Source organism: Scyliorhinus canicula, chromosome 27, assembly GCF_902713615.1.
Source record: "Scyliorhinus canicula chromosome 27, sScyCan1.1, whole genome shotgun sequence".
NCBI lineage: Eukaryota > Metazoa > Chordata > Chondrichthyes > Carcharhiniformes > Scyliorhinidae > Scyliorhinus > Scyliorhinus canicula.
The window spans coordinates 16,114,824-16,229,751 of NC_052172.1; the positions used below are offsets into that span (position 1 = coordinate 16,114,824).

The 114,928-nt window shown below is 51.4% G+C and overlaps 1 protein-coding gene across 3 annotated transcripts; it reads left to right on the plus strand.

The window, feature by feature from the left end:
- The first annotated feature begins 877 nt into the window (after positions 1-877).
- On the plus strand, positions 878-83,979 carry prkd2 (protein kinase D2). Of its 3 annotated transcripts, none has more exons than XM_038786068.1 (18): positions 878-967; positions 43,265-43,403; positions 46,966-47,097; positions 54,592-54,752; positions 56,750-56,957; positions 57,841-57,918; positions 59,677-59,848; positions 64,093-64,216; positions 64,896-64,973; positions 68,038-68,317; positions 70,516-70,568; positions 71,304-71,376; positions 73,337-73,443; positions 76,767-76,928; positions 78,273-78,371; positions 79,560-79,827; positions 80,529-80,614; positions 83,410-83,979. In XM_038786068.1, the coding sequence occupies exons 1-18, from the start codon at positions 926-928 to the stop codon at positions 83,617-83,619; spliced, it is 2,472 nt and encodes an 823-aa protein (XP_038641996.1). In that variant the 5' UTR covers positions 878-925; the 3' UTR covers positions 83,620-83,979. The 3 variants fall into 3 exon arrangements, with proteins under 3 accessions (XP_038641996.1, XP_038641995.1, XP_038641997.1); XM_038786067.1 differs by lacking the exon at positions 878-967 and adding an exon at positions 12,791-13,215; XM_038786069.1 differs by lacking the exons at positions 878-967; positions 43,265-43,403 and adding an exon at positions 49,405-49,430 and having other exon boundaries at positions 46,975-47,097.
- Positions 83,980-114,928: the final 30,949 nt, after the last annotated feature.

The window sequence follows — 114,928 nt, forward strand, 5'->3', positions numbered from 1 at the left end:
GTGCTGTCCTCCTTCTCTACCTTATAAGATATAGACTATAGGAGCAGAAGTAGGCCATTTGGCCTATAAGTCTGCTCCACTATTCGATCATGGCTGATCCCATCCTGGCCTTAACTCCACCCTCCTGCCCGTTCTCCATAACCCTTCAACCCATTACCAATTAAACATCTGCCTACCTCCTCCTTAAATTTACTCACTGTCCCAGCATCCTCCACGCAAGCGTCAAGGCCCGGCAGCCGAGTTTCTCGAAACGCCGCTCCTAGCCCCTTGGGGGGGGGGGGTAGAATAGGGTGCGAGGAGCGGCCTCCAACACCGTCGTGAAACTCGGCCGAGTTCACGATGGCTTTCCCGATGCCACGCGGCATCGGAGAATCGCGCCCCTCATCTCTGGAATCTACCTAGTGAACCTCCTCTGAACTGCCTCCAATGTTACTACATCTTTCCTCAAATAAGGGACCAAAACTGTGCGCAATACTCCAGGTGTGATCTCACCAATGCCTTGTACAATTGCAACAACACTTCCTCAGCTGTATACTCTTTAACCTTGTTCCTCGCTTGAGGTGTGGTGACCCTCAAGTTGGCTCACCACCAATCAGCACTCCCCCCCCCCCCCCCCCAAGCAGTAAATGGTCATCTGGGACTGTGGCGACTTAACTCTTATTCAGTATCTATTGACAGCACCATGTCAGCCAACAAATTGGGATAACATACAGTGTGTCACAGAGTTTCAAATACTTAACTGGCACTGATGGGAAGGTGGAGACGTGCAATCCAGATTAACCTGTATTATCCCTCCATGGGCCGCTGAAGGATTTGTTTATTAATGAAAGGATTTACATTTCTAACGTGTCCCATACAAAGCCCTCTATAGCATACGACAGCCAATGGAATTGTTTGAAATGCCGTCACGGTTATAGTCTGGGAAATGCAACCTCCAAATGAGCAAAGTCCCCAAAACAGCCTTGAGGTACGTGACCAGATAGTTAATTTTCAGTGATAAGTTTAAATGACTAAGGGGTGTTCTAACCAAAGTATTTGAGAACTAAAGGAGTTTGTTGGGCAGAAATAAATAAACTATTCTCTCTGGAGGAGGGGCATAAGGGGCAGCAGGGTAGCATGGTGGTTAGCGTAAATGTTTCACAGCTCCAGGGTCCCAGGTTCGATTCCGGCTGGGTCACTGTCTGTGCGGAGTCTGCACGTCCTCCCCCTGTGTGCGTGGGTTTCCTCCGGGTGCTCCGGTTTCCTCCCACAGTCCAAAGATGTGCGGGTTAGGTGGATTGGCCATGCTAAATTGCCCGTAGTGTCCTAATAAAAGTAAGGTTAAGGGGGGGGTTGTTGGGTTACGGGTATAGGGTGGATACGTGGGTTTGAGTAGGGTGATCATTGCTCGGCACAACATCGAGGGCTGAAGGGCCTGTTCTGTGCTGTACTGTTCTATGTTCTATAACCTTAAAATTAGCAGCACTACTTCATAAAAAGAGAAAGAGAAATCTGGAACTCTATTGACCAAGGTTGAAATTTTCAAAAATTGAAATTGATTATTTTTTGGGTCAGGTGTGGATATTAAGGGTCATGTGACCAACTCAGGCCGATGGACTTCATATTGAATTGCAGGAAAAGATTGATTGGTTGAGGAGCTTAGTCCCATACTAGGATCAACCTGTCCATAAACATTCACTCCCTCCACCACTGACGCACAGCGACAGCCGTGTGTACCGTCTACAAGATCCACTGCAGCAACTCACCAAGGCTCCTTCGCCAGCACCTTCCAAACCCACGACCTCTACCATCTTGAATGACAAGGGCACGGGATACATGGGGAACCCCACCACCTGGAGGTTCCCGTCCAAGTCACTCACCATCCTGACTTGGAAATATATCAGCCGTTCCTTCACTGTCGCTGGGTCAAAATTTAGGGGCAGCACGGTAGCACAAGTGGCTAGCACTGTGGCTTCACAGCACCAGGGTCCCAGGTTCGATTCCCCGCTGGGTCACTGCCTGCGGAGTCTGCACGTTTTCCCCGTGTCTGCGTGGGTTTCCTCCGGGTGCTCCGGTTTCCTCCCACAGTCCAAAGACGTGCAGGTTAGGTGGATTGGCCATGGATAAATTGCCTTTAGTGACGAAAAAAGTTAGGAGGGGTTACTGGGTTACGGGGATAGGGTGGAGGCGTAGGCTTAAGTGGGGTGCTCTTTCCAAGGGCCGGTGCAGACTCGATGGGCCGAATGGCCTCCTTCTGCACTGTAAATTGTATGGTTTGTACAATTCTATGGGCCACCATTTGTTGCCCATCCCTAATTGCCCTTGAACTGAGTGTCTTGCTCGGCCATTTCAGAGGGGGGCAGTAAAGAGTCAAACACATCGTTGTGGGCCTGGAGTCACATGTAGGCCAGACCGGGTAAGGACGGCAGATTTCCTTCCCTAAAGGGGGACATTAGTGAACCAGATGTTTTTTTAAATATAAATTTCGAGTGCCCAATTCATTTTTTCCAATTAAGGGGCAATTTAGCGTGCTCAATCCACCTAGCCTGCACATCTTTTGGGTTGTGGGGGCGAAACCCACGCAGACACGGGGGAGAATGTGCAAACTCCACACGGACAGTGACCCCGAGCCGGGATCGATCCTGGGGCCTCGGCGCCGTGAGGCAGCAGTGCTAACCCACGTCGCCACCGTGCTGCTCCACAACAATCGATGATGGTTGTCACGGTCGCCGCGACTGAGGTCAGCTGTCAATCCCAGATTTTATTCATTGAATTTGAAATTCCGCCAGCCACCCTGATGGGATTTGAACTTGTGTCCCCGCATCATCAGTCTAGACCTCTGGATCGCTAGGTTAGCACTGTGCCACCCAAGGTCATTTCTGTATAACAGGAAAAGCAGGAGGCTAATACCAGCCCATGGGTAACCCCAGTGCCCAGAAAAACATCAGTAAACCTCCCGTGGGAGTACAATCAGACACAATCTGGCACTGAGACGCATGTTAGGCTGGGTGACCAAATACCCGGCCAGGTCAGGTAGGTTTTAAGGAGTGTGTTAGAGGGGGGCAGGCTGAGGGAGGGAATTCTAGAGTTTGCAGCCCAGACAGCTAAAGCCACGACCCCCAATGCTGGAGCGTTTAAAATCGGGGTTACCCAAGAGGCCAGGATTAGAGGAGCGCAGAAATCTCGGGGGGGGGGGGGGGGAGGGGGTTAAGGGATTAGAGGTTACGGAGTGCAGGGACACGAAGGGATTCGAAAACAAGGATGAGAATTTTCAAATTGAGGCGCTGCTGATCCGGGAACCCAGGCATTATTATTACCAGATCTTTTTCCATTGCATCACATTCCATTTGCCCGACTTCATTTCCCAGAACTAGCTCCAGCTTTATTTCCTTGCTCGCTGGGCTAGAATCATACTGATTAAGGAAGTTTTCCAGTCTTAGGAATTCACCCGCACTTGCCCATCAATCTCTCTTCCCAGCCTATATTAGGGTCATCGAAGCCTCATACTGTTACTGCTCTGGTGTTTCAACATTCTTTTGAAATTTTCTGACTGATTTGCTCCTTTGTCATCTCCTCGCCGGCAATTTAGCAGCTCCTTCCCCATTGCTTAACTCTAGATTCAGTCTTTGAGCCCTCTAGTTATATCATACAAATAAGGACCAGGAATAGGCCATCGATCCCATCGGCTGTGGAGGAAAGGGTTAAGATTGACAGCCTACGGGCAGCACGGTGGCCTAGTGGTCAGCACAACCGCCTCACGGCGCTGAGGTCCCAGGTTCGATCCCGGCTCTGGGTCACTGTCCGTGTGGAGTTTGCACATTCTCCCCGTGTCTGCGTGGGTTTCGCCCCCCCAACCCAAAAATGTGCAGAGTAGGTGGATTGGCCAGGCTAAATTGCCCCTTAATTGGAAAAAATAATTGGGAATCTAAATTTATAAAAAAAAAAGATTGACAGCCTACATGAGGCTGGTGTAATAATGGTGTCAGGTTAATGATCTAGATGTGAATGTGGGGGGAGGGGGAGGGGGGGGGGGGGGGGGCTGGTCAGCCAGGCAGAACAGTGGCAAATGGAATTTAAAGTAACTTCATTGCCATGTTAACGTAAGCCTACTTGTGACAATAAAGATTATTATTTTTTTTTTTATATATAATTTTTATTGGAATTTTTTACAGAAAATATAAAACATAACGACAAACAATGAACTGCAACAAAATAACCCATAATAACTGTGACACCCCCAGACCGTATCGGCGCATGTATCACATCCCCCCACCCCCCCAACCCTAATGAACAACAAAAGAACTTTAAAAATATTAAAATTAAATAAACAAACATAGTCATTGTCGGCCCCCCCCTTTTCCCTCCCCTTTTCCCTCCCCGGGTTGCTGCTGCTGCTGTCCCCGTACCCTATCGTTGAGCCAGAAAGTCGAGAAAAGGCTGCCACCGCCTAAAGAACCCTTGTACCGACCCTATCAGGGCGAATTTGACCTTCTCTAGCTTAATGAAACCCGCCATGTCATTGATCCAGGTCTCCTAAAGATTATTATTAACCCTGAAAAGCGTGAGGTGATGCATTTCGGGAGGACTAACAAGGGAAGGGAATTCACAATGAATGTTAGGACACAAGGAAGTACAGAGGGACCCGTGGGGCCAATGTCCACAGATCCCTGACGGAGCAGGACAGATAAGAAGGTGAAAGGGATACTTGCCTTTATTCGCTGAGGCATAGAGTGTAAGAGTAGGGAGGTTATGATGGAGCTGTATAAACACTGGTTAGTACTGGAGCACTGTGTGCAGTTCTGGTCAGCACACTATAGGAAGGATGTGATTGCAGTAGAGGGGGTGCAGAGGAGATTCACCGGGATGTTGCCCGGGGCTGGAGAGTTTCAGCTATGAAGAGAGGCTGGTTAGGCCGGGGTTGTTTTCCTTGGAGCTGAGAAGGTTGAGGGGGGGCCTGATTGAGGTGCACAAAATCATGAGGGACACAAATAGGGTGGAAAATAAGAAACCTTCCCCCTTAGTCGAGGAGTCTGATGTGACCATCAATTCACTCGTAGGTGGATTGGCTGTGCTAAATTGCCCCTTAATTGGAAAAAATGAATTGGGTACTCTAAATTTTAAGAAAAAAAGAGAATAGATAGGTGCTTGGTGGTCGGAATGTGACCTCTAGGTTGCGGTATTCCCATCAACAGTGGGAACAATTACAACGGTGACTTCATTTCAAAAGAACTTACTCGGCTGTGAAGCTTTTGGGATGTTTAAAACTTAGAGTATCCAATTAATTTTTTCCAATTAAGGGGCAATTTAGCGTGGCCAATCCACCTACCCTGCACATCTTTGGGTTGTGGGGGGCGATACCAGCGCAGACACGGGGAGAATGTGCAAACTCCACACGGACAGTGACCCAGTGCACAGAACATCCAACCTATGGGAACAACTGTTGATTCTGCTTGCGACTGGCACTAGCAAAAGCAGCAAGTGGCTGGCTCACAAAAAGATCGATCGACAGGCCCTGCATTAAGGTGGTAGCCAGGGCCGCCGACAACAGCTGTGGACAATCAGCCATGAAGCAAGGCGACTCTTTGCTCCGCAACATCCAGTTTAAAATCAACTATCTTTTTAAAAAATAAATTTAGAGTACCCAATTAATTTTTTTCCAATCAAGGGGCAATTTAGCGTGGCCAATCCACCTAACCTGCACATCTTTGGGTTGTGGGGGCGAAACCCACGCAGACACGGGGAGAATGTGCAAACTCCCCACGGACAGTGACCCAAAGCCGGGATCGAACCTGGGCCCTCAGCGCCGTAAAATCAACTATCTTAACAAGCAGCATTGGAAAAATGCGTTAGCAGAAACGTGATGGATTATATGCCTTTGGAAGAGGGCAAGAAGGAGGGGGAGGAAGAGCAAAGGTGAAGATCCAGGATGGGGTAAAGAGCTGGACAGATTAAATGACAAAGGTGTCATCAGAAGAAAAGGAATAGGGACTGGTAACGGTTGTGGTAAGGAAACAAAGTATTTGTTCAGCATGAGTGTTAATGGCAGAATCATAGAATCCCAACAGTGCAGAAGGAGGCCATTCGGCCCATCTGCACCTCCTACTCTGCCGACCCATTCCCCCTAACCCCACCCAACCTTTGAACACTAAGGGGCAATTTAGCACGGCTAATCCACCACACCGGAACTCGGAAAGCAAACATTTTACAAACATGATTCAGATCAGCCTATGGCAAAAAGAAACATTGTGTATATCGACACCATTACCCCGGCTGGAATAGACACATTTCGACTATTTCCCCACCCCACCCCCTCATCAATCACTTCTGGAGGCCACATTGCTATAAAAGACAGATTGGCTTCATTCACATAATTTGCGTTGTGCCACTAATATCACTCACTGTACTTCTCTGGGATATCATTTCTATTTAATTGTGAGATGTTTGCTGCTGAGTTCTGTTCGCCACAGTCCCCAGCTATTCTCATTAAATAGACTCTGTAGACTGTTTGACGTTATATGCTATATATAAAACTGAAAAATACTTAGGACAGGATTTTCTGGACCTTCCCGTCAGTGGGATCTTCCAGTCCCACTGGAGGTGACCCCCCTGATGCGGGTTCGCTGGCGGCGGGACGGGCGAGGCCACGCAAAACGCTGCAGACACGGGCGGGACTGGAATATTCTGCTGGCGACCAATGGCGATCCGCCTCCAGTACCGGAGTCAATACTCAGGGCGCGATTCTCTGCAAATGCGGAGAGTCGTGAAGGCTGCCGTGAAACGGGCCGTGTTTCCCGGCAGCCTCCGCGCCCCCTTCCGGGACCCGATTCTGCTCCCCGGTCGGGGCTAGCAGCGGGGCCCCGTGAACCTCGGCATCGCAGGCTTAGCAAAATTCGCTAAGCCCGCGCGCCAAAGTTAACGACGGCTGACGCGCACGATGTCGTCAGCCGCGCATGCGCGGATTGGACGTCTCCAACCCGCGCATGCGCGGATGACGTCATCACGCATATGCGTTAAACCCGCGCATGCGCGGGCCGGTATGCCCCTCAGCCGCCCCGCAGAATGATCCAGCGGGGCGGTGGAGGAACAAAGAGTGCGCGGGGTTCGGACCCGCTGCCCGCGATCGGTGCCCACCATGGGGGGCGGAGAATCGCGCCCTCATCAGTTTGCCAAATTTGCGACAGGCTATTTTCTTAATTGGAGCTATTTTTACCTGTTCTTGGAGAGAACTGAGTATGGAAGATGAATGTAAGAGGTTTCAAGGTGGGGCAATAATAAACATTGGAAGTTGAAAGGTGCAGTGCCAACCAATGTGCATGTGTAGTTAATGCAGATGGGTAAACACCTGCCCTCCATGCCTGCTGGCAACTTGCCCAGTCTATGTGCTTTGCAGGAGCACACACTGTTCCTATCTAGACCACCTGGCCAAATATTCCTTTGAAGTGTTTCTAACAACCCCGGATGCCCTTAATTGGTAATACCCTTTCTGGTTTCTTTTTCACATCCGCTAAGATTTCTTATTTCACTTACCAAAGGTGCTGCTTAGTGGAATGGAAGACTCCTCCAGCATTTCATACAATCTTGGTATGATATGGCACAGAGGGAGGCCATTCAGCCCATCATGCTTGTGGCAGCTCTTCAATAGGGCGATCCAATTAGTCCCCTACACTTTGCCTGTAAGCCCTGTCATATATTTTTTCCATTCAATCACCTATCCAATTCTCGCTTCAATATCGCGATTCGATCTTCTTCCCCCACTTTATTTACTTTTCCTCGATTTGTAAACGCAGTGTGCCCTGCGGTGCTTACATTGTCTGGGGGGTAGTAAGAGGCTTGAGGGGCTGAATGGCCTCCTCCTGCTCCTAATTTCCGCTCTCAGATTAACGAGGGAGTCAAAGGTCATTGGGGGGGAAGGCGGAATATGGAGTTGAGGCCATAATCATATCGTGCATGATCTTGTTGGATGGTGGAGCAGACTCGAGGGGCCAAATGGCCCACTCTTGCTCCTAATTTGTGTGTTCCTAGAAAGATTATGTGGGTTCAATTTGTCCAACATTTCATGATTTGAAACATCTCTATCTTCGTCATAGTCATAGTCATCCCCACTTAGTCATAGAATCGTAGAATCCCTACAGTGTAGAAGGAGGCCATTCGGCCTATCAAGCCTGGACCGATCCTCTGAAAGAGCACCCTAAACTAGGCCCACTCCCCCGCTCTGTCTCTGGAGCCCCAATTAGCCTTTGGATCTTTAGACACTAAGGGGCAATTTAGCATGGCCAATCCATTTAACCTGCATGTCTTTGGACTGTGGGAGGAAACCGGAGCACCCGGAGGAAACCCACGCAGACACGGGGAGAACGTGAGAGCTCCACACAGACAGTGACCCGAGGCCGGAATTGAACCCGGGTCCCTGGCGCTGTGAGGCAGCGGTGCCAACCACTGTGCTAACCACGCTGCCCCTAAGTTACCAGTAGAATTCCCCTGTACTTTTTCAAAATAATGCCATTGGATCTTTAACTTCTACCTTAGAAGGCAAAGGGGGATCTCAGTTTAACATCTTCTCTGAGAGATGCACCAGCGCTCCCTCGATAGTGCACTCTAATGTCAGCCTGGATTTTGTTCCCAAGGCCCCGGAGTGGGACTTGAACCAGCGACTATGATAACTTGGCCAATTCTACTTCCTTTAACACATTATCTGAGCATTAATCAGAGGTGGCACAGTGGTTGGTACCGCTGCCTCACCGCAGCAGTGACCCGAGTTCGATTCCAGCCTCGGGTCACTGTCTGTCTGTGCGGAGTCTGCACGTTCTCCCCCGTGTCTGCGTGGGTTTCCTCCGGGTGCTCCGGTTTCCTCCCACAGTCCAAAGATGTGCAGGTTAGGTGGGGTCACGGGGAGAAGATGGAGTGGGGGGGGGGGGTCAGTGGGCCGAGGGCCGGTGCAGACCCGATGGGCCAAATGGTCACCTCATGTATTGTAGGAATTCTATGTTTCTGTCATATTACTACTTGTGGGATCGTGCTGTGCACACATTGGCTGCCCTGTTCCCTGCATTAAAACAGAAACCAGACTTCAAGAGTATCTGATTGGCTCTGAGGCCCCATAGGGCAGCCTGAGGCCAAGAAAGGTGCTATTTAAATGCAGGTCTTTTATGTTTAATATAGGCAGTCCCAAGGGATCGAGGATGGTTTGCTTCAGTTTCAGTTTGATGGGTTCTGAGATGGCTGATATGTTCAATGAGGCAGATTCTGCGGACTCTGCCACAGGCAGGCAACAGGAGGGAGATGGGTTTTTTTTGGAGGTTTGTTCTCTCCCTCGTCCCCGACACCCCCCCGCCTCGGCGGGAATGTTTGACCTCTTCCGGACTGCATTGAGGACCTCCCTAAAGTTTTCCCCACTGTGCCCCCTGTGAGTCTCCTGCAGCAGGTGAGGTCCGAGTCGAGTGGTTGCTTCAGGAGTCAGGTGTCAGCCCAACAAACAACATTTCGTACACTCCCTACAGTGCAGAAGGAGGCCATTCGGCCCATTGATGCTGCAGCCACCCTCTGAAAGAGCACCCCACTTATGCCTATGCCCCCCCCCCCACCCTAACCCCGTAACCCCACCTAACCTTTTGGACACTAAAGGACAATTCATCACGGCCAATCCACCTAACCTGCACATATTTGGAATGTGGGAGGAAGCCGGAGCACCCGGAGGAAACCCACGCAGACACGGGGAGGAGTGCAAACTCCACACAGACAGTCACCCGAGGCCGGAATCGAACCCCGGTCCCTGACGCTGTGAGGCAGCAGTGCTAACCATAAGGACATAAGAACTAGGAGCAGGAGTCGGCCATCTGGCCCCTCGAGCCTGCGCCACCATCCAATCAGATCACAGCTGACCTTTTTGTGGACTCAGCTCCACTTACCCGCCCGCTCACCCTAACCCTGAATTCCTTTACCGCTCAAAACTCTATCTATCTTTGCCTTAAAAACATTTAACGAGGGACCCTCAACTGCTTCACTGGGCAGGGAATTCCTCAAATTCCCCACCCTTTGGGTGAAGAAGTTCCTCCTCAACTCAGTCCTAAATCTGATCCCCGGTATTTGGAGGCTATGCCCCCTAGTTCTAGTGTCAAAACCATTATGTCGCCCACAGATGATTATCATGTGAAAGATTCCTAACTCCGTTTCCAAACACACGCTTTCAGATCGTCTCTCATAATTCTGCTTTTCCTGAGCGGTTTCCTGCCCAGTGGAGCTGGTTTTCAGTGATTAGCATCACAGTGCTGAACTTGTTGACTTAGAAGAGGACTCACAGCTCATCTGAACTTTCATAAGGCATGAAAACATGCATAGCATCCATGACACATAGAAAATAGGGCAGGAGGAGGCCATTCGGCCCTTCAAGCCCGCTCCGCCATACATTATGATCATGGCTGATCATCCAGCTCAATAGCCTAATCCTGCTTCCACCCCCCCCACCAAATACCCTTTGATCCCCTTCGCTCTAAGTGCTGTATCTTGAAAACATGCAATGTTTTGGCTTCAACTACTTCCCGTGGCAACAAATTTAGGGCAGCATGGGAGCACAGTGGTTAGCACAATTGCTTCACAGCTCTAGGGTCCCAGGTTCGATTCCCCGCTGGGTCAATGTCTGTGCGGAGTCTGCACGTTCTCCCCGTGTCTGCGTGGGTTTCCTCCGGGTGCTCCGGTTTCCTCCCACAGTCCCAAGATGTGCAGGTTAGGTGGATTGGCCGTGATAAATTGCCCTGAGTGATCAAAAAATGTTAAGTGGGGGTTACTGGGTTACGAGGATAGGGTAGATACGTGGACTTCAGTGGGGTGCTCTTTGTAAGGGCCGGTGCAGGTTTGATGGGCCGAATGGCCTCCTTCTGCACTGTAAATTCTATGATTCAATGAATTCCACAGGCCGACCACTCTCTGGGTGAAGAAATTGCTCATCATCCCTGTCCTAAATAGTCTACTCCGTATCCTCAGACTGTGACCCCTGGTTCTGGACTCCCCCACCGGGAACATCCTTCCTGCATTTACCCTGTCCAGTCCTGTTAGATGTTTATAGGTTTCTATGAGAACCCCCATCATTCTTCTGAACTCCAGTGAATACAATCCTTTTTGAAATAAACTTAGAGTACCCAATTATTTATTTTTCCCATTAAGGGACAATTTAGCGTGGTCAATCCCCCTTGTGGGCACAGTGAACAGTGCTTTACTGCGCCAGGGTCCTAGGTTTGATTCCCGGCTTGGGTGACTGTGCGGAGTCTGCATGTTCTCCTCGTGTCTGCGTGGGTTTCCTGTGGGCGCTCCGGTTTCTTCCCACAAGTCCCGTAAGACGTGCTTGTTAGGTGAATTGGACATTCTGAATTCTCCCTCTGTGTACCCGAACAGGCGCCGGAATGTGGCGACGAGGGGATTTTCACAGTAACCGCATTGCAGTGTTAATGTAAGCCTACTTGTGACAATAAAGATTATTTTTTTATTGCCCTGTATATCTTTGGGTTGTGGGGGTGAGACCCACGCAGACACGGGGAGAATGGGCAAACTCCACACGGACAGTGACCCAGAGCCGGGATTGAACCTGGGACCTCAGTGCCGTGAGGTGGTTGTGCTAACCACTGCGCCACTGTGCCGCCCAATTGAAAACAATCCTAGCTGATTCAATCCCCCCTCATACGTCAGTCCCGCCACCCCAGGAATCGGTCTGGTAAACCTTCGCTGCACTCCCTCCGTAGCAAGAACACCCTTCTTGTCAGAGAGATCTGGGTGTACAGGTCCACAGGTCACTGAAAGGGGCAACATAGGTGGAGAAGGTAGTCAAGCAGGCAGACGGCATGCTTGCCTTCATTGGCCGGGGCATTGAGTAGAAAAATTGGCAAGTCATGTTGCAGCTGTATAGAACCTTAGTTAGGCCACACTTGGAGTATAGTGTTCAATTCTGGTCGCCACACTACCAGAAGGATGTGGAGGCTTTAGAGAGGGGGCAGAAGAGATTTACCAGGATGTTGCCTGGTATGGAGGGCATTAGCTATGAAGAGAGGTTGAATAAACTTGGTTTGTTCTCACTGGAACGACGGAGGTTGATAGAGGTCTACAAAATTATGAGGGGAATAGACAGAGTGGATACTGAGAGGCTTTTTCCCAGGGCAGAGGGGTCAATTACTAGGGGGCTTAGGTTTAAGGTGCGAGGGGCAAGGTTTAGAGGAGATGTACGAGGCAAGTTTTTTACACAGAGGGTAGTGGGTGCCTGGAACTCGCTGCCGGAGGAGGCGATGGAAGAAGGGACGATAGTGACGTTTAAGGGGCATCTTGACAAATACATGGATAGGATGGGAATAGAGGGATATGGACCCCGGAAGTGCAGAAAATTTTAGTTTAGACGGGCAGCATGGTTGGCACGGGCTTGGCGGGCCGAAGGGCCTGTCCCTGTGCTGTAGTTTTCTTTGTTTTAAAACTGATGACGGAAAGCGGTCTGTTTAGCTGATTTGCTCACCAGATCAACACTCTGAAAAGGGTTTGCCCTGATATGAAAAAAAAGGATGCAATAATCTCAGGGTGGAGGAGGAAGGTGGGGTTTGCTCCAAGATTGGGAAAGAAGTCAGCTCAATAAATGGACAAGAGCAGAAATCCCCACTGAGAGTGTGAGAACCAAGGATTGGTCCTCTGTACCAGCCCTCATGTGCTGCTGGAGACAGTGGACCCGCCTCTATGAGGACAGGGCTCCAGTTTCCTATGGGCTGGAGTCGTGTCTGTCAAACCTGGGTCCCTCCTCTCCCCGCACAATAAGCTAATAAGTTATTGTAGGAGTCAGACAGAGTTGGGTGACTGACAGGGTGTTTCCTGTTTTTGTATTTGACGCCATTTTGTTACTTTAAACTTATCAAAACAGTGTTATTTCACCCAGAGTGTGCCCCAGAGAGGCTGTTTGCAAAGGAAAGTTTGTTTGGATGTAGTTTGGGTGAAGTTTTTTTTTTGAAAAAGGGAGATCCTATCTCCCCTGTCCCACTCCCCTGACTGTCTCTGGAGGGGCTGAGGGTGATGAATTCTGTACCTTCAGCCTGTCCCCCCAGCCCTGCTCCTTGCCTGGCACAAGGGGGGAGCAGCCCCTATCCACCAGCCTGCCTGGGCACCTCCTTCATCATCCAGATCGGACTGAGCAGGGAATCGGTGCTGCTCCCAAATTATGGGGACAGCACCTTAGCGAGAGTCAAGGAGCTCGCTTGCTCCATCGTGGACCAGAAGGTAAGAGACCTACCTATCTACCTGCTTTTTGGATCAATTATTCATCCCCCCTCCCATTTGAACAATTTAGGGTAACCCACAAGGACCCAGAAAGAGGGAGAAGAAACTTGTGCAAAGTTTCGGCGTGTCGATTTCACTTTGAAATTTACAACAAAAACAGAAGGAAAAAGTTTCCTGGAACTTCTCGACAACTTTGGTTGGAGTTGTGTTGTGGAGTCTTGCTGTGCCTCTTTCAGGGAGTGGGGTGGGTGGGCTTTGGCTCTCCCCCCTGCTTTGCCCTCCTTGTGTTTGAGCGAGAGTCTGATTTGATCTGTTGGCAATTTTCAATCATTTCCTGCCACTCGGAGCGAACTATTTAATGCAATCTCTCTCTCTCTCTCTCTGTCTGTTTATGTGTTGCAAACATATTTTTAAAGCAGGTTATTCCCTGCACCCCATCTGGTGTGGTGGCATTTGACTGAATTTTACTGCCCCAGGAGAATGTGGCAGGGTTGGAGATGAACAACTTTTTATTGTAAATATAAATTTAGAGTGCCCAATCCCCCCCCCCCCCCAATTAAGGGGCAATTTAGCGTGGCCAATCCACCTACCCCTCCACATCTTTGGGTCGTGGGGGTGAGACCCACGCAGACACGGGGAGAATGTCTCCAATGAGAAATCTTTGTGACTTTAAAAAAAAAAGTTAATTTTCACTCATTCTCTCTCAACACGAGAATCGCCTGCTGGTGGGGTTTTGGGAAGGGTTTCGAGTTGAGTGGCATGTCCTTGCTCTGCCAGTTTTGAGGTGGCGAGAATCTGAGTGATAAAGAGGACGTGGGAAAGGGGTGGGGGGTGTAGATCTGAGGGCGAAGATGAATCCTTGAAACGTGGGCTGCGATGAGGTGATTATTTATCATTCACACAGACCAAGCAGGCCAGCAGCACGGTTCGATTCCCGTACCAGCCTCCCCGGACAGGCGCCGGAATGTGGCGACTAGGGGCTTTTCACAGTAACTTCACTGAAGCCTACTCGTGACAATAAGCGATTTTCATTCATTTCATTCTCACAGGCCCTGTGTACAGCTGCAGAGTCCTTCTGGAAGATGCCTCTTTTTAAAAAAAAAGATAATTAGGGCAAAATAAAAGTGGAAAGCAAATTAGATTATCTTTTAAACAATGGGACGGCACAGTGGCGCAGTGGTTAGCACTGCTGCATCACGGCGCTGAGGTCCCAGGTTCGACCCCGGCCCCGGGTCACTGTCCGTGTGGAGTTTGCACATTCTCCCCTTGTCTGCGTGGGTCTCACCCCCACAACCCAAAAAACTTGAGCAGGGTAGGTGGATTGACCATGCTAAATTGCCCCTTAATTGGAAAAAAAAATAATTGGGCACTCTAAATTTATTTTTAAAATAAGGTATAACGCTCTGCCTGTGAAAAGGCTGTGGGAGCAGATTGTATAGGGAATTCGGTAAGGAAAAAATTGGGTTGGGGGGGAAAATAGGACTAATTGGATAGCTCTTTCAAAGGTGTGGCAGACACGCGATGGGCTGAATGGCCTCTTTGTGTGATGCTGGATTCGGATAGAAATGGTTACCTCCCTCCCCCCCTCAAAACTTGTTTTTCGCTTTAAGCTATTTAAATGTAAAATTCCCCCCTCCCCCCCCCCCCCCTTATTTTTTTCTAAATTAATCGTCCTGTAAGATGCGGACCCCCTGCAGTGTTCCGACTCCCACCCGCCCCCTCTCCTCCCAACCAAACCTTTTCCTGTTACTTAAGGCTAGACAGTGAGCATTGCCAAGTTACTCAGTTATTGCCTTTTAGATGTCACCTGTCTATAACAATCCTCGGGGCTTCCCAGGCAAAGTGTTATTTTTTAGCTGGGCGGGGAAAGGGGACTGACCGTTGGTGCACAGAAAGATCCCGCAAGCAGCAAGCGACCAGCTAACGCGCCCCGCGTTGATGTCGGTTGAGGGAGGAACGTTGACCAGGACACCGAGGGAACTTTGCTCTTCTTCACTTCGTGGATTTAAAAAAAAAGGGCAGCACGGTGGCCTAGTGGTTAGCACAACCGCCTCACGGCGCTGAGGTCCCAGGTTCGATCCCGGCTCTGGGTCGCTGTCCATGTGGAGTTTGCACGTTCTCCCCGTGTCTGCGTGGGTTTCGCCCCCACAACCCAAAAATGTGCAGAGTAGGTGGATTGGCCATGCTAAATTGCCCCTTAATTGGAAAAAATAATTGGCTAATGTAAATTTATAAAAAAAAAAAAAATTTTTTTTTAAGAGTACCCAATAATTTTTTTTTTACAATCAAGGGTCAATTCAGCATGACCAATCCACCTACCCTGCACATCTTTGGATTGTGGGGGGGCGGGTGAGACCCACGTAGCCAAGGGGAGAATGTGCAAACTCCACACGGACAGTGACCCAGGGCCGGGATCGAACACGTGACCTCGGCGCCGTGAGACAGACGTGTCGGAGATCTGACTGCTGTTTAATATCTCACCTGAGATAATAATACTAATAATAAAAATAATAATCGCTTATTGTCACAAGTAGGCTTCAATGAAGTTACTGTGAAAAGCCCCTAGTCGCCACATTCCGACTCTTGTTCAGGGAGGCTGCTACGGGAATTGAACCCGCGCTGCTGGCCCTGTTCTGCATTACAAGCCAGCGATTTAGCCCACTGTGCTAAACCAGCCCCTGCAGCTGATACCCCTCCTCCCCCAATAAGAAGGAAGCTCCACGAAGCACTTCATAGCCAAATCAAACACTTTTGACGGGCAAATCATCTGTCTTGATGGTGTTGGTTCAGGGATAAGTGTTTAGCCAGGGCGTTTGGGGAGAATGGTAATCCAGGGTGTATTGTGTCCACCTGAGAGAGCTTCCGTTTAACATCCATCTCTCTTGAAAGACAGCCTCTCCTACTGAGCAACATCTTTGGGCGCTGCACGGGAGCCTTTGCCTAGATTACGTGCTGAAGGCCTCTTCGAGGGAGTTGAAACCCTAACTTTCTGTGTTTGAGGGAAGAGTGCGACTCACTGAGCCACGGCCAGCGCACGAGACCCGTCACGGGCGAACGTGCATCTGGTCTCATCCTACCTCCTCGTATATGATTTCCATTAGCGTTGGCATTAGATAATGAACGGGAGCAAAGCTTGGGGGCACCGAGACGCTTTGTGTTTCAGCGGCTCCCTGTCCTGAAGTGAATGAACTGAGATCTAATCTGGGACTCTTGGTCGGTGTTTTTGAGTCCTGAGCCTTGGTCGCTGGGGACGGCAGCGGGGCCTTTATTGATTTAAGTGTGAGGTGCGGTTATTATCCGCGGGTAACTGTGGCAACCCTGCCTTCACACTCTCTGTCTCCTGCCCTTTTCCACTTTTCGCACATAGAACATAGAACATTACAGCGCAGTACAGGCCCTTCGGCCCTCGATGTTGCGCTGTCCTGTGAAACCACTCTAAAGCCCATCTACACTATTCCCTTATCGTCCATATGCCTATCCAATGACCATTTGAATGCGTTTAGTGTTGGCGAGTCCACTACTGTTGCAGGTAGGGCATTCCACGCCCTTACTACTCTCTGAGTAAAGAACCTACCTCTGACATCTGTCCCATATCTATCTCCCCTCAATTTAAAGCTATGTCCCCTCGTGCTGGACATCACTATCCGAGGAAAAAGGCTCTCTCTGTCCACCCTATCTATCCCTCTGATCATCTTGTATGCCTCAATTAAGTCACCTCTTAACCTTCTTCTCTCTAACGAAAACAGCCTCAAGTCCCTCAGCCTTTCCTCATATGATCTTCCCTCCGTACCAGGCAACATTCTGGTAAATCTCCTCTGCACCATTTCCCATGCTTCCACGTCCTTCCTATAATGTGGGGACCAGAACTGCACGCAATACCGGGTTTCTCCGTTTCCCGATGCCGATTGGGCGGAGAATCCCCTTTTACAACTGAATCGGTGGCCTGTTTCCGGGTTGCTCCCCCCCCCCCCCCCCCCCATATCCAAATCGGCGTAATCGAGGATTACCCCGCACACCGTTGGGACAGCCTCTGGACGTTACCTGAAAGCCCTCTCCCGGATGCTCCGCCCCGGATGGGCCGCGTTCTTGACCGGGCGGTTGGCGCGTGGCCTCAGCGGCCGGGAATCCGACCTGTCGGCTGCGGAATGTGTTCCAGCACCACCACAGCCGTGCGGGTACGGTGCTGCTGGCTGGGGAGGCTTTGGCGAGGGCTGGAGGGGGTGGGGGTGGCGAGGGGGGGGGGGTGTCCGTCGGGGAGGGGGCACCATCGGTCGGGGCCGGGCGCGGCCGGCGCCATGTTGTACGGCGCAACTGCTGCAGGTCGCCACTGTGCGCATGCACGGCCACGGACCCAACAATTCTCCAGGCGTTTATATCGGGAAGGCCAAAAATATGTAATTGGCTGTAAAGCAGTGGTGGCCAAGACCTATTGCTGGCCGTTGTCCACGCGCGCGCGGAGTCGCCATATTCCACCGATTCCCGTCCGTGTAGATTTTTTTCCTGCCGGTATGGCTGAAGTGATGGCAAGAGCGAGCGAAGTGAGGGGCCTGCTGATTGCTCACAACATTGACTGTGAGACCCGTCATCTCCCTCTGTGTCCAATCATAGTGCAATATTGATTTTGTTTGTGCCATTTACAGTTGATGATCGTTCCATTAATATGCGGATGATTAAGCATTTCCTTGCCAAAGACGTGCAGTTTAGGTGGGTTGGTCACGCTAAATTGCCCCTTAGTGTCAAGGAATGTGCATGTTACGTGGTTTGGCCACGCTAAATTGCCCCTTTAACGTCCAGGAATGTGCATGTTACGTGGTTTGGCCACGCTAAATTGCCCCTTAACGTCCAGGAATGTGCAGGTTAGAACATAGAATATACAGTGCCGAAGAGGCCATTTGGCCCATCGAGTCTGCACTGACCCATTTATCCCTCACTTCCACCCTATCCCCGTACCCAATAACCCCTCCTAACCTTTTTTTGGATAGATTATCATAGAATTTACAGTGCAGAAGGAGGCCATTCGGCCCATCAAGTCTGCACCGGCTCTTGGAAAGAGCACCTTACCCAAGGTCAACACCTCCACCCTATCCCCATAACCCAGTAACCCCACCCAACACTAAGGGCAATTTTGGACACTAAGGGCAATTTAGCATGGCCAATCCACCTAACCTGCACATCTTTGTGACTGTGGGAGGAAACCGGAGCACCCGGAGGAAACCCACGCACACACGGGGAGGATGTGCAGACTCCGCACAGACAGTGACCCAAGCCGGAATCGAACCTGGGACCCTGGAGCTGTGAAGCGATTGTGCTATCCACAATGCTACCCTGCTGCCCACGGACAGTAAGGGCAATTTATCATGGCTAATCCACCTAACCTCCACGTCTTGGGACTGTGGGAGGAAACCGGAGCACCCGGAGGAAACCCACGCAGACACGGGGAGAACGTGCAGACTCCGCACAGACAGTGACCTATCGGGGAATTGAACCTGGGACCCTGGTGCTGTGAAGCTACAGTGCTGCCCTGTTAGGTTACAGGGTTATGGATATTGGGCAGAGTGGAATGCCAAATGATCTCCTTCGGCACTCTAGGTATTCAGTAGCTCGTTATGAAATATTTTGGCTGGCGCAGTGGTTATCCCTGCTGCCTCACAGCACCAAGGAGCCGGGTTCAATCCTGGCCCCGGGTCGCTGTCCGTGTGGAGCTTGTACATTCTCCCCGTGTCTGCGTGGGTCTCATCCCCCACAAACCGAAAGGATGTGCGGGGTAGGTGGATTGGCCTCGCTAAATAAACTTGCTCATTAGGGACATGTTCGATGCGAGATATTGATTCTGTAAGTGAGTCTTAACTGGATCGTACGCCCACCTCCATGTCTGGCCTACCTGTCGGGGTCAACATTGGACTTGTTTGCTCATGATTTTCCCTTTCCAATTTGGGTTGTACCAGACTTTGGGGGTAAAACAATTCAATTGTTCCCCTTCAGTGGGAAAAAAAAATTATTGGGTACGCTAAATTTATTAAAAAAATTTTTTTTTGCCGTGTGTTAAAATGTATTTAATCTTATTCGCGGGGTCAGGGTGAGTGGACAAGGCCAATTTCAATCCTGTAGCCCTCCGAGATGAAGGAGGCCCACTCACAGGCCCTATCACTGTTACAGTGTAGGGATAATCTGCCAGGTTGGCTTCGCTGCAGACTGAAACTAACTGAGCGTAGGCCAGGCATTAAAAATCCACAACCTCCCTGGTCACAGCTGTGGCTCCACACTCACCTCTGAGTCAGCACGCTGCAGGATTGAGTTCCGTCTGAAGACTTCAGCATGCGATCTGTGGCGGAGACTTTAGTGAGGTGTTGAGAGAGAGAGTTGTCCTGCCAGAAGAGCCACCTTCCAGATGCGATATTCAAACCAAGCCTGTCCTCTTGGGTGGAGATTAAAGGTCCCAAAGGTGACACAGTTGGATGGTTTTAATCCCAGGCAGAAATAAACTTGCTCATTAGGGACATGTTCGATGCGAGATATTGATTCTGTAAGTGAGTCTTAACTGGATCGTACGCCCACCTCCATGTCTGGCCTACCTGTCGGGGTCAACATTGGACTTGTTTGCTCATGATTTTCCCTTTCCAACTTGGGTTGTACCAGACTTTGGGGGTAAAACAGGAAGAAAAAGCCTTGCTCTGTTACTGATCGTGTTGTAACTGCAGCCCTGTGGTCGTTTGGGCTTATTTGACACATTTATCGCAATATTCTGCAGTCATAACAGTCACTTTCTAACCTCTGGCCCTCAGCTTCTGCTTGGTGTCAGCCAGGTCTCCGTGGGCCGCACTGTCTCCTCTGAGTCAGAACATTTGTGGTTTCGAGTCCGACCGAGCTCTCAGCCCAAAATCTAGGCAGACGCGGCCGGCGCAGTGTTGGAGGAGTGCATCGCTGTCGGAGGCACCATCTCTCCGACGAGACGTCGAACCTGGGGAAATAGGCGCTGGTCTAGCTTACAGCTGGCTTGTAATGCAGAAGAAGGCCAGCAGCGCGGGTTCAATTCCCGTATCGGCCTCCCCGAACAGGCACCGGAATGTGGCGACTAGGGGCTTTTCGCAGTAACTTCATTTGAAGCCTACTCGTGGACAATAAATTATTATTATTATTACCTCATCTTCTCTCCCCCCCTCCCCATCAGATGGGTTTTAAAAAAAAACTTCCACGTCTCTATTTTGCCGAAGATCAGGGAAGTCCTGCTTTATGTTGTGACTGATAGTCATGCCCCAGGCAACATCGCAAAAACAGAATGGCTGCGTTTAGCCGCAAGACTCGGGAGCACTTCCTGCAGATGCAGCTTAAGAATCTGTCCTGCTACAGCTGCCTGCATTCAAATGAATAAAGACAGATCAGAAAACCCAACCATCTTCCACTTGCTCCCAGCTTGCGATTTCTGTCTCCCCCCCCACCCTGTTTTCCAGTGGAGAATGGCGAGGGGAGCGGGAGGGAGGTTGTGGGGTGGGGGACAGGGGTTCTGTTGTGGTAGCGGCAAAGCGCCCTAAGCATTAGGGGAGCTGGGGTGGGGGCGCACGATGGGGGTGTTATAAGTGGTTGGAGAGGCTGCTGGCAGCTGGGGTGATTTGCATTTCCGTTCTCCACTGGGTCGCAGATGGTCTGATCATTGCTGTTCGTGGGAGCTTGCTCTGCGCTAATTGGCTGCCGCCTTTACTGTACTGCAGTAAATTGGCTGTACAGTGTTTCCAGGGTGATCTGCGGGCATGCGTGAGAGACTTGCATTTACATAGTGCCTTTCGTGACCTCGGGATGTGTCACACCACTTCAATAGACTTGGAACCCTACAGTGCAGAAGGAGGCCATTCAGCCCATCGAGTGGCCTTCTCCTGCCCCTGACTCGTATGATTTAAGCTGGTGTTAGTTGAGGTGCACATAGATACCGACCATGCGAAGTTCCGTCAGTGACACCCCCAGTGACCAACATCACCGAAGATCAGTCCATTGCCAATCTGGGATCTTGCTGTGCAGAAACGGACGACTGTATTTTCCTTCGAAACAATAGTGGCAGCATTTCATGAGTGATTGCGATGCTCAAGAGGTGTTCTTCCCCAGGGCCGTACACCTCAGGAAAATATGCCAGCAATTTCCGACTGAAATGATAAATATCTTTATTCAAAGAAACCTTTAGAAATGCCCTACCCCTGAGTACCGGGGACTGTACCCTGCCTCTGAACTGGTTCAAACCCCATTCCAAAAAAAAAAATTCCAATTAAAGGGCAATTTAGCGCGGCCAATCCACCTACCCTGCACATCTTTGGGTTGTGGGGGTGAAACCCACCCAGACACGGGGAGAATGTGCAAACTCCTCACGGACAGTGACCCAGGGGCCAGGATGGAACCCGGATCCTCGACGCTGTGAGGCAGCAGTGCTAACCACTGCGCCACCGTGCCGCCCCTCCCACTCCAGGCCGTGATGGCCAAGGAAGGTGCATTCCCAACGCAGCCCAACAGGTTGAGCATCAATCTGCAGAATCTGTCTAACCCGCGCAGGCGGTAAGCGTGGTAGAGGTTCCCGGTCAGCCACGTGGGCGGCACGGTAACACAGTGGTTAGCACTGTTGCTTCACTCTGCTAGGGACCCAGGTTCGATTCCCGCTTGGGTCACTGTCTGTGCGGGGTCTGCACGTTCTCCCCGGGTCTGTGTGGGTTTCCTCCGGGTGCTCCGGTTTCCTCCCACAGGTCCCGAAAGACGTGCTTGTTAGGTGAATTGGACATTCTGAATTCTCCCTCCGTGTAACCGAACAGGCACCGGAATGTGGCGACTAGGGGCTTTTCACAGTAACTTCATTGCAGTGTTAATGTAAGCCTACTTGTGACACTAATAAAGGTTATTATTATGGAAATAACGTTCTCCCATCACCTTCTGCATCTCCAGCCTATCACATCCATGTGGGCAGCACGGTAGCATTGTGGATAGCACAATCGCTTAACAGCTCCAGGATCCCAGGTTCGATTCCGGCTTGGGTCACTGTCTGTGCGGAGTCTGCACATCCTCCCCGTGTGTGCGTGGGTTTCCTCCGGGTGCTCCGGTTTCCACCCATAGTCCAAAGATGTGAAAGTTAGGTGGATTGGCCATGATAAATTGCCCTTAGTGTCCAAAATTGCCCTTAGTGTTGGGTGGGGTTACTGGGTTATGGGGATAGGGTGGAGGTGTTAACCTTGGGTAGGGTGCTCTTTCCAGGAGCCGGTGCCGACTCGATGGGCCAAATGGCCTCCTTCTGCACTGTAAATTCTATGTAAAAAGTACAAATTGCCACGCGTGCACAGCACCATTGCCTCTGCAAATTCTGGATCTAGAGGCCCCCATTGCTTCACCCAGTTGGCCAAAATGTTGGCCACTAACCATAGGGCCCTTTGGGTGCCCAGATATGGCTAATTGCGTTCCTGGTTAGCAAATTTAAAAAAAAGTTAATAATAAACACGCCCTGTGACCTGTGAAAATTCTCAGTGTTCCCTTCCCAAGAGTTGGCACAGACATGAAGTATCTAATGACCTCCTTCTGTGAGATTCTATTATTCTATGATTCATATTTGCACAGTGTATGCGTGCAAACTTTAACCTGTTGGGTGTTGTTTGGTGAAATGGAAAACTGGGCGTGTGATTGATCATTGGTGGGTACCTCTTACGGCTTTGATAGTGACTGGCGACAGATGTTTGCAAAAGTAAATATGCACCTGAAGTAGTTTTACCTGTAGCACAGGATTGTACATAAGCTGTTCTTGGTTTAAGATCAGAAGCATGAGACTAAATGGGTGTCCTGCGCAGCTGGGCAATGATTTTTGTTGGGGCTCTGCTACCTTGGGGCCAAACCCTGGATTTACAGGGACTGGACTGAAGGGAAGGAAGATTTGCACTTGTACCCTTACCTGGTTCTCTGGATTATTCAACCAGTGGAGCCCTTTCCAACAGTAATCACTGTCGGAATTCTGGGAATACGATATTATCTGACTCTCTCTCTTGTGGCGATGGTTGAGGGATAACTCCGCTTCGAAATAGAGAAGTGGGTTCTTCCACCCAAGGGGCCACCGTTTAATGCCTCGCCGGACGGTATCTCTGACCAAAGCCGCACTCCCTCAGAACTGCGCTGGTGCGTTGGCCTGGATTTGACGTTCGTGGCCCCGGGGTTGGGCGTGAACCCGCGACCTTTTGAGGTGCTAACGACTGGGACAGCCGATGGGCGGCACGGTGGGAGAGTGGTTAGCACTGCTGCCCTACAGCACCAGGGACCCGGGTTCGATTCCCGGCTTGGGTCACGATCTGTGCAAGTTTGCACGTTCTCCAGTCGCCTGCGTGGGTTTCCTCCGGGCGCACTGGCTTCCTCCCACAAGTCCAAAAGATGTGCAGGTTCAGTGGATTGGACACGGTAAATCGCCCCTTCGGGCTGAGTGGGCCCGGGCAGGGTGCTCTTTCAGAGGGTCGGTGCAGACTCGATGGGCTGAATGGCCTCCTTCTGTGCTGTATGGTTTTGACGCATGTAACGAGATTGCAGTTTTATCAGGCGAGATTCATAGGTTGATTTGTTTTTCACTAATATTTGTGAGATTGAACCGCAATTCTGTCTGTTTTTTTTAATAAAGGTTTTTTATTGGGTTTTTGAACAATGCATATTTACCATTATGTACACAGGATAAGAAACATATATACACATATATAGACGAGAAGGGCACACCCAAACATACCAAAGAAAAGAAAATAGTAAATAGTTAAAAAAAACCAATAAAAAATAAAATAGAATAACTGGTAGGGTATTGTGCACCAGCTCAACAGCAGCAACTCTGTACACCTGGCAAAATTAGTTACAACACATAAGTAGGCGACTGTTTGCAGGCGGGGGGCGGGGGAGGGGCGGGGGGGGGGGGGGGGGGGGGGGGACTGGGGAGGTGAATATACACTTGGGTGCCGGAGAAATAATTACAGTCGGCAATACTCGAATGGGTTTGGTGTTGGTGTTGTCACTTGCTTCTCCCGGACGGATCCCGCTGCCATCTCGCGCTCACCTCCGTTCCTCCCGTCTTTTGTCTTTATTCTCCTCGTTCCCTGCTCCTGGAGATGCCACGTTCGTTATTGCATCCCGTGCCTTCCTTCCGGCTCTCATTTCCTCCCCCCCCCCCCCCCCCCCATCTCCCTGGTTCTCTCCCCCCCCCCCCCCCCACCCCCGGGTCTATCTCTCCCTTTCATGCCTTGACTACTTTCCCCTGTATCTTGGCTACCTGGCTATTCTTCCTCTTGTACGTTGGCCACAAACAGGTCCCGGAGCAGTCGCGTGAATGGCTCCCACGTTCTGTGGAAGCCGTCGTCCGACCCTCGGATGGCGAATTTGATTTTCTCCATTTGGAGAGATTCCGAGAGGTCGGACAGCCAGTCTGCAGCTCTGGGCGGTGCTGCTGACCGCCAGCCAAACAGGATTCTACGGCGGGCGATCAGGGAGGCAAAGGCAAGGGCGTCCGCCCTCCTCCCCAGGAATAGATCTGGCTGGTCCGAGACCCCGAAGACCGCCACTATCGGGCATGGCTCCACCCTCACCCCCACCACTTTGGACATTGCCTCAAAGAAGGCTGTCCAGCACCCTGCAAGTCTGGGGCAAGACCAGAACATGTGGGCGTGGTTGGCCAGGCCTCTTTGGCACCGTTCACATCTATCCTCCACCTCCGGGAAGAACCTACTCATACGGTTTCTTGTTAAGTGGGCTCTATGTACCACTTTTAGTTGCGTCAGGCTGAGCCTTGCGCACGTGGAGGTGGAGTTGACCCTATGCAGTGCTTCGCTCCAGAGTCCCCACCCTATCTCCATCCCCAGGTCATCCTCCCATTTCTTTCAAGTTGCGTCGGCCCTTTCCATCAGTCGGTCATACATGTCACTACAGTTTCCTTTGTCTAGTATGCTTGCGTCCAGTAGTTCTTCCAGTAGTGTCTGTCGTGGCAGTTGTGGGTATTTCCTTGTCTCCTTTTGTAGGAAATTTTTGAGCTGTAGATACCTTAGCTCGTTCCCCCTGGCTAGCTGGAATTTCTGTCAGTTTGTCCAGCGTTGCCGTCCATGTATAGGTCCCTGACTGTCAGTGTCCCTCCGTCCTGCCCCCACCTTTTGAAGGTGGCGTCAGTCAGTGCTGGTGTGAACCTATGGTTGTTGCAGATGGGAGCATTATCCGACTGGAATGTCCAGTCCATCAAGGAACCGTTTCATCCCAGACTCCCCCCTTGGGGGCTCTGAGGTGTACAGCTCTTGGTAGAAGGCCTTGAAGGTTTTGTTAATCCTCTCTGGTTCTGTTTCTGACGTGCCTCTGGTACCCCTGATTTGTGCAATTTCTCTGGTGGCTACCTGCTTTCTCAGCTGGTGTGCCAACAGGCGGCTGGCTTTGTCTCCGTGTTCGTACAGGGTCCCACGCGCCTGGCGGAGTTGGTGCACTGCTTTCCTGGTGGAGAGGAGGTCAAAGTTCCTTTGTAGCTCTTTCCTCCCTGCCGGGAGCTCTAGGGCCGGGGCCTCGGAGTATTTACGGCCTACCTCCAATATGGAGTCGACCAGCTGAATGAAATGAAAAAAATGAAATGAAAATCGCTTATTGTCACAAGTAGGCTTCAAATGAAGTTGCTGTGAAAAGCCCCTAGTTGCCACATTCCGGCACCTGTTCGGGGAGGCTGTTACGGGAATCGAACTGTGCTGCTGGCCTGCTTGGTCTGCTTTCAAAGCCAGCGATTTAGCCCTGTGCTAAACAGCCCCTAAAGTAATAACCTTTACTGTCACAAATAGGTTTACATTAACACTGCAATGAAGTTACTGTGAAAATCCCCTCGTCGCCACATTCCGGCGCCTGTTCGGGTACACGGAGGGAGAATTCAGAATGTCCAATTCACCTAACAAGCACATCTTTCGGGACTTGTGGGAGGAATCCGGAGCACCCGGAGGAAACCCACGCAGATACGGGGAGAAAGTGCAGACTCTGCATAGACAGTGACCCAAGCCGGGAATCGAACCCGGGACTCTGGCGCTGTGAAGCAGCAGTGCTAACCACCGTGCCTTTTCTTTTCAGAGTTTTGTTTTTGCAAAAGTTCTTTTTTCCTTCCTTTTCCCTCACTCACCCAGGGTCGAGGGGGACAGAGAGAGAGAGAGAGAGGCTTCTGGTCGGGAGTCCCTCGCCGCCGGTGGGGAGGGGGGGGAGGGGAAGGGGGGAGGGTAGGTGGGTCTGTCCCCGCTGCTTGGTCCGGGTCGCTGCTCGTCTCCATTCTGTCTGTTTTTGATGGAAACTGTTCTTTGTTTAATAACCGCTCTGAACATCCTCTCCAGATGCATGCCTGGCCTGTAAACCCAAGAAATAATAGTTCCAATGTTGGCTACGGTGGGCTTTTCACAATGAAAATTTTAAACCCACCATCAATGTTTTGCTGACACAGAACGGGGAATAATTTTAATCGATAGTCTCCTGTTGCTAGGCGAGCACTTCAGGCTCATGTCTGGGTGAGAGATGAACAGCTGCTTTAAGTTTAGACACCCATTCCGTCCAAATAAGGAGGCAAATTGTTCGTTCCGGCTGAGTGGTCCAGCCTCTATGCGCAATTTCTGTTGATTTGCGAGCTTCGGTATTCACGGTGGGAGACGCAATCATTAAGGCCAGGAAAATCCCTGGCAGGGCTCTCTCTGTCGGTGTCAAGCTGGCCATTTCCAATCGAGACGACGCTGGGCAGCAAGGAAAGATTTCCGTTTGCCTCTCAAATTGAGTTGAGATAACCAATTCTACTGCTTTTGCCTTTAAATATAGGTCAGGGCACCCGATTATTTTATTTTTCCAATTAAGGGGCAATTTAGTGTGGCCAATCCACCTACCCGGCACATCTTTGGGTTGTGGGGGCGAAACCCACGCAGACACGGGGAGAATGTGCAAACTCCTCACGGACAGTGACCCAGGGCCGGGATCGAACCCGGGTCCTAAGCGCCGTAGGCAGCAATGCTAACCACTGTGCCACCATGCCGCCCCAGTTTGTCAATTCTTGACATGCCAATCAAACGGCCTTCCCTGTCTCCTTCTCGGTATTTCTGAGAAAATGAGGGAGAATTTTCAGTTCTATTCTGACATTCCTTCCATGGCTGTCGCCCAGAGCACTGTCCTTGAGAATGAGCTTCAATTACTATAGTTGGCAGGCCAAATTTAAGAGTGCTCGCAATCTTTGGCTGTCAACCTATGGGTGAGGTGAGTTGGGGGTGGGTGGTTGTAAAGCGAAAAGGCTATTGCCATGGTCACCGCGCATGTGCGTATTTCTCGCACATGCCCTTCTGTGTTTGCCCCGTGGTGTGTACTAAAGGAACAACATGACCCAGAACTTGCCCTTGCAATCCATTTCGCAGTAAATGTTCTGAATTTATTGTGTTCCCTTAATCCCCCTTCCTGTTTTTGCTCCTTTCCTTTTATATTTGAGCACCTCTGTGTCAGGAACAACATGAGGAAAGGGAGCAGAGTTTTATTGATAGAGTAGATAAGGTGAAACAGTACTAGGCCTGTGACCAACTACTAACATGGACTGAATCTTATTGGCAAAAAGGACCAGAGGTGGGGCGATGCGTTGGTTTATTTTTAATTTTGTTCAGAGAGAGCTGTTGTGAGCTGGAAGTCGCTTTTTATTCAATTTAGAGTACCCAATACTTTTTCCAATTAAGGGGCAATTCACCTACCCTGCCCATCTTTGGGTTGTGGGGGTGAAACCCACGCAGACACGGGGAGAATGTGCAAACTCCACACGGACAGTGACCCAGAGCCGGGATCGAACCTGGGACCTCAGCGCCGTAGGCAGCAATGCTAACCACTGTGCCACCATGCTGCCCCTAAGTCGCTCTTTTTAAGGACGGTGGAATCAGATGCGGGAGGAACTTTTAAAAAGGGATTGGATAATACTTAAGAAGTGCAAATAGAAAAACATGCAGTAAGTCCTCTCCAACCCAAATCTGAAAGTGCAGGAAATGTGGCAACCATTTTATGCACAGCAAGCTCCCATAAGCATAATGACCAGGGGGCAGCACAGTGGTTAGCACACTTCCAGGCAAGTGGAGAGTATTCCATCACACTCCTGACTTGTGCTTTGTAGATGGTGGACAGGCTTTGTGGGGGGGGAGGTCAGGAGGGGAGTTACCCGCTGTAGGATTCCTAACCTGTAACCTGCCCTTTTGGCCTCTGTATTAATGTGGCGAGTCCAGCTCAGTTTCTGATCAATGGCAACTCCCGGGATGATTGTGTAAATGGATTGTAGGTTGCTGTGGGTGATGGAATACTCTCCACTTGCCTGGATGAGTGCAGCTCCAACAACACTCAAGAAGCTCGACACCATCCAGGACAAAGCAGCCCCGCTGGATTGACAACCCATCCACAAACATTCACTCGCTCCCCCCCCCTCCCCCCCCCCGACGAACAATGGCAGCCGTGTGCACCATCTACAAGGTGCACCACAGCAACTCACCGAGGTTCCTCAGACAGCAGCTTCCAAATCCACGGCCATCTAGAAGGACAAGGGGCAGCAGATACCTGGGAACCCCACCACCTGGAGGTTCCCCTCCAAGTCACTCACCCCCCTGACTTGCAAAACTATCGGCCGCTCCTTCGCTGTCGCTGTATCAAAATCCTGGAACTCCCTCCCTAACCGCACAGTGGGTGTACCTACACCTCCGGGACTGCAGCGGTTCAAGAAGGTGGCTCACTCCCACCTTCTGAAGGGCAACTAGGGGTGGACAATAAATGCTGGCCTAACCAGCAACGCCCACAACTCCTAAATTAATTTTTTTTTAAAATTCTGTTGAAAAAAGTGTTTCTGAAATCCATCACTTTCTGTCCATTCATAGAAATGTAGAAAATAGGAGCAGGAGGAGGCCATTCAGCCCTTCCAGCCTGCTCCACCATTCATTATGATCATAGCTGATCATCCAGGTCAACAGCCTAATCCTGCCTCCCTTCCTCCCCCCGCCCCCCTCAATATCCTTTGATCCCCTTTGCTCCAAGTGCTATATCGAACTAATTCACCTCATTCGTTCCCCCAGGGCCAGGATAGCTACCATGTACGCTGCTGCGCATTTCCACATCTATAAATGTGTAGCCGTTAGGCTTGAACCTACCTGACCGTTTCAGTGGTCTTAAAAACACCTTTGGTTGTAAGTCATCGTAAATGTTCTCCCAACTGAGCCCTGGGTCAGTGATTCCCTGGGAGGTCCAAGTTGAGTGTCAAGGTCTCCCTTTGTGGAAAATGTAACTTTGAATCTTGCCTTGAAAGTGGTTAAACTTTTTATTTCTTAAAGGGCACTCTTTGATGATGATTTTCTGCATAGTCTTTAGGTTCATGGTTAGTAAATTTTATGTGTGCACATTATCTTCATGTACATTCCTTCATCACTGAGGCTGAGGCATTTTGCTTAATATTTAACCCATGGGACAAAACCGAATGCATTAAAGCCTCCTTTGCACAGACTAACCTCTCCAAACACTGGCCGCTAAATTCGCTGTTCCACTTTAGATTTTTAAAAAATAGATTTAGAGTCCCCAATTAATTTTTTCCAATTAAGGGGCAATTTAGCGTGGCCAATCCACCTACCCTGCACATCTTTGGGTTGTGGGGGTGAAACCCACGTAGACACGGGGAGAATGTGCAAACTCCACACGGACAGTGACCCAGAGCCGGGATCGAACCCGGGACCTCGGCGCCGCGAGGCAGCAGTGCTAACCCACTGCGCCACCGTGCTGCCCCACCATTCCACTTTAGATGGTCTATTTTCCTAGTTTTGTTTGTTCGCTCCTCAACGCATTGGTTTCTTGATGAATGGCAGGGACCGGATGCCCAGCTGGTATCTAACCCGGATGGTTGTTGCTGTGTGTGTGAGCTTGGGCGGCACGGGTGACGCAGTGGTTAGCACTGCTGCCTCACGGCGCCGAGGACCCGGGTTCGATCCTGGCCCCGGGTCGCTGTCCGTGTGGAGTTTGCACATTCTCCCCGTATCTGCGTGGGTCTCACCCCCACAACCCAAAATGTGCAGGGTAGGTGGATTGGCCACGCTAAATTGCCCCTTAATTGGGGAATTAAAAATTGGGTACGCTAAATGTATATTTAAAAAAAATAATCCTGGTCTCTCGCACACTTAGCTCACTGGGCTAAATCGCTGGCTTTTAAAGCAGACCAAGGCAGGCCAGCAGCACGGTTCAATTCCCGTACCAGCCTCCCCGAACAGGCGCCGGAATGTGGCGACTAGGGGCTTTTCACAGTAACTTCATTTGAAGCCTACTCGTGACAATAAGCGATTTTCATTTTCAAATCATTTTCATCCCCGATTTTTAATTCTTCCGCAATTGGTGGTCGGGCCTCGGCTACCTGGATCCCAAGCTCCGGAATTCTCGTCCTATTCCTCTCTTTCCCTCTACCTCGCTTTTGTCCTTTTAAGGCACACTTCCCTGACCTAATACACCCCATACAGGGCTGGATGTCACACTTTGTTTCATAATCTTCCTGTGAAAGCTCCTTGGGATGTTTTTTGTTACCTTTTCATAAATCAAAGCTGTTGATTTGACAGGAATCTGAGTGTTTGGGTTGAACTCTGCCCAGTGGTCAGTAACTGAGTGGCGAGTGTGTCGTGTCTTGGTTTTAACTTTAGCTGGTGCGAGGGGAATGTTGTGGAATTGTTTATGGGGGCTGTGTTTACAATATTCGGCATTCCAGGCTGCCGACTCGTAATGGAGACTGCTAACTCCAACAGGGAAGTAAGCCAGGAATTTTCACTGTAAACAGAAGTGAGCTTTTGTTGGGAATGACTAGGGACTGAATAACAACCTCAGCTTTCTAACACAAACGTTAACTTCATGGTTTGAGATCTCCCTTCATGGGCAGCACGGTGGCTCAGTGGGTTAGCCCTGCTGCCTCACGGCGCCACGGTCCCAGGTTCGATACCGGCTCTGGGTCACTGTCCGTGCGGAGTTTGCACATTCTCCCCCGTGTCTGCGTGGGTTTCACCCCCACAACCCAAAGATGCGCCGGCTAGGTGGATTGGCCACGTATAATTGCCCCTTAATTGGGGAAAAAATGAATTGGGTACTCTAAATTTAATTCCCTTCACTCAGAAACTCTGCTGTCTGCTCCTGGCGAGCGTGGCTTTCTGACGACATGGGGAATGCAAGTGAACACGGTGCTGTTGACGCTGTGTCACCAACCCGTGCTGAGTTAATCGATATCGGCCAGAGCTGTCGCCTGGGGTGCCACGGTGGCCCAGGCCATCAGATTCCTGCTGGCAAATGCCTGGAAAATGACATGTTGCTGGAAAAGCGGCCGGGATTGCGAGCATTTGGAGAAAGAGTGAAACTTAATCAGGCTTGCTGTGATGCCCACTGCAGTTGAATAGGAGTCCCTTGTAGTTGAGGCTCATGAGTGGTGACATGAGGTTACGGGGCTAGGGCAGGGGACTGGGCCTCGGTAGAGTGCTCTTTCAGAGGGTTGGTGCAAACTCGATGGGCCGAATGGCCTCATTCTGCACTGTAGAGTGTGGATGGGAGAGGGAGAAAGAAATAAGACGGGGGATGGGTAGTGGTTAACGTCTGCCGAGTGTACTGTACTTCAAAAAAAATAAATTTAGAGTACCCAATTCTTTTTTTTTCCAATTAAGGGGCAATTTAGCGTGGCCAATCCACCTAGCCTGCACATCATTTTGGGTTGTGGGGGTGAAACCCACTCAGACACGGGGAGAATGTGCAAACTCCACACGGGCAGTGACCCAGGGTCGGGATAGAACCCGTGTCCTCGGCAGCGTGAGGCAGCAGTGCTAACCACTGTGCCTTGTGTACTTTAAATGTATTTTTAAAAATAGTGCTCCGTCTTTGGAGATCATTCCTTCAGCCTCTTTGGCCCCAAAGCTCGACAATTCTGTTCCAAATCCCTCGCTACAACCCTCTCCTCCTTTAAGAGGCTCCGAAAACCACACTCTCTAGCCAAGCTTTTGGTCACCGATGCATCCACTTCTTCTGGACATTAGATAGATTGCAGACTTGGGCAGAGAAGTGGCAAATGGAGTTTAATCCTGAAAAATGTGAGGTAATCCATTTTGGTAGGACTAACATAGAGGGGAAATAAACTGCAATTGACAAAACTCTTAGGAATATAGAAAGTCAGAGAGATCTGGGCGTGCAGGTCCACAGATCTTTGAAGGTGGCAACACGTGGACACGGGGAGAATGTGCAAACTCCACACGGACAGTGACCCAGAGCCGGGATCGAACCTGGGACCTCGGCGCCGTGAGACTGCAGTGCTAACCACTGCGCCGCCGTGCTGCCCCCGAGTGTACTGTACTTGTATAGTGTGCTATACTCGCGGAGTGCACAACACTTGTACAGTAGCAGAATGGCGGCCCTTGTATGTGAACTACAGAGTACAGGGTGTGCGGTTCGCGACTCGCGGATGGGTCATTTCTGCCCTGATCGCGGGAGAAGCGACCAACGGTCACTACCGGCATTCTTATTGAGAATGGTGACCTCTGCCACCTTTTGAAACTAGAAGGAAATGAGGCGGTGTGCAGTCTTCCATCCAGAAGCGGCAGCAGTGAGCTGGTCACGCCGTGTGTATACGAGCTTTTGGCACCAAGGAGGAGAGCCTCTTCCATTTTCTGTTTGCAAGTGGACTGTGAAGGTGAATCATTTTCTTCCAAGTAAGAGACGGCCAGAGTCCCAAATAGGCAGTGTACCCACTGAACAGGATCTCGCAACTGGATCTCCCTGGGTGCGAGCTGCGAAGGAGTGTCCAGGGCAGGGCAGAGCTGTGCGAGTGTTAGCTCTGTACAGAACTCCAGGGCCCTTGGTCAATAGCCTACAAAGAAGAAAATTAACAAAGCAGTATAAAGATGATTTCTTCAGTTGTGGTTTTGTCAACTGTGCCAATGCAACTAAAAATGCAAAGCCCATGTGTGTTATATACTGGCAAATGAGAGAAGTTTCCAATTTTGAAAGAGAATTGGTGGGTGAAAAATTCTCTTTTTTTTTGAGGTTGAGACCCCAGAGTCCGTTATTAACTTATAGCTGACTCCAAATGAATAGAACACGCAAAAAGCCCACGCGGCTGACCGGTATTCTGGAGTAGCATCCCCCAGGAGTATCCAGTGCTGAGTAAATCGAGCATTTTGTTGCCGTTGCCCTTCACATTGGCGATCGATATGCGCAAGGTTGGATTTTCCGTTTTCTCAAAGGAACTGGCTGAACTCTGCACCCGATATGCGCCTTGCCCTCTCTTGCTGTGAACCAGATTGGAGTGAGGTTGTGCCCTCTCCTGCTGTGAACCAGATTGGAGTGAGATTGTGCCCTCTCTTGCTGTGAACCAGATTGGAGTGAGGTTGTGCCCTCTCCTGCTGTGAACCAGATTGGAGTGAGATTGTGAGGACCAAACAGGCTCCCCTTTCGCATTACAGGCAAGAAAAAGTGGCGTGTGTCGTGAAGGTCGGCCGGCGTGGGTCATGAAACCCGGGCGGTTGGCAAAAGTGGGCCCCAGGAAATAAAGCTTGAAAAACGCTGTAGTAATGGAATGTATACTTTTCTCCAGCTCAGTTGGACTTTATTGGTGCATATCCTGAGGCAGTGCAATGAAAGGTAAAAGAGCTTTTATATTCACAGACTGCCTGCAGTCCCTCTGCGTCAAATGATTACTCGGGTGTAATTTTGGCTCTTTCTATATTTGGATCTTTGGTGGAGGTGGGGGGGGGGGGGGGGGGGGGGGGTGGATTTTGCATCCGTTTTCTCTTCTGCTGCACTCCAGGCTTGGAGTGGTTTCTATGGCAACCTCCCTGACCTTTCCCAAGCGGCCATTGTTTAACGTCTCAACGGCATTTGGTGGGAATTGCTATTCGACTGTGGGAGGCTGGCATCTCAGCCCTGGTTAATCCTGCCCTCGTGTTTTTTTCCACAACCCCCCCCCCCCCCAACCCAACCCACTTGCCTCTGGCAGGAAATGTTTGCGTCATTGTGGTGGTATGATTCTCAGCTGAGAGGGTGTAATTATCGTCCTGTTTTTATTTCTTCACCCGATTTTGGACACCGCAATGAAAATGGCCTGATTGCTCGCAGCCGGGGTGGGGCCGTGATCAATGAATCAAGAATCCCGCTGATTCACTTTTGCCCCCTCTCACCCACGCCCCCTTAACCCAATTGACTCTATGACATCAAATATTGGGCCGTCTAAAATGATGCCGGTTAAAGACCACCTGAGATTGTTTTGTACTCATTAGGACTTGTCCAACCATTAGTTCAGTTTTATTTTTATATATATATTTTTTTAACCTCTGGGAAGGTCTTATAATAGAACTTTAATATAATATTTCTCTATAATAGAGAAATACAGCACAGAACAGGCCCTTTGGTCCACGATGTTGTGCCGAACTTTTGTCCTAGGTTAATCATAGATCATAGAATTGTGGGCACTAAGGGCAATTTATCATGGCCAATCCACCCAACCTGCACATCTTTGGATATTAAATTATAATAATATAATAATCTTGGGCAGCACGGTGGCGCAGTGTTTAGCTCAGCTGTCTCACGGCGCCAAGGTCCCAGGTTCGATCACGGCACTGGATCACTGTCCGTGTGGAGTTTGCACATTCTCCCCGTGTTTGCGTGGGTTTCGCCCCCACAACCCAAAAGATGTGCAGGGTAGGTGGGGTTGGCCACGCTAAATTGCCCCTTAATTGGAAAAATTAATTGGGTACTCTAAATTTTTTTTTTTAAAGTCAATGTGGACATGCCAAATTTCCTTAGTCTCCTGAGGAAGTATAGGCGCTTTGTGCTTGGTCGTAGTGTCAATGTTTAACTCGCCACCAGTTAGCTGCCCTTCAAAAGGAGAGGAGCCTATGGTCATCTGGGATTATAGCAAACTCCATTCCATTTGTCAGTCCGTAGTTCATGTCTATCCCCTCGCTTAGATGTGGAAACTCAGGACCTCTGGAAGCCAATGGAGCATTTATGAAGTGTAGACATTATTGTAAGAAGCACGGCAGCCATTTTGTGTGCCGCAAGTTCCTATAAATGTAGCAAATCTGTTTTTGTTTATGTGATGGTGGGCAACACGCCAAGAAAATCCCTGCTCATGTAATGGCCATGGGATCTTCTACATCCGCCTGTGAGGTAAGGCTGCCAACCCTCCAGGATTGGCCTGGAGTCTTCAGGAACTGAAGATCAATCTCCGGGGCACTGCAGTGTGCAGTGACCCGGGAGAAAGATCATCGAGACGTTTAAAAAAAAAAAGAAGATTGTTTTTGGATCATTTCTCTTTACTAGATATGAAAATAGGGGGTGCGGTGGGGGGGAGATGTCTGGTTGACAGTCGAGCATCATCCAATCGGATCTTTTTGCTTTCTGATTGGCGTAGGAAGGCCGGACGTCACAAGGACAGACGTGTTGGCCAACTAATGGCTGGAGGGCGGTGGGGTGTGTGTGTGTGGGGGGGGGGGGGGGGGGAGCCACATCGTCAAGCCTCCAGGAATACATTTAATCACAGTTGGCAACCCTGCCTGGGAGCAGACTGAGAGGTGGCGTCTCGGACATTGCGGCACTCCCGCAGAAGGTCAGCCTGGATTATATGCTCGAGTCTCGGGTATGGGACTCAAGCCCGTAGCCGAGTGACTGACTCTGAGGCGAGAGTGCGCCATCAGTTAGGTCAGGACACCATTAGGTCGGCCCGGGCGTGCTGGTAACTCTGTGCCTGCGTAAGCGAGACTGGGCTTGTGTGCAGGAGGGAGGACAGGCATTTGTTTCGAGCCCCGTTGGCTCGTGGGAGTCTGGTGCCCTTTCGAGCGTCAGGAATTCTGGGAGTTGTCTCTGCCCAGCTTCCATCAGAGCCCTTGGGTTAAAGAAGGCCATTAATAAAGCCAATGGTAATTTGTTGCCGAGTTGCTTTGCCCAGATCCCCAGGAGTGTGACCATCGATTGGTCCCCATGGTGACCTGGCCGGCCTCAACCATTCAGGAGGTGGTGACTGGATGCCGAGGTGGATTAAGCCTGTATCCTAGGGTTTGTGTGACGCCTCTCGCAATCCTCCGCACGTTCCATTTCCGCCAATGGAGTGCCTGGTCGCTGTTGGGACGTGGCAGCCAATCTGTGCACAGTACGATCCCACCAACAGCAATGCGATAAAGACCAGAAAGTCTTTTTGGTTTTGTTTTTGCAAAGTGGTGATCGTTCGGGGATAAATAGCAGCCAGGACACCCTGTGAGAACTCCCTGTTCCTCTTCCAAATGGAGGATTTGTGAAACACACCTGAAAGTCTTTATTGTGAAGACCTCACCCCCAACAGTGTAGCGCTCCCTCGGTGCTGCACTGCACAACCCAGTCTTGATTATGTGTCCACATCTCTGGAATGCGCTTGAACCCACGACCTTTTGACTCCGGAGGGAATACTACTAACTGAGTTTGCATAATGTTAACATTGGAAAAGCAAATGCTTGTGGTACAACTTGGCTGATGGCCCAGACCTCTCTCTCTCAATAATTCTCTTGCTCTCTTTCTCTCTCAATAATTCTCTCGTTCTCTTTCTCTCTCAATAATTATCTCGCTCTCCCTCCCCCCCTCTCTCTCTCTCTCTTTCTCTCTCTCAATAATTCTCTCGCTCTCTTTCTCTCTCAATAATTATTTCGCTCTCTCTCTCAATAATTCTCTCGCTGTCCCTCCCTCTCTCTCTTTCTCTCTCAATAATTCTCTCTCTCTTTCTCCTAATAATTCTCTCTGTCTTGTTCTCTCTCACCTGCTCTATCAATTTTCTCTCTCTCTCACTTTTTCTCTCTTTCTTTCTCAATGATTCACCCTTTCTTTCTCAATAATTCTCTCTCAATAATTCTCTCGCTGTCCCTCCCTCTCTCTCTCTTTCTCTCTCAATAATTCTCTCTCTCTTTCTCTTAATAATTCTCTCTGTCTCGTTCTCTCTCCCCCGCTCTATCAATTTTCTCTCTCTCTCACTTTTTCTCTCTTTCTTTCTCAATAATTCTCTCTTTCTCTCTCAATAATTCTCTCTCGTTAATTCTCTTTCTCTCTCTCTCTCTCAATAATTCTCTCTTTCTCTCAATAATTCTCTCTCTCTCTCTCTCTCTCTCTGAATAATCTCTCTCTCAATTCTCTCTCTCTCTCTCAATAATTCTCTTGCTCTCTTTCTCTCTCAATAATTCTCTCGCTCTCCCTCCCCCCTCTCTCTCTCTCTCTCTCTTTCTCTCTCTCAATAATTCTCTCGCTCTCTTTCTCTCTCAATAATTATCTCGCTCTCTCTCTCAATAATTCTCTCGCTGTCCCTCCCTCTCTCTCAATAATTCTCTCTCTCTTTCTCCTAATAATTCTCTCTGTCTTGTTCTCTCTCACCTGCTCTATCAATTTTCTCTCTCTCTCACTTTTTCTCTCTTTCTTTCTCAATTATTCTCCCTTTCTTTCTCAATAATTCTCTCTCAATTCTCTCGCTGTCCCTCCCTCTCTCTCTCTTTCTCTCTCAATAATTCTCTCTCTCTTTCTCTTAATAATTCTCTCTGTCTCGTTCTCTCTCCCCCGCTCTATCAATTTTCTCTCTCTCTCACTTTTTCTCTCTTTCTTTCTCAATAATTCTCTCTTTTCTCTCTCAATAATTCTCTCTCGTTAATTCTCTTTCTCTCTCTCTCTCTCAATAATTCTCTCTTTCTCTCAATAATTCTCTCTCTCTCTCTCTCTCTCTCTCTCTGAATAATCTCTCTCTCAATTCTCTCTCTCTCTCAATAATTCTCTCTCTCTCTCTCTCTGAATAATCTCTCTCAATAATTCTCTCTTTCTCTCAATAATTCTCTCTCTCTCTCTCATTAATTCTCTCTCTCTCTCTGAATAATTTCTCTCTCTCTCTCAATAATTCTTTCTTTCTCTCAATAATTCTCTTTCTCTCTCTCTCAATAATCTCTCTCTCTCTCAATAATTCTCTCTCTCTATCTCTCTCTGAATAATCTCTCTCTCTCTCTCAATAATTCTCTTTCAATAATTCTCTCTCTCTCTCTGAATAATCTCTCTCTCTCTCCCTCAATAATTCTCTCTCTGTCTGTCTCTTTCTCTCTCCCCGCTCTATCAATTCTCTCCCTCTCTCTCTCTTTCTCTCTCAATTATTCTCTTTCTTTCTCTCTTTTCTCTCTCAATAATTCTCTCTGTCTTTATCTCTTTCTCTCTCTCTCTATTGAGAAGCAGCATTAACTTGCCTGTCTCACTGATGCTGCCAGGAAGCCTTATTAGTTCAGTCAACGATGGACCTTGACCACGTTTTACCCTGTCTGAACCCAGGTGACCTCTGAACAAGAAATGAGGGAGGTGTTAGGGGGTGACAGGTCGCCGAGCTAGCGGTCAAAGAGATGGCTCTTGAGAACTTTTGAGGGTGCAGGGAGAGAGTTGGACGGAGTTTGGAGAGAGAGGTGATGCAGGGGAGAGAGTTGGACGGAGTTTGGAGAGAGAGGTGATGCAGGGGAGAGAGTTGGACGGAGTTTGGAGAGAGAGGTGGTGCAGGGGAGAGAGTTGGATGGAGTTTGGAGAGAGAGGTGGTGCAGGGGAGAGAGTTGGACGGAGTTTGGAGAGAGAGGTGATGCAGGGGAGAGAGTTGGACGGAGTTTGGAGAGAGAGGTGGTGTAGGGGAGAGAGTTGGACGGAGTTTGGAGAGAGAGGTGGTGGTGGAATTGGGGTTGGCACAGAGAGCAGGGCACCCTCCAGAACAGGCATTCGTCAAGGACTACACTCAATTGGTGCTACCCACCAGCGGGCCTTGTTGGCATGAATGTTGTTTGACAAACCCGAGTTTGCTGCCCTCCCAAGTTTCGGAGCTCAGTAGCCCCCTATGCCTGAGGTCACAGTACCTCTTGTGTCGCCGTGCACCTGGGTTTAAAATGACCCCAGGGGGGGGTCCTGTTTGGCCTGGTGTATGAGGAGCTTCATTGCTGGAAACCGGGCATTGAATTGTGCCTGGAACCCAGAGATTGAAGATCTCCTCTTATTTTCTGACGCTTTGACACTATCCCATCTTTAGGACCCTCCTCTCAACCCAGGACCACACGACAAAATGGGGACAAGTTGCCTCTTGAGGTTCTCCATCTGAAAGGTTGAATCATAGAATTCATAGTGCAGAAGGAGGCCATTCGGCCCATCGAGTCTGCACCCGCTCTTGGAAAGAGCACCCTACCCAAGGTCAACACCTCCACCCTATCCCCATAACCCAGTGACCCCACCCAACACTGTGGGCAATTTTTGGACACTAAGGGCAATTTATCGCGGCCAATCCACCTAACCTGCACATCTTTGGACTGTGGGAGGAAACCGGAGCACCCGGAGGAAACCCACGCACACACGGGGAGGATGTGCAGACTCCGCACAGACTGTGACCCAAGCCGGAATCGAACCTGGGACCCTGGAGCTGTGAAGCAATTGTGCTATCCACGAGCGAGCAGCCATGGCTCTTTGAACAAACTGTAAAAGTGATACAATTTTAAGGGATGCCTTAAATGTGCAAAGCAAGGGTGGGAGTTCGGGCTCCTGATGTCTTTTTTGGATGTCAGTCTTCTGTTAGAAGAGGTTTGCAACTCATGGCTATGTTATCGAGGCTATATCAATGCAGCTAGCTGCTGAAAGGTCACAAGGGAGCGCTGTACTGGGACTGAGACGTGTTTATTCGGGTAGGAGAAAGGGAGCTGGTCTCTGCCCCAGTTTTAAACGGGGAGCACGCGATGCTGCTGCTGAGTATAGATCAGCCATATCTTGGTTAATCTCAATTCAACGCCAGCTTCCTCTTGCTTTCCTGATCAGAATCAGACGCTTGCAAAGGTGTGCAGAGAGCAAGTCACTTAAAGTGCAACCCTCCTATTTGTATGTGAAGGGGACCTGTGTTTGTCAAGGGAGTACTTTGTTGATGGACCTGTTTCTCAAAAGGTTTTTTTTTAACGTGGGTGGCAGTTGCTGATTCCTCGGAGAACATCATGGGTCGCTGCCAGTTTAGCTTTCTGTACCGCCCCGCCCACAGCCCTTTGGCTTGGCAGACATAAAGTCGACACTTATCACATCACTGGATTCCTTTCATAATTTCTCAACAGGTGCTATGTTGGTTTGAGGGTGACCCACATACATGACGCAGGAGGGCCCCAAGTTAGATCTCTTGGGCAATGCTGAACTAAATTCTGGATTCTAACAAAGAATTTAAGCGCGTGGATTTAAAAGCCGCCTTGCCGGGGGGGGGTTTACCTCCACATATTCCAATTCTCTTCCTGCCGTCGAGTAGGGAACACTCTGCTTCTGTCGCTAGTCATTCCCGGAACAGGTCGCTAGTCGGTCGCCGCTCCACATCAAGCGTGTCTGACCAGGAATCTCTCCCGCTCTCGCCCCCCCCCCCCCCCGCCGCCACCTGTTTGGCCGCGTTACGAACTTTGGACTGTGGGAGGAAACCGGAGCGCCCGGAGGAAACCCACGCACACACGGGAGGAGAATGTGCAGACTCTGCACAGACAGTGACCCGAGCCGGGAATCGAACCTGGGACCCTGGGAGCTGTGAAGCAATAGTGCTAACCGCTGCGCTATCGTGTTGCAAGGCTGCCATTGGGCATTTTTGTAATCTGGCTTTCTCTCCGTTGAAAACATTTCCATATGCGTCATTTGCGTTTTTGAGCAGATGAAAAGTACAGAAATCAGACAAAAGAAAACTGTCAGGACTCCTGGGCCTAGTCAGGAATAATAAAAGGCAGTGAGGTGGGGCGGGGGACAGGGGGGGAAATGCCACTGTACAAAGACGGGGAGCTGTCATTCATGGAGTGTGACTCAAACACCTCTTCCATCACAAACCTACGCACAGTCGGTGCGAATGTTCGCTGGTGAGCTTCTGTCGCCAGCAAAGTGCACCTCGGGAATTTGAACCTGTTTGGGGTGAATCAGGAATTTGTCTCGCATCCCAGGCAAGCCTCTGCTCCCTCAACCACCCGGCATTAAAAACGCAGTTGGTCACTGATGTACCATCAACTGAACGCGAGACGAGTTGCTGTACAAAAGTATGGCTTTAATCAGCTAGATGTTAGCCCTGCGGTCGCTTACAGTATAAGGACGACCGCCGGGAGTACTGGGTATTTATACCCCGCCCTGGAGGCGGGGTTAACTCAGCCTCTCGACCAATCGGGGAGAATTATCTCTCTCTCTCTTTTGCTTCTCTCGCTCCTTTTGCTTGTCTCTCTCTCTCTTCTTTTGCTTCTCTCTCTCTCTCCCTCTCTCAATCTCTCTCAATCTCTCCCTTTCTCTCTTTGTCTTGGCCGATCTGTCTCCTACCTTTTAAGACGTCTTTGAAAACCCAGCTCCTTTCCGATATCTCCTCCATGTGGCTTTCTGTCAAATGTTGGTTGATTACATTCTTGTTAAAGCAATGTGAGGTGTATTATGGCGCTATCTAAATGTAAGTCCCCCTCTCCTGCACCTCCCCAATTAGACAGGTTAATATAATGAAGCTCCTTTCATAGGAGCAGGCCATTCAGCCCTTTGAGCCCTGCTGCAACAATTCAGTAAGGTTATGGCTGATCTGATTGCAGCCTTAACTCCAGTTTCCTGGAGGTGGAGAGGGAGAGAGAGAATGCCGACCTCCATGCCTGATGATGTCTCCTCCAGAATAGTTTACCGATCCCCAGATCGGACAGGAAAAACTGGTCTCCAGAGCTGGCAGAATCTTCTCTTTCTTAAAAATTTAGAATAGCCAATTCGTTTTTCCCAATTGAGGGGCAATTTGAAAAAAAAAAATGAAAAATGAAAATCGCTTATTGTCACGAGTAGGCTTGAATGAAGTTTCTGTGAAAAGCCCCTAGTCGCCACATTTCGGCGCCTGTTCTGGGAGGCTGGTACAGGGAGGCTGGCCAATCCACCTACCCTGCACATCTTTGGGTTGTGGGGGGTGAGACCACGCAGACACGGGGAGAATGTGCAAACTCCACACGGACAGTGACCCGGGGCCGGGATCGAACCGGGGTCCTCAGCGCCGCAGTCCCAGTGCTAACCACTGCGCCACATGCTGCCCTCGCAGTCTCTTCAATCTTTGGGAGCTGGTTAATGCGTTCAGCCAATGTCAACGTGGGTGACATTGAAAAGCTGGAGCCTGGAGCCAATCTCGGCATTAGGCTTGAAGCAGCGTTGGTCCCACTTCGAGACGCTCTCTTCCATCTGAAGCGATTCTTCCCCCAACTCCCAGAGTCCGTTTATATAATTTCTGGGTTGCGTGTCTATTCAATTGCCCATTGGGCAAGGGACAGATATTCAAGGTGATCCCGGCCCTGGGTCACTGTCCGTGTGGGGTTTGCACATTCTCCCCGTGTCTGTGTGGGTTTCACCCCCCCCCCCCCCCACAACCCAAAGATGTGCAGGGTAAGTGGATAGGCCACGCTAAATTGCCCCTTAATTGGGTACTCTGAATTTATTTTTTTTAAAAGATATTCAAGGTGATACCGCCGATGAGGTCACCCCCCCCCCCCCCCCCCCCCCCCCAATCGGGATTGGCCATATTCACTGTTGGTCACTGTGCTGGAGACACGTCTATGGACAGAGATAATTACTTTCCCTGCCCCCACCTTGGTCAGCCTCAGAAGCTGCTCCCTGGGATGGCTTAATGAGCGAGAGTTACCGGTATTCCTATAACGCTTTTAACACATTTCTCGGGATTTAAGTTTATTGCACAGCGGTTTTGAGGCGCCCTCAATTACGACGCGAGAGCGAGGTCGGTAATCAAAAGACTTTAATCTACAGAGAACTGAACAGCATCCGAGAGAAGTGTGCTCACCACATGGAGCCTTATCCTAAATACCGTTTCCTGGGGGCGTAGCCAGAGGCGGAGTCCCCCAGGGTTCCAAGCCTCTTAAAGGGGCAAGGTATTAAAGGTCAGGTACCGTTTACAGCAGTTATTAATACCGTTCATCACAGGTTTTATATCTTTTGTACAGTTGTGTAGGGGGCTGTGCTCTGTGAAGACCACCTCCTCCCCGAATCACTCCTGGCCTGACCTGTTGTGTCTCGGTCCCTCTCTCTCTCTCTCTAGTTCCCAGAATGTGGTTTCTATGGAATGTACGACAAAATCCTCCTCTTCAGACACGACCCAACCTGCGACAACATCCTCCAGTTGGTGAAGTCGGCTGGCGATATCCAGGAAGGGGACCTGATTGAAGTTGTGCTGTCAGGTAAGAGGCCGTCTCTACCGTTGCCTGATTCGCCGATGTTGCTTCACTGCGTTTAGCTGCCTGAGCCCCATCACGGTGTAGAGATTGAGCTACTTTGTGGAGGATGTCACAACAACACGGGGACACAGTGGTTAGCACTGCTGCCTCACAGCGCCAGGGACCCGGGTTCGATTCCGGCCTTGGGTGACCGTCTGTGCGGAGTCTGCATGTTCACCCCGTGTCTGTGTGGGTTTCCTCCGGGTGCTTCTGTTTCCTCCCACTATCCAAAGATGTGCAGGTAAAGTGAATTGGCCATGCTAAATTACCCCTTAGTATCCCACGATATGCAGATTAGGTGGACTAGCCATGATAAATGGCCCCTTGGAGTCCAAAAGGTGAGGTGGGGTTACTGGGAAAACGTGGGGACGTGGGCCTAGTTAGGGTGCTCTTTCAGAGGGCCAGTGCAGACTTGATGGGCCAAATGGCCTCCTTCTGCACTGTAGGGATTCAATGATTTATAATCTTTATTAGTGTCACAAGTAGGCTTACATTAACACTGCAATGAAGTTACTGTGAAAAGCTCCTAGTCGCCAGATTCCGGCACCTGTTTGGATACACTGAGGGAGAATTCAGAATGTCCAATTCACCTAACAGCACTTCTTTGGACTGTGGGAGGAAACCGGAGCACCCGGAGGAAACCCACGGGAGAACGTGCAGACTCCGCACAGACAGTGACCCAAGCCGGGAATCGAACCTGGGACCCTGGAGCTGTGAAGCAATTGTGCTAACCACTGTGCTACCGGGCTGCTTGGGGAAATATACAAGGTAGCCACTAATTATACCCGAGAGGGAATTGAGGCAAAAAAAATGGGAGTGTTTAGAACGTGGGCCTGACTACCACAAGCCGTTGAGGCGAATAACGCAAATGCGTTGATGGGGAAGTTTGATGGGCACTTTGGGAATAAGAGAATGTTCTGGAACGGAGCGTGGCATGTAATGCCAAGCAGCTTTGCTGCACGATCTATTTTAATTCTGTAAACGGCCCTGATTTTTTTTGAAGTTACTCTTGACTGGAGGGTCGGGTTAGGTGGTGGTGGTGTGTGTGTGGGGGGGGGGACGGGGGTGGGGGGGGTATTTTTCATCTGCAATTTGCTGCTTTTTTTTTTGGTTCCGCAGCAGGAAGTCGATGCTTCCTCTATCGCGTGGTTTTTGCTCACTGCTTTCTCTGCAAGTCGAGCTCTCTTTTTTTTTGGTTCGGGCAATCTTTTGGGTGTCAACAGCATGATGGGTGAAGGAGCCAAGAAGTGATCATCATCAGAGACCCCCCCCCCCCCCCCCCCCCCCCCCCCCCGTGCTGAGCCAGGTTCAGGGAGGGGAGAAGGAAGAGGTCCCTAACCCAGACTGAAGGGGGAGACTTGCATTGGCAGCAGTTCAGGGAAGCTTCACTTGACTGATTCTTGGGATCAGGGTTTGGTCCCAATGAGGGAAGGTTGAACCTGTGCCCATTGGAATTTAGAGAAATGTGAGGTTATTGCAACGTGCTGTACCTGTCCTGGGAGTGTTTGATGGGGACAGTGTAGAGGGAGCTTTATTCTGTATCTAACCCCATGCTGTACCTGTCCTGGGAGTGTTTGATAGGGACAGTGTAGAGGGAGCTTTATTCTGTATCTAACCCCGTGCTGTACCTGTCCTGGGAGTGTTTGATGGGGACAGTGTAGAGGGAGCTTTACTCTGTGTCTAACCCCGTGCTGTACCTGTCCTGGGAGTGTTTGATGGGGACAGTGTAGAGGGAGCTTTACTCTGTATCTAACCCCGTGTTGTACCTGTCCTGGGAGTGTTTGATGGGGACAGTGTAGAGGGAGCTTTACTCTGTATCTAACCCCGTGCTGTACCTGTCCTGGGAGTGATTGATGGGGACAGTGTAGAGTAAGCTTTACTCTGTATCTAACCCCGTGTTGTACCTGTCCTGGGAGTGTTTGATGGGGACAGTGTAGAGGGAGCTTTACTCTGTATCTAACCCCGTGCTGTACCTGTCCTGGGAGTGTTTGATGGGGACAGTGTAGCGGGAGCTTTACTCTGTATCTAACCCCGTGCTGTACCTGTCCTGAGAGTGCTTCACAATGGCACTCTGTGCTGGCAATGAAAAGCTGTTCCATTTCCCAGCACAGCTTTTGTTACAAAAGGCGTGTGGGATCTTTCTATCCATTGTCAGTAAGCTAATGATGCTGCTTCCCAGGTAAGGTTCTCAGCTGAACCATGCAATGAGGAGCTGTGTTTAGTCAGGGGAGACTCTCGAACAGAGCGATACCTGGTGGAATAAAAGCCTCTTTCTTTCTCCCAGACTGTGCTGTTGTGTTGTTGACAGGACTGAGCTCATGTTCGCATCTACACTGTGGCTCGGTTTTGGGAAATCCAGATAAAATCTCTCTGCTCTTGTCCGACCGAAACTCATTAACGAATCTCTTGTGCACCCTCGCTCAGGTACACTTATACTCGGTGCCAAATATTGAATCGTTTTCTCACTGGGGGAGACCTACCCTGCCGTTGCTGGGATAATAGGATAATGGATGGAACAAAGTGTTGCGGGATCTTCATAGTGGGATAGATGTGCCTGAATTCCAAGTGAAGGATATTTCTGGGGCCTTTTGCACTCAGGCATTGTACACCAGAGGTTTATATATTCTGCCCTGGGCTATCCTACACTATGGAGCTGCCTCTGCACTGCCCTGTCACTGGAGATATTCTACCCAGCAGCCTCTGCTCCGCCCTGTCACTGGAGATATTCTACCCAGCAGCCTCTGCACCGCCCTGTCGCTGGAGATATTCTACCCAACAGCCTCTGCTCCGCCCTGTCACTGGAGATATTCTACCCAACAGCCTCTGCTCCGCCCTGTCACTGGAGATATTCTACCCAACAGCCTCTGCACCGCCCTGTCACTGGAGATATTCTACCCAACAGCCTCTGCACCGCCCTGTCACTGGAGATATTCTACCCAGCAGCCTCTGCACCGCCCTGGCACTGGAGATATTCTACCCAGCAGCCTCTGCACCGCCCTGTCACTGGAGATATTCTACCCAGCAGCCTCTGCTCCGCCCTGTCACTGGAGATATTCTACCCAGCAGCCTCTGCACCGCCCTGTCACTGGAGATATTCTACCCAACAGCCTCTGCACCGCCCTGTCACTGGAGATATTCTACCCAGCAGCCTCTGCACCGCCCTGTCACTGGAGATATTCTACCCAACAGCCTCTGCACCGCCCTGTCACTGGAGATATTCTACCCAACAGCCTCTGCACCGCCCTGTCACTGGAGATATTCTACCCAGCAGCCTCTGCTCCGCCCTGTCACTGGAGATATTCTACCCAGCAGCCTCTGCACCGCCCTGTCGCTGGAGATATTCTACCCAGCAGCCTCTGCACCGCCCTGTCGCTGGAGATATTCTACCCAACAGCCTCTGCACTGCCCTGTCACTGGGGCTGCGCGATGGACTCTTAATCTGGGCACTTGTCTCAGTGATCTGGCATGCGCTATGGAGCAGCCTCTTTACTGCCTCAATTAATTAACATGAATCGTTTTTAATCAGGTACAGCAACCTTTGAGGACTTCCAGATCCGGCCGCATGCCTTGAATGTGCACTCGTACCGGGCACCAGCATTCTGCGACCACTGTGGTGAGATGCTGTTTGGATTGGTCAGACAGGGGCTGAAATGCGATGGTAAGACACTTATTTTTGCATACGGATCCCGGGCCGTCAGTCGGGGATTTTCACAGTAACTCCATTGCAGTGTTGTTGTAAGCCTACTACTTGTGACTATAGTAAAGGTTATTATTATTAGCACTCGCCTGACATCAAACCCGCTCCCACTTTTCAGCGAGAGCCGCAGGGTTTTTAACAGCGCGGAAAGAGGCCCTTCAGCCCGTCGTTACTGTGCCGGCCGTCAAGCACCTATCCATTCTAATCCCATTTCCCAGCATTTGGTCGGTAGCTTTGTGTTGCTGGGGCGTTCCGAGTGCTGATCAAAGCGCCCGCCACCACCACCCTCTCAGCGCGCCCGCCTCCACCACCCTCTCAGGCAGCGAGTTCCAGCTTCCCGCCACCCTCCGGGTGAAAGGTATTTTCCTCAAATCCCCTCTGAATCTCCCGCCCCTCACCTTCAATTTATGCCGCTGATTTTTGAACACAATGCTGAGGGGAAAAGCTCCTCCCTATCCACCCTACCCGTGTCCCTCAGTGTTTTGCACGCCTCGATCAGGCCCTCCCTCAGCTTTCCGTCCGCTCCCAGGCAAACAAACCCCAGCCGCTGTTCGTCGCTGAAATGCTCCAGCCCGTAAGGTGGCCGTGGAGATGCCTAGCTGTCCCCCAAACTCATCGCTATTCGATTCCTGGCCTTGGGTCACTGTCCGTGCGGAGTCTGCACGTTCTCCCCGTGTGTCTGCGTGGGTTTGCTCCGGGTGCTCCGGTTTCCTCCCACAGTCCAAAGACGTGCAGGTTGGGTGGGGTTGCGGGGATAGGGAGGGGGAGTGGGACGAGGTAGGGTTCCCTCGGTAGGTTTGGTGCAGACCCGATGGGCTGAATGGCCTCCTCCTGCACTGTACGGATTCTATGGATTTCTCTTCCAGGTTTCCGGGTGCCTTGTATGCTGCTGAACCCCCCGGGGTGCTATGATCTGTCTCTGGCTGTGCGCCCCAGCTTATACAGGGGTTTCATTGGTAGTCAGACCTGAATACTGGTTGGAGAGTGAGCTGCACTCGGGGGACTTCTGCACGACCTGCCTGTTCCTTTTTGGCTGTCTGGTGGTAACCCATTTCCTCTCTCACTGCCTGCTGTTTGAGCTGCAGAAGGTGTAGAAATGTGCAGCTCACAAAGCTCTCAGCCTCACGGCTGCACAGGAGCTGTTCAAGTTCCCAAACTGGGAGCTCCGGCTACTGCACCCGATGAAACTTCCTGCACAAATCGTTATCCCAGACACTGGGAAAATTCCCGGCCTTCCCACATTTCGCAGGATGTGCACTCGAGGGATTGGAGCCGCCTTGTCATTTCTCTATCACCCGACCACAATAAGGAGGATTGTATCTGGCCCTTGCTGTACATACGCTGGACAAAATAGAGCTCCCTCTATACTGTCCCCATCAAACACTCCCAGGACAGGTACAGCACGAGGTTAGATACAGAGTAAAGCTGCCTCTACACTGTCCCCATCAAACACTCCCAGGACAGGTACAGCACGGGGTTAGATACAGAGTAAAGCTCCCTCTATACTGTCCCCATCAAATACACCAAGGACAGGTACAGCACGGGGTTAGATACAGAGTAAAGCTCCCTCTATACTGTCCCCATCAAATACTCCCAGGACAGGTACAGCACGGGGTTAGATACAGAGTAAAGCTCCCTCTATACTGTCCCCATCAAATACACCCAGGACAGGTACAGCACGGGGTTAGATACAGAGTAAAGCTCCCTCTACACTGTCCCCATCAAATACACCCAGGACAGGTACAGCACGGGGTTAGATACAGAGTAAAGCTCCCTCTACACTGTCCCCATCAAACATTGCCAGGACAGGTACATCACGGGGTTAGATGCAGAGTAAAGCTCCCTCTACATTGTCCCCATCAAACACTCCCAGGACAGGTACAGCACGGGGTTAGATACAGAGTAAAGCTCCCTCTACACTGTCCCCATCAAACACTCCCAGGGCAGGTACAGCACGGGGTTAGATACAGAGTAAAGCTCCCTCTACACTGTCCCCATCAAACATTCCCAGGGCAGGTACATCACGGGGTTAGATGCAGAGTAAAGCTCCCTCTACACTGTCCCCATCAAACACTCCCAGGACAGGTACAGCACGGGGTTAGATACAGAGTAAAGCTCCCTCTACACTGTCCCAATCAAACACTCCCAGGGCAGGTACAGCACGGGGTTAGATACAGAGTAAAACTCCCTCTACACTGTCCCAATTTTCTGTGAGATTAAACTGACTGTCCAGGTGATTTTGTTATGTTCTCTATCTCTCCTTTGCAGCAGATTTCTGATGTGGTACGAAGCAGGTATTTGGTCTGATTTTTAATCTGTCCCCAGCCCTGTTCCAACATATTTGTAACAGGGAGATTTAATTGAGCCTCTCTGCTCTGCAAAGGGCTTGGCCCTGTACACACGTGTGTGATATCTTTGGTAGGGACATTGCACACATCCTGTTTGTACCTAACCCAAGGCTGGTCAGCTCTTACCCAGGGAAGACTCAGATACTCGAGTGTAAAGTTGCTTTTTTTCTGTGTTATCCCTGGTAGGGCCGTTCTTGTATTTTGGTGATCTTCTCAATCTCGCCCCTCCCCGTGCGTCTTTCTATTCCAGATGCTTATCTGGGGAGGGACACGCTCACATTTGGGGCAGTTTGTTGACGCTTCACTGGGCTCATTCCTGGATTGAAAGGGTTGCCTTTATGAGGAAAGTTTGAGCAGGTTGGGCCGATACTCGATGGAATTCAGCAGAACGAGAGGGGATCTTATTGAAACGTTTTAAGGTTCTGAGGGGACTCGACAGGGTGGATGCTGGGAAAATGTTTGTCCCCCCCACCGCCCCCCCACCGTGAGGGAATTATGTCCTCCCCGTGTCTGCGTGGGTTTTTTTCGGGTGCTCTGGTTTCCTCCCACAGTCCAAAGATGTGCGGGTTAGGTGGATTGGCCGTGATAAATTGCCCTTAGTGTCCAAAAAGGTTACATGGGTAGGGCGGGGATGTGAGCCTAGATCGGGTCCTCTTTCAGCGGTTTTGGTGTAGACGATGGGATGAATGGCTTCCTTCCGCATCTAAAGGTTAGAGACTGTATGATAGGAACAGGAGGAGGCCATTCAGCCCTTCGGGCCTGCTCTGCTATTCATTATGATCACGGCTGATCATCCAACTCAACAGCCTGTTGCTGCTTTCCCCCATATCATAGATATCATGGAATTTACAGTGCTGAAGGAGGCCATTTGGCCCATAGAGTCTGCACCGGCCCTTTAGAGAGAGCACCCTACCTAAGCCCACGCCTCCACCCTATCCCCGTAACCCAGTAACCCCACCTCACATTTTTGGACACTTAAAGGCAATTTATCACGGCCAATCCACCTAGCCTGCATACCTTTGGACTGTGGGAGGAAACCGGAGCACCCGGAGGAAATCCACGCAGACACAGGGAAAACGTGCAAACTCCACACATCATATCCTTTGATCCCCTTCACCCAGAATGCTGTATCCAACTGGTTCCTGAAAATATGCAATATTTTCGCATCAACTACTTGCTGTGGTGACGATTTCCACAGGCCGACCACTCTCTGGGTGAAGAAATTTCTCCTCATCCCTGTCCTAAATGGTCTACCCCGTATCCTCAGACTGTGACCCCTGGTTCTGGACACACCCACCATCGGGAACATCCTTCCTGCATCTACCCTGTCCAATCCTGTTAGAATTTTATCTGTTTATCTGAGACCCCCCCCCCGCCTCATTCCTCTGAACTCCAGCTAATACAATCCTAACCGACTCAATCTCTCCTCAGAAGTCAGTCCCACCATCCCTGGAATCAGCCTGGTAAACCTTCGCTGCACTCCCTCTGTCGCAAGAACATCCTTTCTCAGATAAGGAGACCAAAACCGCACACGATATGATCGTTTATGATCTTATTTAGATTCCCTATCTGACCTACATGTGCCTGGACATCTCTGCATCGGTCTGCAGATAGCAACGGCCGATTAGACATCGGAGATGAAAATGAAATGAAAATCGCTTATTGTCACGAGTAGGCTTCAAATGAAGTTACTGTGAAAAGCCCCCTAGTCGCCACATTCCGGCACCTGTTCGGGGAGGCTGGTACGGGAATCGAACCGTGCTGCTGTCCTGCCTTCAAAGCCAGAGATTTAGCCCAGTGTGCTAAACAGCCCTCTTTATCTCGTCCCTCTTTCTTCTCCATGTGCCCCCCCCCCCATCACTATATCTCCTTTTTACTCTCTCTCTCTTCCCTCTCTCCAAACAGCTCACTTCACCCTTTGGAACAAACACTCAACTTGAGATCTTTGCTGCGCCACGTGAGCTTTGGGCCCCACCTGCTGGCTGACTTTGGTACAACAGGGTGACCTGACCTGATTTCTTGACGGATGGCTTACCCTTCCCGACCTTGCACACGCTTGTTCTGCAGGATTTGACCCTTTTTTTTGTTTGTTCATTCCCCCAGCCTCAGCTTGGTGTCAAACCCCGGGCGCCGATTACTAGCTGGGTTGGCGAGAAAAGGTTTTACCCGTCGTCCCTTCTTTTTCCCAGCTCGCAGAGGGCTCAACAGCAGATGGACTATCTGAAGAGAGAACTTTGCGGAAGGCGGGCAGGGGCATGTCAGGCTGAATGGCCACCTCCTGCGCTGTAACGAAGGGGGGGGGGGGGCTCCATTTGACGCTGCAAATCACTCGCATTTAATGGCTGTGTCACAGCTCCGACAGGTTCCACACTCTCCGTGTCTGCCTCTTGTACTGTGGTGTGTGGCCTGTACTCCCAATCCCAGGTTCCTGAAGCTCGGGCTCCACATCTGTTCTGCAGCCAACTCTGCAAAGCTATGGGGACTGGACATCAGCGAAGGCCTCCTTTTATTTCGATCAGTAGGTTGTAGGTTCTAATCCCGCTCCAGAGGCTGCGATGTAAAATCCAAGCTGACCCTCCCAAACGTCAGTACTGGGGAGTGCTGCACTGTCAGATGCACCATCTTTGGACGAGATGCTAAGCAGAAGCCTTTGCTCCCTCTTGGGGTGGGCGTCAAAGATCCCCTGGTGCCATTTTGAAGAAGAGCAGAGTCGTTCATCCCAGTGTCATTGAGTCATTTATGGCCATTCGGCCCATCAAGTCCATGCCGGCACTCTATGGAGTAGTCCAGTCCGTCCCAATTATCTACACCAAAGGCTAGTATATGATGGAGGCATGAAGGGGGCCGGCACGGCAGCGCAGCAGTTAGCACTGCTGCCTCACGGCGCCGAGGACATGGGTTCGATCCCAGCCCTGGGTCACTGTCTGAGTGGATTTTGCACATTCTCCCTGTGTGTGGGTGAGCCTCACCCCCCACAATCCAAAAAGATGTGCAGGGTAGGTGGTTCGGCCATGCTAAATTGCCCCTTCATTTAAAAAAAAAAGATGGAGGAATAATACAGCAGCTCTTACCTTCAACAAGTTTATTCTGCTCTAAACTCAGCAATGACACAACTTTCTTGTCGTTCCCCCAACTGGCCCAGCTGTGACCATTTGTACACTTTTGGAAGTTGAGCCAGTAACCATCACCTGCCTTTTGTCATGGGTCAGGGTTCAGAGAACCCCAATGGAATTCACCTGACCCACAACTTTTACTAGATTGTGGTATGGGGAGCACACGGCCCACTCTACAGGTGGTTCAATAGAAATGGACAAGTATTTTTAAAAGCAAAACAATGTTTATTCTATGAACTCAAGTTAACCTTTTTAAAACATAGTGAACATCTTAGCAACCATTAATTCAAATACAACCCCCAAAGAATACAACACTAAGTAATCCTTTAAGCTTTCCTTTTTAACATCCATTTGACTTAAAAATAAAACCTTTATCAGAAGCACATCAGGTTAAAGTCACTACTGAAAACATTTATAATTCTGAATTCACCAAATGATCAAGAGATAGCCTTTTGATGGCAGAGAGAACAGCAGTACACCTGCTCCGTCTGGCTTCAGCTCCAACACTGAAAGCGAGACTAAAACCGACCCTGCAGCAAACGGCCTAAAACGAAAGTAAAAAGCTGACAGACAGCCCAGCTCCACCCACACTCTGACATCACTACTGAACACCTATTTCTTTAAGATACATTTCTTAAACACCCATTTCTTAAAGGTACATTTCTTAAACACCCATTTCTTAAAGGTACTCTCACATGACACTTTAATAAGGCAAACTAGCACAGGCACAGTGGGCTGAATGGTCTCCTGTACTTGAAGATTCTGTGACAAGATGGTTGCCCAAGAATGTAGAGCGAGGGGGATTCAAGAGCTGGTGGCCGAGACAGCTGAAATATTCAGCCAAAGGTGAGAGTTGGGCAGATCTGGAACAGGCATTAATATATAGTACGTTTCAGAGGGTCTTGGATAAGTCCATCAATAATACACTCCTGTGCCCACTCACCTACATTGATCTCTGGTCAAGCAACGCCTTGATTTAACAAAAAAATAATGATTCTCATCCTTGTTTTCAAATCCATCCATGGAGTCGTCCCTCCCTATCTCTGTGATATCTCCCAGCCCCACAGCCCTCCGAAATCCCCGCACTCCTCTGATTCTCGCCTCTTGGGTATCCACGCTTTGTTTAATCGCTCCGCCGTTAGTCGTTGTGTCTGGAGCTGCCTGTGCCTAAACTCTGGACTTCACTCCCTGAACCTCTCTTATCCTCCCCCCCCCCGGCATCTCACTTTACTTCCTTTACGATACTCCAACCTCTTTTTCCGAGCCTTTGATCCTCTGACCCAAGCCTCCTCATGTGGCTTTGTCCAATATAGTCTTGTCGTGCTGCAGCGAGGCACCCTGGGGATGTCCTGTTATGCTGAGGGTGCTCAATAAATCTGAGTGGTTGTAGGTGGATGTCATGATATGCACTCATGCACATAATGAGATACAGACAGGCAGTGACAGACACCCAGTACAGCCAATCAGCACACAGGACAGAACACAACCAATCACCAGGCAGAACACTAGAGGGTGGTTTCCCACTATAAAACACACGAGGCATCAACACTCTGCCTCTTTCCACTGGTGACAACTGTAGTGACAGTCAGGGTGTATATATCAGTTAGCACCTTCTACACGTGGCTCAGAGCTAGTCTGGTCTAGTTAGTTATACTGTAGTAAGCACGCTTAGATTAGTAGAGCGTCAAACGCACAGCGAATTGTGTGCACTGCTCAACAAGTTCAATAAAGCGTATTGAACTAACATCAAAGTTTGGAGACTACTTTACAGTACAACTGAATGCAGTTGCAGTCCGTGTTACCCCAGGGTGATTAACACGAGAGTGTACGTGTCCGTTCACCAGGACTGGGGGAGTCGGACGCTGACTTGGAAACCTTGGGCGGAGTTCCCGGCCAATGGACATTTCCATTGTCCGCGTCTCGCCCGTGGCGACCTTGCGGAAGAATCCCGCCCCTTGTGTAATATGCAATCTTTGTTTGACGTTTGGATCCAGGGTGTGGATTGAACTACCACAAGAGATGTGCATTCAGCATCCCCAATAACTGCACTGGTGCCAGGAAAAGAAGATTGTCCAACACCTCGCTCACCGGTTCCATCACCTCGCGACTATCAGCCACGGAATATTTGCCAGCATCGCCTAGTGACAGTCCGATGGTAAGTTCCTGACTTTTATTAATTCAATTATATCGACCGTGTTTCTGTTTAATGTGCATCTCACTCCATCAAGTATGTGTGTGTGTGTGCGTGTGTCCATCCGAGACATCAGGGTCTCTCTCGCCCCTGGACCCCCGGATCGTCTGACGCTCCAAAGCTCTCTACTGGGCTCGGGCCCACCGTCACCTTCAGGGCCTCCGACATGATGTCTGCAAAGCCCTGCCAGATTCCCCCAAGCTTCGGACAGACCCAGAACATGCGGACATAATTGGCCGGCCCACTCGTGCATCGCCCACACCTATCCTCCACCCCTTCAAAAAAACGTGCTCATCCTGGCTACCGTCAATATGTGCCCTGTGAACCACCTTGAACTGGATACGGATAAGCCTAGCGTACGACGAGGATGCGTTCACCCTCCTCAGGGTCTCCTCCCACAGCCCAGCCTCCAACTCCTCACCCAACTCGTCCTCCCAGTTGCGCTTCACTATCCCTATCGGGGCTCCCTCCCAATCCATCAGCTCCTCGTAAATAGCTGACACCTTCCCCTCCCCTACACCTGTTGAGAGAGAGAAAGACTTTTGAAGGAAGGGAGACAGAAAAGCAGAACGCGGGCAGCACGGTGGCGCAGTGGGTTAGCCCTGATGCCTCACGGCACCGAGGTCCCAGGTTCGATCCCGGCTCTGGGTCACTGTCCGTGTGGAGTTTGCACGTTCTCCCCGTGTCTGCGTGGGTTTCGCCCCCACAACCCAAAAATGTGCAGGGTAGGTGGATCGGCCACGCTAAATTGCCCCTTAATTGGAAAAAAATAATTGGGTACTCTAAATTTTAAAAAAGAAAAAAAAAAGAAAAGCAGAACGCTTTGGGGAGATGCAGGGGGATGAAGGGAGCGAGGGATGGCCAGTGTTGATGGAATGTGTAGGTGCGGGAGGAGGAGAGAGGCAATTGAGTTCTGGACAGTAACTCTCACTCTGGAAGCAGAGGGAGATGGTTCCAGATGGGTCTTAGCGGGCTGCCGTTATCCGATGACGATTGCAATGGGTAGTGTTGATTCAAGATATACCCCATCCTTCACTCAACACAAAGCCGTTGACTCCAGTTAGAGGGGCATCTGTGATTAGCACAACTCATTACTAAGATGTCGCACCAAGACACTCCTTTTGAAAGAAGATCTTAAGATTGATGTGAAAAGGGCAGCACGGTGGCCTAGTGGTTAGCACAACCGCCTCACGGCGCTGAGGTCCCAGGTTCGATCCCGGCTCTGGGTCACTGTCCGTGTGGAGTTTGCACATTCTCCCCGTGTCTGCGTGGGTTTCGCCCCCACAACCCACAAATGTGCAGAGTAGGTGGATTGGCCGTGCTAAATTGCCCCTTAATTGGAAAAAATAATTGGGTAATCTAAATTTATAAAAAAGAAAAAAAAAAGATTGATGTGAAAATAAAAGAACTCTTTGGGCTTGCAAATGATGCCATTTATCTGCAGTTAACATTGAAGACACACGATTCTCTAAAACGATTCCTCATTTTGACGACTGACGATGTTGTGTCAGTGTACACAGCAGGATCCCACGGTTGTAATGTCCAGATAATCGGATTCCTCCCCTTTTAAGTCACGAGCTCCCTACAAGCGTTGGGAGTGCCTGGCTGGCCTATCACTTTGCCTGAGTTATTCGACTAGAGCAATGATTTAGCACCATAACATATCCATGGAAAGTGTGGCACGACAGATGGTTTATCTTTTGAAGGTTGCACGGGGAAAGTGTGAGCCAGTTTGCACACTTTGGCCTGTCAAATAACTGAGACAAATGGATCAGTTAGTGGTGCTTTGGATGTTGTTAAGGGAGCGAAAGTTAGCCAAGACATCAGGAGAACTTCCTTGGCCACGTTTTCAAGATGACTGTTAGGTCGTTGATTTTCTTTTCCCCTCCTCTTAATCGTTCTCTCTCTCTCTCATTCTCTCCTTCTCTTCCCCCACCCCTTCTGCTTCTTTCGAAGTACAGAAGATCTTGGCAGAAACCTTGTCGCTGAAGGAGAAGCGTTTGAACTTGGTCACCTACATCGGCCGGCCCATTGAGCTGGACAAGATCTTCCTGTCGAAGGTCAAGGTCCCTCACACGTTCGCCGTGCACTCGTACACCCGGCCCACCGTCTGCCAGTACTGCAAAAAGCTGCTGAAGGGGCTATTTCGGCAAGGGCTACAGTGCAAAGGTCAGTGTGCGAGTCACAAATCGGTCGATTCGGGTTTAGGGTTTGACCTCCGGAGTCTCATCACGGTTTAACTGAGGAGTGGGGGGGGGGGGGGGGGGGGGGGGGGGGGGGGGGGGGGGGGGACGCATTGCTGCAGGACGAGTGGGGGGGAAAAATGCCAAATCCTTGGTGCATCGGAGGGCACAGACCATCCAAACTTAGGAGAGCTTGTGTTTCTGTAACGCAATATAAATACCGTCTCTTTGCTGGGCTGGGATTCAAAACTGTGCACTTGGGCGGCACGGCAGTTAACACTGCTGCCTCCCAGCTCCGGGAAGCCGGGTTCGATTCTGACCTTGGGTCACTGCCTGTGTGGAGTTTGCAAGTCCTCTCCGTGTCTACGGGGGTTTCCTCCGGGTGCTCCGGTTTCCTCCCACAGTCCAAAGATGTGCAGGTTAGGTGGATTGGTCATGATGAAATTGCCCCTTAGTGGGCAGGGATGGGCAAGTTAGTTTCCGGGGATAGGGTGGGGTGGAGGGAAGTGGACCTGGGTCGAGTGCTCTTTGGAATGTCGAACGGCGATGGGCCGAATGGCCTCCGTCCGCCCAGTAGGGGTTCTATGATTTAAAAAAAATTTATAGTATCCAATTTATTTTTTCCAATTAAGGGGCAGTTTAGCCTGGCCAATCCACCTACTCTGCACATCTTTGGGTTGTGGGGGGTGAAACCCACGCAGACACGGGGAGAATGTGCAAACTCCACACGGACAGTGAAGAGCCGGGATCGAACCTGGGACCTCGGCGCCGTGAGGCCGCAGGGCTAACCCACTGCGCCACCGTGCTGCCCTGGGGGATTCTATGATTGTGTGTGTGTGTGTTTAATCCTTCCCCATTTTGCTCCTCAGACTGCAAGTTCAACTGCCACAAACGATGCCTCGAGAAAGTGCCCAATGACTGCTTGGGGGAATCGGTCCTCAATGGAGGTTAGGAGCAACCGTTTGCCGATTTAATTAATTTGGGGGGCAGGAGCATTGTTGGCTAGGCTGGCATTTGTGGCAGCCATTATGTGCACAGCAAGCTCCCACAAACAACCATTTTTATTCCAAAAAACATTTTTTTTTTTAAAATACCAAATTTTTTTTTTGACAAATGTTCACCTGGACTCGCAACGTCAGCTCTTTTCTCTCCCTTCAGATGCTGCCAGACCTGCTGAGATTTTCCAGCATTTTCTCTTTGACTGGCACACTTCCTACATTACAGCCACTGAGGAACTTTTTGAAGTGTAGAATGCTTCGAGCTGACCAGTGGTCATGAAAGGTGCTATATTAATGCAGAAAGGTCTGGTTGATGTTGGTTGAGGGGTAACTTCTGGGTGAGGCAACTTGCTGCTTTTCTTGAGCGGGGTGGGGGGGGGGGTGCGGGGGGTGGATTAGAAGTGCCACAGTTACATTTTGCCCCTAGGTTTGACATCTGTACAAGATGGCGCCTCCCGGCAGTGTAGCACTCCCTTGGTACTGCACTGTACCAGCTGAGATTTGTGTGCGCAAGGGTGGGGATAGAACCCACGACCTTCTGACCCACTAATGTTTTGGATGGGATGAATAAGAATGGCCTGTTAGAACCTTGGGGCACTTCGCCCTCTCCTGAATGAATTCTCCCCTATAGCATCCCAATATATTTTGATTTGATTGCCGTCATTTTGCCTCTATTTCATTACTGGTAAGCTATCTCCCACCGTTTCTTGGCTTTAATTTTCCTAATCTAATTGACTAAATTTACTGAAGAGGGAGATGGGTTTGTTGGCGTCATGGATCCAATAGCTGCTTCTTTTTAGCGATTTAGATAGACCAGTTAACGCGTGGATTCTTTAAATCTCATCAAGTGGAGACCGAGTCCCAAGAATTTAGGAGGATTTTTCCGCTCATGAAAAGATTGAGCCCCACTGGTCAATGCTGGTCGTTACGTACCACGTTAGCTTCCCTCACCCTCTCTTCATCTCACCCCATCGTCGGGTTCCTTTCTCCCTCCCTTAGGCAAACACCACCTGTCCAATTTGCCTCAACCATTTCTTGTGGTAACCAGTTCGACGTTCCCGCCACACTCCGGAGCAAAGAGGTTTCTCCTGATTGGATTTATCGGTGACAGCGTGTTTTATATTTATGGATCTTAATTCAGGATGGGGCGGCGATGGCGTGGTGGCCTCGTCACTGGACTAGTGATCCAGAGGTTAATCCTCTTGAGAACCCGGGTTCGAATCCCACCTTGGCAGATGGCGAAACTTGAATTCAACAAAAGTTGTTAAGAGGTTAGCGATAATCGCGAAACCATTGCCAAGCGTCGTTAAAAACCCGTCTGGTTCACTAACGCCCCCTATAGGGCAGGAAATCTGCCGTCCTTACCCGGTCTGGCCTACATGTGACTCCAGACCCACAACAAAAGTGGTCGACTCGTAACTGCCCCTTCTGAAATTGCCCCTCCAGTTCAAGGGCAGTTAGGGATGGGCAACAAATGGCTCACCTCCCATGAATGAAGAAAGGGAAACGTGTGGAATTATCTCTGTCTTGTCCTATCGACTCCCTTCAGAACCTTGAACGCCTGTATTAGATCATCACCTCAGAAGTCCAGATCGAGATGGCCATTCTTTCTCACGGGGCTACTGTACATGTTTTTTTTTTTGCTTTCCCCTACGTTGTTGGCCTGGTTTTGAGATCTGTGGAGTTTGAACCTCTGTCCCGTTGCAGATTTGATGAGTCCGAGTTTCGACGCGGACGTAAACATGGAGGACGTGAGCGACTTCGGAGACGGGGACAAGACGCTGACGACGGAAGACTTTGAAGATTCGTCCACCAACGCCGGCGCCGGCTCGGAGAATGGTTTCCCCGGGGACGACGACAGTCCCAACAGAATGATGAGGTAACCCGGCCAATCGTTTTAGAATTTGGAGGGGGGGGGGTTGCGAATGGAGGAGGATTGCATCTGTGTAGCACCGGTTGCCAATGTCCCTAATGTTGTACGGCCAATTGAGTACTTTTTGAAATGTGGGTCACTGTTGTAACGTTGGCAATGCAGGAAGCCAATTTGCGCACAGCAAGCTCCACAAGCCACAATGTGATAATGACCAGGTAATTTGGTTTTTAAGGATGTTCGTTGAGGGACACCAGGGGGGAGAGCGCACTGTGGTGCTATCCATCCAAGCGGACAAAGAGGGCCTGGGTTTAATACAAACAAAATAGAAGCAGGAGGAGGCCATTCGGCCCTTCGAGCATTCATTATGATCATGGCTGATCATAGAACATAGAACATAGAACAGTACAGCACAGAACAGGCCCTTCGGCCCTCGATGTTGTGCCGAGCCATGATCACCCTGCTGAAACCCACGTATCCACCCTATACCCGTAACTCAATAACCCCCCCACTTAACCTTACTTTTTAGGACACTACGGGCAATTTAGCATGGCCAATCCACCTAACCCTTTGGACTGTGGGTGGAAACCGGAGCACCCGGAGGAAACCCACGCACACACTGGGAGGACGTGCAGACTCCACACAGACAGTGACCCAGCCGGGAATCGAACCTGGGACCCTGGAGCTGTGGTCAAGTTCAATACCCTGTTCCGGCCTTCCCTTCCCCCCCCCCCCCCCATATCTCTTGGCCCCAAGAACTATATTGAAATACTTCTTGAAATCACTACTTTCCGTGGTGGTGAATTCCACAGATTCACCACTCTCTGGGTGACGGAATTGCTCCTCACCTCAATCCTAAAATGTTTATCCCTTCTCCTCAAACCTTGACCCCTCGTTATTGACTCCCCCACCATCAGGAACATTCTTTCTGAATCTACCCTGTCTCGTGTCTCATCGGAACAGCACCTCCGACAGTGCAGCGCCCCCTCAGCCCTGCAGTGCCCCCTCAGCCCTGCAGCACCCCCTCAGCCCCGCAGTGCCCCCTCAGCCCTGCAGCACTCCCTCAGCCCTGCAGCACTCCCTCAGCCCTGCAGCACTCCCTCAGCCCTGCAGCACTCCCTCAGCCCTGCAGTGCCCCCTCAGCCCTGCAGCACTCCCCTCAGCACTGCAGTGCCCCCTCAGCCCTGCAGCGCCCCCTCAGCCCTGCAGCGCCCCCTCAGCCCTGCAGCACTCCCCTCAGCACTGCAGCGCCCCCTCAGCCCTGCAGCGCCCCCTCAGCCCTGCAGCACTCCCCTCAGCACTGCAGCGCCCCCTCAGCCCTGCAGCACCCCCTCAGCCCTGCAGCACTCCCCTCAGCCCTGCAGCGCCCCCTCAGCCCTGCAGCGCTCCCTCAGCCCTGCAGCGCCCCCTCAGCACTGCAGCGCCCCCTCAGCCCTGCAGCGCCCCCTCAGCACTGCAGCGCCCCCTCAGCCCTGCAGCGCTCCCTCAGCCCTGCAGCACCCCCTCAGCCCTGCAGCACTCCCCTCAGCCCCGCAGCACTCCCTCAGCCCCGCAGCGCCCCCTCAGCCCCGCAGCACTCCCTCAGCCCTGCAGCACTCCCTCAGCCCTGCAGCGCTCCCTCAGCCCTGCAGCGCTCCCTCAGCCCTGCAGCGCCCCCTCAGCCCTGCAGCACCCCCTCAGCCCCGCAGCACCCCCTCAGCCCTGCAGCGCCCCCTCAGCCCTGCAGCGCTCCCTCAGCCCTGCAGCACCCCTCAGCCCCGCAGCGCCCCCTCAGCCCTGCAGCGCCCCCTCAGCCCTGCAGCACTCCCTCAGCCCTGCAGCGCTCCCTCAGCCCTGCAGCGCTCCCTCAGCCCTGCAGCGCTCCCTCAGCCCTGCAGCACTCCCTCAGCCCTGCAGCGCTCCCTCAGCCCTGCAGCCCTCCCTCAGCCCTGCAGCGCCCCCTCAGCCCTGCAGCACTCCCTCAGCCCCGCAGCACTCCCTCAGCCCTGCAGCACTCCCCTCAGCCCCGCAGTGCCCCCTCAGCCCTGCAGCGCCCCCTCAGCCCTGCACGCTCCCTCAGCACTGCAGCACTCCCTCAGCCCTGCAGCGCCCCCTCAGCACTGCAGCACTCCCTCAGCCCTGCAGCGCCCCCTCAGCACTGCAGCACTCCCTCAGCCCTGCAGCGCCCCCTCAGCCCTGCAGCGCCCCCTCAGCCCTGCAGCGCCCCCTCAGCCCTGCAGCACTCCCTCAGCCCTGCAGTGCCCCCTCAGCCCTGCAGCACCCCCTCAGCCCTGCAGCACCCCCTCAGCCCTGCAGCACTCCCTCAGCCCTGCAGCGCTCCCTCAGCCCTGCAGCACCCCCTCAGCCCTGCAGCACCCCCTCAGCCCTGCAGCACTCCCTCAGCCCTGCAGCGCTCCCTCAGCCCTGCAGCACTCCCTCAGCCCTGCACCGGAATATTAGCCGCGACGGTTGTGCTCAAGCCCTGATTCGGATGAAAGAGTGCAGCCGGAGGATCACAATTGTAGGATTGTACGGCTTGGCCCAGTGACCCAGGAGTGTGAGAGTTGAACCCCACTTGTGGGAAAGTGCGTTCAATAAACCTGTGGTAAAATCTATGGATTGGCATTGGAGGAAAGGCTGTGAGAGCGATTGGATTGCTGCATCCTGGGGATTGCCATTGACCAGAAGCTGGACCCAGCCATATAAATGCTGTGGCTACCAGAGCAGGTCAGAGGCTGGGAATCCTGCGGAGAGTAACTCACCTCCTGACTCCCCCAAAGCCTGTCCACCATCTACAAGGCACAAGTCAGGAGTGTGATGTACTGTCCACTTGCCTGGATGAGCGCAGCTCCAACAACACTCAAGAAGCTCAACACCATCCAGGACAAAGCAGCCCCGCTTGATTGGCACCCTTTCCACAAACAATGACGCCCTCTATCAGTGACGCACAGTGGCAGCCGTTCTACAAGATGCACTGCAGGAACCCGCCAAGGCTCCCTGGGTAGAACCTTCTAAACCCAAAACAATGACCATCTAGAAGGACAAGGGGCAGCAGATAGATGGGAAACCCCACCACCTGGAGGTTCCCCTCCAAGTCACTCACCGTCCCGACTGGGAAATATATCGGCCGTTCCTTCACTGTCGCTGGGTCAAAATCCTAGAACTCCCTCCCTAACAGCACTGTAGATGTACCTACAGAGTCCAAGAAGGCTGCTCTCCCCGGGCAGTATTCTGCCCCCCCCACCGGGTGGGAGAGTCGCTGGGGCGCCGCGTGGATCACGCCACGCCGCCCCGACACCTACATGCGATTCTCTCTCTTCCCCCCCCCCGAAACCAGCTCCGCGCGAATCGCCCCTGGCCTCTCGGAGAATCGCCGCAAACAGCGAGCGGCAATTCTCCGGCCAGATGGGCCGAGCGGCTGCGCATAAACGGCCGAGTCCCACCGGCGCGATCCACACCTGGTCACTGCCGGCAGGAACCCATCGCGAAGGCTTGGGGGGGGGGGTCTGTGGAGGGGGGAAGGGGACTCTGTTCCTGGGGGGGCCTCCGATGGAGTCTGGCCCACGATCGGGGCTCACCGATCGGCGGGCCGGCCTCATTCCCCCCCCCCCCTCCCCCACTGGGCCTACCTCCTTCCGCGGCCGACCCCGGAACCCCGGCGCCATGTTGGTGAGGGGCCGGAGCGCTCCGCGAGGTTCCCGCACATGCGCTAGTTGGCGCCGGCCCAACTGCGCATGCGCGGGACCCAAGGCGCCGCATCTTTTAAGCCGAGGCCCCGCCTCCATAAATCGCCACGACGCCCCTGCTAGCCCCACGGAGGGGGGAGAATAGAAGTCCAGGAACGGGTGCCGACACGGGAGTAAAACACTCCGGTTTTTACTCCGGCGTCGGCACTTAGACTCCCGTTGGGAGAATCCCCCCGCCCCCATCTTCTCAAGGGCAATTAAGGATGGGCAACAAATGGTGGGCCCGGCCAGCGAGGCCCATAATCCCGTGAATAAATGTTGTAAAATTCTGAGCTCCATGTGACTCCAGTCCCACTCACGGTAACTGTCTCTTAATTGCCTTCCAAACCGGCCTCGTGGGCCAGACCGTTGTCAGATATTCCCCGCTTGAGAAGGTGGTCTCCGGGCTACGCGAGGTGGACAACCCAGCGTGGCCTTAACGGAACGGTCCACGTCTAGTTTGTTTTTAATGAGCGCGGCCGGCTTTTTCTGTTTGGGCGTTGGAAGTGATCTGAAATCTCTTGTGTTTATTGTTGTGTCCTCCGGCAGTGACCCCATGGTTAATAACATCCCGCTGATGCGTGTGGTGCAATCTGTGAAGCAGACCAAACGGAAACTGAGCACGACTCTGAAGGAGGGCTGGGTGGTTCACTATAGCAACCGGGACGCTCTGGTAAAGAAACCAATCACTTTCCCTGCTCCCACCTTCCATCGTTTCGAGGATTTGACCTCACTCCCTCTGACCTGGCCCGAGAATCGTACCTTCCCGCCAATGCTATTCCTGTTCTGTGGAGAATGACGAGGACCGTACGGATATCATAGAATCCCTCCAGTGCAGAAGGAGGCCGTTCGGCCCATCGAGTCGGCACCGGCCCTCTGAAACAGCGCCTCACCCAGGGCCACTTCCCCCGCCCTATCCCCATAACCCCACCGAACCTAACCTTTGGAGACCTAAGGGGCAATTTAGCATGGCTAATCCACCTAACCCGCACATCTTTGGGCTGTGGGAGGAAACCGGAGCACCCGGAGGAAACCCACGCTGACACGGGGCGAACGTACAGATTCCGCACTGATGGTCACTCAACGTTGGGATCGAACCCCTTCCCTTTGGATGTATCCCACTGGATTGCCACACCCCCCCTTCCCATTGCATGGAATCCCAGTAGATCTCCCAATCCTGACTTCCTCCAAATTGGATAATGTTGCAGTAAAGCCATCAGAATATTCACTGCTGTTAGTTACCCTGTCGGCCTCCCACCCTGGATCACCCTCCCGCCCTGATTGCTCCTTCATTGCTCCTATCTGACCGGCTTGTGCTTAGTGACCAAGTGTTGTCTTCTCTCTTCCCGCAGCGAAAGAGGCACTACTGGAGGCTGGACTGCAAGTGTATCACTCTCTTTCACAATGACACAGGAAACAAGTATTATAAGGTAAGTGTCATTAACCAGTGTTAGAAGGTAAATCTGCTTCAGTGTGTTGATACACTCGGTCTTAATGTCCTGAAAAACTGGAACATTTGAGCGAGATTGAAGCGGTGGATAAACTTCCCGTTGGGAAGCAATTTGAAAAGTGAGATACTGGAGAATTAGCAGCTCTGACTGGACAGTCTGAATATCCTCATCCCATCTGGTGTGGGGAATGGGATATGTTACATTGAAGCAGTAGTTTCTGTGCTGTGGTTAATTTTGGGCAATTTGCTAGGGACAGTGTAGAGCAGGGGTGGGCAAACTACGGCCCGACGGGCCGCATGCGGCCCGCCAAAGGTATTTCTGCGGCCCACCAAGTCAATAAAAAAAAATTTATTTTTTTTTAAATTTTTTTTTTTTTTTTTATTTTTTTTAAGGTTAATGTGGGGGGCTGTTGGGTTACTTACTGGTATAGGGTGGATACGTTGACTTGAGTAGGGTGATCATTGCTTGGCACAATGTCGAGGGCCGAAGGGCCTGTTCTGTGCTGTACTGTTCTATGTTCTATATGAGGCGCCCAGAGTCATAACCGGGTGAAGTAATTATTTTACTTAATATACTATGCGGCCCTTTGTGAATTGTGAATTTCTGAATGTGGCCCTTGCACGGAAAAGTTTGCCCACCCCTGGTGTAGAGGGAGCTTTACTCTGTATCTAACTCCGTGCTGTACCTGTCCTGGGAGTGTTTGATGGGGACAGTGTGGAGGGAGCTTTACTCTGTATCTAACTCCGTGCTGTACCTGCCCTGGGAGTGTTTGATGGGGACAGTGTAGAGGGAGCTTTACTCTGTATCTAACCCCGTGCTGTACCTGTCCTGGGAGAGTTTGATGGGGACAGTGTAGAGGGAGCTTTACTCTGTATCTAACCCCGTGCTGTACCTGTCCTGGGAGTGTTTGATGGGGACAGTGTAGAGGGAGCTTTACTCTGTATCTAACTCCGTGCTGTACCTGCCCTGGGAGTGTTTGATGGGGACAGTGTAGAGGGAGCTTTACTCTGTATCTAACCCCGTGCTGTACCCGTCCTGGGAGAGTTTGATGGGGACAGTGTAGAGGGAGCTTTACTCTGTATCTAACCCCGTGCTGTACCTGTCCTGGGAGAGTTTGATGGGGACAGTGTAGAGGGAGCTTTACTCTGTATCTAACCCCCTGCTGTACCTGTCCTGGGAGTGTTTGATGGGGACAGTGTGGAGGGAGCTTTACTCTGTATCTAACCCCGTGCTATACCTGTCCTGGGAGTGTTTGATGGGGACAGTGTAGAGGGAGCTTTACTCTGTATCTAACCCCGTGCTGTTTGATGGGGACAGTGTGGAGGGAGCTTTACTCTGTATCTAACCCCGTGCTGTTTGATGGGGACAGTGTGGAGGGAGCTTTACTCTGTATCTAACCCCGTCCTGTTTGATGGGGACAGTGTGGAGGGAGCCTTACTCTGTACCTAATCCCGTGCTGTACCTGTCCTGGGAGTGTCTGATGGGGACAGTGTGGAGGGAGCTTTACTCTGTATCTAACCCCGTGCTGTACCCGTCCTGGGAGAGTTTGATGGGGACAGTGTAGAGGGAGCTTTACTCTGTATCTAACCCCGTGCTGTACCTGTCCTGGGAGAGTTTGATGGGGACAGTGTAGAGGGAGCTTTACTCTGTATCTAACCCCCTGCTGTACCTGTCCTGGGAGTGTTTGATGGGGACAGTGTGGAGGGAGCTTTACTCTGTATCTAACCCCGTGCTATACCTGTCCTGGGAGTGTTTGATGGGGACAGTGTAGAGGGAGCTTTACTCTGTATCTAACCCCGTGCTGTTTGATGGGGACAGTGTGGAGGGAGCTTTACTCTGTACCTAATCCCGTGCTGTACCTGTCCTGGGAGTGTCTGATGGGGACAGTGTGGAGGGAGCTTTACTCTGTATCTAACCCCGTGCTGTACCTGTCCTGGGAGAGTTTGATGGGGACAGTGTAGAGGGAGCTTTACACTGTATCTAACCCCCTGCTGTACCTGTCCTGGGAGTGTTTGATGGGGACAGTGTGGAGGGAGCTTTACTCTGTATCTAACCCCGTGCTATACCTGTCCTGGGAGTGTTTGATGGGGACAGTGTAGAGGGAGCTTTACTCTGTATCTAACCCCGTGCTGTTTGATGGGGACAGTGTGGAGGGAGATTAACTCTGTATCTAACCCCGTGCTGTTTGATGGGGACAGTGTGGAGGGAGCTTTACTCTGTATCTAACCCCGTGCTGTTTGATGGGGACAGTGTGGAGGGAGCCTTACTCTGTACCTAATCCCGTGCTGTACCTGTCCTGGGAGTGTTTGATGGGGACAGTGTGGAGGGAGCTTTACTCTGTATCTAACCCCGTGCTGTTTGATGGGGACAGTGTAGACGGAGCTTTACTCTGTATCTAACCCCGTGCTGTACCTGTCCTGGGAATGTTTGATGGGGACAGTGTAGAGGGAGCTTTACTCTGTATCTAACCCCGTGCTGTACCTGTCCTGGGAATGTTTGATGGGGACAGTGTAGAGGGAGCTTTACTCTGTATCTAACCCCGTGCTGTACCTGTCCTGGGAGTGTTTGATGGGGACAGTGTAGAGGGAGCTTTACTCTGTATCTAACCCCGTGCTGTACCTGTCCTGGGAGAGTTTGATGGGGACAGTGTAGAGGGAGCTTTACTCTGTATCTAACCCCGTGCTGTACCTGTCCTGGGAGTGTTTGATGGGGACAGTGTAGAGGGAGCTTTACTCTGTATCTAACTCCGTGCTGTACCTGCCCTGGGAGTGTTTGATGGGGACAGTGTAGAGGGAGCTTTACTCTGTATCTAACCCCGTGCTGTACCTGTCCTGGGAGTGTTTGATGGGGGCAGTGGAGAGGGAGCTTCACTCTGTATCTAACCCCGTGCTGTTTGATGGGGACAGTGTGGAGGGAGATCTACTCCATCCGCTCCACACATTCCAAGCCTCGAGCACGGCTTGGGTTTAGCAGCGGAGTGGGAGGTGAGGAAGATCCCGATTCTAAACCTCTGTTTCTTCCCCATCTCTTCCTGTCTGCTCAGGAGATCCCGCTCTCGGAGATCCTGGGCGTGGAACCCGCGCAGAACTTTGCTGCAGTTCCCCAGGGAGGGAACCCTCACTGTTTTGAGATCCGAACTGGCAGCGTGGTGTACTTTGTCGGTGAGAGCCCGTCCACCATCCCGCGCCCAGCATCAAACTCGGGTGGGCCGAGCGGCGTGGCGGGTGGCGATGAGGCCAGAGCGTGGGAGAGTGCGATTCGGCAGGCTTTGAAGCCGGTCATCTTCCAGGACACGGTCAACACCCAGGAACAGACGCCTCGCAGTAAGTGCTCTTCAACTAACTCTGCTCCGGTTAAATATTGGGAAAACTGAAACCCTTGTTTTTGATGCTCGCTCCAAACTCCATTCTCTATATGGTGACTTCCTCCCTGGCAACAGGCTGAGACTAAACTGCGCTGTTTGCAAGCTTGGTGTCACGTTTGATCGAAATGAACTTCCGACCCTCTGCGCCATTGTTAAGTTGTCTCTTTCCACCTCTGTTATCTTGCTCCTCTTCACCGCTCTCTCAGCCCTCATTCACCTCCTGGACTTGACTATTCCAGCGCAGGCCTGCCTCCTCACACTTTTCCATTTGTATTCCATCTGCCGCTTCTTTGCCCAATCTAGCCTGTCCAAGTCCTACTGCAGCTCCCCTGCTTCCTCAATACTACTGCCCCTGAACCTAGTCTCCAGCCCTTTCCATAGCAGCTGAAGGACTTGTATTGACAAAGCATCCGTCACAAATTCCGGATATCGCAAAATCTGCCACAACCGCGTAAAAGGCGTTTGCTCAATTATCTTTCTGGTGGATTGTGGGAGGAAACCGGAGCACCCGGAGGAAACCCATGTAGACACGGGGAGAACTCCATAGGGTGCATATGCATGTGTGTACCTTTCGTCCTGAACAGGCTCCTGTATTACAAAGCTCCTGTTCGAAGTAGCTTGAGCACGACATGGTGGCAAGACGGTTAGCACTGCTGTCTCACAGCGTCAGGGTCCCAGGTTCGATTCCCGGCTTGGGTCACTGTCTGTGTGGAGTCTGCACGTTCTCCCCATGTCTACGTGGATTTCCTCCGGGTGCTCCGGTTTCCTCCCACAGTCCAGGTTCGATTCCCCGCTGGGTCACTGTCTGTTCGGAGTCTGCACGTTCTCCCCGTGTCTATGTGGGTTCCCTCCGGGTGCTCCGGTTTCCTCCCACAATCCACCAGAAAGATAATTGCTCTGAAGTTCCTTCCAATCTCCTCTTCCTTCGGAAACCAAAGGGTTTCGGGAGATTCCGTGCACATTATTGTATTTTAATGATCCTTGGCGGCTAGCTCTGGGGTCTTTGATGAGGTTTGAACAAACACAAAGGTGTCTGTCCACACTTCAATTGAGAAAAGGGTTTTTAAACTTGGTTTATTTGTTTATTTTTTAAATTTAGAGGGTTTTTTTCCAATTAAGGGGCAATTTAGCGCGGCCAATCCACCTACTCTGCACATCTTTTTGGGTTGTGGGGCAAAACCTACACAAACACGGGGAGAATGTGCAAACTCCACACGGACAGTGACCCAGAGCCGGGATCGAACCTGGGACCTCGGCGCCGTGAGGCAGCAGCGCTAACCCACTGCGCAGCCCCTTTAAACTCACGTTAAAGGTTAGGAAGCAAGAAGGTACCTTTTACTCCAGCTGTCCTTAAAATCCATCATTTTCACGCTCGTGACACAGGCGATCGCTTTTAAAGCGCACAGTAAGATCCCGCACACATGTGCGTTTGATCAGATGAGCTGTTGTTAGCAGTTCAGCCGGAGGGACGCAGTGCATTGGGCTCTTTAACCTCGGGGGGGGGGCAGGTGGGTTTGACACTGTATGTGAACCAAGGCACACACTTGGACACTGCCAGGCTCAAATATCCGCCGTGAGGATTGAACCCTTGACCTTCTGACGGGGCGGGCACGCGTGCAGCCACTTTGGCATGTACTCCGGGGTCAATTATTTCCAAACTGGCTTTTTTACAATGCTCTCTCCCCCCCCCCCCCCCCAACCCTCAAGAGGGGGATCCCTGATTTTAAGCGCGTACATTTGGCTCCCTGTGACCTGATTCGATAGCTCCTTCCCCCGCTAACCGTACTGAGGGAGTTACAGTGCCACCTGCCCCCTTCCGTAGCTTACCCAATTGGCCATTCTTCCTGGGTGAACGCTGAGGTTTTGGCAGGCTGTTCAACTCTGGAAGGCATTGCCCGCTTCCCCACAGACACACGCGCTCTCACCCCCAGATTGGTGACCAGGAACCTAAAGCCCGGCTGCCCCTCTGAAGTGTTGAAGTGCTGATGGACTGTAGCTGCCGCTGCAATGGTACGGCCATGGTTGAGTGGGCGGGGGGGGGGGGGGGGGGGGGCAGGGCGAGAGTCTGGGACCTACGGCCGGTGCCGTTTACCCAGTGAGTACAAAGTGGCTGAGTCTGTTTCTGATGTGCATTTTATTTTCTCCTTCACTTTGCAGGACAAGCGTCGGTTAATTTCTCTGTGGCCAACAGTCAGATCATGGAGAACGTGGTGAGTGCCGGACAGTCAACGTGAGCACAAAACCTGTTCACAACGTGACCATCGCTTCAATCTCAATGAGGGCTGGCAGAATGAGGCTTCTCCTTATGGGTTTGCTCTAATATGGAATAGTGGGAAAGTATCATGGAGGCCTTACTCTGTATCTAACCCCGTGCTGTACCTGTCCTGGGAGTGTTTGATGGGGACAGTGTAGAGGGAGCTTTACTCTGTATCTAACCCCGTGCTGTACCTGTCCTGGGAGTGTTTGATGGGGACAGTGTAGAGGGAGCTTTACTCTGTATCTAACCCCGTGATGTACCTGTCCTGGGAGTGTTTGATGGGGACAGTGTAGAGCGAGCTTTACTCTGTATCTAACCCCATGCTGTCCCTGTCCTGGGAGTGTTTGATGGGGACAGTGTAGAGGGAGCTTTACTCTGTATCTAACCCCGTGATGTACCTGTCCTGGGAGTGTTTGATGGGGACAGTGTAGAGGGAGCTTTACTCTGTATCTAACCCCGTGCTGTACCTGTCCTGGGAGTGTTTGATGGGGACAGTGTAGAGGGAGCTTTACTCTGTATCTAACCCCGAGCTGTACCTGCCCTGGGAGTGTTTTATGGGGACAGTGTAGAGGGAGCTTTACTCTGTATCTAACCCCGTGCTGTACCTGTCCTGGGAGTTTTGATGGGGACAGTGTTTGAGACACTTTCTTTCTGACTGGGGTCCCTCACTCTACTCTGCTCTCTCTAGGACATTGCGACCGTCTATCAGATCTTTGCCGACGAGGTGCTTGGATCAGGACAGTTTGGTATTGTTTATGGAGGTGAGCCTGTCTCTTAGTTACTGACTTGTTGGACGCGGGGAGTAGTTGGCCCAGGGACTCAGACTGAGAGTCAGCATTAATCTATTGTTTTTTTTTTGTTTTCTTTTAATAAATTTCGAGTACCCAATTATTTTTTCCAATTAAGGGGCAATTTAGCATGGCCAATCCACCTACCCTGCACATTCTTTGGGTTGTGGGGGCGAAACCCACGCAGACACGGGGGAGAATGTGCAAACTCCACACGGACAGTGACCCAGAGCCGGGATTCGAACCTGGGTCCTCGGCGCCGTGAGGCTGAGGGCTAACCCACTGCGCCACCGTGCTGCCTAGTCTATTGTTAACTGTTCCTGTCTGGTTGGTCCATGAACAATGGAACAGGAGGAGTCCATTCAGTCCCTCTTGGATCCGTTATTCCATTCAGTTAAATCCTGTCTGGTCTGTATCTTAACTCCTTTTGATCCACATCCCATTCCTAACAAAAGCCTAAGATGATTTCTCAAATTTTCAATTGCCCCCCCTCAAACGTTTTGGGAGGGGTAGGGGTAGAGTGCCAGATTACTACCGGCCTCTATGTGAAGACCTCAGTCTCTTCATTTGACTGCAGCAGCAGCGCCCCCTGAGTTCGGGAGGAGTAAAGCCAGCCAGAGTCACTTCATCCCCCAGCTCGAGACCTCTGCGATGGAAGTGGAGATTTCGAGACTGTGGGGATTGACTCTGGGCGAGGGTATGGATGAATGTGGGACAAAGGTGGGGAAGCGGAGTCCAGGAACCAATCGGCCGCCACCAGTTGAACCGGAGAGCGGGCTTGAGGGGCTGAATGGCTTCGGCCTAGAATAGCGTCAGGGCTGTCCACGATGCCTGCTGCAGCGGAATAACTTGCGCGTGTATATTGGGGATGGACAGGTGAGACCTCAACCTCAGTGAGGAGTCGGGGGGGGGGGGCTTTTGGGAGAGGAGGAGGAGGGTGGGAACTAGCAGTCATGTGGGGTCTGGGATAGAATATCAAATGGAATCCCAAAAGGAGCACCAGAGGACGCAGATGTTTATACACGGGTTCTCATGAGGAGCACCCAACCAGCCTGCGCCTGCAAAACCCAACACTAAAAGTCTGCTGTTAGATATGGTTCTCACGATTGGGCAGCACTTTCTGAACAATACGGAGTGCGTTATAGCTACACTAACAACCAATTTAAAATAACCAGTGGAGCTCGGAACGTGGCTTATTTATGCTTACTCAAAGCGACGTACATTTGTGCACAGGGACCCATTCACTGCAAACAAAAAGAATACGACGTTCGTAAGTCTTGGACCTTTTTTGAATTATCAAGGGAGCTTGGGGAGCCTATAGTCACCCATTGCTCTTTGCATGGCAATGCCTCAGCCAATCAAAGGCGACTTGCCAACCAATCAGCACGTGTTTTCTCCTAGAATAAAGGGTTGCGTTTGTTTGAAATTTGGTATTCTTGTGTCTGTCCAGCGGGCAGCAGGGTGGCGCAGTGGTTAGCACTGTGGCCTCACGGCGCCGAGGTCCCAGGTTCGATCCCGGCTCTGGGTCACTGTCCGTGTGGAGTTTGCACGTTCTCCCCGTGTCTGCGTGGGTTTCACCCCCCACAGCCCCAAAATCTGCAAGCTGGTGGATTGTCTACGCTAAATTGCCCCTTAATTGGAAAAAAAATTAATTGGGTACTCTAAAATAAAATTAAAAAATCTTGTGTCTGTCCTGATTTGTGCGAAATGGCAACATATCTCTCCTTAACAATAATTATACTTAAAAAGGAAAGTTTACAGGGATGTAGGGCGGAGCTGGGCTCCGTGACCTCTTTCTGTGCCGTCGACTTGATGCAATTTGATTTATCTGCCCGGCTTGCCTGGCAGAGCTAGCATGGGTGCAGTGGGCTGAAGGGTCTCCTCTTGTGCTGCGTGACGCTATACACTGACGGCCTGCTCTTCATTTTCGAAGGTAAACACAGGAAAACTGGGAGGGACGTGGCCATCAAGGTGATCGACAAGCTGCGCTTCCCAACCAAGCAGGAGAATCAGCTCCGTAATGAAGTGGCCATCCTCCAGGTGAGCTCCAATTTGGGAAGAAGCCGTTTCTGTCAAAGAGTGTCTGGAATACGGGAATTTTGGGGAGGTTGGGCGGGGGGGGGGGGGGAGGAAGGAGGGATGGAACCTCTCCGAACCTGTGTGCACAGTCTGGGCCTACTCCAGTGCGTTTAGTATCGAAACCCCCAAACCCTGCTGCCCTGCCAAACGTAACATTGAGGCCCTGTCGTTCGAAGAGTTTCTGAATACAAAATCCGCTCCAAAACGAAAATGTTTTATTGGAAAGTGCGCTAAACGGGGGATTGCTGTAGTGCGTTAAAGATGCTATAGAAATCCACGTTGGTATTGGTATTGTCAAGACGTTCCTGTTCTGCAAACAGGGCGTAATTGAGAGATCTGGTGTATTGGCTTCAGTTGCCACTAAAGATCCGATACGACTAGCGGAGGAGCAGCGGGGGCTCTCCCTCTGGTACCCTGGCCAACACGGTTCCAAATGTATCACTCGCGCTCTGAGGCAGAAGGGACCTCGCTGTGCGCAAATCGGCTGCCACAGTTCAACATTATAAAGACACTTGAAGGGCAGCAGGGTGGCACAGTGGTTAGCACTGCTGCCTCATGGCGCCGAGGTCCCAGGATCAATCCCGGCCCTGGGTCACTGTCCGTGTGGAGTTTGCATATTCTCCCCGTGTCTGCGTGGGTTTCACCCCCGCAACCCAAATATGTGCAGGCTCGGTGGATTGGCCGCTCTAAATTGCCTTTTTTTAAAAAAATGTAGAGGACCAAACTGATATTCCTCATTTAAGGGGCAATTTAGCGTGGCCAATCCGCCTACCCTGCACATCTTTGGGTTGTGGGGGCGAAACCCACGCAGACACGGGGAGAATGTGCAAACTCCACACGGACAGTGACCCAGGGCCGGGATCGAACCTGGGACCTCGGCGCTGTGAGGCAGCAGTGCTAACCACTGCGCCACCGTGCTGTCCCGCTAAATTGACTCTTAATTGAAAAAAATGAATTGGTTACTCTAAAGGCGCAACAAAGATTTTCAAGCATGATAACAAAACTGCAAGGTGCTTATTACCATCCCCGTCCAGATCCCAACAGTAGCTAGAAAACTGAACCAAAATCCCGATATTTGGGTTTATTTGTAACACAATGCGGACAGAATGATTCACTCCAGGAGTAATTTCATGAAGAAATAGGGCTTTTTTTTTTAAACAAAACTTTATTAAAACTACGATATTAATCTTTTTAACTTTACACCCAAAAAGAACAGCTTACAATTTACACCTTAACCACTACTACTCAATTTCCCATTAAACAGCAAGAAAAGTAACATACAGCTCTCAATCTATCTTACTGTGGGAGAATGAAATTAAATGAAAATCGCTTATTGTCACGAGTAGGCTTCAATGAAGTTACTGTGAAAAGCCCCTAGTCGCCACATTCCGGCGCCTGTTCGGGGAGGCTGGTACGGGAATTGAACCGTGCTGCTGGCCTGCCTTGGTCTGCTTTAAAAGCCAGTGATTAAGCCCAGTGTGCTAAACCAGCCCCTGGTTTATTGTGGACTGTGAGTTGTGGACTCCGCGTCAGGCACGTCAGAATTCAACTCATCTTTCCAAATTTTCTCCGCCAACTGCCTCCCTAATGCTTTTGAAAACTCTCTCTGCCTTCCTTGACTCCACCCAGCAATGACCTCCTCTCCCCAAACTGAAAAAGAAAATATTGTCCGCAGGCAGCAAAGCACATTAACTCCCCAAGGATTTCCACAGTCCATTAGCCTAGACTGAAAAACATATTCTTTGTCAATTTCATCCAAGGGCTGCGAAAAACACCCTGAAAACAGAATTATTTTTTAAAAACATGACCACTGCAGTTAAACACACTCTTAACCCCAGACATTTGACCCTTAAATTGCGCGATACTTAAAATCCAGAATTCCTAAAGTCTTCCAGTCACCGCATGCTACCTATTGGGAATGACTGAACAAACTGCGGCTCTTTCTGTCTGGCAATTGGAAGAAGACCAAGGGAACCTTGGAATGGTCTTCCAGATGCTGAAAGTGCTTCGGGCAGAGATATAATGAGCCTGCTTATGAGGATTTGTTTATTGTCACGTGTACCGAGGTACAGCGAAAAGTATTTTTCTGCGAGCAGCTCAACAGATCATTCAGTACATGAAAATAAAATAAAAAGAAAATACATAATAGGGGCAACACAAAGTCCACAATGTAAATACATAGATAACGGCATCGGGTGAAGCATACAGGAGTGTAGTATTAATCAGGTCAGTCCATAAGAGGGCCGTTTAGGAGTCTGGTAACAGCGGGGAAGAAGCTGTTTTTGAAGTTAGTGCGCGTTCTCAGACTTTTGTATCTCCTGCCCGATGGAAGAAGTTGGAAGAGTGAGTAAGCCGGGTGGGAGGGGTCTTTGATTATGCTGCCCGCTTTCCCCAGGCAGCGGGAGGTGTAGATGGAGTCAATGGATGGGAGGCAGGTTCGTGTGACGGACTGGGCGGTGTTCACGACTCTCTGAAGTTTCTTGCGATCCTGGACCGAGCAGTTGCCATACCAGGCTGTGATGCAGCCAGAGTGAAAATGTAACAGTGGGGAATAAATCTGATGAGGAATTCAGGGTAAACAGTGATCAGATGGATAGTAGAGCGAGATTTCTAGAGGAGACGGTGATTTAGTGGTTACAATAATCTTTATTGTCACAAGTAATCAACCATGATTGAATGGTGGAGTGGACTCGATGGGCCGAATGGCCTTACTTCCGCTCCTATGTCTTATGGTCTAAGTAGGCTGACATTAACACTGCAATGAAGTTACTGTGGAAAGTCCCCTAGTCACCACATTCCGGCACCTGTTTGGGTACACGGAGGGAGAATTCAGAATGCCCAATTGTAAAGTCACTGGACTAGTAATCCAGAGGCCCCAGATTAATGCTCTGGAAGATATTGGGTTCAAATCCCGTGAGGAATTTACTGAATAAAACCCGTCTCCATAACAGCGACGAACGTCGATTGTCGTAAAAACCCATCTGGTTCACTAATGTCCTTTAGGGAAGGAAATCTGCCGTCCTTACCCGGTCTGGCCTACACGTGACTCCAGACCCCACAGCGATGTGGTTGATTCTCAACTCGCCGGGCCTGGCAAGCCGTAGCCAGCGGCGCCCACATTCCGCGGATGAATTTTTTTTAATTAAGGGGAAGTTTCAGATGAGGGCTCGAGGGAGAGGAGGAGGTCTTGTAGACGGGGTGAGGAGGGTCCTGTTGTTGACTGAGTCACTCGCCTAAATGCTACATTTACCCCTGGGGTAACTTGTGAACCTTTCGATGCACAGGGCCTGCGTCACCCTGGAGTGGTCAACCTGGAATGCATGTTTGAGACGCCCGAGAAGGTCTTTGTCGTCATGGAGAAGCTCCATGGCGACATGTTGGAGATGATTCTGTCCAGCGAGAGAGGACGCCTGCCAGAAAGAATCACCAAATTCATGATCACACAGGTAACTTTATCCACCTGACATTTCCTGACCCCCTCTTTTTTTCCCCAGTAATATGCATTTTCTGTTTGAGAACTTTCATAGAATCGGAGAAACCCAACAGTGCAGAAGGAGGCCGTTGAGCCCATCGAGGCAGCACTGTCCCTCTGAACGAGCACCCTACCAGGCCTAATCCACCACCCTATCCCCGTAACCCCACCTAACCTGCCCCTCTTTGGGCTGTGGGAGGAAACCGGAGCACCCGGAGGAAACCCACGCAGACACGGGGAGAACGTGCAAACTCCACACAGACAGTCACCCGAGGCCGGAATTGAACCCGGGTTCCTGGTGCTGTGAGGCAGCAGTGCTAACCACTCAATATTTTATGGAGTTTTTTTCTTCAAAGTTAATTCATGGGCAGGCAAAATAATTGAAAATAGAATTAAGCTGCAGTACTGCTTTACCCCAGCAGATGGTGCTGCTGAGACCCGTGGATTGGTAACTCTTCATCGCCACCAGGGGGATGTTGGTTGTATTGCAGCGGTTCCATTTAACGACTTGCATTTATATGGCACCAGTCACGTCCACCCATTGGGCTGTAAAAGGTCTATCCTGAGGTTTACGCTTCACGCCACCTGCCTCCCACCTTAATTCATCCTTCCTGATCGACATAATCTTTGAGTATTTGAAAGGGTGAGAGGGGTTTAGGGGAGGGAGCGGAGCACCCGGAGGAAATGGGGGAGAACGTGCAAACTCCACACACACAGTCACCCAAGGCCGAATTGAAACCGGGGTCACTGGCGCTGTGAGGCAGCGGTGCTAACCACCGTGCCCCCCACTGAAGTATCCTCAAAGCAGCGAATTAAATATTTTTAATGTATATTAAATGTCGCCATAGTCCCAGGCGACCATAGGCGGCTTTCCCCTTTGAGGGGGGGGGGGGGGGGGGAGCTGACTGCTGGTGATTTAACCTGAGGGTCACCACACCTCAGGGGAGGGGGCGAGGTGGAGAAGACGGGGCCTTAGCCGGTACGGGAATCGAACCCACGCTGCTGGCCTCGCTCCACATCGCGGTCCAGCCATCTAGCCCGCTGAGCTAAACCGGCCCCCTTGGCTTCGCCTCCCTATGTCCCCGCGCCTAGCCTGGAGACTCCAATTGTAGAGTAGGTAGATTGTCACGGTCTGCTCCTGCCGCAAGATGGGGAGAAACACCAGCATTGATCAAAGGGGGATGGGGCGTGATGGCGCTGACTGTCCGCGATACAGTGGGTCAGGGCCCCTAAGCCTAGCCCCTCGCCTGGTTAAGCCCAAGCACCATGATTGACGAGACTGCACCACCTACTTTTATTTGTACTTTGGTTTCTGCAGATTCTAGTAGCTCTCCGGCACCTGCACTTCAAGAACATCGTGCACTGCGACCTCAAACCAGAAAATGTGTTGCTGGCATCGGCCGAACCCCTCCCTCAGGTCTGTATGTAATCATAGCCACCATGATGGCCCCTTCCATTCTCGGGCAGGTTTCCGGGCACATTCTCTTGGAAACTGAGTTCCACGGACACTTCCCTGAGGACAGTAACACAGTCACATGGTCCAGGGCCCGTGCTGATGAGTTATTTGGCTGTCGGCCATCATTGCAGAATCCAAGTCTCTCCCTCAACTTGCCATAGCAGGTCAGAGGCTGGGAATCCTGCGGCGAGTAACTCACCTCCTGACCCCCCCCCCCAAGCCTGTCCACCATCTACAAGGCACAAGTCAGGAGTGCGATGGACTCTCCACTTGCCTGGACGAGCGCAGAAGCTCGGACACCATCCAGGGCAAAGCAGCCCCGCTTGATTGGCTCCCCCCCTCCACAAACATTCACTCCCTCCACCACCGACGCACACAGTGGCAGCCGTGTGTACCGTCTACAAGGTGCACTGCAGCAACTCGCCAAGGCTCCCTCAAACCCGTGAGCCCAGCCCGTCCGAGAGGGACAAGGGCAGCAGACGCTTGGGGAACCCCACCACCTGGAGGTTCCCCTTTGAGCCACTCACCACCCTGACTTGGAAATATATTGGCTGTTCCTTCACTGTCACTGGGTCAAAACCCCTCCCTGACAGCACAGCAGGTGTACCTACATCACAGGGACTGCAGCGGGTTCAGGAAGGCGGCTGACCCCCCACCTCCTCAAGGAGGGAATTAGGGACGGGCAGAAAATGCTGCCCTAGAGCATAAAACATTGGGCAAATCCCTGGGTCGTAGTTAAACCAGGGGCCCATCCCAGCCTGGTCTGCACTTTCCACACATGGCCATTGGAGGGAGCTGCTGTGGGAGTGTGTTCAGTGGCCCTGCAGAGACAGCGAGACTGGGCTAGCTCAGGGGCAAAGGAAAGGGCAGTGGAGACTGGCGATGTCCTGTACCAGGGGGCAAGTACCCATGGCAAGGGGAGAGGGTTTTATTTACCACAGTAACCAAGCTGCTTAACTTGGAACGAAATGTTGGAAGTGAAAGGTTTGCCGAAAGCTGGAATAAAACCCCTTCTGAGAATTGAATAAAATCAGACTTTGCAGGAAGTAGAATAACTCGTACCTGTTGCTGTATCTGTCGATAAATAACCCCCGATTCTCGCCGCTCTCTTTCTCCCGCTCTTCCCTCCCCCAACCCTCGCTGTTCCAGGTTAAACTCTGTGACTTTGGCTTTGCCCGAATCATCGGGGAGAAATCGTTTCGCCGATCGGTGGTGGGGACACCTGCTTATCTGGCACCCGAGGTTCTGCTGAATAAAGGCTACAACCGCTCTCTGGACATGTGGTCTGTGGGGGTAATCCTGTACGTTAGCCTCAGTGGAACCTTCCCCTTCAACGAGGATGAGGACATCAACGACCAGATTCAGAATGCCGCCTTCATGTACCCGCCAAACCCCTGGAAGGAGATCTCACGGGAAGGTGAGTGTGTCAGATTTGGAGATAGACGCTGGGTGGGGCGGGGGAGTCTTTGGGTGGTGTGTGATTTGGTGGCAAGGATGTGTGCGATGGAGCCTTGTACCTAACCCCTGTCCTGGGAGTGTTTGATGGGGACAGTGTAGAGGGAGCTTTGCTCTGTATCTAACCCCATGCTGTACCTGTCCTGGGAGTGTTTGATGGGGACAGTGTAGAGGAAGCTTTACTCTGTATCTAACCGCGTGCTGTACCTGTCCTGGGAGTGTTTGATGGGGACAGTGTAGAGAGAGCTTTGCTCTGTATCTAACCCCGTGCTGTACCTGTCTTGGGAGTGTTTGATGGGGACAGTGTAGAGGGAGCTTTACTCTGTATCTAACCCCGTGCTGTACCTGTCCTGGGAGTGTTTAATGGGGACAGTGTAGAGGAAGCTTTACTCTGTATCTGACCCCTGGACTGTTCCTGTCCTGGGAGTGTTTGATGGGGACAGTGGCTGTCTACAATGGTTTGTGATCCAACCCCAACACTATTTTGATAAATGTCAGAGAGAAGAGATACTGAAATCCAGGACCTGCCAACATCCTTTTCTAGTGCAAATTGTGGTTCCCTTTGAAATTTTGTATTCTTGCATGTGTCCTGATGGGTGCAAGTTGAAAAGCTTTGACAGCATGTCTCTATTTTCAGCAATATTGAAAACTTTACTCTTTCAGGCACTGACCTCATCAACAACTTGCTCCAGGTGAAAATGAGGAAGCGATACAGCGTGGACAAGTCTTTGAGTCATCCATTCCTCCAGGTAACTGCTGCATCCAGTAGTGTGGGAGGGGCGGAGCCCGATGGCAGTCTTTGAGCCGGATAGACATGGGTTCAAGTCCCACTCCAGGAACTGATCCTGTGATCGAGGCTGGCTTTTCAGCACAATGACAAGAGGGTGCCACAGCGTCTGATTCCGAGCCGTTTGCTGTTTGTGTTGAAGATGCCTATCCACAGGAGAGCAGGGTGGCTCAGTGGGTTAGCACTGCTGCCTCACGACGCCGAGGTCCCAGGTTCGATCCCGGCTCTGGGTCACTGTCCGTGTGGAGTTTGCACATTCTCCCCGTGTCTGCGTGGTTTTCGCCCCCACAACCCAAAGATGTGCAGGGTAGGTGGATTGGCCGCGCTAAATTGCCCCTTAATTGGAAAAAAGGAATTGGATACACTAAATTTATTTTTTTAAATGTCTATCCACCTTTTTGAAGAGGTTCTGGAGGCTGTGCTGGGGTCTGGGGCTAAACATTCCATCTCAGTGCTGCGCACAACGGGCAAATGGGACTTTTCATTGGTCTGACTCACTGCTGACCATTCAGCCCATCTGGCTCAGACTTGCACTTCTGGTTTATGTGGATCTCCTACATAATCTCACCCCTTATCAGGAGTTTATCCTTCTATTCCTCTCTCTCTCTCTCTCTCTCCATCTGTCTTTATTCTCTCTCTTTTATCTCTCTCTTTTCTCTATTTTCTCTCTTTTTTCTCTCTCTCCTCTCTTCTCTCTCTCCTCTTTTCTCCTATTTTCTCTCTCTCTCTCTCTTTTCTCTCTTTCGCTTTTCTCTCTTTTTTCTCTCTCTCTATTCTCTCTCTTTTCTCTCTCTCTATTCTCTCTCTCTCTCTCTTTTCTCTTCCTGTCTCTTTTCTCCTCTATTCTCTCTTTCCTCTTCTCTCTCCTCTCCTCTCTGTCTTTCTTTCTCTCTCTCTATTCTCTTCTCTCTCTCTGTTTTCTCTCTCTCTCTTTTCTCTTTCTTCTCTTTCTCTCTCTCTCTTCTCTTTCTTCTCTCTCCTCTCTCTCTCTCTCTCTCTCTCTTTTCTCTTCTCTCATTTCTCCTCTCTCTCTCTCTCTTTTCTCTTCTCTCATTTCTCCTCTCTCTCTCTCTCTCTGCTCTCTCTCATTTGTCTTCTCTTCTCTCCTCTCTCACTCCTCTCTCTCTCTCTCTCTTTCTCCTCTCTCTCTCTCTCTCTCACTCTCTCTCTATCTCTCCTGTGCTCATCGATATTCCCCTTGAATGTGTCTCTGCTGTTCATCTCCACAATTTTTTATTTTCTTTGAGAAGTGCTGAGGTGGTCAATCGATTTAAAAACCTTCCCAAGTTCTTGGTGTAACAGTTTAGCGCCTCTTGTTATGGAACCCATCCGGGATGTTGGGAAACCTGCAGTATAACGTGCTGCTGTAAGTTTCCCTTTTCCCCCTCCGACCTACTCCCTCTTTCATCGCCGGGAGAATCCTGGGGAGGGAGATTGACGCCGAGGTTGGGGGGCACCAGGAGTCGGGGTGGGAATGGACCCAAACGCCAGATTGCCAACTTTGGACCCAAGCTCGCTTTTCCCAAATGGGAACTGGGTCAGCTTTCAGGCCAGTGAGAGTAGGGGGGGGTTCGATGGGCGAGGGAGCATTGAGCCTGAGATGACTTCTGTTCTGCCCCAATATCCTGACCAATTTGTGTCGTCGAGCAGGTGCCGTTGGGTAGTGATGAGGAGAGCCAAGCGGCTGCTCCCTCTGTCCCCAGGCAAGAACATGGAGCCTTTAGCAAAGTCCGGATGTCCCAGTGCCAGTAGTTACCTCTTGAAGTGTAGTCACCGTGACAACGTGGGAATCCCAATCGGTGCACAGCAAGCTCCCACAGGCAGCAGTGTGAAGGTTTGAGCAAAGCCCTGTAGCGTTGAGATCCAGGGGAGGCCCCTGACGTTGCGGAGGTCCTACTAATTCAGCGAGGGCCAGCGATCTCCGTGGCCCGCGTGGTGCCGTCACCTGCTCAAAGCCTTTGGGTGGAGGAAGCGGCCTCGGTTCCCCCCCCCCCCCCCCCCCCCCATCCTTCTCTCAGGTGACACCCCTTTCAACTTAGCAAAGGGTAGGGTTGCCAACTATCCAGGGTTGGCCTGGAGCCTCTGGGAATCGAAGACCAGCCTCCAGGTCGCTGCTGTGCGCGACCCGGGAGAAAAATCATGGGGATGTTTAAAAATACTTTCTGTTTTTCCATCGTTTTCTTTGAAAATTCCTCTTTGCCAGATATAACAATATTGGAAATGGGGGTTAGAAAAGACTGTTTGGGTGACAGTCAAACATCATCCAATTGGGTAATGAATCTTCTTGCTTTCCGATTGGTGTAGGGAGGCCGGACGTCACAAGGACGGACATGTTGGCCGAATAATAATCTTTATTGTCACATGTAGGCGTACATTTAAAAAAAAAATTTAGAATACCCAATTCATTTTTTCCAATTAAGGGGCAATTTAGCGTGGCCAATCCACCTACTCTGCACATTTTTGGGTTGTGGGGGCGAAACCCACGCAAACACGGGGAGAATGTGCAAACTCCACACGGACAGTGACCCAGAGCCGGGATCGAACCTGGGACCTCGGCGCCGTGAAGCAGCGATGTTAACCCCTCTTGGAATACATTTAATCGCAGTTGGCAACCTTAGAACAGGAACTCGAGCCACCTTTGAACCTGTTTTTTGATAACTGATGCTTTTACTCTCTGTCCCCCCCCCCACCCCCCACCCCCCCCCCCCCCCCACCCCCCCCCCCCCCCCCCCCCCCCCCCCACCCCCCAACCTACAGGACCACCAGACATGGTTGGACTTGCGGGAGCTGGAGTGTAAGATGGGAGAGAGGTACCTGACTCACGAGAGTGATGACTCGCGCTGGGAGCAGTTCAGCCAGGGACGTAACCTCCAGTACCTGCCCCACTTGGCCAATCAGCCGCGCCCCGGAGGCGGAGCGGGGTGTGACGATGTACAGAGAATCAGCGAGAGGGTTAGCATCCTATGAACTCGGTCCGAGAGTCCGTGAGAGATCTTCCCACGCAGACGCACACACACACACACACGCGCACACACACACGCTCCAGTATTGCACCTTCTGACGTTGCGGAGGATTTGAGTGTGACTCATCTGATTGGAGGACCTCGCTGGAAGTGGACCAAGGCTGCCTTCTGGACCAGTGCTCTTCCCACTTCCCACTGCCGATGGGATCACAAGATGTACTGTCGGGGAATGTGAAAATTTCATGGTGGATGCCAGGAACTTGTACCTAACTAGCCTCCACAACTAAACTCCATTAGGCTGGGCTGGGGGGGGGCTTACAGGAAAATTGTTACTGGCCAATGTGCCAAGCTGCTAATCTCTCTGTAGGGACGGGGGGCGGGGGGGGGGGGGGGGGGGGGGGGGGGGTCATGAGAATGTATTTGGGAAGGTCATATTTGGGGAAAGGTGCGACTTGCCTGCGAAAACGGGCAGCAGTAAACTTTCTTTTTAAAGAAGGTTTTAATTTTATTAAATCTAATTTACGAGGGTTTTTAAAAATTCCCCCCTTTTTTTTCTTTCTTCCCTGTTTCATTCCTCCCCCCCCCCCCCCCCCCCCCCCCCCCCCCCACCCACCTCACCATCCCCTAAAAAATATTCCTTAGGTTCAGCAGCCGGAGCGGGAGGGGGTGGGAGGTCTGGGATGGTGCGTTGTCGTCCGATTTGAAGTTAACGTTCGATTTGGTCGCTTCCTGGTTGAGTGGGGGGGGATGAGGAGGGGGGGGGGGGGGTGAAAAGTGGGACGACCCCTCGATTGAACTCCCCCCTCCCTCACCATCCACTCTTATCTACCCAACCAGCTACAGAGTTCCGACTCCGATCTTTCTGCGTGGCACGTGTGGCCGCCATTTCTAAGATGGCTGATTGAACGTGGGAGGGGTGTCCTAAAAAGACTTTAAAAGAGCCACCAACCCCCCCCCCCCCCGAACCTGAATCTTTGGGTGGGGGGAAGTGAGGGGAGGAGGATGGGTCTCGTTACGAGGTATTATAGTATAAAGCTCTCGCCGTGATCAATTCGCAGGTGACACGCATGTGGTGGGAAGCACGAACGATTTCCGAGGCTGGACTAGTTCTGACGAGGGCCCATGTGCGTGAACGCTGGCAATGTTTTTCGATCGTCTTATTTTACTTATTTATATATATATATATTGTACATATGCGGTGACTCCAATCTGAGATTTGAAGAATGTTTAGTATTTTTCTGCTTCGATAAGCTGTGCGTCCGACACGTTGGGGGTTCTACGTTTGTGTGATGTTGTCCAGCCGTAAGCTGCCGTTCTCTCCTTCTGGACATCGAAATGGGTCTGGGCAGATTCTTCCATTCGTCTGTGTGTGTGTTGGGAGGAGGGGTGGGGTGGGGAGGGCTCCTGCCGCCCAGTTGGAAGGTCCTGGGTTCGGATCCCACTCCTCAAACTTTCAAAAATGGCAGCACGGTGGCCTAGTGGTTAGCACAACCACCTCACGGCGCTGAGGTCCCAGGTTCAATCCCGGCTCTGGGTCACTGTCCGTGTGGAGTTTGCACATTCTCCCCGTGTCTGCGTGGGTTTCGCCCCCACAACCCAAAAATGTGAAGAGTAGGTGGATTGGCCACGCTAAATTGCCCCCTTAATTGGAAAAAATAATTGGCTAATCTAAAATTTAAAAAAAAAAAAACTTTCAAAAATAAATTTAGAGGACCCAATTCATTTTTTTCCAATTAAGGGGCAGTTTAGCGTGGCCAATCCACCTACCCTGCACATCTTTTGGGTTGTGGGGGCGAAACCCACTCAGACACGGGGAGAATGTGCAAACTCCACACGGCGGTGACCCGGGATCGAACCATGGGACCTTGAGGTAGCAGTGCTAACCACTGCCACTCCGGAAACTTGAGCACAAAACCCAGGCTGACATTCCCAGGGGAGTGCTGAGGGAGTGTTGACATTCCCAGGGGAGCGCTGAGGGAGTGCCGCCGTGCTCTGAGGTACTGTCTCCCACACCTAGATGCCTGATTAAGGTCTTTGCAAAAGACGCCATTCACTAGTAAAACTCAGAATGGTCTGAGAGCCGGCGAGATGGATTTATTTTATGTTAATTTAATTCTTTTTAAATTTTCAACACGTCCCAGTGTTTCACTTCCTCCCCTTAGCAGCACAGGTCCTTGCTAGGAACAGACTGCCCTTTCAAATCTCGCCCGTGGATGAGCCGAGAGGGTGACTGTTTCAAACTATTCAGCTTGGGTGGGCTTTGTGGTTAATCTTGGCCGTGCCCAGGATCGATGCCCATCAGGGTTCCAGCAGGGGGTCACTTGAGAGTGAGTGGAGGGGAACCTTCTCCGTTGCTCCCCCCCCCCCCCCCCCCCCCCCCCCCTCCACATCCAGTGGTTTGGGACCCGGCCTACTCGCTTAAGGACCTGTTTTGAGTGGTGACCGTTTCTGGGTATTGTTTCGAATTTGACCAGGTCAGTGTAGGAAATGCACCACCGTCTGCTACTTCCATGATATTGCACAAACGTGTGTTACATACATCTGTCTTTTTGTGTGTTTGTCTCTCTCTCCCACTTTCTGGATATGTGTGTGTGTGTGTGTGTGTGTGTGTGTTGCTCTCTTTTTCTGCACGTGTGTCTCTCTTTTCTGTGTGCATCAGCGTCTGTCTCTCCCGCACTCTCTCTGTGTCTCCTTCACAGTAACTTCATTGAAGCCTACTTGTGACAATCAGCGATTATTATTATCATCTCTCTCGCTGTCTCACTGTGTCTCTCTTTGTGCCTCTGTGTGTCTCTCACTCGCTGTCTCCCTCTCTCTCTCTCTCACTCTCTCGTTGTCTGTGTGTGTGTGTCTCTCACTCGCTGTCTCTCACTCGCTGTCTCTCTCTCTCTCTCTCTCACTCTCTCGTTGTCTGTGTGTGTGTGTCTCTCACTCGCTGTCTCTCACTCGCTGTCTCTCTCTCTCTCACTATCTCTCTCTCTCTCGTTATCTGTGTGTGTGTGTGTCTCTCGCTCTTTCTGTGTGTGTGTGTGCCAGTTAGTTGCTGTTTGCCAGGTATCTATCTCAAATATATTTTTTTTGTAGAAAAGTTTATCCTGATCTATTGAATAAAAACAATGTTTAAACATGCATCCATTACGGTTAGATTCTTTTAAAAATAAATTTAGAGTAACCAGTTATTTTTTCCAATTAAGGAGCAATTTAGCGTGGCCAATCCACCTACCCGGCACATCTTTGGGTTGTGGGGTCTGTGGTGGTGTGCATCACTGTAAATACACAAGGGGTTAATGTAAGTACACATAGACAGCCAGACACTAGAGGGAGCACCAGAGACATCATGACATAGACATTCAACCAATAGGCCAGTAAGATAGGACGCGACCAATGGGCATTCACGATACACACAGAGGTGACACTAGCACAGGAGGGCATTACACCAACCCATATAAAAGGACACAGCACGCATGATCTTTCTTTTTCCAGTGGAGACACTCAGTGAGTACACAGGGTTGATTTGAAACACATCACACCCACCACGTGGATTGTAGCAGACTGGCTCGTCAGTCTGAGTAGCTATAGCAGGATTAACAGGAGAGTCACATCCAAGTAGGAGAATCGTTAACAGTTTAATAAATGTGTTAAAGCTATCTCCAAGTCTGAACCTTCCTTTGTCAGAGTGAACATCAATGAAGCAGCTTATGCTACGTCAAGAGTATAACAAAACAGGGGCGAAACCCACGGTGACGAATGTGCAAACTCCACGTGGACAGTGACCCAGGGCCAGGATCGAACCCGGGTCCTGGGCGTCGTGAGGCAGCAGTGCTAACCACTGCGCCACCGTGCCCTCTTCTGCTAGATATTTTTAAAGCAAATTCCAGTGCACAAATTGCGCTGCCAACTCCCATCTGTTTCTAAACTGCAACTCAGGAGCTACACAAACTGACTGTGGTCACCGACCTTGCACATTCTCCATGTGTCTGCGTGGGTTTCCCCCCCCCCCCCCACAACCCAAAAAAGATGTGCAGGGTGGGTGGATTGGCCACGCTAAATTGCCCCTGAATGGGAAATTCAAAGAAAAGTGAATCCAGCTGTTATTGAGAAGCAGGCAAAGGGCCTCCCCTCGATCAACACTGCCCAGAAGCACGTTGCCCGTAATTTCTCCAGTTGACGCCCGTGGGATCTTGCTGTGCGTGGATCAGCTGCTATTTTGTTGACGAACTTAGCACCAGCAATTAAGCTGCAGAGCTCTACGGAACAAGAGGAGGCCATTCAGCCTCTCGTGCCTGCTCGCCATTCAATGAGATCAGGGCTGATCTATGACCTAACTCCAGAACCCCACCTTCGCCCTGTTTAATGATTTACGGTAGCATTGTGGATAGCACAATCGCTTCACAGCTCCAGGGTCCCAGGTTCGATTCCCGGCTTGGGTCGCTGTCTGTGCGGAGTCTGCACGTTCTCCCCGTGTGTGCGTGGGTTTCCTCCGGGTGCTCTGGTTTCCTCCCACAGTTCAAAGATGTGCAGGGTTAGGTGGATCGGCCATGATAAATTGCCCTTAGTGTCCAAAATTGCCCTTAGTGTTGGGTGGGGTGACTGGGTTATGGGGATAGGGTGGAGGTGTTGACCTTGGGTAGGATGCTCTTTCCAAGAGCCGGTGCAGACTCGATGGGCCGAATGGCCTCCTTCTGCACTGTAAATTCTATGTAAAAATTGATCTAGCCATTCGCAGAAGTGTCCCAGGCGTCCGCATCGTTCGTGTGTGAACATATCCCGGAGTGCACTCCAGAAAACCGCGGGGTCCCTGAGGAGGTGAAGCTCCTCGGGGGGGGGGGGGGGGGGGGGGGGGTAATTCTCAGCGTCGGTGAAGGGCGATGGTTACGTTCTCTCCCACCAGAGATGGTCGAACCTGTGCATTGTCCAGAGCTTGCCATGTTTCTGCACGGACAGCTTCAGTATCTGAGGAGGCGCGAATGGTGCTGAACATGGCGCAGTCATCCATGAACACCCCCCCACCTCTGACCCTGTGGCGGTGGGGAGGGGGGGGGTGGAGGTCGTTGGTGAAGCAGCTGAAGGTGGTCGGACCTACCCCGTGGTTGGTCAAAGGCCTACACTTCTTTGGGTTTAAGGGCAGGACTGTCCGCCTCGCGATGCCGGACGTGCGAACCCCGATCGGGAGGAAAATCGTGCATAAGCGAAACATCGAAGTTTGCGCCCTGTGCCGGTGACCCATGCAAAGCCGTCGTTCGCATGGATTTTAATATTCTTAGCACCAGCCGTCTCCAAGCCCCGATGTCCACTGCGCCCCTCCTCCCATTCACACTGCCCCTGGTCAGGGTGTCATCAGTTATGTGTCACACCCAACTACCCACATCCCACTGCAGCTAAGCTCCCAGCAGACGCACATTCTCCTCGCACATCCCCCTGTCTCTGGGTGGTGGGTGGCGAGGATAGAGGCTCCCACATCACGGGCCAGGTGCCACGTATAGATGGGGATAGAGGTGCAGCGCGGACGACAACATATCGAGGGGGTCGGGTGAGGGCTGGGTTTGTGGGGGGGGGGCACGTGTTGAGGGTGGCGCTGAGGTACAACAGGATCACCATGTAACTTGGTGGCAGAACGAGGGGCTGATTTAGCTCACTGGGCTAAATCGCTGGCTTTTAAAGCAGACCAAGCAGGCCAGCAGCACGGTTCGATTCCCGTATCAGCCTCCCCGGACAGGCGCCGGAATGTGGCGACTAGGGGCTTTTCACAGTAACTTCATTGAAGCCTACTCGTGACAATAAGCGATTTTCATATTTGGATGGGCATGGTTATACTTATCTAGGTAGCATTTTTGTCTCTTCCCACCCCCCCCCCCCCCTACAGAGAATGAATTTTGGAGTGCAGGCCAACAATGTTCACTCTCTACCTGGCCCGCAGCTGCTTTTGCGGGAGGCTGGAGGCACCTCCTCAGGGAGGACTCCGAGCGAGAGGAGCCTGCCCAAGAAGAGCAGGGGCCAGCCGGTGAGGCTCTGGGGCTGGCTGTTCAACAGGAGGAGGCGCCGCACCAGGGCACATCCAGACCGTCAGTGCCTGTCCTTCGGAGGAGCTGCCGAACCACCTGTGCCACCGAAGACTTTGACTAACTTTGCGACCAGGTGACAGGTGATGGCACACCTGGCGCCGCAGGGGGGTTGGAGGAGGGCCCCTGCTCCCGGTGGCCGTCAAGGTGATGGTCGGCCTGAACTTTCACGCCTCTGAATCTTTCCAGGGTCGAGTGGGGACCTGTGGGATTTGAGGGGTCGAGCGGGGACCTGTGGGATTTCTCAAATGTCCACGCACAGGTGTGTGGTGTTCTTTGTGTTACTAAATTCAGGATGGTTGGGGGGTAGTACATAGAACATAGAACAGTACAGCACAGAACAGGCCCTTCGGCCCTCGATGTTGTGCCGAGCAATGATCACCCTACTCAAACCCACGTATCCACCCTATACCCGTAACCCAACAACCCCCCCCCCCCTCCCCCTCTCTCCTTAACCTTACTTTTTAGGACACTACGGGCAATTTAGCACGGCCAATCCACCTAACCCGCACATCTTTGGACTGTGGGAGGAAACCGGAGCACCCGGAGGAAACCCACGCAGACACGGGGAGGACGTGCAGACTCCACACAGACAGTAACCCAGCCGGGAATCGAACCTGGGACCCTGGAGCTGTGAAGCATTTATGCTAACCACCATGCTACCCTGCTGCCCTAAAGTGTTCAGAAAGACCACAAAATAGCTTTAACTTAAACAAAGCTATACATTTATTAACGCTACTAATTTGGATTCGACTCGTACTCCTAAATAATACAGTTGATTATTAACATTTAAACTACACTCATCTGTGAGGGCTTCTGCCTCACGGTCCCAGGTTCGATCCCGGCTCTGGGTCACTGTCCGTGTGGAGTTTGCACATTCTCCCCGTGTTTGCGTGGGTTTCGCCCCCACAACCCAAAGATGCGCAGGGTAGGTGGATTGGCCGCGCTAAATTGCCCCTTAATTGGACAAAATAAATTCTGAGGATCGCTGATTTTTCAAATTCCCTTCCCCAGAAGCTGGGTCACGGAATATATCCACGGCCGAGTTAGACAAGATTTTTGACTGAATGGCGAAGCATGTGCTCGAGGTCTGGATGGCCCACTGCTATTTCTTACCATCTCTCATTTGGCTGCCGGGTCGTCACACAGCCAACCCCGCCCGCGGGACCTTCCCCAGGCATGAGGTGCCCTCCAGCTTTGCTCGATCTGCAGTCCTCTGCCGAAACCTGCTAATTTCTGACGCACCTCGAGGGTCTACTGTGTGGCTGGCTGGTTTAACCGGCTGTTCAACCGTGTGAACCCTCGTCCTTAAGCGTGATGCAGAGTCAGTGATGATCTGGTGTTAACACGAGGAGGCGCCACCAGGGGGCAGTGTGACGATTCTTTTGAAACAATCACCTTGCGGAGAGGAGAATATTTTTTTTTTAATAACGCAAAGTCATTTAGTTTCGGCTGTGAGGGTGGATGTGGTTTGAAATTGTCCCAGACTTAATAATTCAATTGTTTACCCCACTTTAAATGTGATAATGACCAAAAAACTTAAATTAAAACTCATCTTTCAATTGTTTTATTCATTCATGGCTGGACCAACATTTGGAGCCCATCCCTAATTGCCCCTTGAGAAGGTGGGGGGGGGGGGGGTCAGCTACCGTGTGGTGTAGGTACACCCACCATGCTGTTAGGGAGGGTGTTCCAGGATTTTGACCCAGCGACAGTGAAGGACTGACCGATTGTATCTCCAAGTTGGGATGGTGAGTGACTCGGAGGGGAACCTCCAGGTGGTGGGGTTCCCCATGTGTCTGCTGCTCTTGTCCTAGACGGGCCCGCGTCACCCAGGCAGCGGGAGATGTAGATGGAGTCAATGGATGGGAGGCAGGTTTCTGTGATGGACTGGGCTGTGTTCACGACTCTCTGAAGTTTCTTACTGTCTTGGGCCGAGCAGTTGCCATACCAGGCTGTGATGCAGCCAGATAGGAATGGGGCACCTGTAAAAGCTGATATGAACATGCTGAATTTCCTTAGTTTCCTAAGAAAGTATAGGCGCTGTTGTGCTTTCTTGGTCATAGCGTCGACGTGGGTGGACCAGGACAGATTTTTGGTTATGTGTACCCCTAGGAATTTAAAGCTGTCAACCATCTCCACCTCGGCCCCGTCGATGCAGACAGGGGTGTGTACGGTACTTTGCTTCCTGAGGTCAATGACCAGCTCTTTAGTTTTGCAGACATCGAAGGAGAGATTGGTGTTGTTGCACCACTCCACTAGGTTCTCAATCTCCCTCCTGTATTCTGACTACTCGTTGTTCGAAAGCCGACCCACTACGGTCGTCAGCAAACCTGTGCATGGCGCACACGGCGGCCATTGTGTGTCAGTGCAGGAGGGGGTGTAAATGTTTACTATGGCTTGGATGGGGTGCCAATCAAGCTGCTTTGCCCTGGATGGGGTCGAGCTTCTTGAGTGTTGTTGGAGCTGCGCTCATCCAGGCAAGTGGAGAGTCCATCACACTCCTGACTTGTGCTTTGTAGATGGTGGACAAGCTTTGGGAGGTCAGGAAGCGACTGATGCACCATCAATTGGACACGAGACGAGGATGAGATCCAAACGACGGGCTTTAATGCACAAGATATGTGCCCGGCAGCAGACGTACAGAAGAAAGGCCAGCTGCCGGACAGTACGGGTTCTTATACCCCGCCTTGTAGGCGGAGCTACCTACCTCTCAGCTAATTGGCTGAGAGGCACATGACTTCCCCAGCCAATCGGCAGAGAGACACATGACTTGCCTGGGCCAATGGGCAGTGAGTCTTCTGCACCAATAGCAGCTCAGTTCCAAGGTACCGTAATATCCCTAGTCATACTACCACAGCGACCAAAGTTTTTTTTATATAAATTTAGAATATCCAATTCATTTTTTCCAATTAAGGGGCAATTTAATGTGGCCAATCCACCTAACCTGCACATCTCTGGGTTGTGGGGGTGAAAACCCACGCAGACACGGGGAGAATGTGCAAACTCCACACGGACAGTGACCCAGGGCCGGGATTCGTACCCGGGTCCTCAGCGCCGTAGGCAGCAATGCTAACCACTGTGCCACCGTGCCGCCCCAACAGCGACCAAAGTTAAGATGACTCCTGTGTCTCAGTGGGGCTAAGTCCACAATCCGATCAACCACGAACTTACTGAACAGCGGAGCGGGCTCGGTGGCCAGTACTGAGGGAGGGCTGCCTAGTTGACAATGCTGCCTCTCAGTTGCGACATTAGGCCAAGATCCCATCTGTCCACGCGGGTGGATGTGTAAAGGTTCCCCCGGCCGTTAATGTCGAAGACGGGCAGGGGAATCCACGGGCAGGACAACGAAGATCTGCTTTTTAAAAACATTTAGGGTACCCAATTCATTTATTTTTCCCAATTAAGGGGCAATTTAGCACGGCCAATCCACCTACCCGGCACATCTTTGGGTTGTGGGGGGTGAAACCCACGCCGACACGGGGAGAATGTGCAAACTCCACACGGACAGTGACCCAGAGCCGGGATCGAACCCGGGTCCTTGGTGCCGTGAGGCCGCAGTGCTAACCACTGCGCCACCCTGCTGCCCGCAAGACCTTTTTAATGAGAAGCAGTCTGGTCAGAAAAAAGTGAAACCGCGCGAAGGTGAGCGTTGCAGCATTCGTCCAAAAGCCGGGAGCAAGGACGGTTTCCTTAAACGTTTTTTATTTTATTTTAATCATCCTCTTTCTCCCGCCCCGTAAACACAATGTAACTTTTTTTTTAAACACTTGTTCCGGCTGTAATTGTTCCTTCAGCTTTGGTATCGTGACCAATGCTGGCCGGCCCGTGGTCTTCAGGATGTTGAGGGTGCAGAGGGGATTACGGGAAGGATACCCGGGATGAGGGATCGCTGGTGAAGCTGGGATTGTGTTCCTCGGAGCGGGCAAGGTTACAGGGGTTTAGGTCGGAAGTGTGCAAAATTTGAAGGAGGGTTTTTCGACGAGTGTGCACTGCATTCCAGTGGCAAGAAGGACACAACTTCCAAAGAATTGATGAAGGAACTAGAGGCGTCGAAGAGAGTCTTTTTAAAAAAAATATATGAGCGATATAGAACAGTACAGCACACAACAGGCCCTTCGGCCCTCGATGTTGTGCCGAGCAATGATCACCCTACTCAAACCCACGTATCCACCCTACACCCGTAACCCAACAACCCCCCCCCCCCTTAACCTTACTTTTTAGGACACTAAGGGCAATTTAGCATGGCCAATCCACCTAACCCGCACATCTTTGGACTGTGGGAGGAAACCGGAGCACCCGGAGGAAACCCACGCACACATGGGGAGGACGTGCAGACTCCGCACAGACAGTGACCCAGCCGGGAATCGAACCTGGGACCCTGGAGCTGTGAAGCATTTATGCTAACCACCATGCTACCGTGCTGCCCTCTGGAAGCACGGAATGATCTGGAATGCATTGCCTTACTGGGCCGATGGAAGCAGATTTTGGCACGGTAACACAGTGGTTAGCACAGTTGCTTCACAGCACCAGGGTTCTGGGTTCGATTCCCGGCTTGGGTCACTGTCTGTGCGGAGTCTGCACATGCTCCCCGTGTCTGGGTGGGTTTCCTCCGGGTGCTCCGGTTTCCTCCCACAAGATGTGCTTGTTACGTGAATTGGACATTCTGAATTCTCCCTCTGTGTACCCGAACAGGCGCCGGAATGTGGCGACTAGGGGATTTTCACAGTAACTTCATTGCAGTGTGAATGTAACGGGGCGAACGTGCAGACTCCACACAGACAGTGACCTAAGCAGGGAATCGAACCCGGATCCCTGGAGCGGTGAGGCAGCAGTGCTAACCACTGTCCCCCGTGCCTCCTGTCACTCCTGGGTCCTCTGCCTATGCCCTTAAAATTGATTCCCGCTGCGCCTCGACCCAAATGGGCGCAGTTCCTCTGACAATAATAGATTATTATACAGTGACTTTCTGTTGGCCGATCCCGTTATAAGTGCAGGAACGGGCGGCATGGTGGCACAATGGTTAGCATTGCTGCCTACGGCGCTGAGGACCCGGGTTCGAATCCCGGCCCCGGGTCATTGTCTGTGAGGAGTTTGCACATTCTCCCCATGCCTGCGTGGGTTTCACCCCCACAACCCAAAGATGTGCAGGGTAGGTGGATTGGCCGCGCTAAATTGCCCCTTAATTGGAAAAAATGAATTGGACACTCTAAATTTATATTAAAAAAATAAGTGCAGGAACGAGGGCGAAGAGATTGCTGTGTGTTCGGTTGGGTTAAAAGGGGCAACTATTGCAAAGTGAAAAGTGCTGTTGTATTTGAACTTCAAGGATGTGGGTGTTGTATTACAGTGTCCCACGCTGCTTTCATATTGTCAGGGCTAACAGGAAACTGGTAACAAGACTATTATTAATTCAAGAGAAAACGGGGAAGCTGGGTCAGATAAGAGGCAGATAAAGGATTGCTCAACACCCAGGAAAAAGTCAGTAACTGGCAGTTCGCACGTCAATAGTTTATTGCAACACTATCTTGCCCTCTGCTACACAAACCGGAGAGGGCCTGAGCAACATATCGATCGGGGAGCACATCTCCGCACAGATTGGCTTTCAGCCTTTATTTTTTTCTGATGGCGTTTGCCTTTCGTTGGGTCTGAATGACAGGCAATCGAGGAGGCTGTGTGTGGGGGGGTGTGGGAGGGGGGGTGGGGCGGGGGGGGGGGGGGGGGGAGGTCCCTGGCCGGCTGGCCCTGCCGAAGCTTTCACGGCTGTGGATGCGCGAAACCGAGCTCCTTGACCCGAGGTGGACCAAGGTGGCCTCGGGATTAGATCGGGAGGCACTGCGCCCATTTGGTTGAGGGTCGAGAGGCAGAGGGCACCGATTTTAAGGCAATCGGCAGAGGAGCCAGGAGTGACATGAGGCACTGCATCCTCACAACTCCAGGGTCCCGGGTTCGATTCTCCAGGGTCCCGGGTTCGATTCCTGCCTTGGGTCAATGTCTGTGCGGAGTCTGCACATTCACCCCGTGTCTGCGTGGGTTTCCTCCGGGTGCTCCGGTTTCCTCCCACAGTCCAAAGGTGTGCACGTTAGGTGGATTGGCCGCGCCAAATGACCCCTTAGTGGTCCAGGGATGTGTAGGTTACGTTAAAGGGTTATTGAGATAGGGTGGGGGAGTGGGCCTGGGTAGGGTGTTCTTTCAGAGGGTCGGTGCAGATTCGATGGGCTGAATGGCCTCCTTCTGCACACTATAGGGATTCTATGCGATCAGCAGATCGGGCATAAAGAAAGGCGTGTGAAATGGCCCTGAGAAGGGAGTTGATGTACGGGAGAGGGATGGATAAAAGTGAGAGTTGGCACTCGAATAAAAGAATCAAACGTGGTCCTCAGGGTCAGGAGGGGCTGAACATTTGGTGGGTTGGCGATGGGTTCACTACCCGGCACCTTCCAAATGAGAGGGGGCACAGCTACCCAGCCAGCGGGCGAGACCCACCACTCCAGTGGAAGACTCCACTCCACCTCAAATTTCACATGTACGCGGACACCAGGTCCTCCCTCAACGTTACCTCTCTCGACTCTGCCACTTTCTCAAAACTGTCCGCCTGCCGATCTGTTCCAGCACTGGGATGAGCAGACGTTTTCTCCCAAGTAGAAATTGGGAGGGCAGCACGGTGGCCTAGTGGTTAGCACAACCGCCTCATGGCACTGAGGTCCCAGGTTCGATCCCGGCTCTGGGTCACTGTCCGTGTGGAGTTTGCATATTCTCCCCGTGTCTGCGTGGGTTTCGCCCCCCACAACCCAAAAATGTGCAGAGTAGGTGGATTGGCCACGCTAAATTGCCCCTTAATTGGAAAAAATAATTGGGTAATCTAAATTTATAAAAAAAAAAAAAAAAGTAGAAATTGGGACGACTGAATCAATTGTCTTCCAATCTGTTCCATCGACATCCACTCCACCCCCCCCCCCACCCCCCCCCCCCCTCCCTCGCAACCCTCTGAGTCTGTTCATAATCTTTGTGTCATGCTTGACCTCGAAATAAGCTTCCAACCACATATCTGTGTTAACAGGAGGACTACCTGCGCCCGACTCCCTGGTAGCTTCATCTGCCCCCTCTCATCTGATGGTGGTGATGCTCTCCTGACCCCGCCTCCCTCAATCAATATTCCATAAACTCGAGGTCATCCAAAATCCTGCTGTCGGAGTCCTAAAGCACAACCAGTCCCATTCACCCTCTCGCCCCACGTGCTCGCTGGCCGACATTCGTTGCTGGTCCAGCAACGCCTTGATTTTAAAATTCTCACCTTTGTTTTCAAATCCCTCTGGGGCCTCTCCCGCTCCCTCCCCCCTCCCTCCCCCCCCCCCCCCCCCCCCTCTCTCTCTCTCTGGAATCTCCTTCAGCCCCCATCACCCTGCGAGATATCTGCGCCTCCTCCAACATTGGAGAACCTCGGTTTTGGACCATTGGCGGCCAAGCTGCCGGGGTCCCTCCAAAAATCATTATGGGCGGGATTTCTCTGCCCTTACCGCGGGCGGGATCCTCCGGAGGGACGAGCCACGCAAAACGGCGTAGGCATCGGCAGGACCGCGAGATCCCGCCGGCAGCCAATGGCGAGCCTCCTCCGCCACCAGAAGCTCCGAAAAACACCCTTGGCGGTGTTCTCTTCTGGAAAAGGCGCCATATAAATGCAAGGTTTAACTAACCAGAATAGGCAGATGTAATTCCGCCTCCTTTTTGAAGTTATGAATTGTGTCAGCAATTACTTTTGCATTTGCCGTACAAGTTCCTACGAAGAATCTAACTTCGTGATCTTCTGCGTTTCTTGGGAACACCTAACTTTCCAGTCCATGAACGCCTTTTTTTCCCCCCTCACCAGGACTCCCCTCTCCCCCGCATTTCCAAAGTGCTTTTCTTTGGAGGTGTAGTCACTGCTGTAATGTAGGAAACCCAGCGATGGTATGTGCACAGCAAGATCCCACAAACAAGCGCCGTGATAGCGGCCTGATCACTTGTGGGCTTTCTTTTTTTTTTAAATATAAATTTAGAGTACCCAATTCATTATTTTCCAATTAAGGGGCAATTTAGCGTGGCCAATCCCACCTACCCTGCACATCTTTGGGCCGTGGGGGCGAAACCCACGCAGACACGGGGAGAATGTGGGGGAGAGGAAGGTGCGTGAGGTGGAACACTCAAGTTGTCTCACGCGCGCTCGCTCTAGCCAAGGAACAGCAGATTCCAGGACGTTAGACGACTATCATGGGTGGAGTTGGCTTTGATTTAATCGCAAGCCGAGAGAAGGAAATTAATACCATTCTTGGATCAGATTAGACATACCTCTATTGTGGTTAACATCATTCTCCACCCTACCTTTGAAGCTGCTGGTGGGTGGAGGCTGGGGTCGTGAAGGGGGCAAAATATTTTGGAGACCGTTGCGCGTTGTTGAATAAATACATTGGCTCCCGAGGCATATCTGAATGCTATCCCTCAGGGATTTATTAGTGGCTACTTATTGTTATGTCCCCTCAATTAAACTACAATTCACTTCATCACACGGTAGCACAGTGGTTAGCACTGTTGCTTCGCAGCTCCAGGGTCCCGGGTTCAATTCCCGGCTTGGGTCACTGTCTGTGCGGAGTCTGCACGTTCTCCCCGTGTCTGCGTGGGTTTCCTCCGGGTGCTCCGGTTTCCTCCCGCAAGTCCCGAAAGACGTGCTTGTTAGGCGAATTGGACATTCTGAATTCTCCCTCTGTGACCCGAACAGGCGCCGGAATGTGGCGACTAGGGGCTCTCCACAGTAACTTCATTGCAGTGTTAATGCAAGCCTATTTGTGACACTAAAGATTATGATTATTACGTCGACACCTTTCCTGATTAATCCAGCTGCACGTCAGAGATACCATCTCAGAGCAAGAACAAGGCAGTGCCGTAGTCGTATTGTCACTGGGCTGGTAAGCCAGAGACCCGGGGATGCTCTGGAGACCCAGGTTCGAATCCCACCACGGCAGATGGTGAAATTTGAATTAAATAATATCTTTACAAGTCTGACAATGACATTTTTGTTGTAAAAGCCCATCTGGTTCACTGTGGGGGAGGAAATCTGCCGTCCGTATCCGGTCTGGCCGACATGTGACCCCAGACATGTGACCCAGCAATCTGTTGAGTCTGAAGCAGCCGAACACGCCCCAAAGGAGAATGAGCAACAAATGCTGGCCCAGCCCAGCGACGCCCGCAGGATGTGGGGGGTAACTCTCTTGATCTTCTTCGAAACAGTGCCTGAGAGGGTCCGATTGGGCTTCCCTTTAACACCCATCTGACCCAGCACTGGCATCAGGACCATTGGTTTAGAGCAGCCACGGGCAACCTCGGCCAGCGAGTGGGCCCCATGAGTGACCCTCTTTCGCCTCCCAGTTTGGGCTTCTTCACCAACTGTGACCCCCATGAATGAGATTAAATACATTTAATACACGGCGAATGTTTCACAACAAGGTTTAGAAAAGGCTTCATCATGAGGGCGGCACGGTGGCGCAGTGGTTAGCACTGCTGCCTCACGGCGCCGAGGACGCGGGTTTGATCCCAGCCCCGGGTCACTGTCCGTGTCTGCGTGGGTTTCACCCCCCACAACCCAAAAAGATGTGCAGGGTCGGTGGATTGGCCCTTAATTGGGGGGGGGGGAAAAATAATTGGGTACTCTAAAATTAAAAGAACAATAAACCGCTCAATCATTTATATATTAATAGCCATGTCATCAATTTAAAATGGTAACAACGAAATAAATATTTACACTTTGCACATCGAGGGAGCGCACGGCTCTCACAGTCAATGTTGTGAGCAATCAGCACGCATCTCACTTCACTCGTCCCTCGCTTCACTCTCCCCTCACCTCACTCGCCCCTCACCTCACTCGCCCCCGCTTTACGGGCGAATCACTTCAGCCACACCAGCAGGAAAAAAAACGGCACGGGCGGAATGTGGCGACCGCGCGCGTGGGCAACGGCCAACAAAATGCCTCGTGGGGGGCCGCACTCGGAACCCAGATTGCCCGTTGCTGGTTTAGGTTTTTAGGCTCAACGCTCTGCAGTGGGGCTTAAATGCTAGCGTGCTGCCCGGTGACTGACCTGCTGGGCAAGGGGCCAGAGGGGGAGCTGATCAGTCGCGAAAACCAATACCCGGCATGAGTCAGCCCTTCAGGAGAGGCGCGGAAAGGGAAGAAATGATTAATGACTTCCCGTTGATAAAGTCATCGGGCATAAATCTGTCAAGAATTACCTTGTCTGTCAATGGCAGGCCAGGTGTGAAGACTTAATTTCTCATTTTTAAATGTCAGTCTCTCGCGCTGCAGGCCTTCCCTGTTGTCACTTTGTTGTTTGTGAGAGAGAGTGGGTAATGAGCAATCAGTGCCAGCCAGTGCGGACATACCTCATGCCATCCACCATCCTCCTGGCGAGGAATCTCGCCTGCTCTCTAATTCTGGCCTCTTGCGCAGTCCCGATCCTAACGGCTCCACCATTGGCAGAGCCCCAATCTCTGGCGCTCCCGCCCCGGGGGACAGAGCTGGAGTGTGGCACCGAGATAGAGGATGTCGAGTGGCAGGCCGAGGGGCCGAATGGCCTCCTTGCCACTCCTACTGTTTATGTTTTCAAGAAACTTCTCCCGCCAGTCTCACTCGCTTTCCTCCTCATTCTTAAGACTCCTTTTTTTTTAAATTTAGGGTACCCAATTCATTTTTTTTCCAATTAAGGGGCAATTTAGCGTGGCCAATCCCCCTACCCTGTACATCTTTGGGTTGTGGGGGGCGAAACCCACGCAGACACGGGGAGAATGTGCAAAGTCCACACGGACAGTGACCCAGAGCCGGGATCGAATCTGGGACCTCGGCGCCTTGAGGCAGCAGCGCTAACCCACTGCGCCACCCTGCTGCCCCCCACTTAAAGACTCTGATTAATGCCACCAGCTCCACTGTGAGATGAATGGGGATTTAATTGTTCTGGTGCAAGGGTTCTAACCCTGAAATAGTCACCGATACATCCATGAGGAAGTCCCGGGAATGTGGGATGGGCAACCACGGAACGCAGGCGAGGTGAGCAGCGTTGATGCATTTAAGGGAAAGCTGGGGAAACATGGGGGAGAAAGCATGGGATAAAGGCAGGTGAGAGGAGGCTGGGATGGGATGTAAACACCATCACGGACCGAAGGGGCTGAATGGCCTGTTTCTGTGGTTTAAATTCAATGTAATCCTCATAACTCTTACCAGATCAGGAAAACAAACACTGGCTTTTGGTTGCTCTTTACTCTTTGAAGTAGTATAGTAGCAAAACCTATATATAATATATCTTTGCACGTTTATATTTGAGTCAGTCCCACTGGCAAATATGGCCGGGTATCATCGGCAGGGGCGAAGTGGCGTCAGAGGGAGGGCATCTCCACCTTACTGGTTAAGAAGCTAAATGTCGCAGTGTAGGGGAGTTATGTTTCCCAATTAGGGGCTAATTTAGCGTGGTCAATCCGCCTACCCTGCACATCTTTGGGTTGTGGGGGTGAAACCCACGCAGACACGGGGAGAATGTGCAAACTCCACACGGACAGTGACCCAGAGCCAGGATCGAACCTGGGACCTCGGTGCCATGAGGCTGCAGTGCTAACCACTGCGTCACGGTTTATGTTGCGGTTCCCTTATAAATGTGGACACTGCAAATGACAGATTCAAGGTGATTGGCAAAATAATTGACGATGATATGAGGAAAAATGTTTTTAAATGCGGAAGAGTGGTTAGGATCCGGAATGCGCTGCCTGGGAGCGTGGTGGAGGCAGATTCTTTTATTTTATGTAAATTTAGAGTACCCAATTCATTTTTCCAATTAAGGGGCAAGTTAGCGTGTTCAATCCACCTACCCTGCACATCTTTTTTGGGTTTGGGGTGGAAACCCACGCAGACAATGTGCAAACTCCACTCGGACAGTGACCCAGAGCCAGGATCGAACCTGGGACCTCGGCGCCGTGAGGCAGCAGGGCTAACCCACTGCGCCACCGTGCTGCCCTGTGGCGGCAGATTCGATTGAGGCTTTCAAAAGAAAATTGAAGGGAGAGGTAAATTGTGGAGGGTCTGACGCACTATCAATGACCACAGAAACGAGGATGTGGTCCGAATTGAAGGCTTTAATAGGCAAGATGTTTCCCCAGCAGCTCAAGTACAGAAAAGGCGGGCTGCTGGGAAACACGGGCTCTTATACCCCGTCTCAATGGGCGGAGCTACCTTACGTTCTGACCAATGAGTTACAAACCATTGGGCCAATGAGCAGCGAGCCTTCTCCACCAATGGTGGCTCAGCGCTCCCGGGTACCGTGGTACCTCTAGTCATACTGCCGCAGGGTTACAGGGAGAGGAGTGGGGCGAGCTAAATTGATCTTGTGATTTTGGAGCCAGCATAGGCTGGATGGCCTCCCACTGTGTAGTAACCAGTTGTATTTGTTTTCCTAACACACTAATATGTCAGCTTCCCCCCCCCCCCCCCCACACTTACTGATTACCCCCCTCCCCCGCACCTCACCATACCCTGGAACAAGTTCAGTAGATGTGGACTGCCCTCTGATACCTCCAGCCAAGGGACCATTCCTCCAAGTTCAAACCTGGCAGTTATGTGGCCAGCCAGGAATTCGCAATGGATCCCAATATATCTCTCGCCATGTGCACTTGTTTGGGGCAGATTCTAGGCGACTGCGGTGCCAAACCGTGCTCCTGGGCCTTGCACTGTGGTTCCCCCTGAGTACACCTTCCGGCCGCTCACTCCCAGGGCGGTACTGAAGGAGTGCTGTACTATCAGAGGCGCCGCCATTCAGATGGAATCTCAAATGAAGTATTGCCGGGAAAAGAGACGGGCTGTCGAAGCTTTTCATCTTGCACTCACCAGCACAGATTCACTAACTCTCACAAGAGGAAACAGCGCTTTATACCACGTGGGAAGAGAGTGCTGATTGGTTGGCATGCGGACTCTGATTGGTCGAGACGTTCCCGTGGAGAATGCAGCAGGGAACGGTTAACTGCCAAGCTATTGCTCAAATTCAAACCCAGGTCGACTCTGATTGGTCACGGCATCGCTATGGGGGATGAATCATCAGATGTTGAATTGTGACCCTGTCAGCCTGTTTAATGTTTCACGTGTGACTTGGAAAAAGTTCATCCAGAGGATAGCGTTCTTCGCTCAAGTGGTTACCTCAAATCTTCCCTCTTCACAGCCGTCACTTGCGCACGTAATCCAGGCAGGCAGTGCCGCGGCAGCACTGAGAGGGGTCCATCCACACTGCCAGGGCTGCCTTGCAGATGGGACATGGAACTGAGGGCCTCGTCTGTCTGCCCGGGACGCAAAAGATCCCACTGCGCTCGCTCACAGAAGGGCAGGTGCCCTGGCCAGCACTGGTCCCTCCGACAAAACCGCGGCCAATCCGGGTCGGTGTCACATTGCAGTTTGTGGGATCTTGCTGTGTACAAAAGCCACTGCGGCGCCTTCCCACACTGGCTGCCGGGCGCCTGGAGGTGGGAAGCGGTGCCACAGAAACGCAGGTTTTATTTTTATCAACGGCAAGCACTTGAGAAATGAAATTAAAATCGCTTATTGTCACGAGTAGGCTTCAATGAAGTTACTGTGAAAAGCCCCTAGTCGCCACATTCCGGCACCTGTCCGGGGAGGCTGGTACGGGAATCGAACCGTGCTGCTGGCCTGCTTTAAAAGCCAGCGATTTAGCTCAGTGAGCTAAACCAGCCCCTCGAGAAAGTGCTCGTTCAACAAAACAACTCGAGAAGGGATCGGGTGTTTGGGGTTTTTTTTTCTCCTTTTGTGTTAGCCTGGTGAAATGTCACTCTTGTCCTCGGGGTTGGGGGGTGGGGGGGGGGGGGGGGGGGGGGGATCATGTCAGTGTATTCAAAACTGGTTGGTGCAAATATTTGGATCTCTTTTTTCCCCCTGCGGAGCTGTCAATCACTGTCGGCTCAGCTCGACTTTGTTAGAAGGGGAGGCTTGCCTTTTACAAGGAGTATCAGTGATAAACTCCGCGCTGACATCACCCTGCCAGAGTGTGAAATCCATCTCGCGCCATCACAGCACAATCTGCTGCCTCTTTGTGTGTCCTGCAGTACGCGGCGGAAGAGATGGACCGCGCAAGCAGATCCCTTACAGAGCTGTCAATGTTATAAATTATACACACTGTCCCTGTTAGCGATGAGCGAGGGTCCATGTGCATTAAGTGCTGTCTCTTCGTTGGCACCACCTAGCCCGTCACCTTCTCCCCCCCCCACCCCCCACCCCCAACACCCCCGTCTCTCAGGCAGGTTGATTTACCTGCACTCTCGTTCCCTGTTAACAAACATGGCGAAGCGAGAGGGTACTGTCCTTAAAAAGCTTTCCCATTGAGTTAAAAGGTTGAACAGGAGCTCTCGCTCATCTCCTCCCTCACGCCTCAGCCACTCTCCATCTTTCTCTCGCTTGCCCTCTCTTAGAACATAGAACAGTACAGAACAGAACAGGCCCTTCGGCCCTCGATGTTGTGCCGAGCAATGATCACCCCACTTAAACCCACATACCCCTAACCCAACAATTCCCCCATTAACCTTTACACTACGGGCAATTTAGCATGGCCAATCCACCTAACCCGCATATCTTTGGACTGTGGGAGGAAACCGGAGCACCCGGAGGAAACCCACGCACACACGGGGAGGACGTGCAGACTCCACACAGACAGTGACCCAGCCGGGAATCAAACCTGGGACCCTGGAGCTGTGAAGCATTGATGCTAACCACCATGCTATCGTGAGGCCCCTCTTGCTCTTCCCTTTTCCTTCCTTTCGTTTCCCCTGTTCCCTCTTCCATTTTGTCCCCTGATTTCTGTTTCTCCCTCTCGTCCTTCTCGTTTTCTCTCTTACCTCTCCTCTGCTTTTCTCTCTCTCATTCTGCCCCCCCCTCTTTTCTATCCCTCTCTCCTCGCCTGCCTCACCTTCCTCTCTGTCCCGCTCCCTCCTTCCACCCCCTCCCTCCACACTCTCCCTCCCTGCTGTCCTTTAACCTTTCGCTTTCCCAGTGGGTTGGCGCTGCTGCCTCTCGGCGTCGAGGTCCCAGGTTCGAATCCCGGCCCTGGGTCACTGTCCGTGTGGAGTTTGCACATTCTCCCCGTGTCTGCGTGGGTTTCGCCCCCACAACGCAAAGATGTGCAGGGTAGGTGGATTGGCCACGCTAAATTGCCCCTTAATTGGAAAAAATAATTGGGTACTCTAAATTTTTTTTTAAACTTTCACTTTCCCCCCTCTTTCTCTTTCTCTATCTCTCTCTCCACCATCCACTTTCCTACTCCAGTTCTCCTCTTCCGAGCCCCCCCCTCTTAGGCTATCGGTGGGCCAGGGAGGTATGTGCTGAGGCCACACTGTCCTGTGCCATTCATCAAAGGGTTGGGAGGGCACACTGTGGTCAGAATACAACTGCTGTGGAGTCTGGCCTATAACTCTGCTGGATGGAGCAGAGTAAGTAACGGCTCATTAACTCTGTCATGTGCCACATTAACAGGGGAGAGGGTCTGAAGACTGATTCTCCTTAACCTCCCTGCTTGACCCTGCCTATTCTCGTTACATATTATCTTCTGCTGCCAGGGATCAATCTGAGCTCTCAAGTGGCCGTTTGGTTACCCGAGAACAAGGTCAGGATATGACTCTGACAATGATTTCTCCAAACGTTCTCATCTGCTGAAGCTATTGACTGGGGCACAGTGGGAACTTGTGCTTATACACAGAGCCTTGAACAAGAAAGGCCACATCAAATCAGCCACAGAGAGCATCCTATCCGGCTGCATCACAGCCCGGTATGGCAATTGCTCGGCCCAAGATCGCAAGAAACTGCAGAGTGTGGTGAACTCAGCCCAACGCGTCACACAAGCTTGCCACCCTGACATTGATTCTGTCTACACCTCCCGCTGCCTCAGGAAGGCAGACAGCATTATCAGAGACCCCCCCCCCCCCACCCAGGCATTGCCGTCTTTCAGACCCTTCCATCAGGCAGAAGATACAGAAGTCGGAAGACCCGCACATCCAGACATAGGAACAGCTTCCCCACAGCTACTAGACTCCTCAACGACTCCCCCTCGGACTGATCTGTTCCCTGGAAGAACACTATTCATGACGCCCTGTGCTGCTCTTGCTCATGTATTTGCTTTGTTTGGCCCCTTGTTCCGCACTGTAACCAATCACTGTCGACGTGCCATTTGTCAATGTTCTCTGTCGATTATTCTTTTGCCTACTATGTACGTACTGTGTACATTCCCTCGGGCGCAGAAAAATACTTTTCACTGTACTTCGGTACATGTGACAATAAATCAAATCGAATCATGGGGTGCAGGCTCGAGGGGCTGAGTGGCCTAACTGTACTCCTGTTTCTTACCATCTTATGTTGTGAAACATCCAGAGTACCCAATTATTTTTTCCAATTAAGGGGCAATTTAGCGTGGCCAATCCACCTACCCTGCACATGTTTTGGGTTGTGGGGGTGAAACCCACGCAGACACGGGGAGAATGTGCAAACTCCACACGGACAGTGACCCAGGGCCGGGATTCGAAACCAGGTCCTCAGCGCCGTAGGCAGCAGTGCTAACCACTGTGCCACCGTGCTGCCCTATGCTTCAGTCATATCGGACATTGGTGAGGCCACATCTGGAGAACTGTGCACAGAATTGGTCTCCTGGGCAGCACGGTGGCACAGTGGTTAGCATTGCTGCCTACGGCGCTGAGGACCCAGTTTCGAATCCCGGCCCTGGGTCACTGTCCGTGTGGAGTTTGCACATTCTCCCCGTGTCTGCGGGGGGTTCACCCCCACAACCCAAAGATGTGCAGGATAGGTAGATTGACCACTCTAAATTGCCCCTTAATTGGAAAAAATAATTGGATACTCTAAATTAAAAAAAAAAAAAGAATTGGTCTCCTTATTTAAGGCAGGACGTACATATATTGGAAGCCGTTCAGAGAAGGTTTACCAGACTCATAATAGGAATGGACGGGTTGCCTTACGAGGAAAGGTTGGAGAGGTTAGGCTTGTGTCCGCTGGAGTTTAGAAGATTAAGAGGCGACTTGATTGAAACAAAAGATCTTGAGGGGTATCGACAGGGTGGATGTGGAGAGGATGTTTCCTCTTGTGGGAGAATTGAGAACTTGGGGGTCACTTTAAAAATAAGGGGGTCGCCCATTTTAACCAGAGAGGAGGAGAATTTGTTTCTCTCAGCGGGCCGTGGGTCTCTGGAACTCTTCCTCAAAGGGCAGTGGGAGCGGACGGTTTGAATATTTTTAAGGCAGAGTTGGATAGATTCTTGATTATCAAGGCGGTGAAAGGTTATTGGGGATCGGCGGGAATGCGGAGGTTACCATCAGATCAGTCATGATCTTATTCGATGTGGGAGCAGGCTTGAGGGGCCTACTCCCTGCTTCTAATCTGTTCGCATGAATGCCCTGAGCTTAACGTCTAGACACCAGTGCAGTGGAGGGGCAAAGGAGGTGGTGGTGTGCCGGTGAGGGGAGTTTACACAAGAGACCAGAAGGGGAATAATGAAGTGATTTCAAACGGCTAAAGAACACAGAAATAAATGTAGGCCCAGCGTCCTGGGGGCTACCATTGATCAGAAACTGAGCTGGACTTGTCATATTAATACTGTGGCTACAGGGCAACTGGTGAGCACTGTTGCTTCACAGCGCCAGAGTCCCAGGTTCGATTCCCGGCTTGTCACTGTCCGTGCGGAATCTGCACCTTCTCCCCGCGTCTGCGTGGGTTTCCTCCGGGTGCTCCGGTTTCCTCCCACAAGTCCCGAAAGACGTGCTTGTTGGGCGAATCGGACATTCTGAATTCTCCCTCCGTGTACCCGAACAGGCGCCGGAATGTGGCGACGAGGGGATTTTCACACAAACTTAATTGCAGTGTTAATGTGAGCCTACTTGTGACACAAATAAAGATTAAAAGATTTAAAAATTTAGATGCTCCAGTTCGGATTCACGCTTTACAACATCCCAAAGGCCTGTTTTCTTTAAAGACTTTTTCATTTCAATCCTAAAATTTGGAGCCTCTCGAGAGAATTGGTTGGCACGGTCTGTGGTCTTACCAAAGGCTCGAAACAGCCGATCACCACTCTGCTTATCACCAGTCTCAGTGCCCCGGAGGCTCTCTCAGATTCCTGAAATTAAATTGTTCACACGCACTTTATGCTGAGTGCCAGCGTTCAAGCCCTTATTGATGACAGTAAATTGTTTCGGAGATAAAATGTTTTGCCACAGAAAAGTGATTATATGACCCCCCCCCCGCTCAGGGGAGCCGGGAATACGGGAGGTTGTGATGTAAATACTGGCAACGATCGGACTTCACGGGTCATGGGTGGTGCAAGAAGAGGAGGCTGAAATCACATGCAATGCCACCAAATATTTCTTTTTTTTTTACATTTTAGAGTACCCAATTAAGGGGCAATTCAGCGTGGCCAATCCCACCTACCCTGCACATCTTTGGGTTGTGGGGGGCGAAACCCACGCAGACACGGGGGAGAATGTGCAAACTCCGCACGGACAGTGACCCAGAGCCAGGATCGAACCCGGGACCTCAGCGCCGTGAGGCAGCAGGGCTAACCCACTGCGCCACCGTGCTGCCCCTGCCGTCGAATAGTTCCGATGAATGCTCAGGAATATCACAGGCGCGTAGCATCAAGGCCCACGCTGACCTTTGAGGCAAATTCAGAAAATAAACACACAACGATTAAATAATACTTTCCGCGATACCATCCCAAAGGTTCCACAGCATGAAATACGAGTTAAAGTTGTTGTGACATAGTAGGTTTGCAGATGATACGAACATTGTTTGGGTGGTAAATAGTGAGGAGGGTAGCCTCCAATTATAGGAGGATATAGTCGGGATGGTCAGATGGGCTGATCAGTGGCAAATGCAATTCAATCTGGATAAGTGCGAGGTGGAAGGGGAACACATGCTAAACGGCAGGACCCTGGGAAGCACCGAGGATCAGAGGGACCTTGGTACACCGGCCTCTTAAACTAACTGAGCAAGTGGATACAGAGGTTAAGAAGGCCTATGGTACACTTGCCTTTATTCAGCGCCGGCCCTAGGGTTGCTGGCGCCCCGGGCAAGCTGAACTTCGGCGCCCTTTGGGGGGGGGGGGGCCGAGGAGGGGGCGGGGCCGGGGGGGGGGGGGGGGGGAGGGCCGAGGGGGGGGGGGCGAGGGGGGAGCGGACCGGGCGGGGGGAGCGGACCGAGCGGGGGCCGGGGGGAGCGGACCGAGCGGGGGGCGCGGACCGAGGGGGGGGGCGGGGGGAGCGGACCGAGGGGGGGGGCGGGGGGAGCAGACCGAGGGGGGGGGCGGGGGGAGCGGACCGAGGGGGGGGGCCGCCCTGGGGAGGGTGGCCACCGCGCATGCGCTGGTTGGCACCGGCCCTAACTGCGTATGCGCGGGACCCCGAGTCTCTGGCGCCCCCTAGCACATGGTGCCCCGGGCGACTGCCCGAGTTGCTGGTGCCTTGAGCCGGCCCTGCCTTTATTAGCAAGGACGTGATTAATATGTATAAAATTATGAGGGGCATAGATAGAGTGGGTGTCATAATATACACAGACAGGTATATGATGGTGCACAGACAGGATATTGATTGACACACAGGATGACCAATGAACACACAAAACACAGCAGCCAATCACCAGACAGGACACGGCCACTATGAAGCCAGAGGGCACTAGTTTTCCCGCTCTCTCTCGGGATGCAGCCTCTGAGACAGTCAGAGCCCGTGAGCAACAACACGAACATGCACCATGTGGTAGTAAGATAGTCTGGTCAGGTTAGCCTCAGGTCTCCAGTCAACTCAGCACAGTGTCAGCCCACAGCTAAAGTATGTATGATAGTTAAGAGTTCAATAAAATCGAGTTGCATTTCTCCAAGTGTTGGAGGCCTGTCTCTCTCACTGCTGCAGTAAACCCAGCCCTCGCAGACCCAGCTTATCCAACACATCAGTGGGCAGGGAAGAAATTCCCATTGGTGCATGGATCAATGACCAGGGGGAAGAGATTTAAGGTGAGGGGTAGGAGGTTCAGAGGGGATGTGAGGGAAAAACCTTTTCACCCAGAGGGAGGTGGGAGTCTGGAACACGCTGCCTGAAAGGGTGGTGGAGGCAGAGACCCTCACAACATTGAAGAAGTATTTAGATGTTCACTTGCGATCCCGGGGCAGACAGGGCTATGGGCCGAGTGCTGGAAAATGGGATTAGAATAGTTAGGTGGTTGTTTTTGACCGGAGCAGATCTAATGGGCCGAAGGGCCTTTTCTGTGCTGTAGACCTGTATGTCACCATGACATGTGGAGGCCAACTTGCGGTAAATAAGTCCGGCCCACACACACAAGCAATAGGTTCATGAGCAGAAACCTGTTTCTTTTAAGTGACTGCTGTTTGAGGGATGGATATTGGCCAGAAAACTCAGGGGATCTGCTCTTCATTCAAATGTTGCAGGATCTTGACACCGAGGGGAAAGAGGAAACCTCGGTTTAAGGTCGGACCCGAAAGCTGGGGTGAAAGCTGAGATGTAGAGAGGTCCTGAACAGCAGCAGAGATTGAAACTCAAGATGGGGCCGATAGCATTTCTTGCTTCAAGGCACAACACGCCATCCCGTCACCTTGGGGGGGGGCAGTGGGGATGCAGATGCAGTTTAAGAGTGCTGGATCAGTTTTCACTCTGTTGACCTTGTTTATTAGTTTATCTCCTGCACCAACTGGTCGCTCTGCCAGATGAATGCGCGGTCTGAGAAACGACAGTCTTGGAGCATTTCACGTTCTCTGCACTTTGACAGGTTCAATCTTCGGTGTAAGGGATGTCGCAATCCGACACTGTCCTCAGTACAACACTCACTGATATATCCCTCACCCCCAACACTCTGATATACCCCACTACCCTCACCCCCAACACTCTGATATACCCCACACCCCTCACCGTAACACACTGATATACCCCACTACCCTCACCGTAACACACTGATATACCCCACACCCCTCACCCCCAACACTCTGATATACCCCACTACCCTCACCCCCAACACTCTGATATACCCCACACCCCTCACCCCCAACACTCTGATATACCCCACACCCCTCACCGTAACACACTGATATACCCCACACCCCTCACCCCCAACACTCTGATATACCCCACACCCCTCACCGTAACACACTGATATACCCCACACCCCTCACCCCCAACACTCTGATATACCCCACACCCCTCACCGTAACACACTGATATACCCCACACCCCTCACTGTAACACTCTGATATACCCCACACCCCTCACCCCCAACACTCTGATATACCCCACACCCCTCACCGTAACACACTGATATACCCCACTACCCTCACCGTAACACACTGATATACCCCACACCCCTCACCGTAACACACTGATATACCCCACACCCCTCACTGTAACACTCTGATATACCCCACACCCCCTCACTGTAACACTATGATATACCCCACACCCCTCACCGTAACACACTGATATACCCCACACCCCTCACCCACAACACTCTGATATACCCCACACCCCTCACCGTAACACACTGATATACCCCACACCCCTCACCGTAACACACTGATATACCCCACATCCCCTCACCCCCAACACTCTGATATACCCCACCAACCTCACCGTAACACACTGATATACCCCACACCCCTCACTGTAACACTGATATACCCCACACCCCTCACTGTAACACTGATATGCCCCACACCCCTCACTGTAACACTCTGATATACCCCACACCCCTCACTGTAACACTGATATATCCCACACCCCTCACTGTAACACTGATATATCCCACACCCCGCACTGTAACACTGATATACCCCACACCCCTCACTGTAACACTGATATACCCCACACCCCTCACTGTAACACTGATATGCCCCACACCCCTCACTGTAACACTCTGATATACCCCACACCCCTCACTGTAACTCTGATATACCCCACACCCCTCACTGTAACACTGATATATCCCACACCCCTCACTGTAACACTGATATATCCCACACCCCTCACTGTAACACTGCCCCACACCCCTCACTGTAACACTGATATACCCCACACCCCTTGCTGTAACACTCTGATATACCCCACACCCCTCACTGTAACACTTATATACCCCACAGCCCTCACTGTAACACTCTGATATACCCCACAGCCCTCACTGTAACACTCTGATATACCCCACACCCCTCACTGTAACACTGATATACCCCACACCCCTCATTGTAACACTCTGATATACCACACACCCCTCACTGTAACACTGATATACCCCACACCCCTCACTGTAACACACTGATATACCCCACACCCCTCACTGTAACACTGATATACCCCACACCACTCACTGTAACACACTGATATACCCCACACCTCTCACTGTGACACTGATATACCCCACACCCCTCACTGTAACACTCTGATATACCCCACACCCCTCACTGTAACACTCTGATATACCCCACACCCCTCACTGTGACACTCTGATATACCCACACCCCTCACTGTAACACACTGATATACCCCACACCCCTCACTGTAAGAGTCTGATATACCCCACACCCCCTCACCGTAACAAACTGATATACCCCACACCCCCTCACTGTAACACTCTGATATACCCCACACCCCTCACCGGAACACACTGATATACTCCACGCCCCTCACCGTAACACACTGATATACCCCATACCCCTCACTGTAACACTGATATACCCCACACCCCTCACTGTAACACTGATATACCCCACACCCCTCACTGTAACACACTGATATACCCCACACCCCTCACTGTAACACTGATATACCCCACACCACTCACTGTAACACACTGATATACCCCACACCTCTCACTGTGACACTGATATACCCCACACCCCTCACTGTAACACTCTGATATACCCCACACCCCTCACTGTAACACTCTGATATACCCCACACCCCTCACTGTGACACTCTGATATACCCACACCCCTCACTGTAACACACTGATATACCCCACACCCCTCACTGTAACAGTCTGATATACCCCACACCCCCTCACCGTAACAAACTGATATACCCCACACCCCCTCACTGTAACACTCTGATATACCCCACACCCCTCACCGGAACACACTGATATACTCCACGCCCCTCACCGTAACACACTGATATACCCCATACCCCTCACTGTAACACTGATATACCCCACACCCCTCACTGTAACACTGATATACCCTACACCCCTCACTGTAACACTGATATACCCCACACCCCCTCACTGTAACACTCTGATATACCCCACACCCCTCACCGTAACACACTGATATACCCCATACCCCTCACTGTAACACTGATATACCCCACACCCCTCACTGTAACACTGATATACCCCACACCCCCTCACTGTAACACTGATATACCCCACACCCTCACTGTAACACTGATATACCCACACCCCCTCACTGTAACACTCTAATATACCACACACTCCTCACCGTAACACACTGATATACCCTACACCCCTCACTGTAACACTCTGATATACCCCACACCCCTCACTGTAACACTGATATACCCCACACCCCTCACTGTAACACACTGATATACCCCACACCCCTCACTGTAACAGTCTGATATACCCCACACCCCCTCACCGTAACACACTGATATACCCCATACCCCTCACTGTAACACTGATATACCCCACACCCCTCACTGTAACACTGATATACCCTACACCCCTCACTGTAACACTGATATACCCCACACCCCCTCACTGTAACACTCTGATATACCCCACACCCCTCACCGTAACACACTGATATACCCCATACCCCTCACTGTAACACTGATATACCCCACACCCCTCACTGTAACACTGATATACCCCACACGCCCTCACTGTAACACTGATATACCCCACACCCTCACTGTAACACTGATATACCCACACCCCCTCACTGTAACACTCTAATATACCACACACCCCTCACTGTAACACTCTGATATACCCCACACCCCTCACTGTAACACTGATATACCCCACACCCCTCACTGTAACACTCTGATATACCCCACACCCCTCACTGTAACATTCTGATATACCCCACACCCCTCACTGTAACACTGATATACCACACACCCCTCACTGTAACACTCTGATATACCCCACACCCCCTCACCGCAACACACTGATATACCCCACACCCCTCACCGTAACACTCTGATACACCTCACACCCCCTCACTGTAACACTCTGATATACCCCACACCCCTCACCTTAACACACTTATATACCCCACACCCCTCACCCCGAACACACTGATATACCCCACACCCCTCACCGTAACACACTGATATACCCCACACCCCTCACCTTAACACTCTGATATACCCCACACTGTAACACTCTGATATACCCCACACCCCTCACTGTAACACTCTGATATACCCCACACCCCTCACTGCAAAACTGATATACCCCACACCACCTCACCGTAACACACTGATATACCCCATACCCCTCACTGGAACACTGATATGCCCCACACCCTCATTGTAACACTGATATACCCCACACCCCCTCACTGTAACACTCTGATATACCCCACACCCACTCACTGTAACACTCTGATATACCCCTACACCCCCCACCGTAACACACTGATATACCCCATACCCCTCACTGTAACACTGATATACCCCACACCCCTCACTGTAACACTGATATACCCCATACCCCTCACTGTAACACTGATATACCCCACACCCTCACTGTAACACTGATATACCCCACACCCCCTCACTGTAACACTCTGATATACCACACACTCCTCACCGTAACACACTGATATACCCCACACCCCTCACTGTAACACTCTGATATACCCCACACCCCTCACTGTAACACTGATATACCACACACCCCTCACTGTAACACTCTGATATACCCCACACCCCCTCACCGCAACACACTGATATACCCCACACCCCTCACCGTAACACTCTGATACACCTCACACCCCCTCACTGTAACACTGATATACCCCACACCCCTCACCTTAACACACTTATATACCCCACACCCCTCACCCCGAACACACTGATATACCCCACACCCCTCACTGTAACACTCTGATATACCACACACCCATCACCTTAACACACTTATATACCCCACACCCCTCACCCCGAACACACT

What these genes read in the sequence shown, in the direction of transcription:
- prkd2 (XM_038786067.1), top strand. Translation starts at nt 13,012, where the DNA reads ATGAATTCTGTACCTTCAGCCTGTCCCCCCAGCCCTGCTCCTTGCCTG. An exon ending in ATAGCAACCGGGACGCTCTG is followed by an intron (nt 64,217 to 64,895) that starts GTAAAGAAACCA and finishes CTCTTCCCGCAG; the next exon opens with CGAAAGAGGCACTACTGGAG. An exon ending in TGAGTCATCCATTCCTCCAG is followed by an intron (nt 80,615 to 83,409) that starts GTAACTGCTGCA and finishes CCCAACCTACAG; the next exon opens with GACCACCAGACATGGTTGGA.